The sequence below is a fragment of the Balaenoptera borealis genome (assembly GCF_965194805.1).
Source record: "Balaenoptera borealis genome assembly, chromosome: 16".
NCBI lineage: Eukaryota > Metazoa > Chordata > Mammalia > Artiodactyla > Balaenopteridae > Balaenoptera > Balaenoptera borealis.
Window position 1 is genome coordinate 4,455,457 of NC_138872.1, and position 141,070 is coordinate 4,596,526.

At 50.9% G+C, this 141,070-nt stretch overlaps 3 protein-coding genes and 1 long non-coding RNA gene across 14 annotated transcripts; 2 read left to right on the top strand and 2 right to left on the bottom strand.

Annotated features, from left to right (window-relative positions):
• Window positions 1-6,782: 6,782 nt before the first annotated feature.
• On the bottom strand, window positions 6,783-73,637 carry GNAS (GNAS complex locus). Of its 9 annotated transcripts, none has more exons than XM_082361633.1 (13): window positions 73,580-73,637; window positions 21,341-21,413; window positions 18,353-18,397; window positions 14,034-14,088; window positions 13,828-13,947; window positions 12,003-12,100; window positions 8,795-8,849; window positions 8,584-8,657; window positions 8,394-8,452; window positions 8,165-8,285; window positions 7,868-7,998; window positions 7,586-7,653; window positions 6,783-7,308 (listed from the first exon to the last, which is right to left on the bottom strand). In XM_082361633.1, exons 1-13 carry the CDS (start codon window positions 73,620-73,622, stop codon window positions 7,162-7,164), a joined length of 1,089 nt encoding a protein of 362 aa, XP_082217759.1. In that variant the 5' UTR covers window positions 73,623-73,637; the 3' UTR covers window positions 6,783-7,161. The 9 variants fall into 9 exon arrangements, with proteins under 9 accessions (XP_082217759.1, XP_082217752.1, XP_082217751.1 ...); XM_082361626.1 differs by lacking the exon at window positions 73,580-73,637 and adding an exon at window positions 59,513-61,382; XM_082361625.1 differs by lacking the exon at window positions 73,580-73,637 and adding an exon at window positions 59,513-61,382 and having other exon boundaries at window positions 14,034-14,091.
• LOC309613991 lies at window positions 63,424-95,896 on the top strand. 2 transcript variants are annotated; one of them, XR_014235967.1, is made up of 3 exons: window positions 63,424-64,101; window positions 65,633-65,798; window positions 93,710-95,896. It is a non-coding gene; the product is annotated as an uncharacterized lncRNA (long non-coding RNA). The 2 variants fall into 2 exon arrangements; XR_014235968.1 differs by having other exon boundaries at window positions 65,633-65,793.
• LOC309613990 (neuroendocrine secretory protein 55-like) lies at window positions 73,622-74,715 on the bottom strand (the record flags this gene model as incomplete). The annotated part of the gene is made up of 1 exon (XM_082361634.1): window positions 73,622-74,715. Exon 1 carries the CDS (start codon window positions 74,354-74,356, stop codon window positions 73,622-73,624), a length of 735 nt encoding a protein of 244 aa, XP_082217760.1. The 5' UTR covers window positions 74,357-74,715.
• Window positions 95,897-113,361: 17,465 nt separating the features above from the next.
• On the top strand, window positions 113,362-118,526 carry LOC309613194 (uncharacterized protein). 2 transcript variants are annotated; one of them, XR_014235577.1, is made up of 5 exons: window positions 113,362-113,662; window positions 113,782-113,971; window positions 115,153-116,019; window positions 116,132-116,291; window positions 116,415-118,526. XR_014235577.1 is itself a non-coding variant. In XM_082359737.1 (4 exons), exons 1-4 carry the CDS (start codon window positions 113,631-113,633, stop codon window positions 116,228-116,230), a joined length of 1,188 nt encoding a protein of 395 aa, XP_082215863.1. In that variant the 5' UTR covers window positions 113,362-113,630; the 3' UTR covers window positions 116,231-118,526. The 2 variants fall into 2 exon arrangements, 1 of the variants encoding a protein (XP_082215863.1); XM_082359737.1 differs by having other exon boundaries at window positions 116,132-118,526.
• The last annotated feature ends 22,544 nt before the right edge of the window (window positions 118,527-141,070 follow it).

Below are 141,070 nucleotides of genomic sequence, written 5' to 3' on the forward strand. Positions count from 1 at the left end.
GCTGAGTTGGGTCTTTGTTGCTGCGTGCGGGCTTTCTCTAGTTGCAGCAAGTGGGGGCTACTCTTCGTTGTGGTGTGCGGGTTTCTCATTGCGGTGGCTTCTCTTGTTGCGGAGCACGGACTCTAGGCACGTGGGCTTCAGTAGTTGTGGCTCGTGGGCTCTAGAGCGCAGGCTCAGTAGTTGTGGCGCACAGGCTTAGTTGCTCTGCGGCATGTGGGATCTTCCCGGACCAGGGCTCAAACCCGTGTCCCCTGCATTGGCAGGCGGATTCTTAACCACTGTGCCACCAGGGAAGCCCTCAAAATACTTTTAAAATTTCCTTTTTAAAAAATTTCCTCTTTGACCTAATAATCGTTCAAGAATGTGTTATTTACTTGCCACATTTGTGAATTTTCTCATTTTCTTAGTGTTTTGATTTCTAGTTTCATTCCATGTTAGATGGGAAAGATACTTGGCATGATTTTGATCTTCTTAAATTTGTTAAGATTTGTTTTGTGACCTAACACATGATTTATCCTAGAGAATATTTCATGTGCATTTGAGAATAAGGTTTATTCAGTAGTATATATCTGTTAGGTCTTTGTGTCTATGTGGTCTATTGTGTTGTTCAAGTCAGCTGTTGGATAGAACATCCAGAAAGAAAATCAGTTATTAAAAGCCTACGGATTTTTGTATGTTGATCTTATAAACCTATTTCTTACTAAATTCTCATTTTTTAGTAATTGTTTTTCTGTGAATTTTTTTGGGGGGGGACTTATGGTATTTAATTATATCATTTGCAATAAAGAATAGTTTTACTTCTTTCTTTCCAACTCTCAGACCTCTGATTGCTTTCTTTTGTCTAATTGAATTGGCTTATATTTTCGATAAAATGATAAATATAGTATGGCAACGTGAGGCATCCTTGTCTGTTTTGATTCTTGTTCCTGACATTGGTGGAAAAGCTTTTAGATATTCCTCATTACGTAAAATGTTGTGTTTTGTAGAAAAATATATTTTATATATGTATCATACATATATAATTTATATGTATATAACATTTATATAATATATGCTACATAGACTCATATTAAGGGAGCATCCATTAATCACTATTTTATTGGATTTTAAAAAATATAAATGGGTGTTAAAATTTGGCAAATATTACTATTTTGCCAATATTGAACCAGGCTTGAATTCATAGAATAAATCTTACCTAGGCATGATGTTTTATTTTTTTAAACTAATATTGGATTCTGCTTGCTTGTATTTTAAGATTTTATGATTGATATTCATAAATGAGATTGGTTTGTAATTTTATTTTTGGATGCAATGTTTGGCACGTTTCAGAGTCAGTGTTATACTTCATAAAAATACTTTTGAAAGTTTCCTTTCATTATATGCTGGAATAATTTTAAGTAGTATTGGAATTATTTGACCTTTAAAGGTTTAGTAGAATTCCCCTATAGAATTACAAGGGTCTGGTGCCTTTTTCCTTTTCCTCATTATAAAAAAAAAAAAAAAATTTCCTTCCTCCCCTCCATCCTAAAATTATTTTTCAGTATATATACTGAAAAAAAATATCAAATCATAGGTGTACAGTTCAGCGAATTTTCTCAAATAGAGTATATTTGTTTAATCAGCATTTAGATCAAGAAGCAGACCCTGGTGCCCCATAAGCCTCCTTCATGTTTCCTTCCACTCACTAGGTTCCCACAACAAGAGGCTGAAGCCCTTTTGTCATGGTGCTCTCTAGGCTCTGTATTTTTTTTCCCCTCCTATGTTAAGCGGTCTGCTTAGATTTTTTTGTCTCCAGTCAGTTTTGATAAACAGTATTTTTCTGGACAATTATCTATTTCATCCAAGCTTTCAAACTGATTTATATATAATTATGCAAATTAGTCCTTTATGATTTGAATGTTTTTACCTGCTATATTCCCTAATCCTTAAAAACTACAGGTTCTGGGTGTATCTTTCTAAAGTTCCATCATGGTCCATTCGACAAAAAATTATAAATCTGTGTGTGTGTGTGTAATAGTGTTATTGAACGCATACTTTTCTGTCTTATCTAGCTAGCTAGCTATTTATCTCGCCATCTAACTATTTATCTTGCTATCCTGGTATCTATGTATATTTCACATGGTAGAGAGAACAAAGGGCATCTACAAAGCATTTGCATTCCTGATGAGAGAATTGATTGGGCTGTCCTTTTCTTCTCCTTTCTGCCTTAGGCTAAGACATGATACCATTTTGCAACCACAGGAGAGAAGCTAAGAGAATTGTGGAGGCATAGGCTCTGGCATTGATGAGCTGCTGAGATAACACCAGGAAACACCTACCTCCAGAATTCTTGGTAAGTAAGAGGTATAAGCCTCTGTTTGTGCCGCTCCAAGTCAGGGTTCCATTATTTGCAGCTGAATACATTCCTAACTGATATAGAAAGTAAGATAGGTGAAACGAGACAGTTTTTAGGTGAAACCGGACAGTTTTAGTTGTTCATAGTATGTAAATGTTTATATACAGAAAAATTATTGTAGAGACACCAAATTCCCCAACTCTAAGTTAGGAACCTGAGTAGCAATTACACAAATTAAGTGCATATTGCATGGCCTTTTTAGTGTAACCATTGTTAAAAGCATAATTTGCATAAATTATTCACAGTGTTTTAGATGTATTTTACCTTTTTCATTTTTGTACAATGGGATACAAATTGGTTACATCTTGTACAGATGATAGGGTATATCCTCCTAGGGTTTCAAAATGATTAAATGAGATAATCCATATAAAGGGCCTAGGACAGTGCCTGGCACATGGTAAAGTGCTCCATAAATGTTAATTATAATGTTTTAATAAGTAATATTGATTAAAGAATAGTGATGTTTGCTACTCATACTTAGATGACTAGCTCCTTGTCATCCTTTGCATTCCCATAAGAAAAGTCACCTCCTCTGAGAAGCCCTCCCTGGCTATTCTATCTCAAGTGGAATTCCTCCCCAAATAGCTGCCATTCCCCATCACCCCCATCCTGTTTATTAGCCCAGAGACCTTTTCATCATTTGTAATTCTCTTAGTTATTTATTTCGTAAATGCATGTCTCCCCTGATAGAACTTACCCATGAGAGCAGAAATCCCAGTGGCTGGCATAGGTTCTGTACTCTCTATATATTTGTTGAGTAAAAAGATCACCAAAAATGTCCAAGAAACCATTATCATGAGAGAATACCATTTGACATAGAAAGGCTGTTCTGAGGTGGCCATTTCTTTGGGGATAATTTTGCCTACATTTAAATAAAAGTGAAGGTGGGTAAAATTTCTGCCCAATTCTAGACCCTCCTCAAACTAAACCCTCAGGGGGCTTAGTGGTTTATTATTATTATTATTTTTTAATCTCAAAAAGATCAGAGAATAGTTATTTTTAATATTTGGCCTCTACAGCTTTATAAAGTGGAGCACAAATTGTTACTTTTAGAAAAATATGTTGTTTTGCATTTGAGTAGGGATGTAAAATTCAGCTAACAATTAAAAAACTAATGGTTTATTGTAATCAAATATTTAGATGAAATTCTTCATGACTTTTTGGAATTCTGAAGATCCTAGAATTTAGATTTTAAAATAGCCCTCTAAGAGTTACGTTTGGTACCAAGTCAAAGGGAAAACGAAAATGAAATTGTTTTAGTAGAAGGGATAAATCCCAAGGAGGAGAAGGGACCCTGAAACACATCTGAGTGACTGAAGGTGGCCCCATGGCAAACCTCTGAACTGGGGGTAAGGCAGGAGTGTGTCCAGTGCCACTCTCTGAGGGACGAGGACGTCCCTCTCCCCCCCCAACCCCACCATCACCACCGGATATGGAATCAATGGAGACATGCAGGATTTCCCCTTGGGGTCATGGGTCCTGGGCTCCTGGCAACTGGCATCCAGGAAAACAGCAGGAGACCTTCTCTTTTTTTCTGTATCTTTTAGAACTACAGGATATTGTAGTAGCCAAGCAGTGGGCTTTGGCTACCTGAGTTTGAAGCCCATTTTCCCTGCTTAACTCTTGGGGCAAGTTACTTTGGCCTCTCTAGGCCTCGTAAAATGGCAGTAATAGCTGAACCTGTCTCATTGGGCAGTGATTTAATTGGCACATAGTAGGGGGTGGATAACCGTGACTTTTATTACCCTCTTTCTGGACGTCATCACAAAGTCTCTGCCAGTTTTGACCAGCAAGGGCCGGGGATTCTGGGATATCATTTTCTATGTATAAATGTTCTATAGCCTGAGAATTTGTTTCCTAATTGTGATGGCTATGTGGCTAGCGCTATGGCAATCTTATGTGGATTATTCAGAGAAGAAGGCTCCAGAATTTCTGTGTGGGCGGGGCATACAGGCGGCCATCTTGGAAGAAGGGCTTTGGGACTTTATTCTCCTCCAGCACTTTACTTGGACGGTTGTTTGTATGGTGGGCTGGTCTTGTACTTGTTGCCTAGGTTTTAGTTAATTGTGTTTATTTGGAGTACTTTGGACGATTATGGGAATTTGGGGACTGGTCTTCTGGCTATATTTGCATAGCAAGCACTCGTGTAGATTATATGTTAATTTCGGGGGGTTTGAGGGTCGTTTTGTAATGAAATCTACCTAGTAAGCCAACAATTTTTATGTGGAATGAATGTTACATAGGAAGCTTTGGGAAGGTTTATGGACATGGGGTATTTGCTACTTTTTCTGCCCTCCGTGGGGCATGCTTTGCTCACCTCTGGTATACTCTGCTTGAGGATTAATTGGCTGGGATTAATTTGACCTAGAAAATGGAACAGGAAGTAGGTTTTTGGCCTGAATTACAGAATCAACTTGATTACTGTCCTATTTGGCCAGTTTCAGAGGGTGCAATGATTGATGCTGGGGGCAAACTGGTCTCTCCCTCCCACCCCTCCAGGAAGCCACAGCATGGGTGACCACGAACTTAAGGGATGAGCCTGGGGGGGTGAAGGACTAGGGAGCCCAAGTGGACCTCAGGTCTAAGCCATAACCCACCAAGGATTCAGAGTTTGATGTGGGGCCCATGAGTGCTGGTGGCCACCCCCTCCCCCAACAGTGGTGGAAGATTGTTTTATTTGTATTTCACTTAATTATGAGTGAGGTTGCATGGTTTCCCCAATGTTAATTAGTTATTTGTACCTTTTTAAAAAAGTAAAATTGCTTGTTCATGTACCCTGCCCATTTTTGCGAGGTGCTTGCTTATTAATTCTTCAGACCTCTTTGCTTATTAGGGAAACTAACCCTTTGTTACAGATTTTTACCTAGTCTCCACCCCCACCCCATTCATATTTGATATTAATTTTTGTACGGTCATCCCCCACCCCTCTTTATGATTTTTTTAAATCTTAGGTCATGCTTAGAGAGGTCTTCTATAGACCAAGATTTTAATTATAAAAATTGCCATTTTTAAAGTAACTTTTTGTACTTAAAGATATGTTTGACCCACGTTGAGTTCATTTGTGTATGGAACAAGGTAGGGATAATTAGTTATTTGTACCTTTTTAAAAAGTAGAATTGCTGGTTTATGTACCTTGCCCATTTTTGTGATGGGCTTGCTTATTAATTCTTAAGAGCTCTTTGCTTATTAGGGAAATTAACCCTTTGTTACAGGTTTTTACCCAGCCTCCACTCCCACCCCCATTCATATTTGATTTTAATTTTCATACAGTCCTCCCCCACCCCAGCCCCCTTATGTTTCTTAAATCTTAGGTCATGCTTAGAGAGGCCTTCTATGAACCAAGATTTTCATTGTAAAAAATGACCTTTTTTGAAGTAACTTTTTGTATTTAAACATATGTGTTTGACCCACACTAAGTTCATTTGTGTATGGAATGAGGTGTAGGGATCCAGTTTAATTTTTTCCCCAAATCGCTACACCATTTCTTTCTGATTATTTGATAGCTTTGTACCAGCTTTATTCCTCCTCACCCCCCACCTCCCACCTTTACTGAGATATAATTGACAAAATTTTAAGATATTTAAAGTGTAAAATGTGATGATTTAATATACATTGTACACCATTTCTTGAATAACTCCACTTTTCCTGATTGTAAACTGCATTCCTAAATTCCTCCCACCCAACTGAGTCCCTGTCTTAATGCAAGACAGACAGCCGAAATTCAAACACCTATTTGGGGAGACTAGGTAAGCAGGCACACTGTGAGACAATATATAAGGGTATAAGTTGGTAGACTCTTTGGATAGGGCAGCAGTGATCAAAGTATAGAACTTTTTTTTTTTTTAATTAATTAATTTATGGCTGTGTTGGGTCTTCGTTTCTGTGCGAGGGCTTTCTCTAGTTGTGGCAAGCGGGGGCCACTCTTCATCACGGTGCGCGGGCCTCTCACTATCGCGGCCTCTCTTGTTGCGGAGCACAGGCTCCAGACGCGCAGGCTCAGTAATTGTGGCTCACGGGCCCAGTTGCTCCGCGGCATGTGGGATCTTCCCAGACCAGGGCTCGAACCCGTGTCCCCTGCATTGGCAGGCAGATTCTCAACCACTGCGCCACCAGGGAAGCCCTAGAACTTTTTTGATGGGGCTTAGTGGCTTTCTATGGGGCATGGTTTTGAGAGGAGGACAGGATGGACATTTTGTATTGTCTGTAAATTGTTTTCAGAAACCCAAGATTAGGTCAACAAAAACATAGAGTGGCAATTATTTTATACCCACTTATAACCTTGGGGCCTTGTCACCTCAACACGGGGGCCTCCCAACTTTTGATGCAGTCAAAATCCTGAACAATGGGTGTCTGCTTGAAACCACAAATAATTCACTGGAGTCACATCCTTTGCTCACATTTAATTTTTATTTTGATTTTTTTTAATGCTGCACAACACAATATTTATTTCATTTGTTTCATTTATGTCATTTATTCTTTTATTTCTTTATTTCTGTTTGCTGCTGTTATTTTACTTACTTAAAGAGAGAGGGAACGTTTGTGGCCTTTTTTTCCTTTATCTTTTTCTGTAGGCCGCCTTAAGCTTTCTAAATTTGGAATATTTAAGCAAGCTGAAGGGTAAAGGGGGTTTCGCAAAATCACTTGAGGGAAAGGAAAGGTTGCTTTGTTAATCATGCCCTATGGTGGGTGATCAACTGCGTGTACAATTACGTTTCACTTTTAATTAATTGTGCTTAAGGCCTTAATTAAATTTGGAAGTTCCCTTCTTAGAGCAGCTCATACTGACGGAGGTGCATGCGCTGGATGATGTCACGGCAGTCGTTGAACACACGGCGAATGTTCTCTGTGTCCACAGCGCAGGTGAAGTGAGGGTAGCAATAGTGGCGCCCGTCTCCACTAGCAGTGCTGATTCTCTGTGGGCACAGAAGGAAACTCGGTCAGTGCCGCCTCTCCAGTAACTCCCCCTGTCAGCAGTGGGGTCATCTACCAAGGACTGCCCACCAGTCGCTGATGTTATGTGAAAACAGACCCAAGTTGAGGGGCACAAAGGCTAAGATTCATACCGGCTATTGGTGAAATAACACTGAGGAAGTGGATGGTTTGATCCCCAAATTTAGAATTAAGGAAACTTACACCCCTAAGAATAAGAGAACAAGCAGAGAGAGGGAACTAAAGACAGTCTCTACTCACCAGAAATTCATCTCGAATGAAGTACTTGGCCCGGGTCACGCGTGGGTCCTCTCCGGGCTCGGGAGTCGCTGTAAAGAATATAAATATTTTGTTACTTAAGTGATTAAAATAAGGTTCTTTGGCTCCCCCTACAGATCCCTTATAGTGTGGTGGTGGTTGGGGGAGGGGGGGTTTCCATTCTTAGAGGACGTTCATTTTTAAAATCCAGAACGGAAAATTTTAACATGCAAGACACCCCATAGGACCAAGGGGCACTAATCAACTGCAGAAGGCCACACATACCATCCTCAGGAGTAGTGTAGCGAGCAAATTCTGGAAAGTAGTCCTCAATCTTCGATTTTCCAGCAAGGACTTTCTCAGCGAGCAGATCTTGCTTGTTGAGGAACAGAATCACAGAGATGGTGCGCAGCCATCTAAGAAAGAGAGACACGGGTTTAATGCCCAGGAAAAGAAAGCATTCTTTCTGCAAGGGGTTTGAGATGCTTGCCCAAGAACTTGCACAGGATTCTTTTCTACTAGCCATGCAAATACAGGGCCTTGAGATCAGTGGGGAGGAGACCAGGGGGTCACCGCACAAACCTGTTGTTCCAGATGCTCTTGAAGAGGTTCAGGGCCTCCTGCAGGCGGTTGGTCTGGTTGTCTTCCCGGATGACCATGTTGTAGCTGCTGCTGGCAACCACAAAGATGATGGCAGTCACATCTTCGGCACAAGAAAGCAAAAGCAGTGCATGTTAGAAGAGAAAATGATCCTCAACGATGAAAAAACCAGAATGTCCTTAAAGAGCAGAGAAGCCCATGGCTTCCGTACCATTGAAGCACTGGATCCATTTGCGGCGTTCATCACGCTGGCCGCCCACGTCAAACATGCTGCAGGAGAGAAATGACACCTGGTCACTCCAAGGGTCAACACTGGTCCACCGTTCTCCCTGCCAGAGGGAACGTCAAGAAATCTCTCTCTCTCTCTTTTTTTCTTTTTTTAAAGGGAACCATTTACTTACTGGAAGTTGACTTTATCCACCTGGAACTTGGTCTCAAAGATTCCAGAAGTCAGGACGCGGCAGCGCAGCAGGTCCTAAAACAAAATCTTAGGTCAAGGGATCTCACCCAAACCAACGAAAACATTATTAATAATTGACAATCTGGAGCAAAAGTCTTGACTAGGTTGGAAAGAGAGTTCCACGTCCTCTGCTTGTGAGACTGTGTGCATACCTGGTCGCTGGGCACATAGTCAGCCTGCTTGATGACGTCAATCTTGTCCAGGAAGCTGGGAGGAAAAGAAAGATGCACAGGGGTGACCACACACTCATGCCACTTTGCCCACTATTCCTGCCTCTCTGCCAAGTCCAGCTAAATGGAAATGATCACCCCACAGTTACCTGGCATTAAGTCAATGGGGACTTTGCTTGTGTTCATGATGGGTCCAAGCTTATGCCTTAGAAAAGGTTAGAGCAAACAGAATTTAAGATAAATGTACCTGGCTGACCAGTAGGTCTAGGAACCAGAAACTAGGGGTGGGCTCTCAGGACCCCTGGCCTACAGGTACAGCACAGGCCAGTGCAGAGCTCTGGTCTTGCTTTAATTTTAAAAGGCTGGTTCTGTGCATGTCAATTAGCTGAGGGCCCAAAATCAGGTCTGTCTGATTTTGTGCCATTTGATAAAGACTGAGTAAAAAATTCAGATTTTCAAATTGTTCGGCTTTGACTAAAACGGCAAGTAGTTTGAAAATTGTACCCTTCCATATCACGCAGTTTTTTTAAAAAAATGAAAAAGATGGCACACTTAAAAGGAACAAGGATTTTTTTCCCCAAGGGACTAATGAAAATAAGATTGAGTTACTCAGAAAGGGTATCCCTTCCTTCTACTTTTAAGAAGGGGCCCTTTTGGCCCTTACCACAGTGAACAGGAAACAGACACAAAGTTCCCTTCCGTTCTACTTGGTCCATGAAATAGAACAGTCCAGATATTAAACTTTGAGTTTTCAAAAAACCTCAGGGCCATCCAGGTTAGGGGCCCTTATCTGGGCAGGGAGCAGGTACGGTGGAGGGGCGGGGGTTGGTCTCAGGGGCCGTCATTAGTGATGCGAAAGCTTTAGAGGGAAAAGCAGTGTTTTCTATCTCCCGCTCCACAGCCATAACTGTTCCCAAAGTAAAAAGTATCTTACTTGTGTTGCGTGACTAGATACACTGTTAGGAAAAATAACTTCTAAAAGACTGGACTAATTTAATTACTGTGGAAAGTTAATATTAAAACCAGCTTTTTTGGGGGCAGGGGTCTGGATTGTTGTAAAGTGGGCTAATCAGAAAAAAATCTCAAAGAGAGAAAAGTCTATTTAAAGAAATTCTATAAGGTTTTTTTTTTTCCCCCCCCCTCCTTCCTTTTTACCAGTTTAAAGTTAGTCTGGCTTAGAGGATATACCGACTTGCCCAATCAGTCTTACATTACAGCACCGGGCCAGAAATAGCTCCCCAGCCGCCCTGGCCTGCAGCACGTTGCCATGGCAACAGAACCACAGTTCTATAAATAGATCATCAGCACCAAATCTTGTGAGAGAGACATCTGGAGTAAGGCCAGCCAAACCCCAGCTCAACAAATAAAAATAGGCACCTTAAGGAACGGGCAAGGTACCAGGAGCTCAACTTTAACATAAAGGCCGTTAAACCAGAAACACGTTGGTCACTGCAAAGGCAGGGCTACTTTAATCATCGGGCTGGGGAAGACATTTTATAAGATTCAAGCTATGTTCTCTTTTTCCCGGAGTTCCCTTGAAACTTTCCATAAATTGTGCAAATGTTGCCATTTTCAGATAAAGTTGCAGGAGTAACTGAATTTTGCCTTAAAAAAACAACTTTTAAATGGTGTGGGATTCAAAAAAAAAAAAAACTGGCTAAACTGTTCATCAATGAAGTTGTTACACCCTCCCCCCTTCCAGAGCGCTCAAAACTGGGATGGTTAAACCCTCCTATCTTGTACCTGTACTTCTGACTTGGATCCAAAATACAAAAGGCAAACAATTCCAGGATTTCCATTTGTTTTGCGTTACTATAATTAGCACTTCCAGCTTTAAGCTCAAACTTTTGAGAAAATCAGGGGCTTTGTTGAAGAAGGGGTGGGGGTGGGAGGGTCACAGGGACCAGCCCAGATGGACTGTTTTTCTGCTCCTTGAAAAAATATACAGATTTGCTTGTATATTAAATCACAAAATAGCTACACGTGTGACAACTGAAAATAATCAAATGCATTTCCGATGGGAAAGCAGGGCCAGGGAAAGATAGATTGATAGGTTTCACAGCCCCTAACATCAGCCTGTGTGATGTGTCTGTAACAGGATTCTGGGGAGCTTGCTTTGTGTTTGCTGTTTGAGTGCTGTCACCTCTTCCTCCCTCCTGTTTATTCGAGTGGTTTTCACAATAAGTTCCTCCGGCGTGGGGCTCCTACGTAAGGCGATTTTAGCTTTTTGTGAGCCGGCCGGGGTACCTTGGTCCTGGTTACTTAATATTTTCAATAGCAAAATTGTTTGTGAGTTTCAGTTACTTACATGAGAGAGGCTAAAACATCACAAATCTCTCTTGCCCTTCCCCCGGTCGTAAAAGACAATCCAACTTGAGAAAATGATAACTGAGACCACTTAGTACATTTGTGCAACATCAGCAAACAAACGATATCTTTAAAATATTGTTTATGGCTCCGAACATCACATATTTGCTATATTATGTACGGGATAAGGAAGGTCATAAACTATTTAAAAGGCAACTTTCCAGCTGTGTTATCACATCCACTGGAAGACAGCCCATGAAACGACAGAGCGAGGACCCCATGGGGGGAGCACCCTTGAATTAAGGCCCAGTGTGAATGAATAAATAAGGATAGGAAATGGAATTCAACACAATACCCGACTCTAGATGAACTAGAAATACTGGACTCCGGCAGCTATGGTAGTCACCTACCTGATAGCAGAAACAGCAAAGCAACTTATCAGTCACCAAGGAGGAGGAGGCATATTTTTGTCCTCACTGTTCCTCTTTGTCAGGTTTTTACATTACAGCAATCAAATAGAATATTTCTACCTGATCCAAAGTGTGAGAGCTGCCCTATCTCCCTAAAATGCTCGGAGGCCAATTCAGTTAATTACTTCAAGCTAGTTCATTATGAATGTCACTTTATTGCAGGTAATTATCATTTTGCTCTAACAGGCATTAATTGTTTATATAAAAATAATGTCACCGTACTAAAAAGTGCAATTAAGGGCTTTATGAAACAAATGAATCAGACTAGAACTTTCTAACCGCAGGTGGGAATAACTGGCTGCTGGCTCCTATGAAAAGAACTCATTTACAAGTAACTTGGAAAGTGGGAGTCGAGGTTTGTAAGGTTCTCTCCGCGTGCCCGTGTGCGCGGACGTGGAGACGGCGTTACTCACTACTGCGCGCAGTCAATGAGCTGGTACTCGTTGGAGCGCTCGTAGCAGGCACGCACCCCCTCGTCCTCCCACAGAGCCTTGGCGTGCTCGTAGAATTCCTGAAAGTGAACACGAGAGGGAAGGTTTAGACGCGGGAGCTGCTCCAAGTCAGTGAGACCGGAGTTCACTCTGCCACCAACCCTGGGTGTGATTATTCCCAATTTCGGGGCAAACTAAGGAATGGGCGTTCATAAAGACCTTCGGCGCGCTAAACGTATTCAAAAATTGAATCCGGCTGTCCTCTGATTGTGAATTACTGCTCTTGGGTAGTTGTCATCCTGTATTTTTGGGAGTGGGGGGAGGGGCCAGAGTAAACTATTGAATAACTTTGTTTCTTCACCCAACGGCTCATCTAGGACGTATAATCTAATTAGGAGGCGCTGCCAATATATGATTCCATGTCGTGGAAACAGGACGTTTTCATTTGTGAAGATGTGGTGGGATCGAAATTTTCCTTCCAGGAAAATTTGAATTTTAGAAAAAAATATTATGGTTGGGAGTCGCTGGCAAATCTGACCTTGTCCGTCAATGCCTGTCAATCAAAAGAGCAAATGACCTGTGCGTGGTTTTAAATTGCAGTAGGTCATGATTCACATTTCATTTGAACAGAAAAACATTTTTAATTGTATCGGGGCAATTCGTCCCTTACAAGGAAAGAGAAGGTTTTTCTGCAATGTGAATGCAGCAAGAAAAGGGTCAAAAGTAGGCAGGAACGTGAAGTTCAGCTAACAGAAGACCCTTAAGCGGTCACCGTCCTGGTGTATTTTTAACGGGCTGCCTTTTTTCTCCTATTAGAAATACAGAATCACGTCTCATGAAAAAGTCTGTGTTTGGCATTATGTGTGCTGTGTTTACTGCTCGACTTTTTTTCCATTTAAAAGAATTTACCTAGCCATACTTACTAATACTGCTTCCTTGCTAGGAGAAGTTTGCAGCCAAACCCATTTAAAATACACAAACACAAATTCCCACGAAAGCCTGACAAAAGGCAACAATAAGTCATTGTTTTTGCTGTAGACAAGTCTTTTCCTTCTGGGCCTTATAAACTTGCCCATCTTTCCATCTTGTTTCCTGTTCCCCTCTTATAAACTATTCTTCCCCCACAAAGGGGTCAAAACATATATGCTTGGGCCACAGGCAATTTTGTGTTCCCTAAAAATAGTTCTTTATGGAGCAGACAAATCTTTGTAAGCAGTGTCCTGCACGCCAGCCAGGGTGCACAGAGGACAGTCCCTGGGTTATGATTTATTTAGGTGAAGGTCTTTCTTTTTTTTGAATAATGAGAAAAGACTTCATTTGCCCCAAGACAAGGACTGACTTTAGAAAAACCTTAATAAAGGTTAAATGGCAAATTGTTTAAAATGAGAATATCTTCCGTTTATAAAACTCACAGCTGGCACTTCATTTCTGCATTCCTTGGTATCTTAGGATATTTTCGATTAGCTGGACAATTAGCATTTGTGTGCCATACTTAACAGTTTCGTTTGTCACAAGATGTGTATAAGGGAATAATTAAGGCTGCCACGACTCATGACTTTTTCTCTCATAAAGATTTACAGTCTAATACAGTGAGAATTGTAGTATTGAACTGTGATGTTTACTTGCGGGGACGGGCGAGCCAAGATTGACGAGGGGTGATAGAAATTCGCTCATCCATCTTGACCAAAGCTCTAATGATTATTTTTCCTATCAATATCACAGAAATGGGTTTCAATGGCAGTGCGCCTGTGGGGGGGGCATCCCAGGGGGGGTGTGTGGAGTGGGAAGGGGCGGGGGCTTAGCTTACGGGAGGGAAATCAAAGTCTGGCACGTTCATCACGCTCAGAATGTAGTCCACTCTGAACTGGTTCTCGGGGTTGGCCAGCTCCACGGGGGGCACCAGGTTGCTCATGGCGGCCACGATGGTCTGAAAATGATGGAGCAAAGCGGTCAGGGGGACAGCGCTGTCTGAAAGGGAGGCTAAAAGAACGACAAAAAGGACCGGGCACGTACTTCAATGGCCTCTTTCAGGTTGTTTTTGATGTCCTGCACTTTGGTGGCCTTCTCACTACAGTGGGATTGAAAAGGAAAAAAAAAAATCATATTGCATCACGCTGACTCACAGTGTCGCTTCAATCACGATTTTCCAACTTAAATAGTATTCTGTTCTTGAAGGAGTGGTGGGTTCAGATCTGTGCAGAGGTTGGAGGTTCCTGAATAAAGGTGGTTTCAAATCATAACCTCCCAGACTGTGTCCCGAGGACACGCCCAATTGGGGCAGATTACCAAGTCGGCATCTAGATAAGGATCAAGGCTACTGTACCAGAAGTGGGGGCTGGCTCATCACTATTCAGAGGTGCTTCCATTTTCTTGAGGCCCACACCGCACTCCAGCACTTCCGAAAAGATTCCTATTGGCCCTTGCTAGCATCCCTGCTTTGGGGGTGGGGTTAGGGAGGGGGAAAAGTTCAAGGTGTGGCTCGGGGCTTCCTCAGTCACTGGATTAGCACATGGACAACCAGTGGATGAAATGCAGGTGGTAGTGTTAATTACAGATTTGAGGGCTTTGGGGCCCTGCTTATTTATTTTTGTTTATTTCAGTAGTCACTGTGTGTCTGTCACTGCAGCCAGCAGCAGTGGATGACATTTCTAGTTGATGATGTTAATATAGATTGATCCCTCGATGTGAATAAGGTAAAAATAAGATTCTGCCCCCAGAAGGCTTTATGATCTGGGACTTATTGGGGGGAAGGGGAGGGAGGCGGTGTGGCCCACGTCCCTCGGTTAAGTAGAGGTTAGCGTTTGTTGCTTATTGATTTTAACTTGGGCACCTGGGACGGCCTGTGTGTAGATGTGGAACCATCTACATTCAGGGTCCCTGGGACCACAGGTAAAGACTACGCCCTTTGGCTCTGAGGTGCCCTGATGTTGTTTGTCCCCCGGTGTCTTTCAGACACTGTCCTTCATCACAGGCACAGCCAGGGAACATTCTCGGGTTTGTGTTCTTAGGGGTTAAGGACCTCTTGCTCGGGGTGTAAATCTTGCCACTCTACTGCCCAGGCGTCACCTCTTGGTTTGGGGGGTGGGATGGGGTATTGAACCCACAGCCATGACACATCTACCGCGTATTAGGCCCTGGGATGTGACAGCACCGTCACGAGGAACTAAGGTGCTGTCCTCACAGAGGAGGGAACTGAGGCTGAGGGAGGGAGGGTCTGAGTGACAGAGGCAGGAGGACAGAGGGGGACACAGAGCTTACGTTTTTCTTGCCGGGATTTTTAAAGAAATCTCTTTAAAGAGAGTCCCAATTTTTGACGTATTCACGGGGTTAATTGCCCAAGAGTCGTGGGATGGAGGTAGAAATTAAACCACGTAGCCCCTCAGGGGCAGAACACGACAGGACATTAATGCAGAGGACACGCGGGGTGGGGGGCGGGGGTAACAGCAAAATGCAGCCCAGCGGGGAGGTCAGCATGTGACGTGGGGAGGCGGCTCTCGGGTCGGGGGACGGGGGATGTCACGTGCTCGCCTGCAAGCGCCCCGCCCCCTCGAGAACCTGGCCTTTCCTTCCATTTTATCCTTTCAAAGTAAGTCTCTGCATATTCGTTTGAGGGGTGGGCCCTCGTTTTCTGAATGATCTCATCGCATTTCATCCCTACCCCAGGGTCAAACTAGCCTTTGAGACCCCGCCCCTCTCACACCGGAATCCGGAGCTGGTTTAGAGATGCTGTGCTCATCAGGGGCTGAGGGTGTGGGGCGACAGGTGGTACCAGGAACCCCCTCATGGTCGGGAGAACTCCAGGCACGGATATGAGAGCTGTGTTGCCAACCAGGAGAGTGGGACCCGTGCCCCAAGCCCCCAGACTCTTAACGCAACGACCCTAGGCTTAAAGGGAGACTGTCCCGACCCCGCTGTGGGACTATTCTGCTTTGTACATTTCTGAAAATTACTAATCGTGTCCAGACTTGGTGCCACAGTCTGAAATCAGGTATTTAAGACGTTGGAGTTTTAAAAGGACACGTGTTTGTCCCTAACGTTCACCCAGGAATTCAAATTCAAAACCCCATAGGACAAATCCATTCCCATTCATTAGAAACGAGCTCCATTTCCATGGTACTAAGAGCCTTTAACCTTTGGTTTTATGGTCCCACCAGAGTTAAAATTAGATATGTCCGGGTATTTAATACCCAAATGAACACAAAGCAAGAGAAAAGTTATTTCCAGAAACCTGATTCTTTCATTCAGTTTGATATTTTGGTCTAAGTAGTAGTATGATAATTGGAAAACTTCCAGTCTTAAATACGGATATTTTGAGAACGTGTTCAGTATTCATCTACGTATGTGAATAGGTGTGGGAGTATATCAAGTCTAAAACAGCTAAAATAGAAATCTAAAATCTAATTCGGGCGTGTAATACTAAAACATAAAAATTCCTCCATTGAAGCAGTTACTCTGTAGATGGAGCTATGATTCTGGGGGCTGGCAGGTTTATCATAATTTTTACTATCGCTTAATGAACTTAACGTTGATTGTGACATTCGGAGAAGATTCCTCATATGTCTCTAAACGACTTAACAAAGCCAAATTGTATATTAATTGCTAGAATTCTGATGGACTGAAAAATGGGGGCTGGAAGTACTTTTAGGATATTATAGCTTCTCCTCCCCCCCCCCCCCCCGCCCCACATATAAAGCAGATCAGGGCTGCTTTCTATGCTAGGTTTGAATTCTAAGAGCTGCCCACCCCGCTCCCCCCTTCACCTAGTATTAGGGGAAGGCTATGTCGTACTAAGTTCTATACCTTTTTTATATTTATGCCTTTCTTTTTTTCCTTTGGTGGGAAAAGACAGAAGACAGACGCAAGATACAGGGAATGCTGAAACATGCAGATAATTTTTATTTATCACATGTTAATACTTATTTCTACTTGTAGAACAGAGTCACAGATAGAAGAGCAGGCTGTTAGTAGGTATTAGAAGGGTTCAGGGGTCTAGCATAGCATCTAGTACACAGTAGGTGGCTCAGTAAGGATGTGTCATAGCTCTCAAATGCCAACTTTTGGTACAGTAAACTGTCAATCACTTTTTATGTAGATGCCTTGGATGGTTGATACACTACATTTTTGTCAATTAGGGATTCCTTTTTTTGTTTTTTTAATTTTTTTATTTTTTTGGTGTTTTTTTTTTTTTGTTATCTTTAGAGGTTAGGTGGTAGGGCCCCCTCCCCCCTCCCCAACAGAATAGTATTCTTATTAGAAGTTCCTAAGACGGGCAATTCCAGCATGCAAAGTGTGATGGGACATAGCCGGGAAGATGAGAAATTGAAGCCATCATCTAGGGGTAATATTGTCTAAAAAAAACAGATGAACAAACATGTGTCAGTTACTTGGTCCCAACCCCCCAGTATCCTTTGCCCCTCCCCTCCCAGGCCACAGAAGCTATTTCTTTGAGATGCCCTAGGCTAGGTCAGTTGGCTCTGCATGTTCTCAGGAGAAATAGCTGCTCCCCCACTGCAAGCTGAATAAGCAAAGCAGTGCTCAGAGAGGGTTACCTGGCATGCATGTGTGTGCGTGTATGTGGGGGTGTGTGGGGGTGTGTGTGCGCGCGCGCACGCGTGATGGGCAGTGCGGATGCAGGAAGTGAAGAAAAAAATAATTTGATAATGAATGGAAAAAGATGGAGGCCATCATTAATTTCCTGTCCACTAGCTAACGTAAAGTGCCTTGGGTTAAAATAAGTTTGACAATTTTAAAAAGACCAGAGGCTTTTCGAGATCATTCTCAACAATGACCTCCCCTCCTCAACGTGCCGAGCAATTTTTTTTTCCAAAATTAAGGACAGTGTGGCACCACGTATTTTAATAGAGGTAAAAAAAAAAATTTTTTTCCCCCGGAGGTCTGAAATTTTAAAATCAGACCAACCACTGGGTAGATGGAATTTAGTAGTTTTAAAAACAAGTAGCCAGTTTTAAAAGCAAGTAGCCAATTCAAATGGTGAGCTGAGGGGTTGGAAACCATATGGAAAAACAGCAATTCTCGAGAAACCCTAAACTGATCATCTAAAGCTGAAATCTATAGCCTTCCCCCAGCTGGATCTAATTATACTTTAAGGTTGGCCAAAAAAAAAAAAAAAAAAAAAAAAAATGGTTTTGCACTTCACTTGCTCTGAAATGTTAAGAAATCGTGCTGTTTGCAGACGTATACCAAGATGGCTGATGGCCCTTAAATGATTTTGGTTTTCTTCCCGGGTCTCTGTGTCCTCAGTTTCCCAGTATGATCTTCATGTGTGTCAAGTGTGTGTGTTAAAAAGTTTTTCTGTTTTTGAATGTGCCTACCCATCGCTGTTGCTCCTTGCAGCCTGCGGGTCCTCTTCGCCGCCCCTTTTAAAGAGAGATTGAAAGCTCACCTAATCTGCAAGGCACCGCAATTTCACAAAAAACCCCACACAGCCTCTCTACATTCCTAAACAAATGGCCACCATCCTCCCGTTAATTCTTAGGTCGCCTTCCTGGCTAAATTGGAATGTCTACTGAGACTGCAGGCCGTAGAGGGAAGAATTCCACACCTTCGCTGCAGTATTAGCAGAGTCCTCTGGGGACTCCCGTCGGGTACATAAGAGACGGATAATTATTTTCTTGTGCTTTCACTAAATGTACATGCATCAGGGAGCTAAAGCAGTGATTTATCTCACAATTCTTTGGAGAATACAGCAGCACATAAGGCCCCTGATTGTCCCAGACCTCAGTCTTCACCATGTTGCATCTGAACACAGACATGGGTGCTTTTGGCCCATGATTTCCTGCTGCCAATATTAATTTCCTCCCTTTTTGTAGTCGGGAAACTATGTTTTTATTTCTATATAACTGCTCCCCATAAACTGTCATCAATGAAAAGTGTGCCTGGACCGTAAGGCAACAAAAAATAGAAAGAATAAACCCACTACCACCAACCCTCCCCACCCCCCAAAACCCAATCTTCATGAATGGTAGGAATTCCTCCTTGAAGGTGGGACGGGCAAGATGGCTTAAGCTGTCTATGTGGGTTTGTACTTGATTAGCTTATTAGCTCAACCAGTGTTAATGGCACTTTTTAAAAAAAAATGTAAGATAGAGAGTTAGCGTTGAGTTAGGAAAATCCGCATTTGACCTCTGTATTTCTGAAGGTCAGATTAATGACATGTTACTCTGCAGATGTACTCGGCACAGCAGTCTGCGGACAGTTAAGGCAAATGTAATAGCTCAGCCCAGCCCTGACAAAGCGCACATTTACGGAGGAAGGAGGGAGAGACCCTGCACCACACAAAACACCCTTTCGTGGACGGATGTCCCCACTTCACAGGGAATTCCTAGTGGAGAAGGAAACCGCTTTTGTTGCAATACCACAGCGAGGAAAAAGAAAAAAGGAGGCTCAGTTGGACGAGATAAAAATAAGGTTTCTAGACTCACATAAAGAATTCCCCTGTATGTCACTTTCACGGGCTAAATTTAACATCCTCGGAGATTACCTATGGCTTCCTCTACAAAGCAGGCAAACTGGGAATGTCACTTCCTCTTTTGAAAAAAAAGAAAAGAGAAGTTCTGGTTTAAATGCCTCGTCTGCATTACGGACGGGCTCACTTAGGGAGGAGAATCCTTTCCCTAAAAATTAAAAAATTTTAGGGCAATCTGCAGAGTAATAAAACTTTAAGTGAATTATGTCAAGGATGTCCTATCTTCTATTGGACTCGAGCTAAGGTAAACAGTGGCTGCTGCATCCTTTTAAAAAATTCGAGCCATGTCCAGTTTTAATCAAAATATTTATCTAGAGGGTACATGGTCAAATTATTTTTGCTTAACTGGCCTCATGAAGCAGCTCTCCCCAGCAAGTTGCAGGGGGGAAAATTATGCAAGATTTTTCTTTAAATTACAAAATCATAGTAAGAAGCCTATTTCAGGTTTTTTGTTTTAATTGACGGATGGCAACTCTGGTGGCAAGGCTTTAGAAATTAAGAATTGCAGAACTGGTTTGTGACAAGTGTACTGACTTATTTAATTAACAGCATGTATGTGCATATCAGTAACTCATCAGGAGCCATTCATAAAATTAATAGTCCATCCCTCTGAATTTTAAAGCTTAAAAAGCATCCTAAACTGTCCGTTTGTATGAGTGATGTCATCCTTTTCTCCACCCCCCCCCATTATTTGGTCTAAGAAATTCTAGAATTTTCCATAAAGAGCCTGTTTTCCGTAAACTGCCTTCAGCGCAGTTCTTTTACCTCTGAAAGGTGATAAAATTCATCTTTGTCGTGTCCCCCCACCCCCAGTAGGCGACAGTAACTTTTTTTTTTTTTTTAACTGGTTTGTTTGGGGTGCACAACTGAATTAAACCATGCCCCTTTGACTCAATCTTCCCTTTTGAAACCAAGGGGGAATGCAACTTTCAACTGAATCCATGTTTAAGAAAGGGAATAGGATTGCTAACTAGTAACTGCAAACTAGTGCCTTCAGGTGTTTGTAATCTAGTGAGGTTAACTGCTCTCACCCCCGTGAAAACAGAGGCTGGGTCTGGGGAGACTTGCGCCCCTTATTTACATCCTTCCTGGCAAGTAGAAGGCCATTCCCATCTTTTACATCCCTGATATAGGCACTCTCTCGTTTCATCTTTATTCTCACTGTGGTATTGTCACATTGTCCTATAGCAAAATGCCCTGAAGGACTTTTCGAAGGCAAAAGTACCTCTTGGTCTGGCCGGAAGTGCCCAACTCCCAGCCTTTCCATCATTTAAACGTCTCCTTTTTCTTTTCTTTAGGCAAGACCATCGATTTTTAAAAAGGGAAACAATGATTTACCCATGATAATTCCAAAGGGGGGGGGTGGGGAATGAGGAATTATGAACAAGGGCTGACTCTTCCAACTTTGTTTTATGTGACAATCTCATTGAAACCATGTTTCCCTAGTAGTTTACAACATCCTGCACTGGTGCCTTGCGCTGAAATGTGCTTGGGGGCGGGGGGCGTCTCTGCCATGGTCAGCATCACCAGGCAAAAAGGGTGGCCACGGCCAGCGTCAGCTATGTCGGAGACCCACTGCACCAAAAGCTGCCGCAGACCCGTCACGGGGCCAACACTGGGGCTTTATTATTATTACTGTTTCGTTGCTGCACCAAAGAGTAAAAGGAGGGAGAGGAGAACAACCCCTAAAGAGCTCTTCCCTGGATTTTCTAACATGTAGGCTGAAAAAAATCAAGCAGACGTTGCCCAGCCCCCAAAAGCTACCTAAACTTCCTAAAGGTTAGTATCCAATGTGCTACTTTGCCTGTGCCCTTGCCACAGATTTGACACTTACTCTCCATTAAACCCATTAACATGCAGGATCCTCATTTGCTTCACGATGGTGCTTTTACCAGATTCTCCAGCACCTAGAAAATGAAAGTAAGTCTCAGGTTAAGAGGGAGGCATTTTACACACTTTGGGCAGGGAGGAGAGAGAGAGAGGACTGCCGGTTTCTCCATAGAAGCAACACACAAAAAACAAAGAAGAGACTTGCAATTTTCCTTGACATTTCGACGCAGAGAAAATGAAATAAACATCTAACTTTGTGTGTACCTGCAGTATTTCACCATCAGAACAACAAACAAGAATTAAAGGTTTTGCTTTGTTCAGGTGTTTTGTTTTATTTTTCCTTTTGGTTGCCTTAAAATTTGTGGGGTGGGCAAAGAAAGAATGACGCAATTTTGTCATGGGAGGGGGGGGGTCAAGAAAATTACAGTTAAAGCCATGAAACTGGATGTTTGAACTATGAGCGTTCACTGGTAAAAATGTACACATTAATGTATACGGCCACATAATTTACTGCTTGTCAGATGTTTCATGGTTAAAATACCCCAGTATTCACAAACAATGCCCCGGCCCTGCAGGCGCCCCCAGATCACGTACTGACGCAGCAACCGCCTCTTCAACATTTTCTTAAGGCTGCTGCCTTCTCTGCAGGGTTCTCGCCCCCCTGGGCTACTTAAAAATCAACCCCTAAGCCCCATAATATTACATTTTATCCACTTCTCCACACCCCTCCCCCTTTCCCTGCTAACTTTATTTTTCTAAAGATAAACTCTCTCTGGATATGACAACCATGGGAGGGGGACACCATTGATTTGCTGTCAACTTCTCGAGAAACACATTTAAATATTAAATACAAGGCTTGAGAACTACCCTATTAGCATGTTAAAAGGACAGGACTTTAATCAGAAGGGAAAATATTCCTGGGAACTACTGAATTTTCAAAGATTCCAAGCCCTTCCCAACGAACAGAGCTAGAAGGGGAACATGCCCCCATTTTAAATCACCTTTCATTTGTAAAAACATATATTTTATGGAAAAAACACTTCCATCAAGCTAGAAGGAGGATTGATAGTTTCTCATTTTCTGTTTTTGCAAATGGATACTCTAACAACTAACCCTGAGGGGACAATTTTTTGTCCTCCTCAAGCACAAACCTGTTTGATTTTTTAGTCCTCTTTTACACTTTTAATTTTATTAATTGTTTTGTTTTACTGCCCAGAGAGCAAAGCATTCCTCCTTCTCTTGCCTTTTCACAAGGCTGTAATCAATATCTGTAAAAAGTTAAAATCAGTTTCCACAGAAACATTGATTTCAAAGCAAACATTCTATCTTAATGAGCCTAACTCTCATAAATTAAAATATTAAAGCTACGATTAAGAGATTCCATGAAGAGAACACACAGTCTTAATCAGAATCTCCAACACTCTCGTGTTAAAATGTGTTGTGTATCACCTCTCTTTACGGGCACAAACAGGTCCGTGCCTCAGTTTCCCCATTTAGGAAATTAGAAAATTGGACTGAAAAATTACTGCAAGATCTTTTGTGGTACTGTAATTCACTCAGATTTCATATCATTAAATTAAAAAAGAGGATTCTGGGCATCACTACTTTCCCTTTTTTGTGGGGGGGGGGCATCATTTGGTGAGAATCACCATTTAAAGATGCAAAATGTGTGGCACTGCCTTGGGCTGCAGACCCCCATATGCCAGAGCCTTCCATCAATTACGGTAACAGGGCTAGGACACCTGGGAAAGGTTAGCCCAGTGATGCCAGGTATGTTCAGAGCAACAGTCTCAGGTGAAGACTTTGTGATGTCCGTGCAAGGGTGTTAGAAATTTAAGGTACCATTAGCATCACACTTTTTTTAAGTTAGTATTCAGATTAGCAGGAGTGTTCCTAGGAAAGATTCTAGACTTTTCTAGGCTTATACTTTGAAATCAAATTACATGCACATTAATATTCACATAGCATAGTTCCACCTTTAGAAGTTTTTGACAACACCTCAACATACGTACCATTTAATTACTGTAACTGCAAATGCATAAACACACACCAAAGGGACTTATTTTCACTTAATAATTTTCTGCTTTACATAAATCTGGACCCAGGAGAACAAAGACGTGACCCATCCAAAAAAAAAGCAAAGCAGACGCCACCACAAAGAAAAAACAGCCCTTTACATTTGATTCTTCATAATCAAGCTGTTCTGTTGATATGTGACCATGAACTAGGTCTTAACCTAGCAAATTCACAAATTAACTCAGATAGCCAAATTACTAAGGAAGTGGAAAACTTCCATACTAATTAATGCTTGTGTAATTCTTCTGGTTATTTCAACAATTTCTTTTATGCTTCTTTTGATTTATTTTTCCAAAGCAGCACCTTTAAGACAAAAGGGGAAAAGGCTATCTCCTTAAGAGTTAACACACACACCCCCGCGTTTTGTTTTTTTTTTTTTTTTGGCCAAAGAGGAAAAACCGCAATCAAAAGAGAAAACCCCAAACCAAACAACCAAATGTCACTTGACAAACAACTAATTAATGTAGTCTCATCTCCTTCCACCTGGAAAAAGTCTTTTCCTTAAAGCGTTCTCAATCCCCCCTCCCACCTTGAAAAGGACAAAAAAAACCACGCCATTTCCAGACCAAGAAGCCATTTACAGACAAATGTCATTTTCCAGTTCTGATTTGTGCATGTTTTTTTTTTTTTCTTTCCATTTTTTTCACAAAGCACTCTCAATGTGGCCGACTAACAGGAAAATGTGTGTGTGTGTGTTAATGGTTTGGGGGGGCGGCAGCTGCTACAGTTAACTCTCTTCTTTGCTTTTCAAAGAGCCTGCATATCTGGAAGGGGAAAAAAGGTCATGCTGTAAAATGACGTGTCATTTGGCTTCACTGGGCACTTAGAGTACTAACTCCATTTTTTTTTTTTTTCGGCCTTATTTTATTCGATTCTCCTTCTCTTCCTTCCACGGCCCGGCCCGGCCCGGGACACGTCTGCTCCGCGCACACAGTGTGTCCTGCCCGCAACGCACCAAGTCGCGCCCAGCGGCCGCCGCGCTCCCTCCTCCGCCCGCCCCCCCCTCCGGCGCCACGACTCGCCCGCGCCCCCTCCCCCTCGCTGCACCACCTTTACCACTCCGAGCCCTTCCGAGGGGCTGATGTCACCCGCCCCCCCACCTCTCCTCGGCCACTTCTCCCGCCGAACCTCCCCTCGACGAGGCCCCCTCCGCCACCGCGGCGCCCCCCCCCTTCTCCGCCGGCCCCTCTCGCTTTCTCCCCTTCCCTCTCCCAACAAATCACACACCCAACGGAGGCGGGTCCCCCTCCCTCGGCCCGCCACCCCATTTCCTGTCCCCGAAACCCTCTTTTTGTCGCAGTCTCCCGAGCCCTATGGGACTCCCCCTCCCCCTCCCCAACACGCACCCGAACCCCTGGCGTCGTGTAGGCCTCGCGGAAAAAGAGAGAGAAAAGAGCGAGGGGGAGGGCGAGAGAGAGACAGAGGGCGAGCGGCCAGGGGAGGGGGACCCGCGCCCGCGTCGCTACGGCCCCCCGACCCATTTTGGGCCCCCGCCCGGCCGAATGGCGCCCCGGGGTCCCCCTTCCGGCCTCGCCCCCGGGAGACTGAGCCCGCGGGCGGGCGGCGGGCTCGGGAGCGCGCGCCCGGGGCGGGGGGCGGGCTCGGCGCGCGCGGCCTGCGGGGCGCCCCGAGGGGCCCCCGGGCCGGGCCGGGGCCGGCGCCCCCCGCCCCGCCCTTACCCAGCAGCAGCAGGCGGTGCGTGGCCCGGTAGACCTGCTTGTCCTTCTGCAGCTGCTTCTCGATCTTTTTGTTGGCCTCGCGCTGCGCCTTCTCTTCGTTGCGCTGGTCCTCGGTCTTACTGTTTCCGAGGCAGCCCATGGCGGCGGCGGCGGCGGGGCGCGGGGCGCGGCCGGGCTGCGGCGGCGGCGGCGGCGGCGGCGGCGGCGGGGCCGGGCGCGGGCGGCCTCACGCGGGCGGAGAGGGCCGGGGCAGCGCCGGGCGGGCGGGCCGGGCGCGGGCTCGGCTCCTCGGGGAGGAGCGCGCGGGGCGGACTGCGGGCCGCGCGGGGAGGGTGGTGTCGGTCTGACCGAGCCGAGCGCGCGGCTCCCGGCCCCTCGAGCCGAAGCCGAGGGGTCTGATGGCCGCCGCGGACCGAGGCGGACCAGAGCAGGAGCTGCGGGAGCTGCTGCCGCCGCTGCCGCCGCCGCCGCTCTTATTGCCTCGGCCGGGGCCCCGCCGCCGCCCCGACCCAAAGCTCCGCGGCGGGCGGGGGGAGGCGGGGGGAGGAGGAGGCGGCGGCGGCGAGGGGGGTGGAAGGAGGAGGAGGAGGAGGAGGAGGGATGAGGAGCAGCCGCGGCAGCGGCCGCGGCGGCAAGGAGGGCGGGAGCTGGCGGAGGGAGGCGCCCCCCCCCCCACGAGTACCCGGGGAGGGGGGTCCCTCTGCCCGCGCCCGGCCCGGGACGGAACGGGCCTGGGAGACGCCCCCTCGCCCCCCTGGCTCGGGCCCCAAGCGGGGCCGTCCGCGGGGGGGAGAGGGGGCGTCTCCGAGCCGGTGACGACCCCTCGCACGACGCCAACGCTCCACCCCCCGGGCCGCGTCGCCCTGCGGCCCCCGAGGCCGAGCCCCCTCCCCCCTCCCGCGGGCGCCGCCGAGGGGCCGGGGTGGGCGGAAGGGGAGGGAGCGCGAGCCAGAGCCCGGACTTAGGAAATTTTTCGAAAAGAAGAGAGAGACAGAGAGAGCTAGAGAGCAGGGAGTGTGGAAGAAGCGAGGCGAGCACGAACCAAAGGACAGAGCAACCGAAAAGGAAAATGTGTCCAAACACACACACACACAAATACTCAATAAAACTCCACACTACACAGCGATGGTGGTGTCTGGTGGCGGGGGAGGGGACGGGGGTCTGACTAGATGAGCCGCTCGTCGCGCCCCTGGCGCTGGGCGCCATGGCCCGAGCCGAAGGCACCCGAGGTCCCGGAGCGCCCACGGCCTCTGCGCTTGGCCCGGCCGCCCACGAAGGAGAAGAAGGCGCAGCCCAGGAACATTCGGAAGCAGCAGGTCGCCCCGAAAAAGAAGCCGCAGCCGCGGCCCTGCTCCGGGCGCTTCTGCAGCAGGAAGTCGAGCACCCACGCGGGGCTGCGCACGGAGAGGACCAGGAAGGTCAGGAGCGGCAGGTGGGCGCTCAGCGCGCTGATCTTCAGCAGCCCGGACCCCCACACGGCGCCCCTGAAGCCTCGCAAGGCGTCGAACAGGTCGTCCTCGTCCTCGTCGCTCGAGTCCGTGTCCCACTCGATCCAGATCCTACTCGTGGCCCCGGCGCCGGCGCCCACGCCGCCCCCGCCGGCGCCCTCCGCGGCGCCCTCGTTTGCGCCGGCGGCGGCGGCAGCGGCGGCGACCTCCGGGCCTCGGGCCTCCTCCTGGGCTTCTGGCACCTTCTTCTTCTTCTTCTTCTTCTTCTTCTTCTTCTCCTTCTTCTTCTTCTTCTTCTTCTGCATCTTCTCCAACTTCTTCCTCTCCTTCTCCTTCTTCTTCTCTTCGTTTCTTCTCTGCTCCAGTAGCTTCTTCTCGATCTTCCGCCGCTCCTTTTCGATCAGCAACTTCTCGGAGGGCGCCTCTTGCTCCGGCTTCTTGGGGGGCTTCTCGGTGTCCCCTTTCTTCCGCGATGCGTGCGGCTCGGCCAGCGTTGCAGCCACCGCCGCAGCTTCGGCAGCCACCCCGGCCGCAGCCAGCGCTGTCTTCCTCTCGCTCTCCACCGCCCAAGCTTTGATCTTCATGGCCATCTTCAGCATGGTGGCTCGGCCACCTCGGGGTGCCTGGCTCTCGCCTGGCCCGGGCGCCCTGCTTGCCCCCGGCCTCGGGCTGGCCGGACCCCGTGCGCCCCGTGTCGGGGGAGTCGGCTGCGATCCCCGCTGCGCTGCCCCGGGACCGCGGAGCGCGGCTGCCGGGCTTCGTTCGGGCTGCTGGGCTGGCTGCCTAAGAGTTAGCGCCAAAAAGGGTGAGCAAACGAAAAAGGGGCGAGAACAAACCAAAAAGCACCCAACAACACGATAAATCAAAAAGCAACAAGAAATGTCAACTCAAAAAAGAAAAGTGCAGAGGCGCGATGGCACGAGGTTGCTGTTACCCTCAGGCGCTCCTTGGTTAAGCTCTTGGGCACGCCAATGGAGAAAAGAGAAGAGAGAGAGAATTGGGGGGTGCCCGGGAGGCGCGGGCAGGGCGGCAGTGCTGGGGCACCCCTGCCCCGTCCCGGCCCCGGTGGCTATTTCCCCGCGCCGGGCGACTCGCACTTCCGCGGGAGGCCACGGTGCCCCCGGACTTACATGTGAGTGAGGTGCACTCACACGCAAGGCAGTGCCTGCCTGCCTGCCGGCCGCCCGCCGCCGCCCCGCGCTGGGACAGGGGTTCGCTCCAGCCGCGGCGCCGCAGCCCGGAGCCAGAGAGCCTGCGAGCCAGCGAGCGAGCCGCGCCGGGCCGGCCACCTGACGCAGCCCGCTCCGCGGTGCCGACGCGACTGAGTGTCCCCGCCGGAGAGCAGCGCTCCTAAGCAGCCCGATGACGCCCCAGCCTCTTCAGAGGACGGACCCACCGTGGCGGCCCCTATAAACCGAAGGGGAAGCCGAAAAATCGGCCCGCCGGGGACGCGCCCAAACGGGCCGCCGCGCACCCCGGAGGTGCAGGCCGGTGCGGGGTCCACGCGGGAGTGGGCGCGGGGCGCGGGGGACGCGGCGGCGGGGGCCGAGGGGGCGCCCAAGGCGGTGGGCGCCGGACCCCGCCTCCCAGACCTGCCTCCCAATTTTCGGTGAGTGGTGTAGCCCTGGGCGGCGTGCAAAGTGTGCGACGGCGGCGCTTACCCCTGCTGCGCGCCTCCTTACCTCCAGCTTCCCGGTTAGCGCGCGCGGGGACCGCCACCCACCCCTCCCTCCCGGCGGCGCGTGCCCGGCAGTCGGTCGTCCGATGAGAGGTGTTATGTGAGCGCGAAAAACGAGCATCGCAAGAGCAAGCAGGCGCCGGCGACTCGAGAGCCGAGCGGTGGTGGCCGGGGCCGCGCGGTCTGCGCCCCCGGAGTCCTCCTGGGCGGGACAGGTGGCGGACCAGGGCGTCCCGGTTATACGAGGCCGGGCCGGGGCGCCGCGGGGGGATGCTCTGGAACAGACGGAAAAGTAGTTTATTGAACACGAATTTGTTTGAGAATTGTTTAAAGACTTTCAAGAGTCCCACCCCAGCCCTGTCCCATATGAGGATAGGGTGAATGAAGAGCAGTGACACCAAGTTCTCAACGACTCGGCCGCGGCTCACTTTTCCTGGGACCTTGGTTGAGCCTCCCGGTTGAGCCCTGCGCGTGTCTGCTTGGGTAGAATTCATTCATTCAGTCAATAAAAGTTTGGTCCGTGCGGCCCACCTTGGGCCCAGGTGAGTCAAGAGTAGCCCGGCCGTCAATCTAAGACTTGGCAACTGCCTTTGGTGGGTCACGGCTGCCTGCCGGTCAACGCAAATCCACAAAGTAGTCGTGAACTCTCCCGCCTTTAACTTTCTTTCACTTCGAAACAGTAAAACTTTGGATGTTTGGGGGGATAGAAAGAAAGAGGCTGCCTACTTGTAAATGGAAACACAGCTAACATACCTAGGGGGTGGGGTGATTGTTCGGTTTGGTCAGAGGCCTTGAGTAAATTGTCCAAATAGTGTTGTTTTCTTTGAAAATAGACATTGTTAACCATTCAACGGGACTGCTGCAATCCCCCGCTTCTCCTCAGTTTGCTCAACTCAAAGTAAGAAAAGTTGTGACAGATGAAGATGTCAGCTATTATTGTTCTTGGCCCCATCCAGTACACCTCTACCCTCCTTCTACAAGGCCTCACTTTATGGACCTGAAAGACAGCGGAGGGCAATTCAAAGCCAGCAGAGAACACTTGGAATTAAGAACAGGAAGCGAAATCTTCACGCCAGACCCTCATGATCTACATCTGCTACCTCGCCTGACTGCGGGTCTCAGACTCGCTCGAACTCTGCAGAAAAGTTGCTGTGCTTGCCCTTTCCTCCTCACATCCAAATAAGCCAGGTCTTGAGCACACTCTGGATATGGCCTCTCCTTCTTACACAAAAATACACCTTCTTTCGACAAAAACTCAAAGGAACTACCGTTCGTCTAAACAAAAGCCGATAAAAATACTGACCCTATAGACGGGAATGTTCTCCTAAGCAAATTCGACAGTAAGGCTGTTTGAAAAGATCATGACACAATCATTCACCAACTAGATTAGAAACTACCTAAAGACGGGGCCCAAGTTTTATACCTTTATGTATTAAATAAAAACCTGTTGGTTGAATTTGATTAATCAACTTGATTGTCATTTTTAAAAATTGGTGAAGACTTATAAGGAGGCGGAATAGGCCAGAAATTTTTGTTATGCTCCATTTGTTGCAAAGCATCTTCCTTCCTGCTTCTAATGTGGCAAAGCGCAAATACATTGTATTTAAGAGGAAGAAGGTAAATAGTAACCAATACAACCTCGATACTTATGCCAGTAGCTACACATTACTACAATGAATATAATGAAGGCTCCTTATTTGGAAATCCCTGAGTTGGGTTACCATCTCCCCCCTTTTAGATAAATATCACACCTGAACTTTGAAAGGAGTGAAGCTGTCCCATGTCATATACTGACATATATTCCAGGCAAGGCACAATCGGGACTATTGTCCTAGAATGTATAAAGCAAGGTCAGGCTTCAGTCATTTCAACTTCTAACCCGGCAGGCCATCCTTGAAAAAAAAATTTTTTTAAGTGTAGGTTTCACCTATATTTTATTATGACCAACCACTGATGGACAAATAAAGCATTTACTTTGTAAATAAATGACAGCAGGTGGAATCAAGGGTTTACAGGTAAGCAAAGGCCACTGAGAGCTCTGAAACACAAGCTCGTTTGTGGTCTGTTCAGCTTTCTGTTTTCACCAGACACAAAGTGAAAGATGAGATTTTTACTTAATTGGCGTGGTGAGCTGATGCCCGTCTACAGTTTTCGGTCTAGCATTTGACCTACCTGGGCCTTAAACATTTTAATAAAAAAAAAAAAAAAAAAAAAAAAAGGCTTTCAGGTTTGGAGGTCACCATGCGTGACCTTTTCATATGAATTAGTAATTTATTTTAATAGGTTGTTACCATTTTAAGTGCCCGGTTTATGCTTTGCAAGTGAGCAACCCATTAGCATAATTCTTGGAACAGTCCAGACTCTAGAGTTTTCCAGTGGAAGGGGCCTCTTTTTTGGCTCAGGGAGAGATGGAAGTTGTGGAAATTTCAAGCTCCAGAGAGGGGCAAAGGGCCAGAATGTCCTGGGTGTAAAATGTCTGGTTCAGGTGACTTGCTTCATGCCAAAGCCAGCAAGTTGGGATAATAACACAAACCGTAACCTAAAGCACTAGGGTCACCTCACGATACAACTTGGTAAGACAGATGGGGGTCCCACTGCTATACACAGGGCCGGCCTAGCAAAAGCTCTTTCGAGCAATGCCTATTTTACAACAATGGATGGATTTGCATGTCATGTCGGGGTTTGAATTTTGTGGTCCTGTAAGCTTCGTATTTATGGGTGGATGTGTTCCTTGGCCCTTTTGCATCTTCCTGTCTGAGAAAGAATGCCTCGTCTGCTCTTAAAAGAAACAGACTCGCTATAGCTTAGTATCTTGAAAACATTTTTACACTTAATGATGTAATTCAGTTTTTGGACAAGGGTGTTCTTCTTGGCCTTTCATTAGATGGGGTCACTGTAAGATCCCAGAGAAAATAGAAATGTAATATTATTTTAATAGCCCAGGAAACAATAAATAGGTTTCCACTGAAACAGAAACCTTAGCTGTAAGGTTTTAATAATAGTGCTTAGCACTTCAATGGTGCTTTCTGTCTTTAAAGCACATTTCGCACTTTATTTAAGTGGAATTACTGAAATTGTTGCAGATGAATGTGACTTGAAGCCTGCACCATACCGGTGATGAAGCAGGTATTGTAAAAAGCCTTTTCCTGGTCCCAGTTAATCCCCGGTGAGAAGGTTCTATTACTTAGGACCATAAAGTTCTTAAAAATCTAATGTAGTGATTACCTAGAGCATTTTTGTTTCCCTTGTCATATTCACTAGTTAATAATGGCAACCACAACGTAATCCAAAACTGGCATTCAGAACTAAACATGGTACTCAAGTTAGTAAAACCTCATTTCAAAAGCCCTGACATTAAGGGACTAACTGCAGGGCTTCCCTGGTGGGACAGTGGTTAAGAATCCGCCTGCCAATGCAAGGGGCACGGGTTCGAGCCCTGGCCCGAGAAGATCCCACATGCCGCGGAGCAACTAAGCCCGCGCGCCACAACTACTGAGCCCGCGCACCTAGAGCCCGCGCTCCGCAACAAGAGAAGCCACCACAATGAGAAGCCTGCGCACCGCAACAAAGAGCCCCCGCTCGCAGCAACCAGAGAAAGCCCACACACAGCAACAAAGACCCAACGCAGCCAAAAATAAAAATAAATAAATTTATTTTAAAAAAAAAAGAGACTAACTACAAGGCCATATGAAATCTCCCTATTTAATTTCTATCAACTAATTTTAAAAATAATTTGTTTTTAATTTAGAACATACTCGAATCCAAACAAAATATAGGGGCACATTGGCCAATGTGTTTGGGCCCAATTTCTTGAGCCAGTGGCTTTGAGATTCCAATCAAACATCTACTTAAAACCACAGTTCACAAAATGAGGGCAGTTGGGACTTCTGTGCCTTTTTGGATCTTCCTGGACTTTGATGGGTGGACACCATCGAAGAGGGGGACTTCCTGGTCTCCGTGGATGCCCAGTTCCCAGGACGATTAGTGCCTTTCTCACAACATCCCCAGGAGCCCCAGAGTAAGTGGGAGTGGACTTTTACCAAAGCCACCATCTATTTTAAAAGGGGGAAACAATAAAGTAGAGACTACGTGCATTACAGTGTTCCTTTTAAAAACTTAAACCTAAATAATATGATACATATGGTAGCCTTGAAAAGATTCTAGATGGATAATTTGGATTAGGGGCTTACTGACATCAACCACAGACCAATGGACCCACTTACTGGAGATCCTGGGGGGGCAAAAAGATGTAGATGTAAATTTGTTACCACTCTATAGCAGGAAAGTTATAATCTTCCTAAACTAAAATATCTTTAGCTTCCCTTGGGGGTGGGATTTCATGAGGACTAAGGTAATGGGAAAGCCTGTTGCTTAGAACTTTTAATTTGGCCTTGAGGATGGAAACTCATCCAGGATGGGGAATAATGCAGGGAGGACTAGTTAAAAACAGGTGCAGGTCAGCTAACTTTTGTTTTTATTTACAAGATGCCTTATTTAAGTGACATTTTGATCCAACATCTTACTTAACAAGTACCAACAGGAAAAAACAAAACGAAAAGCAAGTTGGCGCAAGCAAGAGAGTCTCAAAGTCCTAATAAGATCTCTGTAGATAAAAGAGCTCTGATTTTAAAGATTTTAGTGTTTTTTTTTCTTTTCGTTTCATTGCATTCAATTCTTCAAATTTAGCCCCATATAATTAAGAGTTCAGAGCGTTAAACACTCTGGATGAATCAGGTAATAAATTTCCTTTCATTAAATGCTGCTTTGTGTATACATACATACATAGGAAACAACTGCTAAATACAACTTTTACATCTTGGGGTTTCACTTTATTTACCTACCAACCAAGCATCGGTGACCGTTTTCAAACAGGCTTGCCCTTAGTTACTAGCCTCAGTTTGGGACAAGTGAGATTCTGATGGGGCTGTAGGTGTCACCTGCCTTCGTAGCTGAACCCTCCTCTCTAAACCCACTTCCGCCTGCTGTTGGTAAACCCGGAATTAAGCGATTAATGGGACCTAATTAGTCACACGTTTAATTTATCTAAAAATGTAGGTACCTTTTCATCCGCCTGTGTTTGCCCACACACGTTGAAATTGAAAAACGTGTAATTATAGTTTAGCTCCACCTCGTTCCCCGGGTTTTTGTTTTGAGGGCGCACAAATGCTTGGCTCCCGCAGGACGAAGGCAGCCTCCTTCCTCCTTTGCACGTGGCTACACATAGGTCCCAGCCAGAGGCTGTACCCTGCACTCCCTCCCTCCCTCAGCACTTTATGGGGGGCTTGGCAGCCTGCACAGACCTCTCTCCCTGACAAGTCAGGAGCCCACTCGACTCAGCGGAGCCCAGATGGCACTGTGGCTTCCTAAGGTCTTTGCCGACCTCTGGAAGTTAGCAGGAGGAGAAAACGATCCAGCCAAAGCATCAGGCATTTGCAATCAGTCTGGGGATCAGATGAAAAGGAGATGCTGTTACGAGCTACAGACCTCAGCTTTACCCACACCCACGTCCCGGGGTCTCTGCCCGCCGCCCAGAAAGGGGGAAGAGGCCTCTGCCCGCTTTCTCCAACATTCCTGTCTCTCAGTCGCTTAAGTCTCTACTACCTTCTCAGATTACGGCTCCTTTTGTGCTAATTACACTGAAAAAATTGAAAGAATGTCGCTGACTTTACAAAGAACACAAAGCAGGCTTGCTTTAAAAACTAAATATAGCCAATTTCTTTCAGAAGGCAGACAACTCAGCTTTCAAATGATTTGTACTATGTGGATTAACTGCAGATGGACAGTTATGAAGACCCAGGTGACAGAAGAGAGGACACATCTAACATGTGTGTTGCTCTGGGGGGCCATTTACATAAAATCCCAAATCTGGTTAATGATGAACTTTCCCCACCCCACCCTCCAGCACTTAATTGTAAATTAAGACTTGCCACAGGGACTTCCCTGGTGGTCTAATGGTTAGCGCTCCGCGCTGCCACTGCAGGGGGCGCGGGTTTGATCCCTGGTTGGGGAACTAAGATCCCGCATGCCATTCGGTGTGGCCAAAACTTAAAAAAAGAAAAAAAAAAGACGTGTCAGTGATGGCAGACTAATATAAGCTACCATGAAAAAGGAAAGGGATGGAATGCCAATGTGTAGAAAGCTATGTACTACGCAGGTAAAAATATAAATGAAAGGAAAAGAAAGTCTGACTTCTCACTCTGGGAGGCTGTGGCTGCCAGAGAATGAGAGGATGCTGGTTTTGCAGCTCCTGTTCGCCATTATATAAGAAATGGTCTTTTAAAAGGAGAACTGGGAAGTGTCTGTTACTGGCCAAGAAAACTATGGATGACACCCCCGCCCTCCCTCTATGAAATCCTCTAAGGGTTAATAGGTGAACAGTAGCAGCTTGGAATGATTTATTTTTCTAAGGAACATTAAATACTGAATTGCTCATGCTGAAATAATGCCACAGCTGTGACCCTTAGGGCTGAATTTTGGACACCGGCACGAGTGACAGGTGTGCTCGATGTATGCCCAGCTTGGCTGAAGTGATGCCTAAATCAAGTCCCCCCCACCCCCGCCCCCGATTAATTGGTGGGGGCTCTGGAGCCAGCCAGGAGAGGGCCTTTTGCCACGGAAGACCATGTGTGCTCAGCCGTCAACAAAAATGCCAGCCTTTGAGGGGGATGGAGGCCCTGCTCCCTGAATAGAAAACAAGAAAATCAAGACAGACCTCAGAAGACAGGGGAAAGAGGAAGTGGGAGCTGAGAGGTCTGGTCAGGATCAGACCCTTCTAGGTTTTAAAGCAAACAGATCTGTCCTATAATTGGCTCTTGGAGGATTTTAGCAAACGAAGCAAGCCCAGGATTCTAGGAAATGTGTCACCAAAATTGGTATTATTAGAGGAAGTGGCACAAAGCTAGAAATACAGAGTCTAATCTGTAACATACTAATTACACCTATTTTTATCCCAGGGTTGCAGTGACCTAACACCAAGAAATAAAAACTCTAGAAAACTAGCCTTTGACGTATACAAGACATGAACACCTTGAGGGTAGGGGCCACAGGGCAAAGGTTTCACTGAGTCCTTTAATCTGACCTGGGGTTAGAAATCAGCAGTCACGAAGGTAGTCGACTTTCGAGGGAACTTGGCAACAGTGGAGGAGGACCAGTGAGGCTCCAGACCAAACCTTGGGAGCTCTGGTATGAAGTCAGCATGCTGGTAAGAGGGCAACTCTGGAATGTCAAAGTCCGGCCTGAGCAAAATACCTACGGGGTGTCCTGGTCTGCAGAGGGCAGAAAGAAGGCTCTGCTAAGCCAAAAAGGAGCCTAGATGAAAAAGCTTTCCTTGGTCCATCCCACCAGCCACAAAGGCCCTGGGTCCCTATCCTCCAGCAAGATGATGCCAGATGGCTGACGGACAGAGAACCACCTCCAAAAGTTGACAAATCTCCCACTCTGGGGACTGGTTCCAATAAGGATGCGTCTCACTATAATGGTCGAAGGCATCAACCAGCTTAAAGCAGCATTAGGTTTTTTGCTTCCTTATCCTGAAAAGACAAATCTCTACCTTCTGAGTACCAGGATATTTTCATAATTGTACTCTCTGGGAGCTGCTTCAAAAAGCCTAGCTGTGAAAGAATCTTTCAAAGGAAGTTGATATAAAACTTAGTTGGGACCCAAAGACATCTAATCTGCAAGTTAAATGGATATTCCATGTATTCATAACCATTCAAAGCATCCTAATGTCTAGAAAAACCTAACTGACCCCATCCTATCATGATGTTATTATTAACCCGGGCCTCAGGGGGGCGCCCTAGAGCAGGGGAACTTAAAGTCATTCTCAGCCTTAAAAGTGAATTTCTTAAACGGTTTTCTATTAGTTAAATCAGTAATTAGTCTAAATACATCATTTCAGTAATCTGCCATGAGTTAGCTGAATGCAAAATGGGGGGAAAAACTGTGGGCTAACTAGGGTGATCCCCAAGGACACTTAATGTTTTAATCTTAGATATAACATAACTTTATATTTCATTTGCCTTGCACATTCTTAAATGTGTTAAATAGATGTGTATTCCTCAACCTGGCATAACTACATATCCTCTAGATTTACTGAGGGTACAGAAGGCAGACAGGGCAACTCTGTAAAAAAAAAAAAAAAAAAAAAAAAGAAGAAGAAGAAAACTAAAGAATAGAACTCTACAACAAAAATTTAGTTTCTAAAATGGATGCCAAAGTAGAAAAGATATTGAGAGAAAAATATATGTGTATTTCAGCAAAACTACAAACACACCAAAAAAGGTACCAGCAGCATGAAAACCCCAGGGGAACAAACAAAAAACTCACTCTTATAGTAATTGAACCCTTGCTTTACCTTCCTCCCAACACCTGATAATTCTGTGAAATCACCCAGCTGTCACTCTTTAAGAAACATGACACTGATTTGTCTTTATTAGAATTCAGAGGTCTGCTTAATGGGGCCCCTAATAAATGTAAGTCATCATCACTTCTTGACCTTTTTTCCCCTGAAATTTTCGGTATGTGGTTAAACTGCTGAAAACATATTTTCAAGGTTCTGTGACTGTAACATAAAAATAAAGGATCAAGGCTGGGTGGCTTTGGAGGTCTGAGTACATCTGGGCTCTGCCCTGCCTGCACCCCAGGGGGAAAATAAGGCAGATCGATTAGAAACAGCATCTGGGGGTAATAGCAACGCTCTGCTTTGGGCTGAGCTGCTTGCAAATAGGAATGCTCTGCACAAGACTGAAGTACAGCAGGGGGTGCGCCAAGGAGCCCTTGCCCCTTCCTCTGCCCCTCCTAGCATCCCCCCCTTCCTCCCCCACCTGCCTGGCTATTGAGTGCCTTGAAAGAGCAGGAAAAAAACCTGTAGCCCAGAGAGCCTCAATTAGCTATCCACATGCGAAAGAAAGAAAAAGATTGATGATGGAGTCCTAGTTATGGTGACTCTGAGATAAAAGGATGGGGGGTGGCTTTTTCAAGAAACTGAATCATGACCCTTTTTTTTTTTTTTTCTTCTATAAAAGCAACACTTCTCGTCCTTATTTTTTCACTGGCTGCACTGCGCTGGTGGTACCCTAAAACAAAATGAGGGCAGGTGGCTTCAGCCTTCACCACATCCTAAGATGGCCGCAGGCACCAGACAAATCTTGACCCTGACCGTGATGTTGCCAAGAGCCTAGTCATAGAGATTCCCCTCTGCATGCCTCTCTGTAAAGACCGGTGTCCCCACCTCCCCTCTACCGCAGACTTCAGATGGCCACTGCAGAGAAAGCAAGAGGGTCTAACATCTTATTCGTGTCCTCTCTACTTCCTCATTCCTCAGAGAGCAGAGGAATGGCTTCTAGGTCTGGCTTCTAGGTCTGTTCCCTCCAATTCCTAAAAATAAGTTTCCCTACGGCATTGGGTTGGGGGGATGTCAGGGTAGGTGGTCAGATGAGCTTTTTCTCAAATATTTGACAAACTGGCTGTCTGTGGACAGAACAACCAGATGCTTTTTCATGATTGAACTTTCGACCAAATTGATTGGATGCTTTGGTGTCAAGAAGACAAAAACTCAAGTCAAAAAGATCACCAGAATAGGAAATTTGTGGGCAAAAAAAAAAAAAAAAATACTATAGTAGGAAGCATTACTTTTTCTAGCAACAAAAATCTGAGTTTTCAGGTTGTGCTAAATGACTCAAAATTTGCCAGAGTGAAGAGACGGCAGAGAGAATGGATTTTTTTAAAAGGTTATATTGTTCCTATTTATTTGGCTTCGCTGCTGCCAGAAAGTGGCTTGGAGCCCTCTTTTTTAGCACTCTATAAAATGTAAATGGTCTAAATTAAGAAGCCATCTAATCTCAACCAATATTAATTCTGACATGAAAAATGAGACCAATTCTTCAAACAGGATTATGATCACCACCACCCGACATTAACCGATCACCTCACCCTGTTTCTCAAAGAACGGGATATTTTCCTTTTCCAAAGTGCCTATTTATTTCTAAGAGCGGACCAAAATCCTCACACACTTTCCTTATTCCGACGTTGAAAAGGTACAGCCTCCTAACGTGGGCTGCTTTGACACGCCCCCATCCCCCAACTCAACAAGCTTTTGTATCTTATTTGTCTTTTTTTGTTTTTTTCCTCCGAACTAAAATCCCTCTAAAATATCTAAACACCCCAATGGTCGTAAGTTGGGATGCTGCCCTTGCATCCCTTCTCCTTGCAGACCGAACTGCCGGCTCCTAATATTGTTTTCCAAGCAGAAAAGGGAAAACTGAGAAAAATAAAGATTTTTTTTTTTCCTCGTGTTTTCTCCTCAACCGGTCCACTGAAATCAGCAGGATCACGGTTCCTCCGTTTATGCAGCAGGCAGAATCACCGTGCATCCAGATAAAGAATTTGCCTTTTGGCTGGGCTCAGATGGGGACACTGCAGTTGTTCTAGAAAAAGGAGGCATCTCTGCATCCCTGCAGTACCGCCTCGGCATCCCAAGACCACTACCCCCTCCCGTAAGATCTTGCAGATGTTGCATTTGGCTTGTGAATCCTCTTGCTAAGTGCAAGAAATAAAGTGGCTTTACTCGGAGATGTCCATCATTCACCTACCACACAAAGCCCTAAGTCCCTGCTGTTTCATTATCCTCTGCCCGGTAATAATCATCAAAATCAGAAGGGTCTCCAGCAGCATGATGATTCAGTGAGGGGCATAAGGGATCCCGGGAAAATCACGGATTGTTTGGGAGAACTTGCCGCATAGAGAGCCTCCCTGGGGAGAGGGGAGTAAGGCCCCTCGGTGTTTATCGCAAGGCTGCGGGGTGCTCTCCGTGGGCGACATCACTTTTAACAGAGACATCGGGTAATTCAGTTACACAAAAGCAGCGGAGATGAGCAGGGTCAGATCATCCCTCCTGTTCTGTGTAGTTCTGTCCTAGAGGCTCTCCAGCAGCCTGCGCTTGGTGTTTGCAAGGCATGAAAGGGTCCTAAAACGGAGGAGGGGGCTGAAATAAGGCACCTTCTATGCCTTTTTGTTTTCCCCCCTCTGCTCCCTCCATCCCTGGGGACCCGCGGGCAATGTGGATGCACGTGGGTGCTTTCTTCTTCACATTCCCAAGCCCAGGAGCTAAGGCTCTTTTCAGCTGGGAGACACTGCCAGCACGAATCCCAGGGCCACCTTCAGGGGCTGTTAGCAACCCAGTTGGGGGCGGGGGTGGGTGGGAGTTCCTGAGGGCTCAGTGTCTAAGGTCAAGGCAGGGTGGGTGGAAGGGGAAATGGGCCCTTTCCCTGATTCTCGCTTGAGCTGAATGAAACTGATTAACATCTGCTTTCCACCTCTTTTCCCATCGCTAAAACGCCGCCTCTGCCCTCAGAACAGCAGCCCCGGGCCTGCAGGGCTCTCTCTGGCCTCCTCTGCAGCTCCAAGGCCCTGGAATGGCCATTTGAACCAAGCACCTGACTTAAAAAAAAAACCACCCACCATTTTCAAGAATGAGACATACGGCCACTGCAAACCCCTCGGCTGCTTTCAAAGCCGATGGAGCAGGACACAAGCTAGAGCCCCCCCCCCCCTCCTCCAAGGCTCGGGGTTAAAGTCACAGCTCACCCCACAGAGGGGAAGGGGGAAGCCGGCACCTGGCAGCTGGCTAAGTTCTGTCCTACCGGCCCTTCCTATGCCCGGCTCACCCCTGGCTGCAAACAGCGGGCCTGACCGGCGCAACGGGGACAGGGACCCAGGACCGTGGTGGTGGTGGGGGGGGAGGTGCTTCCCTCCCTCCTTCAGTGTATACATCAGCCCGCGGTGACAGCCCGCTTTGCACTCCACTCGCATCTCTTTCCGAGCCCCCTCCCCTTCCCCCCACCACAAGCCTCCTCGGTAAAAAACCAAAAACCATCTTGTTCTTTCATCATAATTAAAGTGCTGTCAGGGAAAATGGCATGGCTGATTTCTGCCGCAGTTGAAATGACCCTCTGCTTTCCTCTCCTCTCATTTGCTAAAGTGGTCCTTTCTCTGCCTGAAATCAGGCCCTTTGGTGATGGAAATTTTAGCAGGAAGCAGAGAGTTCTAAGCAGAATGATAACCCTGGGAGGGAGGGGAGAGAAATCGGTGTTTTTGGAGCTGGCCCCTCTGCGGCAGCAGCCTAGGTGCCGCAGGGATATCTTCCCGGCTGCCGCATCCCTCTGGCTCCATCCACGCCCGGCTCCCTAATTACCAGACATTGTCAGGGGTCGCAATTTAGCCACATTTGGAGGTCGATTCTCCCCCGTTGACTTATCTAAAGGGCAGGAGGAAGCTGCTTGGAAGGAAGTAAACAGGTTCTGGATCTGGGAAGATAAAATCCAAGCGCCTTCCTCGCTCGGAGGGAAAGCGTGACTGCATATTTAATATCCTCGTCAGCCTGCGTGTTTGTGTTTGAAATAAAGCTATAACTTAGACGCATAATGAAATGCCCTCCTCCTCCCCGCCGAGTGCTACCGAGCCCCTGGGTGACACTCCTGTCACGGCCACTGCAGTGCCCAGGGCTCTCTCTGGAAATGGCATCTCATCTAATTTTGTGAAAACGTCACTCTGTCCTGTTAGCTATCAGAGAACTTTCTAAAAAGGACATTTCAGGTGAGCAATGCGGTAATGTTTAAGGGTGAAAAAAAAAAAAAAAAAAAAGATTAAAAAGAAAAGAACGAAAAGGAACCCAGGGCCCTGAGTACTTTTGAGCTGTGCCTTTGGAATCCATGACATATTATTCCAACTCGTATCATGTGAGGAATTCATAATAGTCATCCCAGCCTTCAACTACTTCGATTTTAAGGAAACATTTCAAAATTAGCTTAATTTCCTTTTCCTAAATATCATGCATCTTGGAAAGGCCCCTTCTGAGTTTCACTGGGGAGCTTAATTGGCAGGCTTCCGGGTTTCTAGAAGGGTATGCTAATATCTGGCAAGTCAAAATGGCAATCCAGGCCTCCCTCAATTGAATCATTAGTTGTTAATGCACCTCTGAGTAACTCCAAGCTCAGGTGTGAAACCAACCCAAGTGTCACTAAAGCACCACTTTTTCCTCGGGCTGCAACGCGGGATGGTGGGGCTGTTTATGTAACACGCCAGCAGCAAGCTTGTTTTTGCTGCTTCATTATTTGCCGGCCTGGCCTCCTGCCTCCTTGCTCCTTTCTCCCCGCAACCCCCGACCTTTTTTTTTTTTCCCCCCTTTTTAGAGAAAGCAAAGCAGCTGTATAGTACTCAAATCTTTTATTTCCTGACTATTCTGTGTGTCGGAGCAGTGGATGCTGGAGAAAAACATGGGGCTTGTTATTACCGGCCTGAGCCGGAATGAGTCAGGCACCCGAAGCTTCGATCTGGACCTGACTCTGCCATTCGGATGGGGCCCCCCTCCTACCACCCACTAAGCTGTACCTGGAGAGCTGGGGTGGGGGAGAAAGTCCTGGGGTCACGGGGCAGGGGCGAGGGAGCCAGTTGGCTGAATTCACTGCATTGGGGGTGCACAGAGCTGGGCTGGGGAGAACGGGGCTCAGGTGTCAACTGCCCTAACGCCCCCTCCCCTGTCTTCCTCCACCGCCTCCTGTTAGAATTCTATTCCACTATTAAAAATGTGACTCGCAGCTTTCTGGCCTCGGAGAGCTCTTTATTAAAATGCAAACGTCCCTTAAGGGTAGCCCCATAAGCCTCTGCCAGCTAATGGGATTAAGTGAACAGAACACAGCCACCTGCAGGGAGGTAAGGAGGCCTGGGGGCCAACCCCACCTTCTCCAATTTGCCAAAGGCTCATCCCTGAACAGTCGGAAAGCAAAATTCAGCCTTCCCCGTCTCAGATGTCTTTGAAAGGGGACTCTGCAGCCAGAGCCTGAGTCCCAGCAGTGGGATCGTTTGCTCACTGTAATTCTTGGCGCCTTGGTGGCCCCATCTCTTTCCAATCATTTCTCTTAGGATGGACATCGTTTTCAAGGTATCCTAGCAGAGTGGTCCGGATTCAAGAGAGGAGCATCAGGCCAGCAGTGGGGAAGTAATTGCACATAACTAATTCATTTACAGAGGCAGCCACTTGTAATAAAGGACGTTTTCAAAGTGACTTGGCAAACTGATTTTTTCCTGAGCTGGTAAACAAGCTTTGCTTTATGCCCTGAAAATGGGTTTTCACTCACATTGATTTCTTAGTGTGCCTCTCAGGTGAAGAGCATGAAAATGTCACAAACAAGGAGAAGCCCAAACTTAATAATTCTGTAAACCTGAATTTTACTCATGGAATAAAACCAGTCCCCGTCGTCGGGGAGTTCCTTCAGTTCAGTAACCTTCACAGAAGCACTTCCCTCATCGTACAGCTAAGATAAAAATTCTCCATCTACCTATCTACACACACACACATTTTATAAAAATCACATACCATGGTGCTGAGCATTACAGGAGGCCTTTAGATAAAACGACTCTTCCAAGGCTACTGAAGAGATGACTGCAAAGTTTGTGAAAGAAACACTGGAAATTAAATTCTGGAATTAAGAGTGCATTTTTCTTTCCACAATGACCGGGAATTAATTATACTATTGAATATTGCAGATCTCTATTTGCATTAGGAGACAGGCAAAAGAGGCCCAGAGCTCAGGATCTAAGATGGAGGACGGAAGCTAAGATGGAGGGCAGGTCAGGACCTAAGATGGAGGACGGAAGCTAAGATGGAGGGCAGGTCAGGACCTAAGATGGAGGACGGAAGCTAAGATGGAGGACGGAAGCTAAGATGGAGGGCAGGCCAGGGCCTAAGATGGAGGACTGGAGCCAAAATGGAGGGCAGCCCAGAAGCTAAGATGGAGGGCCCAAGCTAAGGTGAAAACACCCCACAGGACTTCTGGCTTCACACTACGAACACTCCCTCACCCCACCCCTCAGAATACAAACCCTAGACACATAAGATTCTAAGGTTCGGTGGAAGAATTTGGGGCTACCCCAAAGAGAATTCTCAGTCCTTGAAGATCCTGGAAGGCATAGGCTCCAGACAGATCAGAAAAGGAAGAGAGATGGGGCCAAGGGCAGTTCTCTCACCACCCCAGGGCCAGGCCTCTGGAGTCCCTTCTGAAAGCAAGCCCGCGCCTCAGCCCTCCCAGTGACCCAGGGCAATGCCTCCCGGAGAAATGCATCGTTCAGTAGCATCTCCGAGGCCCACACGGCGCCTGCAGAAGGCCCGTGCCCGCTGTTGGCATATAACGGTTCAGCCCCAGACTGGCATGGAAATCTGAACCGTATGCCTGGCCAATATCTACACACGCGTGTTAGTTTTGACCCAAGCAGATCCTTCGGGGTTTTCTGCAATCTCATTATCAGGACTCAACAATAATTTCATGTAACCACTGATTTGCTTTGCTCAACTAGGTTGGAGTCGTGTCGGAAGGCCGCTAAAGTCTGTTTTTTGACAACCTTTCCATCTTTTCTCAGCTGCCATGTCTATTACCCTATTTAATCACCGGGCAGCGACGGTCCACACTTAACTTCCTGGGGCTGTTTCGATTGTGAGACCCTCAAAGGGAGCAGCAATGTCTTATACCTTTATCTTCCCCACGGGGAAGGGCACATATTAGGTGTATATTGACTGAATGAATGAATAAATGAAAATGCCCCAGCGAAGGCCAACTCACCGACCCGGCAAGGATTTCATCCTTCTGGGAGGCTTGGCAGACACATGAGCGGCTACTGCAAGTTAAGAGAGGCTACTAGAAAGGCAAAAAGGAAACAGCCATTTCGACATCCCATTTAACCCCCAAATTAGGAAAGAACTTATCGGTGAGGGAAAATGGGAGCATTTGCACCGAGAACTGGGCAGTATTCCGTGCTCTTTGCCAAGCTGGACACAGTCTACTTATGAGGTAAACCTCAGATCTGCCAATAGTCAGAAACTTGAAAAATTAATTCGTGACAACTGTCTTCATTTGGAACCATGATTTCCCTCGATTAGGCGTGTCACTTTATGCTAAATTCCCATTAATCACTTCCCAACAACTTTTTCTTTCTTTTTTCTGAAGAACAGCCATGACCCCCTTTCCCTCAACGATTCTTAAAGGTCACAGAAGGTCCATTTGATAAGCATATTGGTGGCAAATCCCCTTTCCTGGCTATTAGGACAGCAATTGTTTTTCCCCCTACTGGCCCCTAATCGGCAACTTTGCTGGGTTTCAAAGCAATGCAAATTTAGCTCCAATCAATTAGTAACACATTTCTAACTTTTGGGGGCTTGGGAAAAGTGTGAACTTTTCCTGGTGGAGGGAAGTTAAACCTTGAGAACAAACCAAATCCTGGTCAACCTAGCAAACCTCTTCTGCCTCAGTGGGCTGTGCCATTTTTTTTTTTTTTAAGTCCCGAACTTGGGAGAATGGAGCCCTACTACAACAAATTAGGACAAGACTTTGTTTTTTTTTTTTTTTTTTTTCACTTGAGCTAATGAATAAAGCACAGGACACAGAGGCAGCTGACGGAATATTTTCCCCACTAATGCCAGGAAGCTGAAATCTGCTCTCGTGTTGTACTTTTTTTTTTTTATAGCCTGAGAGATTTGCATCTGGGTGTGATGGGCACTTGGGGGCCCCCCAGCACAAAGCAATCAATCTTGTCTCCTGCTGCAGAATCCCCCTCCCCCTTCCTCACTGAATAGAACTGTCTCCCCTCTCTAATGAACATACCCAGGAGAATAAAACTTGTTTTTCAAAAGTGTGGGGAAGGAAGAAAGGAAGGAAGGGAGGAAGGAAGGAAAAAAAAAGCACACAATGCCTATACTGGGTCTGGCCGGAGCCAAGTTCTTGAGGACACTAACCTATAAACTTCCAAGGATTTCCTCAACGTCTGAGATGTATACGTAATATACAGGGTGTTTGCTTTCAGCCTTAAGATTTGCTTTGCTTTGTTTTGAGTAATTATCAAAGAACTCATAAAGATTGGCCTTTTTTTTTTTTTTTTTTAAGGTCAAAAAGGCCCAACGGGTGCCAGATTTCTTAAAATCAAACCACTCAGTGGGGTAAGGCTGGTGAAAACACACGGAAAGTTAGGTCATGCTAGAAGGGGGCTTATTACTAATTAAAAAAAAAAAAATTGAGCTATCATTTTAGGGTCAGGAGAGGAACATTCGGGAAAGTGAAAAAGGGCCGACTGTGGGAGAGAGGGCAGTGGTCAGAGCTCGGGGACAGTGGCGAAGGGAGGCGGGGGCCTTGGTCCTGGCACTCTCCACCAGCCCTCAGGTCCCTGTGGGCTCAGTGGGCTCCTGGGACCCACATGGGGCCCATGGGGCAGAGGGACGGGGAGGGGGCGATGCACCCCCCGCCAGACTCCCAGGCCTGCCTCCCCAGTCCTCCGGTCAAGGGCAGCCTGGCCCCTCCGCTGTGCAGGCCCTGGCAGCTCTCCATCCTCTGCCTGGGACAACTTCCATTCCTTGCACCCCACGCCTCCTCCTCCTCCCTTCCAGACTCTAAGTTCCTAGAGGGCAGGGACCACGTCTAGTGTCTAGAGCTAAGTTTAGCAAAGGCACTTTTTCTTTCCTTCTCTTTCTCTCTCTCCCCCTTCTTCCCTCCTCTTGCTCTCCCTTTCAAACTTTGCATTTCATCTCTGTGTTTCTGTAGCTCTTTCCTTCCTTTTGTACCTTCTTTCTCTCTCTTTCAACAATAAAGAACTGGCTTGGGGGGAGCTGGTTTTTTAACTTTGGAGTAGTTCACAAAAGTTCGGGGGAGGAAACACAAAAAAAGGAATTCAGATTCCTTCCCCCCCCCCCCATCCCACCCCAGGGAAAGCGCTGAGCAAGTAAAAGAACCGTGAAAAGACACAATGAGAATGTGGGAAAAGCTCTCAGGAAGTCAGTGTGTGTTGGCTGGGGGGTGAGCGAAAGGTGAAGTTGTTTGCACACCACGATTAGTACCCTCTTTAGAAACATCCATACGTCTGGGTAAAGAACAGGAGGAGATAAGGAGATATAAAATCCTGACAGGATAAGGGCGGGACGGGGGGGATTTCCTGTAATATTATAATGTCATTTTAACAATAAGTACGACTTCTGGAAGAAAAAGGGAAAGGGGTCAGGGAAAGTATGGGGTGTGGATTCCCAGTCCTGTGGGCAGCGAAAGTGCGCGGTTTGGCCCCGTGGGGGAGACCCTGCGTTCTAAGAGGGCATGGCCCCCTAGAAGGTAAAGATGTGCGTGCTGTCCGGGGGGGGGGGGGGGCGGGGAGAAACTGGCAAAGAAACCCATCAAATGAACAGACCAAAGCCCCCTGTTCCCCAAAGCACAGAATGGCAGGATTGGTGTTAAAACTAAACTCCCAGGGACCCAGCACAGGATGAGACCGCAGCCTGAGATATCCCCTGAAACCTGGGGCTTTTTTCCGTAGGGCTTTCCTACATTTCATCTAGAAAATTCTAAGTGATCCCACTTCCTGCGGGCATCCCAGCCATTCTGAGCTCTCTGCTGACCTCTGGTGGGGGAGGAGCTCTACTGGCCCAGAAAAGGTGTTAGAAACTGGGCAGCGCACCTGCCCTCCTTTCCCAGGGACCCCAGCATCCAGAGGAACCCCCTTCCCCGGCGGGGGGGGGGGGGGGGCTTTGTTAACCTGCCTCGTCCAAGGTTCAGGGCTATAGGTTGGAAGGTGTGAGGAGGAAAAAGGTCAGAAAAGCTTTAAAGGAGCCCCAGGTGATTAGGAGCTTAAGAGAAGCATGTCGGAATAAAGTTTGTTGACTTAAAGAAGAGGATTTTACTAGCAGGGCGGGGGAAGCTTTTGCCCGAAGTTAATATATTTTATTCAGTCCCTTTGATTTTGTTCAACTATAAAAGAGGGAGGGGAGAGAGAGTATCTAAGAACAGTATATGGAGGGTAAGTTTCGTTGGAAAGGAATAAACTCCCATGCCGGGACTTGGTAGGTCCTGGCATGGTAAGTTCACGTGGCCCTTCTCAAATAGATGACCTCATGATTCTACAGCTGCTGCAGGGAGGGGAGGGGAGGTGGGGGGAAGAAATGGCAAGGATGCCTGTTCTCTTCGAACCAAGGAACTTGGCCCCAGATGCCATCAGATCTCACCTCCCCTCCACTGGAAACTTGGCCTAAACAAGACAGAAGTGACCTTCCCCCAAGTCCAGGGTTGGGCCTGAGATGGAGGGTGCGGGTCCCAGCCTTAGATGGAGAAGACTCTTAGTAAGAATGCCCCTGAGTGCTCAGCGGGTTTGCAGCCCTGAGAGGTAGAGAAGGGCTGTAAAGGGGAGAAAATTAAAACTAGCTCTGAAATCTCAGAGACCCTCAAAAACCCAATGATGCTCCCATGAATGAAAAAACCATAAGGATTTACCCTCAGCCAGTGTCTTCTCTATAAGACAGCACCGAGCATTCACCCCAAAGTCTACTCCCGCATTTCCCTGCCTCTTCCCATATTGTCTCAAATGCTAACTCCTCCAGGAAGGCTCCCTGGGTTTCCCTGATGGAAAAAAGAACCTCTACCCACCTCTGAATTTCTTTTCTAGCCCTTGACTGGGGTGAGAAAGAATGTCCCACTCTCCTCTGCATCCTGCAGAGATTCTCCCAGGGATGGGTTCCAAGAAATTATTAATTATGTACCAAAGGGCAAAAGATAGGCCTAAAATTTCCTGTACAAGCTGCCATTTTGAAAAGGATACTTTAAGAAAGAGAGAGAGAGAGTGTGTGGTGGGGCAGGGGGGTGGTTTGGCATACCAGTTCTACTGAAACTTTTAATAAGAGAATTAAAGAAGTTTCAAAGTGAGAAGGACATCCCTCTCATTTTTCAGATGAGAAAAACTGGGACCCAGAAGATAAAGCAATTTGCCCAAGGTCTCAGAAACTGGTTCCCAGAAGACCCAGGGCACACACACGGCCTAGGAATTTAGAGGTCATTGTGATAGTGTGTGTTCCTGCACTGGCTAGGGTCTAATAGAGCCACTAGTTAAAAGGGACAGGATTGGGACTTCCCTGGTGGTGCAATGGATAAGACTCTGCACTCCCAATGCAGGGGGCCTGGGTTGGATCCTTGGTCAGGGAACTAGATCCCACATGCATGCTGCAACTAAGAGTTCTTGTGCCACAGCTAAGGAGCTGGCGAGCCGCAACTAAGGAGCCCACCTGCTGCAACTAAGACCTGGTGCAACCAAATAAATAAAAATAAATAAATAAATAAATAAATAAATATTAAAAAAATAAATAAGAGGGACAGGGTTTGACCTCAGATATCAATTGTTCAACTGGAACACCTTTAAAACTATCCCTGGGCCTTGGGGGCGGGAGCTGTGTCCCTGGGAGAGAGGATTAGGGGAGGGGCCGTGGAATTCTGCCTTAGGCACCAGCACACGGTGAATTTTGAAAAGCCAGGCTCTCAACAGTAAAAGCCGAGCGCCATCTGCCAGCCAGTTCTGAGCAGCTTTGCTTTATTTTATTGTCTCTACTTCTCAGCCCTAAATAGTTGGTGTTCTCGTCTCTTTCCCTTAAAAAAAAAAAAAAAAAAAAAAGGTATTTCTTGCTCAGAAACCCCCTTAAAATAAGAATCTTATTTTTTTTTAAAAATCTCAAAAGAGAGAGAAAAAAGGGAAAGCAAGGAAAAAATGAGGGAATCTCTTAAGATGATTTCTGCTCCCCCGTTTCTGAGCTGTGTGGACCTCTGGGGAGAATGGGACAGGGCACCCCGCTTTCTCCATCGAAGGCAGCCCTGGTGGTCTGTCTCCTGACCCTTTCTTCCTGGCAGAATGAAAGATCAGTGCCCAGCTTGGAGCCTGCCTTAATATCGGAAGTCAGACCCTATCTCTGGGGAATCAAGGTTCTAGGGCCAGAAAGAAAGAGAGAAGTGAGGCCTCTGCCGTCTGGCAACTTTAAGTCTCAGGATAAGATGTCTGCAAGGGTTTTGGATTTGTCCCTTGGGTCATTACCTCTTTCTACATAAAGGTGAACACAGAGAGATCCCCCCTGGCTTTCTCTTGGACGGCCCGCCAAATTTAAGTCCCTATCCTGACATGGCAGAATCATCACGACAAGGAGACTTGTCGGTACTTTCAAGAGTCAAACTTTGGCCTTTTCTGGATGTCACCTGGCAAATTCATGGAATCCTTGAATAGAGCAGTGGAATCAACCAAGGTTCCGGAAATGAGAGCCCGCTAGCATTTACCCAGTGTGCTCTTTCCACGATCCTGGGCCCCTCTGCCCGCCCCCTCTACAATCAAGGCAACGTGGGGAGACAGCAAAGGATGATCATCACAAGCTCACCCCATCCCAAACCGCTCAAGGATAAAGATTTCCTGATAGCGCTCCGGAATGACCGGATCCCATCAGGAAAAGGCCCAAAGACTTCCATTTGGAAAGGGGAACCCTCCATCAAGTGTCCATCTTAAAATCAGCCCTGGCCATTTGTTTGCAAAACAAAATGATCTAATACGCTGCCCTTTTAGCAGCTAAAAAGGAAGAAATGAAATCACCTAAGTGCTGAATTATAAATAGCTATTATTTTCTGGCAATCCAACTTTAAAAAATTTTCCCCTAACGTCTGGCATTTGTTTTTGGGTTCTGCCTGGAGCCTTCTAAGCATTTCCTTGGAAAGATGCTGCACTTGGTCCCAGGCAAAAACTCAAAATCAACATTCAAAAAACATGCCTTGGGTAGTTTCGAGGATTCTGCAATAAGAAGATCTTAGTTAGGGGGCACTTCACTTAACTAAACTTGGAACCTATAAAAAAAATGATATTTTAAATTTAACATGTCCAATATATAATTTATCAAACTACCAATCAGTTTCCACCCTTTACCCTAAAGTGATCTTAACAGTAAAAGCAAAAGTCCAAGTTCATATAGGTGTCTGGAGTGGAGAGTGGGTTTTTTGTTTTCTGTTTTTCCTTCTAGACTTTGCAATTAACTTAAAGGCCACAAATTCCAAATTCTCTAAGGAAAAAGAAAAAAAAAACTTTTTTAAAAAAAGTTAAATCTCTGATGAATCTGTAATAACTGTATTGGAAGATCAGAAGGGGGCAAAAATATAAGTGTTTTAGGCTCAAAATATAATAAAGAAGCGATAAAGTCTCCTTCCATAAGGGATACTTGGGGGAGAGACTCAGTAGGTGTAAGCTGGGGGCCTAGACCACTATTTGAAAGTAAAATGATTTATTCAACTATACTTCAGTAAAAAAAAAAAATTTGTAAAAAATAAAATTAAAAAATGATTTATTCCTGTTGTGATTATTCCAAGATATTGGTTATAGAATCTGCCCTAGGATGGGGTGGGGGGGAGGCAGCGTGCATCTACCATCTTATCAAAAACCAAGTGCAACTCTCTTGATCAGGAAATGTCCCTGGGTTCTTATTCCTGTTGGCACAAGTATGTTTTATTCCTAAAAGATCTTATTTTACCTTCCTCAGTACAGTCATTCAGAGGCATTCCTTCCACTGCCCCCTATCCCACCCCTACAGCTTCCTGCCTTGAAATATCAGTTGCTAAAGGTGAGGGGGCACCTCCATTCAGTGGGCTGGTTCCCTGTGGTCGTGGGACTCAGGTGACCCAGTTAACAGGGCCCATGCCCATGGCAGGTGTGTACGCACTGCCAATCACAGGCTCCATTTGCGTTTTGTGGGACACACGCAAGGTGGGTCCCCAGCCATCCCAGAGCTGATATGTGACCAGCAGCCATCTGAGTACCAGGCCTTATTATCTTGGCCACCCTTCTCCACGATGCACAGTGAATTAATTTACGCACATCAGACGGGGAGAATTCCCTGCCTGCTGCAGACAAAGGCCCCTAAAGAACCCCTAAGTGGTAGATGTGATCATTTAAGGGTTAAAGTCTATGTAAGCCCCGATTTATCCTGGCCCATTGATTAGCTATGGGACTGACTTGGTTAATCAGAGTCTTAGACCGATTCATAATTTCCACCCTTTTCTATTCTATTTAGGGTCAGCTGGTGACTTTTTAGGTCACCTTCTTTTCAGAGATTTTTGGAAATTAGTTCTACCCCGGAATGTAGGATCACCAACATTTCTGACTGGTTATTAGTAACATAACATAGCATAAACATTTCTGACTGGTTATTAGTAACTGAAGTCAACAGCCTTTTCTCTGAAGATGATTTTTTATTTTTAAGGTGTTCAAGTTCTGACCTGTATGATCTCTACCTTCCCCAGGATTTGATGTTGATAATGTTAGGGCACTGGTTCTCAACTGGGGATGATTTCTGCCCCCCCCACCCCCACCCCAGGGGATACTTGGCAATGACTACAGGAAGTTTTGGTTGTCACACTGTATATATGGTGCTGCTTGGTGGTGTAGGCTGTGTGTGTGTGTGTGTGTGTGTGTGTTACTGGCGTCTAGTGGGTAGAGGTCAGAGAGGCTGCTACACACCCTACATTGCACAGGATGGTCCCCATGGCAACGGAACGCCTATGGAAGACCCCTTTGTTAGACAGAGCCCCCTGAAAATGCCAAAATCCCAGCACAGAGCCAGCAGGGAGAAGTCAGAGCTTAAACATAAAAGGCTAGGTCTGAGTAAAGCTCTGGGGCCTGTTAAATCCAGGCTTTGTCCTGGGGTGGGGTGGGAGGGTGCAGTTGGAGTGGGACCCTCCTCTGCCTCTGCTGGCTCTCCCCTTCCCCTCTCATTTTCACTATAGATGTGACACCTTTCTTCTGCCTGTACCGTCTCACCATCTAGTGGCCACCTGAAATATCAACTCACCTTCACCATCTCTGCGCCATTCTAGATTCAGTCATTAAAAAATTCATATTGGGGGGGGGCAGTGGGTGGAAGGACCCCGAACGACGTATATGATTTTATTAATAAGTTAATTAAGCATCTTGTAGGCCTAACAGACCTATATAGAGAACAGCGATAAGGAATTAAGATGAACTTTCTATGATTTCAGCAGCCCACAAAGGCCAAAAACCTTAGGAGTTACCTTATATAACCACAGAGAAGCAAGTAGCATCTACTTAAAAGGGGGTGTCCAAGTGGCCCCAGCAATTTAAGTAGCTATATACTTCCTAAGTAACATGGCCTATTCTCCACAGATTGGTTTTTCTTTTTCAAAGGTAACAATCAGCTACTTTTACAGCTAAAGAAACAGGCCTAGGCATGTGGTCCCCAAGGTCAGCAGGGTGCTGGGATGGACACTAGCTGAGGTGTAGGACCTTGTTCCTATTTCCTTGGGCTGAGCCCTGGCAAGCAGCCCTTCTTGGCCCTGGACTCTATCACAATGCCTGATTTTAGTTTGTGTGCCTCATCATACGAATTATTCTTTCTTTGCAAAAATCCCACAGCTGCAAACTTACCTGAATGGAGGTTCCCTATAAAAAAAAATCTCCAAGGTCATTTGCAAATTAGCAATCAGTTTGAGGCAAGGCAAAACTGTTCAAATAGGAAAGAGGAGAGAGGTACTCTGGTCTTCGGATTGAGGCGGAGAGTCAAGAGCTGGAGAAATCGAGTTCTTTTTCCCTTAGAAGAATCGACGCTCCGTGTTGACACAGAGCTCGTGAAAGCTTGACTGTGGCACTCCTTCAGAAGTGGGTACGAGAGATTTTCCTTCCCATTATCAACTCATTAAAGGAAGTTTAAGGTACGTACTCTGTCCCACACACCAAGTATGTGTGACAACTTCAGAAACATTGACTGACTCATAATAAATTCGGGATCCGATAACAATTTCTACCTTTATACCTCTCTCCTCGCCCCAAATTGAATCATTAAGAAACATTTAGTAAGATCTAATGTTCAAGTTCTGTGGGCAGAACTCCAGGAGTCGAAATGCTCGGGAATTCTCCTGAGGTTTAACAAATTACTCTGCAATGCAACGTGGGATTTTCCTTCTAAGTAAGGACGGCAGAGGCGCACGCCCTTGATTTTCATTGCTCTGTCACAGATCAGTTACCTAACATCCTTCTCTATTACAGCCCCCAGTTGCTGTCTGGGTAAAACTACGCCAGTAATTCTGATTGGAGGGGGCTACACCTCTCAAGTGTTTGCTGTCTGTCAGAGACCAGAGCATCCCATATCTCAACTGAGCATGTGATGATCAACAATCAGGAAAATTCAAACATGGTTTTTTTTGTGTGTATGTTGTTCCCTACCTTGTTCTTGGAGGTCTCCTCATCTTCCATTCCCAGTGGCTGGCCTTCGTCACCATCTGGCTGTCGGGAAGGAAAACTAGAGACAATCTTTTTTTTTTTTTTTTTTTGCATGTGTAATATGCACAGAGCAATCTGTGCTCAGGACCCCGGGCTCAACCATAGTATCCGGTTGGTTTATAGATGGGGGCTAATAAAAAGAGGGGGAGGTGGCAGAGGGGGCTGTGGGCTCCCAGAGGGGGGTAGGCGGCACTTTCTCATGACAGGTAAAAAAATAAGTTCCCGCCTCATCCTGTTGCGCATCTACCAGTGACTCCACACGATCATAAATTTGGCAAAGTGTCGTCAGTCTACGGCTTGGGTTGACCCTTATTTATAGAACGTGTACAAAGAGTGTACTCTGAAACGTCGAGACAGAAAGACAGGATGGGTGCCTGGGACTTTTAGAACTTTAGGTCTCATAGGGGAATACAGAAAACAAAAAAACCAACAACCAGGGACTTCCCTGGTGGTCCAGTGGTTAAGACTCCATGCTTCCAATGCAAGGGGCATGGGTTCGATCCCTGGTCGGGGAACTAAGATCCCATATACCACACGGTATGGCCAAGAAAATATTAAAAACAAACAGAAGACACCAAAAAAAAACCCCTCACCTGGACCAGGGAGAGAAAAGTCCAGGAAGAAAAGTAAATTTCTAAAAATAATGGCTACCATTTATCAGACACTTACATGTGCCAGGCCCTGGGTTAAAGGCTTCTCTCAATTTCTAGTATCTGGCCCCCATTTTAGAGGAATTAAGGAAAAGGACACATCTTCCTCTGATTCTTCTGCAAACACCCCTCCCCTCCCTTGGCCTACTCCAATGGCCAGTTTGTATCTGGGGCTTCCCACTAGCCTTCCTCAGTTTTATAAAGGCCACTTTGACTTGCTGACTCTTTAGCAGAATCCCAAAGAGAGAGACTCAGGCCCATATTTCTCTCACTCCCTGAAGAGATGAGGCTCTTATGCCCAGGGTGACCACAGGCCAGAACAGGAATCTGATGGGACAAAGACCCTTTCAGTCTAATTCAATGAAATCTGTTGAGGTTGGTGTTAACAGGGCCAGAGTCTGAGTTCCTCTTACTGGGGTGGCCACCAGAGCTGGAGAGGGTTAATTAGACTGACTTGACTAACTGTTTTAATTGCTGGTGGGAACCCTGTCACAGCAACTGGCCCTGCCCTTTCTGTTTTGAAAATTGCTACACTTGCAGAGGAATCCGATTTTGAAATGGACAACTGGCATGGTAATTTCACATTCCATTAGAAACCCCAGGAGGCACAAGGTGGGTTGGGAAGAACCCCGCCTTTGCCACAGGTTAAAGAAACCAAGAAGTGTAGAGACCAGTTTTCATTTGCTATTTCCATGCCTCCTAAAAAGTCACTTAATGGAGAGGGATTTGGAGGGCCACGGTTTTGCTGGGGGTGAAGGGTATATTTTATTTGGTGGGGAAATTGACTCTAAAAAGAAGACACACGGTTGGGATGGAGAACTTCAAATCTAGTCAATTAGGTTACCTTCTCTAAAAAAGTTTTTTTTTTTTGCTTAATACCAACCTTCCCCCATAAAAGTCAAAGGTGATTTCCAAGATTATGTACTGACACTCACTAAGAAGGAATTAGCCCCGACTGAAAGGAAGGAATACTTTTAAAAAATAATCACTATGAAGAATATTGAGCAAGAGTTATTTTAATAGGGTCATTAGATCCAGGCCAGGAGATTCTAAACAGTCTATTACCCTCAAACACTAATAATGGAGGGGCTATGCATAAAAGCAACTGTATTTTTAAATGATGATGATAATGATTTTTTAGTGGAAACCTAAGTAAAGAAAAAAGCTTTAGACCTTGCTAAAGAACACTTCTGGGGGATTTAAAAAAGACTTTAAAGAAAACCTGCATTTAAAAAAAGAAGTCCAACAAACAAACAAAGACTGCAGTGTTGGCAGATGAATTACAGCAAATGTGGAAACAAAATATCACCACAGCAGTGACAGGTATCCCAGCAATGAGGAGGCTCACATTTCACGTACACTCAATGGACATTTATAACCAAGGATCTGTCTGGTTCTGGCTATAATTCAGGAAGCAGAAGACTGCGGGACACCTGTCATCTGACAAGGGATTTTAAGAGCACATAGCGCACTTAACAATAATCATGCCTCACGCTGAAATGACGGTTTATAGCTTATTACCGCATTTTGGGGGTAAGCACTGAATTAGAAACTTCTGATTCCTTCACTTACCTTGCAGTCTTTGAGCAAAAGTCCCTGACATTTAATCTCTGAGCTTTTGGTTTACTTGCCTATGAAATGGGGTCCCATCACATTTTTACTGCCCAAGGCTGTTGCAAAGGACAAATGTGACTGGATGAAAGGCTTTTAAAACTACAGTAAAAAAAAAAGTGCTATCATTATGTGTAATCATTACTCTTACAGCTTACTAACAATTCTGAAGGCAGTGAGGCTATCCCTCTCAAGCTGGGGGTGGGGAGAGTAAGGGGGTGGGAGGAATGTACAAAAAGGTGACAAACCCCACTTTTTTTTTGCTTAATACCAGTTTTCCATGGTTATGTAACGTAGGTGAATGATAAAAATTAACATAGCTGTATAGAAAGGCATTTTTTTTTTTGAGAAAAATCTATGGAAATTGGATTTTAAAAGGCAAGGAAGAGATTTTTGGCCTGGTAAGCCATGCCCTTCCCACTGCACCAAACAGCTCAGTGGAGGCATTTTGAATACGGAAAAATCTCTGAATTAAAAATAAATAAATAAATAAATAAGCAAAGCAAAGAAAAAGGGCACTCCAGCAGGATGAGATGGGTGCCTCACTGTTGCACCTGGTGGCATAAATAAATTATCATACAATTAATTGAGATTCACTGTATAAATAAAGTGTCATGGCAGAATAGCCATTATTATATATAGCATTTGCCTGTACAATTTTAATAAATTCAGCAGCTACTAAGAAATTCTAGTCTAGCAGTCCCTTCAATTCTTAACAAAAATGAGGGAATCACCCAAATTAGGTTTCCAAAACATGTCTAAGCCACCAAAATTATTCAGAAAGGCAACAGAAACATGGAAATAAGTCTATTATTGGCTAGTGTTGAGTAAGAAAAAGGCTTCAACTTTTTAGCTACTCTAGAATTTCAGTCATGTTACTGATTGTCTATCTATTTATCTATTTCTAACTATTTATCTACCTTTTTCCTTTTTAAGATTCCCTGTAATGTGGTTAAGCTGTCTGGGCAATAAAAATGGAGAGGGTATATACACAGAAACACACACAGTTTTAAAGCAACAGATGAATCTGTATGTCACCAATTATCAAAGGATGGTCATCTGATCTGCATTTTCAGTGGTCAGCGTATACGGATGTCTTGTTTTATATGTTAGGATTTAAATGTTAGTGAAAAGCCTTGTCCTAAATGGAAGTGGGTCTTCATCCTGCCTCCTCTCCCCCTCCGCAATCAGTAATTCAGACCCAGCGGGGTGCCTCTCTTGTCACTTTGGCAAAATGAAACCTTGTCAGATTGCAGCCTGGCTCAACAAGCCGCACTGCCACAGCAGGCAATCTGGCTTTCTGAATTCAGGTTCATGCTAGACAGGGCCCACGTTTCGCTGGACTACACTGCATGCGAACGTGCTTGACCTGGGTGCAGGGCCAGGATGATGGCAGGGTGACCCCAGCTAATTTCCTTTACTTAAGGTGAATTTTCCCCCCCTGCATATAAAACATGGGTAAGCAAGGGAAACTTCTAATATTCTTAAGGCTCAGCCCCAGACACGGACTGTTTGCTACAGAGTCGATGCGTGCATAATCTATGGTTTAAGGCTCCAGTCCCGATTTAAGTGGATGGTGCTCCCCACCCCCATCCCAAAGCCCCAGAATAGGGGATTCAGGGCATGGAGCAAAGGAGAATTTAGTGAAGATCTGCTTGAAAGCTTCATTTCACAAATGAGGCAACTGAGGCCCCGGCATATGAGGGGCACTGGCCAATTAGGGGTCAAGTGCACACCGTCACTTGGCTCTCCTGTCTGCCCCCAATTATGGCCGCCTCCCCCATCACAGGTTTGCTACCCAGAGCGATGCTTGGGATATAGAAATGGGGCTCTTGTGGCAAAATCAGTTGTCTGCAGGAAAACAGCACGTTGTCGTTTGAGGCGCTGTGCCTTCCACGCAGTTGAGGCATCTGAAATGTTAAAACTGTCTCCCTCCTGTATGTTTTTGGGGAAATGATGTTGTCCATATTTCCCTGGGTGGGCATAAATAGAATGACCATCACATTTAAAACTGTGATGCGTAAGAGGCACATATCACAACAGCAACCAGTGATGCCCATAAGGTCATTAATAGACACCATCACACGTTATAAAATATTTAGCAAACAAACGTAGCACCGCCTGAAAAGTTGTGATCTTGAAATCCCTTGAGAGGTCTTAGAGAATAAATAAAGAAATTAAGATTGTGGAGTTTCACATCTGAAATTTTCACTTAAGCCCCACATTCAGACCTTTGCTAATTGCTGCTTTGATTAGCTGTGGCACAAGAGTCAAGCCCCAGGTTTGAGCTGAGTCTAGGGGAGGGGGAAGAGGGAAGGGGGAGGGGGGAATTGGGCGGGGCCAGGGAGGGACTTGGAGATACGGGAGAGGGTCTCGCTGTGGGGGGAGGAGGGAGGTCCTGGAGAGGGGAGAGGACCCTGAAAGCTGGCATAGGTGAAGGGAGGAGGAGGGGGAAGGCCAGGGCCACCAAAGGTACCCTTTCAATGGGATTATGAACATCTTTTTAATGTTTCTGTATCCCAAGCCCATATGCAGAGGATCTTACCTTTGAGCCTCTTTGCCCCCAGCTAAAGCTGCTTGAAAAAATTCACATGCAAACATTTACATGTCTCACAGTTTTATCACATTTTGTCCACACACTTAAAATACACTGGAAGCATTTTTTTTTAAGTTTTATTTTAATTGCATTTCAAACACAAGATGGGCATTCCACTCCCAACGCATAACCCCTCTCTCTTTAAACCAAGCCCCTCCTACTGTATTCTGTAAAAGGGTAAGTGATTGGCTTACCTCAGGCTCTTCCCTAGGAAGAAAAATGATTTCATATTTTTTAAACATGGCCACGCCCCCCTCCAACCCCCCCCACCCCCTTCCCCCCCCAGAACCAGCCCCGTTTGGTTTGGGATGTGGGACTCGCCTACAGCGGGTTAAGTGGGGGGGTTTTCTCCCCCTCCTCCCTCCATCCCCCGCCAGGTGGGCAGAGTGTGTGCAGAACACCGAATTTCTGCGCGCAGCCCCGGACGCCCCAGATACCTGAGTGTCTGGTTTTTCAACCGTAAAGGCGGGAGGGTTGGGCGAACGAATGAGAAGTGAGGAAACGCTTAGCGCAAAGGGAGAAAAGAGAGAAAGACAGACAGAAAACAGGTTACGGAGGCCGGCCGGAGGCGGCCCCCTCCCCGCGCCCCGCCAGCGGCCCGACATCCTGCCCGGCTTCTCCCGCTACCTTCTCGGGCGCTTTTGCACCGCCCGCTGCACAGCGCCAGCGCACAGGTACCACCCGAGTGTGCGAACACGGAAAGTTTTTGCCCGCGCAATGGCGCAAAACACAAGACAGCCCGTTCCCCGGTACAAGTACACAGTCGGCGGGTAATCTGGGGGTGCCAGGGGCGGGAATGGGAGAACGCTTGAGCATATCATGCACAGGCGGACACAATATGGACACCAACACACACCAACAACAAGCCGTCTTAGTCCAAGCAGCCGTGCCAGGCGAGGCGGGGACGCACCTTCCCCAGTGACCCCAACCCACCAACGGCCCCAGCCAGCCTAGCCTGAGCGACCCCGGAGCCCTCCCCTGCAGTTCCTGGCTCACCTGAAGCCCCCGCCTTTCTTGCCGTCCCCCACCCCACGACTCGGCGACGTCTTACGGTCGCTGGCGCTGGTTTGTCCAGCTGGAAACGACCCTCAGTGTTGTACGGCACCACTTTTCTCCCTAAAGGGCATACACTTCGCCACCCAAGCCCACCCGAGACCCCTCCCGCTCCCGGGGCCAAGTTAGGGCCCCTAGCTGGAACTTTCTGGCAGGCTCTTCCCGCCTTTGCCCAGACCCCCTCCTCCCGCCGCCGGGCCCCAGGCCCCACCGGGCAGCCCTGCCGCCCGCTCCCGGGGCCCCCGGGCGGCCCTGCTCCCCGCGGGCAGAGTCCGCCGCATTACCTAGAAGCAGCAGGCGGTGCGTACACATGTAGCCCATCTTCTCGTCCTGGAGCTGCCTGTCGATGAGCTTGCCGCGTTTCTTCTCGGCGCGCTTCTGGGCGCGCTTCTCCATGCTTTCCTTGCGGGTCTGTCTGCGCTTCTCCGCCAGGGCAACCTTCTTGACCTTGGGGCTGAGGGAGCCTCTGGCCTGGGGGCTCTCGGATCGGCAGAAGCAGCCTCCGAAGGCCTGAACGAGGAAGTTGCGGAGCAAGTTGCGCCGGCTCTTTCGGCGGCGGCGGTTTCGCCTGGACCGAAACCAGCGGCGCCATCCGAAGGTCCCGTCGTCGGATTCGTCTCCGCTGTCGCTGCTGGCCGACATGTCGTCGTCGTCGTCGCCGCGGTAGCAGCTGCGCTCAGACCTGCCCCGCCAGGCATACGCGCGCGGAGGCCGCGGAGGAGGCGGATCGGCAGCCTGGATCTCGGGGCTGGGGGGTCTGAGGAAACTGATCTTGGGTCGCGCTCCAGAGGCTGGGGTTGCCCAGGCGGCGGGAGCGGTCCGGGCGACAGGGGTGGCCCGGGCGACAGGGGCGGCCCGGGCGACAGGAGCTGCCCGGGCGGCAGGAGCATCAGGGGCGGCACGGGCTGCCCCGGCGGCTGGAGCGTCAGGGGCGGCAGGGGCTGCCCCGGCGGCTGGAGCGTCAGGCGCTGCTCCGGCGGCAGGGGCTCCGTCTCCGGGATCGGGGACTTTGCCTCTCTCCGCGGCAGCGGTGGCTGAGCCTCCTTCCATCTCGGCTGCTTCTCCCTCAACTGGGGGTCTCTCTCCCTCTGCTTGCTCTCTCTTAACTGGGGCTCGGGAGACCTCGATGGGCGGGCCGTCAAGCGCGATTGGGGGGCTGTCCACGTTGACGGGAGCGTCGTCGACCCCAACGGGGGCGCTGCCAATCTCGCGCGGGGGTCCGGAGATCTCCATCGGGGGGCTGTCGCCCGCGAAGTGTGGAGGAGGTCTGACAGCCTCTCGAGATGGGCTGCCGATGATGCCTGGGACCCAGAGGGGGGGCTCGTTCGCGGCGGGAGCGAGGAGGACCGCACTCGGGGCCGCGACTGCCGCGATCTGGTTGCCGCCAAGGCCGTCGATTTGTGGGATAGCTCGGGGGAGCCCAGGGGGTGGGCTGTCGTCCCCAAAGGCTGCTCCATCAAACTCAAATGGCATGTCCTCCTCAGGGGGAGGGCTGCATCCTCCTCTGAAGCCTGCGTTTGCAGGTCTGAGGGCTCGGGGCTCCTCGGGAGGAGCCCTGAAGACCCCCGCACCTGGGCCTCCTGGAGCGAGGTCTGAGACCTGCAAGAGAGGTTGGTTGCAGCCTCCCTGGGCAGGCTGCTCAAACTCAAAGGGCATAGCTTCTTCGGGAGGAGGGCTGTAGCTTCCCAGGCTTGGCCTGGCCTCACCGAAGGCTCCGGGCTCCACGATCGGTGGGCTGAAGGCTTCAAGGCCTGCATGGGCCCCAGTGGTGTCTCCAGGGTGCTCCAGGGTAGGCCAGAAGCCTCCCAAGCTGGACTGCTCGACCTCGAAGGGCATGGCTTCTTCAGGAGGTGGGCTGTAGCCTCCATGGGCTCCGGCTTCCTTGATGGCCTGGCTGAGGCCCTGGAACTTGGGCCTGGAGACTTCTGGGGGTCCACAGGCCTCGCCTTCAATCTCGACGGGGACGGGCTCGCTGTGAGGCGGTGGGGTCTCCATCTCTTCGGCTGCGCCAGGCCCAGCACCGGGGGCAGCTGCCCCTGGGGCCTCCAAAGGTGGTTGCTCGGGCTGTTCCCCGAGTTCAAGGGGGATATTGCGTTGTCCTGACATATTATTGCCGTCGAGGCAGTTGCGCACGCCCATAACACGGTGGCGGCTTCTTAAAATAAACTTGGGGCCCCGTAAGACGGAGCACCCGACCGAACTAGGGTGAAAAAAATATTTTCCAAAAAATAAAAATAAAAAATCAAAGTACCAGCTGGAAAGTTCTCCAACCTCACTTTCTAACCCTAGTGAGGTCTAGGGGTTCAGGACCTCAAACCCCAGACCATGGCAGAAGCAAGTCTATTGTTGCTGGTTGAGTCTTGGCTCCTTTCTGGCCACTTTTTATCCCCTCAGGCTGCCCCTGGCCCCCCCTTTGGCCTGCCTCGTCCCCTCCTCTCTCTTTCTCTCAGCTCCAGGCCAGCCCCGCCTGCTTGGATCAGAGGAGCGCGCCGATTCGGTCCGAAAATCGCTCGTAGTGCTCTTTCTCTGCCACCAGGGGACTCCAGCCCCGGCCGAGGTGGCTCCGGGAGCCGGCTCCGGCAGCCGGGAGCCCCGGACTTTGGGTAAGGGGGCTGATGAGCGCAGGCCACGCAGGGACGTTTTGGCTCCTTCCAGTCCTCTCCCTGACTGATTTGGAGTCTTTCTCCTCTCTTCTCCCCTGGCCAGAGAGAGAGCTCTCCTGCGTTGCGGGACACGTGATGCAAGACGTGGGCCCCGGGCTGCTTGAGCGCAGGAGCTGAAACCCTCCCTCCCAGACCCAACAGACTCTCCTCGAGGGGAGGGGGGACTGCAGGAGTGTTTCATAACCCCAAATTACCCCTGAACCCCTGAGCCCCAGCCCCCAGCAGCCTCGGATCCTAAGCTCCGAGTCTGGAGCGCAAGGCTTTGGGCGCGTGGGAAGGGGGTGCAGGCGCGCGCGGGGAAGCGACAGGTGGTCGTGAGCCCACCGGCGGAGCAGGCAGGAGGCGAGGGGCAAGGGGTGCCGAGTGTGAGCACGCAATTTGTTTTTAAAATGTGTTGGGGTACTTCCCATCGCTTCTGCGGTTTTTGTTTGCCGGTTGCCGAGGCTGGCTCCTATAAAGCACCTCTATGTCCCCCATCCCCACCACACTCTGGGGTCTCAGCAGTGGCCTGCGGTGGCGCAGGCAGGGTTCCTCCCCGTTTATGGGGACTATGATAAATACAGGGGAATAAGAGGGTCTCGGGCATCTACCACCGAGACTCTCTAAGCGGTAGCTGCCGCGGCACGGAACGGGGGGGCATGGGACGCACACAGGGACCCCACAGACTGTAGGCCCCAGAGTTCCGGGGGTCCTACTGTTTGGGGGGAAGGGCTAAATGGAATTTCAGTTGAAATTTATGGCCGGTTTAGGGTGGTCTCAGAGACTGAAAAACCCCATGCGCACCAAATCCAAAAATACACACCGTGCCGCGCGGGCAGCTGCGGCCGCGGTGCGCTGCTCCCCGCCTCGGGCAGCGGCTGCGGGGTCGGTCAGTCTGCTCCTCTAGCCCCTCTCTAGCCCTCTTCCAGCCCCCTTCCAGTACTTCTGCTCTCGCTGTGGGTCTCCCAGAGCAGCTGCTTTACTTTTCCAGTGCTTGAGCCCGCTGAGGAGGCACACAAGTCCGGCCACGAACCCGGCAGTCGCCCGGCTGCATTCCCGTCGCCGTAGCGCGTGGTGGGCTCCGAGCCGGCGGGGATCAATGCCCACACCACCTGGGTGGGCTCGCGCGTGCATGCACACTGATCTGGGTGTGGGGTCGGCGAAATCTGGCTTTGAGCCCCGGGAAAAATTTGCTGTTTGCGGTTCGCGTAAGACCCAGGACTCGGGCATCGTATCTGTCTCGCCAGTGGGTGACAGGGACCTGTGAGCCACTTTTCGGTGGAAGGCAGCTGGGCAAGAGTCAGGTGGTCGCCTGGCCTTAGGGCGGGGGGAGGGGCGGCGGGATGCGGCAAGCGGGGCGCATCGCCGGGATCGCATCGCCTGGATCGCTGTATCTGCCAGCCGCAGTCGAGCGAACCACGTACGCACGCACGCTCCAACCTCGTGAAACCTAACGCAACCCTCTTCAAACGAGGGGGTCACAGCCAGAGCGCCTCACTGCCCCCGCACGCGGCCGCGCTGCGAGGAGGAAAGCTGACCAAGTTGGACCCCGGGTAACGTGTGGAGCCTCCCCAAGGGCGTCTCCTCTCAGCTCTTCGGGTCTACACACTTCCAAGTGCCAACACTGAACTTTGGTTCAAACTTTGGACAACTATCCCCACGCGTAACAGCTCAACCTTTTGGGCATCCACTGAATGGGCCAACTGGGTCGCAACAGTCAACTCGCTCCCCTCCGACCCCAGCGCTGGGTCGGCCATTGGGCTGGGGTCACGCCAATCAAGCCTGCCTGGCGAATGAGCGGGGGGCGCCGGACCGGAAACCGGATATGAGTGGGAGGTCCAATAGGGGGCGCCGCGTTGGAACGCCCTAAGAGGTTATGCGGCCGGGGTGGTTAGAAGCGGATTGGTGGGCGGGCGTATGGCGGCCAGGCCTGGACCGCCACGAGGCCGGGTGGCGCCGTGGGGTCGCTCTTCCTGGCGCCCCAAGTCACCAAGGCTGAAAGGGGAGGTGAGGGCTCTCAGGGACCAACCCTTGTTCTCGCTGATGGCGGTGGGCGAGCCCACCTAACAGGGATCCGCCGCCGGGGTGAGGCGAGGAGCAGGGTTTCCAGGCCCTGGAGGTAGAGGGCCCAGACCCTGAGGAGAGGGGCTCACTGCCCCGCTGCAGAGGAGCGGCCCCAGATGGATAAGGAGTTGAGGTCGCGGGGGTGCTGAGCTCTGCCGAAGTGGAAGGTTAGTAGACGTCGCGGTGTGGAGCCTCAGGGAGGCCACGATGGGGGCCCCCGGAGGGACGGTTTGCGCTCGCCAGGCCTCGCGCGCCGCCCACGTCAGCAAGGAATGGGCACAGGGTCTCTGTTCTACACCCTCATGAGCCGGTAGCATCCTGGTTGTTCGCCAGGAGAGCACAGGCATTGGCGGGATACAGACTGGGCAGACAGCGGGCCTCCCTCGCAGAGGCTGAGCAACGTAAAAACGAAAGAAAACACCTGCAACTGGGGGGACCTTGCTGGGGAAAATGGAGTTTCAGGTGGGCCTCTATGGAGGGATAGATGTCTAGGCTGTGAACAGAAGGGGGGGGATGGGAGACGCTGGCCTACCACGAACAAAGATCCAACAGTGGGAAACGTGGCACATGGCTGGGTAAAGAGAACAGGCCACCTCGCCGGGTCCGGGAGGAGCAGTGGGAGAGAGAGGCAGGAAAAACTGGGTAGGATTTCTCAGGGCAAGCAGTTTTGAGGCTCTTTTGGTAGGAAATGGAAGAGATACTGAATTTTTTTTTTTTGTCCCGCAAGTGAGGATTTGAGCCTAGTTTTAGGACAGGTTTGAGGCAGTGCGGAGGATGGTCCTGTTGAAGAGAACAAAGGAGGCTGTGTCTGGTCATGACCTTTAAGGGAGAGAGAACCACACACAGGGAAGGAAGCAGGAGGGCTGGAGGGAGGGACTCAAGAGGGATCCCAGAGGACCCTCTGGCGACCTCTGTGCGACGCACAAAGGGTGGGGGAGTCAAGTCTGGCGCCTGGATGATGGGACACCTGTGGGATCGGGACGTTGTGGAGGATCTGGAGAGAAGCTGGCATGGTGGTGGAGCCAGTCTGGTTTTAGACATGGCAGAGGGGAAGGAAGGATGTAGAGTCTGGGTGGAGATCTTCTTCAGCTTATTATTTAGGAGGAGGGGACGGAAGTTTAGAAGGAAGGTAAAGACCCCGAATTCAAAGGGACAGTTATCCTTCTTAGAATATGAAATGACTAGATCAGATAAAACCTTCAAGGGGAGAACTATGTTTGGTGATAGAAGCTCAAACACCTGGAGCACTGGAGAAGAAAAGGGGGGGCATTACAGGAGAGAGCAGTGGGGCTAGGACGGGATGGGTGGGAGTACGCCGGAGGGAAGAGTGTAAGAATTGGTCAACAGATCTCATCTCGATGGTGGTTTCTTAACCTCCGCACTGGTGACCTCTGGGGCCAGGTAATTCTTCGCTGTGGTGACTGTCCTGGGCGCTGAAGGACGCCTAGCAGTGTCCCTGGCCTCTACCTACTAGACGTAGCATCCCCTTAGTTGCAGCAACCAAAAATTCTCTAAATTTTGTCAAACGTCCCCTGAGAGGCAAAATCGCCCCCAGTTGAAACTGCCCCACTGCTGTGGGCTGCGAAAGGACCCTTAGACTTGAGTAGGAACTTTAACAGTTAAAGTTGGAGCAAGGAGAAAAAATTCCAGCATTTAACTCCAGTGTTCCCCTTTTTGTCCACTCTTATTTTTCTCTAGTGACTGGCTACCAGAACCTGAAAACCCCAAATCACTTGGATGAGTGGGGATCAGAGCTGCAACTCCACCACAGATCAGCAGTGGGACCTGAGAGACTGCGGCAGTGTGGCCGATGTTTGAAAGGCAGCTGGGTAGCCTGGCCACAGGGACCCGAGGAACGGGTATGGTAAGAGCTGGGGGTGATCAGCTGGTGGGCTGACTGGGGGCCACACTGATTGGTGGGACTGTCTGGTGAGCCCGTTCAGGGCTGGCAATCTTGTTGGCTAAGACAGAAATGTGGCCTTGACCTGGATGGAGATGGCCAGAGGGCACAGTTTTTAGGATCTGCCATTGTAATTTTATAATCGCAAAGTACCTGGGGCATAGATTTCCAATTCTGGATGGATTTCTGTCGGGGAAGAGGTAAATCTTTTCTAGGAAAGAGCAGGAAGGGGGAAGAGAGTTAGTTAATGGGTTCACGCAGCCCAGGAAGAGGAAGGCTGTTTAGGCTAGTCAGGGTGCCTGAAGGAAGGCTGAGCTGGGGTGAAGCTGCGGGCCAGGGTCTGGACCCTCCCCGACAGGGAGTGTGCGAGGGGCTGCAGTGAGAGGAGGAGAGGATTGGCTCTCAGTATCTAGGTGAAGGGTTCTTGAAAATTATATATTCTCAGCTACTTGAAAAGGATAGCTTTTCTCCACTTGATGCATTAAAGAAAGGATGAGAAAATTACTCATGTTTCAGTTAAATGCTGCACTTCTAAGGAAAGTCAGTCTGTTCGGACCAGACGGCCCAGGTGCCACAGGTAGCAATCGGCTGGCTTTTTGTAAAGAGGTAACCCCAAATGGAAAGACGGTATTTCTTCACTGTTGACCTGAAAGGCACCAGTGCCACCTGCAGGGATGTGGCCCCCTTCCTTGGTGGCTCCACACGACTCCCTGGGCCTCCCCAACTCCATCCTGCGCTACAGCGACGCCTCCGTGGCAGCACACGTCATCATCAGTGAACGATCGTCATTGCGTTCAGGGACTCTTACGCATTGCCCAAGGCACGAGGCCCATCCAGATTTTAAGTAGCTGCCTGTCAGCTTTCTTTTTTAGTTCATCCCTATATTCAAGAAAGAGAAAGCAAAGTGGAAGAGGGTCCCTTGAGAGGGAGGCGGGGTAGGCAAGAGAGAAGAGAGCAGAAACCAGGAAAAACTGATCTCCGGCGGTGGCGTTTCCTCCTAGCAGGGGGCTGGGTGGGGGGCAGTTTGCAGAAGAGCCTTCTCTGCAGCCCCTCGAGTCATTAGTTGTCAGTGGGTCACTGTCAAATGAGGAGAAGGAGAATCTCTCCACCAGTTGTGAGGAAAAGGCAAAAGCAGAAAGGGGAGGACGAAGGGAAGCGAATCCAGGCAGCGATTATGTTCCTCAGCCTCCCGGTGACAAATGTTTTCTGAGTGCTGACTGAGTAGCAATAAGGCTTTGCAGCTGTTCGATTAATGACTGTTCAGTTGGGACTCGCTGCGCCCGTCCTTCTGCCTTTCAGCGTCTCCTCTGCCAGCCATGGCCGGTGGAGGCGGCAGCAGCCTACTGCTGTCTGCAGAAGGGTCTGCGTGACCGGGCTCTTTCAGGCAAATGCTAAGTGCAAGGAGAATGCCTCAAATGGATGGGGGTTAGGAGCAGATGCAGGGATGATGGTACAAGACAGTGGCAGCCAGATGTATGAGAAGACTTGATCTGCTCAGATTAAAAAGCTCCAGGCTGGAGCCCCAGGGGCCAAGGGTTCCCACCATGAATTCAGACTCCTTATAGTTCAGCTCACTAGCTGTACTCAGCAGCCCTCATCTTGGACCGGCCACCCGGGTCTGCAGCCAGACCGGCAGGCATCTGACCCCCTGCACGTGTAGGGTGGGTCCAGACATTCTCCAGTCACCTGGACGAAGCTGTGGACTCCAGGCTGGCTGGTGATGCAGCAGAGAATTTCAGGGGGAGAAGTGGTGGTTCCAGTGCCACCCCGGGAAGGGGACTGAGAGAGAGGGGGCAAAAGTGGGGGGCTGGATGGCGGGAGGGAATCCCGGAAGAGAAATTTGGCTTTAGTGGAAGCTCTGTTTGAAATTTCGGTAATTCATGGTGGAAATTCCAGGCACCCCGCGTGATTCTTGGCAACGTGATTTGAATGTAAGGGGAATGGTATATTTCACCTTCGCGCACAACCTCAATTACCCAGAGCGAAGTTTCCTAATGAAATCTAACTGAGACAGCAACATAAGCCAGGGCACTCAGAAGCCGGCTCTCGCGTCGGGGAGGAGAAACTTGTCTTCTTCAGCGGGGGCGGGGTGGGGGAGACTTTGGCCCTGCACCCCTCACACCCCTCAAGTTTGAGATTCGGGGACTCTCCCTGAACCAGAATCCAAGACTTAGGATTTGAGCCATATAAAGCAAGATTTCCTAGGCTGTGAATCTTTCCATTTAGTTGAAGCAGCTGAGGTATATGTATGACAACTCTATTGCACCTATGAAATCGAAATTTCTGGGCCAGGCCTGGAAGAGACTCTCAGAGGGACAGGGACGTTAAGGGTGACTAATCTGAGACCCCCATTAGCGGCCGTCCCCTGACATCCTTGGCTGTGAAAAATGCTCTTCCTAATGCTAAGCTGACGTTGCATTTGAAGACTGCCACGGAGTCGCCCCTAAACCTTTTTCTCCCCCAATCTCTTGCTTCAGCCTGTTCTTCCTAGCCCTCACATGTACAGGCTTTGTGACCCCCATCTCCAAACCTCATCTTTTCCTTGTCAGGTGTCTTGTCTCCCTCTTTCCTTTTTCCTGTGATCCCCCCAAACCTTTTCCTTTTGTCGTCCTCACATCGACCCCCCATTACAGCCACCACCTGCCCTCTGTCCATGAAGCCTCCTCTAGCTATGGCCTTTCTGACAGCTGTGCCCCCACCAGCTAATTGGCCACGCGCTCAGCCTAAACTAAGCCCGCAGAATAAAAACAGGCCGTGTCCACGCGTGAAGCTGGGGGGGCTGCCTCCCCGGTTCTGCCCTGGAATAGGGCGTTGGGGGGCAGCTCCATGGCGCCCGCTCCTGTCAGGTGTCCTGCCTCAACTGGCTGAGCGCTGTCAGCAGGTGATGGTGGCCCTGCGCTGCACGCTCCTGGCCTTGGGAGAACGAAGTCACTCGGCTGTTTACGCTGGCTTCTCTGCCACGTGAACTAACTAGGCACTAGCATCAGTATCGGTACCAGGGGGCTTGGGGAAAAAACACGAGATGGAAAAAAGAGAAAACAAACATCAGTAAACTTCACCTTACATAGAGCCTTTTAATATGTAGCTCCCCAAAAGTTTAAAATACAAAACAAAAACGGGATGTTAAATCACTTAATTTGACATAAACCAGTTTTTTTAAACATTTGCTTTCTTTATCTCATGCATTTGCAACAGAGGCAAGATTGGTTTGGGGGGAGTGCAAAAAAACCCTTAGCTATTACCAGATCCCGCAGTACAGAAACATAGACGGTATATCTCTATATCGGTGGTGTCCACATTTCATGGGCGAGGACTGTTTAAGAAAAAGATGTCTGAAGAAGCTCCTGGGAGGGAGTGATAGAGAAAAAAGATACAAAGGTTGAGAAAACTGGTTTGTCCTAACTAGCTGCAGCCTCTGGGCCATTTTTTCAGGTCTCACCTAATCAGGGCACTTGAAAGTGTTACCAAAGAATATATTCAACACTTATGGTCAGTTAAGCAGCGGGGCTGTTAAGTTCGCTCTCCCAAAGCGGCCAGCATCTCCAGGCTGCAGTGCTCCCTGCCCCGACCCTGAAAAGCTTGTCTTCCGACCCTGAGATCAGGGAGAGCAGGTGGGAAAACGAGCACACCTAAGGCAAACACTAAGTATCTGCTCCTGAGGAGGCCATTTTTCCCCCCTGGTTAGTAACAGGACACAGTAGAATTCTGAATTCTCTAACCTGCCTGCTTGCTTGCTTATTTACTTACTTATTTATCATTTATTTCTAACTGGCCTCAAAACCATTTTTGCCCCCAATTCAAAACCAGATTTGGGAAAATCAAATTAGATCAACACAAAACGGATTTCTTCACAACTGGTGCTTTTATTCTATCAACGTTTAACGTTGGGGGGGGCTCCTTTAGCATTAAAATCATTGGTATGAGTCAAATTGGGCAACTCCGGGCTTCTTAATCAACCTCCAAGTGTTGGGAGCAGAAAGGGATGCTAGGACCATCTCTTCAGCTACTTCATTTTCCACGTGAAGAAACTGAGGCCAGAGGCCACTGGGTCTGACCCGAGGCTGCTGGGCAGGGCCAGGGTGAGTGAGGAGAGCCTGAGGTCTTAGATCCTGCTGCCCAGTTCTGGGGCATCAGGATTTAGAAAATAGCATCATTAATGTCAAACCCGCAGAGCAGGACGAGGAATTCCATCCCTCATTCTGGAACATGGGGATTAAAGATGTAATATGAGAATCTCATTCCCCCTTTGCTGGACAATTTTTAAGAGAAGGGCAGCACTTGAGCTGGCATATGACATCACTCTGGAAGCTTAATTTGATTCTAGTGATTTGCTGTTATAGGTCACCTTTCTGTTAAAGAGACATACTTTCCCAAACACCAAGGTTTCTGCTCAGTTTCCTCTCGATAGTCTCCCTTTACATGAAGAGCAGTAATAATACAGACAAATTAAGTAAAATCCATGCAGGTTATTTAAAACAAACAAACAAAAAAACAAACCTTCTAACCAACACTGAAGTTTCAGCTTTCTTTCTCATTAAACCCTCTATCACAGCTGCTAAAAATGAGGGCTGAAGGGTAAAGGGCTGATAGCAATTCCAGGGGGAAAAAGTTTCTAGTGCGTTAAAGAAACATCATCTTAAAACAATTCCAAACTTTAAAATTCCCAATTCCTGAATTCTGGTAAACAGATTAAAAGTCTTGTTTGCCAAACCTTAGAAGTAAACCTACACCAGATTGTGGACACCACACAGTATTTGAACACTGCTGCATGACTTTCCGACTCAAAAAGTTCAGTTCAAAGAGCACCTTTGTCCAAGAAAAAGCACATTTCTATTAAGCAAATGATTAATGTCGCAAAATTAAAAATCCTGAATATCAGAGCATACAATTTAAGTAGCTTTACTTAACTAGCTTTAACCCTCCTTCCCCTCCTCTTCCTCTTTCTCTCCAATCGAAACCTTATAACTGGCTGGTAATTCACCCCTGTGGTCAACTCTAAGGTCTGCTTTTTTTGAGACAATTTCCTAAGTTGCAAGGGCAAGTAAGCCCATTCAAATGCTAACGCCCCAGTTGAGCAGGGCGAGACAAAGGGCTAGTTGGGAGACTAGTGAGTTGGGAATGCTTGGAAAACTTGCCAGAAATGCCTCTAGAAAAGAGAGGCAGCTAAACACCAGTGCCTTAGGTAGAAAGAGGATTTTTTTGAAGCGTCTCTGTAGCAAAACCCCCTCTCCGTGGGGGTGAGTCCTGGTCATAGGGGCTTGGTATGCTCCTCAGTTGTTTTGGATGTGCCTAATGACTCTTCCACCCTGGAATCAGGATGGAAGGAGGGGGGGTGGGGGAGGGGAACTGAGTGGGGGAGGGTTGGGTGGGTAACAGGTTTTCACAATCAGGTAGTTTATGGAGGAGCGTCTGAAAGATGGCAAACTGTGTGTTCCTAGATGCCCCCCCCTCCCGGCCCCGCAACAACTAACCTGGTATATTGGTTACAGTTAAGAAAGCCAGCGTCTCCATATGCACGCTTCAGGTTAAAAAAGAGCCCAAGACTTGGGGGGCAGGTGTGGGCTAGGCACTGACGACTTTTTAAAAAAAAACTTGTATATTCATCCTGCAACAAGGCGATATGCTAATTTCTCTAATGAAAACCCCAGCTCTGCAGGAAAACGGGTCTCCCCCAACTCCCCAGCCTGCGAGGGCAGCCCTCACACTGAAAAGCACACCAAAAAAGCCAACCGCACCCCGGCTGATTTTGCCTATTCACCAGAGACATTTTACTGGGTGAACTCAGGCTGCTAAGACGTTAACAGAGAAAAAACAGAACACTTAATGCCACGGAAAGGAACACAGAACCGCTGTTTTTACACTAAGTAGAAATGTCAGCTTTGGGTAGCCCCATTTCACTTAGGCAGTTTCACGCTTTCAAGCCAAAGCCAGGGCACACCGGACCCTTCTACAAGTCTTCGGCAGCCTCCAGACTTCTGGACCTTTCCCCGCTGCCCAGGGAAGCCCCCTTCCCGGTATTTACTAGTGAAGACCAGAACAGCATCCAACAGCCATTAGTCAGCGCTGCAGCCCAGCATAACTAAGTTCTGGGGCTCCGCGACGCCTTTCCCAGGGAAGAGACCTGGAAGGAAGACCCTTTAACGTGTGTTCCTTCTGGCCGCAACCTTATCTTAGGAGTCTAAGAACCTGACCCGTCTTTTCAAGTCTCAAAACGTTTCACTCCCCCCCCCCCCCCAAATCATTCTCATCAGAACAGCTCAAACCAACGCCAGACGAGACGCGCGCGCACCAAGATACGGCCAATTTCCAAATCGGGTGAGGTTTTGTAAATACATTTCACTAACCAGTCTTTTCCCCCAGGATTGGTGAGAAAGGCACACTTTCCGCACCGAAGATGCGTTACCGGATTGCGGCCGTTTTTGTGCTCCGACACCAGGGCAGCTTCGCCTCCAGGTTACAGATTCCAAACTTAGCTCCACCCCAGCTGAAAATGGCCGGTGCACGCAGCCTCCCCTCCGCTCCCCTCCCCTCCTCGAGGCTGCCGTAGCCGCCGGCCCCTGCCCCCTCTCGACCGATCGCCCAAGGACTTGCGTCGGATCCAACACCTTTCCCCAGCTCGGCGGGTGCCGCGCTCTTTGGGGACGCGTTGTAGGGTTCCCTGGTGATAGGCGCGACTCCCTCTCCAGCTTGTTCCTTGTTCCGCTTTACCTTTCCGCTCGTGACCACCTCGCTGACCTCTTAGCCCCTCTCTTACATCCCCAGGCCCTTGCGCAAACAGCCCGGGACCTCTCCAGACAAGCTGCACCCAGCCCCACCACCAGACTAGCTGCGCCAAAAGGCTAGCGATGCCCCGACGTGACCAAGCCCACGCCACCAACCCTGGTAGCCCGTTGGGCACCTCCCAAGACTCCCGTACCTCCTCTGCCTGCCCTCCAAGCACCGGTGACTCGTGGGGAACCGCCGGCCGGCTCTTAGAGGTCGGCTCTGGGGCGTGCGGGCAGGTGCGCACGCTCTTTGCTGCGGTCTCCGGCCCCACGAGCGCCCGGAGACGGGCGGTGGCGGCCAGGACCGGCGCGCAGCCGCGGGGGGCACTGGCGCCGAGGTCCGGCGGCTCCAAATTGACAGCGACGGGACCTGAGCTCTAGGCTCCGAGCGTCTTAAGCGGCGCGCTCGCGCGTGCGCGCGCGACTTTCCCCAGGAGCCGGCAGTCTCCGGAGTTGTCGCCCAATCCCAGCCTGGTTAGTATTTGCACATTGCAACAGTGTCGCTACAGCCGGGCGGCTCTGCTTTCTGAAAGTTGGCGCGAGCACCTCCGAACCACGTTTCTGGCACCCGCCAAGGCCAACTGGTTTGAGACTACTTACTCTAGGAGGGAAAAAAGCACGTAAAGCAAGTGACTTACCCGTGCCTTCTGGGTGTGCAGCTCGAAACCTGGGGCGCTCTCGGAATTCAGTCGTGCATCCTGGACACCAGCTCGGAGACCTCAGGCTGTCTCCAGAGGGGCGCGAGGAGCGCCCCGCCGCCCCTCCATCCAACAAGCCTTTGGCCACCCGGGCGCCCGCCAGCGCCCTGGGGGAGATTCGCGGAGCTCTTCCCAGCTCGCCCTGCGCCCCCGCCTCCAGGGCTAGCTAGCTGAGCCCGCTCTCTTCCCGCCTTCCTTCTAACCTGCCTTTGCTTCTCCCTCCCTTCCTCCCGCCGCTCCTGCACCGACCCCAGACTCCCCAGTTTAGCGGTGGGCCACCAACCTGGGTCAAAGAAAACAAGGAGAATCTGGGGCGCGTCCTCCATTAGTGACGCCGAATGGGGATGGGTCCCCTTTTGGAAGGAGACTCCGGAGATGGGTCGCGGCGGGTGGGCTTCTTCGGCTTGCAGCGGCGCCGCCGCTGCTTCTCCTCCTCCTCTGGCTGCTCGGACTCCTCGGGGTCCCTCGGATCCTTGTCCTCGGGCTCGGGCTCCTCCCCTTGTCTGGGGCTCTCAGACTCCCGAGTGCTGGGCTGCGCGCGACTCGGGGAGGCGTCGGGGCTCTGCAACCTCAGGGCGTTGAGACGCTCAGTGAGAGACTGGTCGAAGGTGCGGCGCTTGGGCACCACGGGGCCGCGCTCGTCCTCGGGCTCGGTCTCAGGCTCAGTGGCGGGGGCGGTCTCAGGCTCGGTCTCGAGGTCGGTCTCCGACTCGATTTCAGACTCGGTCTCGGTCTCGGATTCGTAGTCGAACTCTTCCTCGTACTCCAGGCACTCGGGGAGGGAGAGCTCGCGGTCTGCCTCCTCGTGCTCGTGGTCGGATTCGGGGGGCTCGGGGAATACCTGGGCGGCGGAGCGGTGGTGGGCGTTAAGGAAGCTCCGGCGCTGGGCAGCCGCGCGCTGCTGGGCGCGGGCGCTGGAGGTGGCAAGGGCACGAAGGAGCGCGATGGAGCAGGAGAGCCAGAGGAGTGCGGTGGCTGCCCGGCGGCCTAGGGGTGGGCACAGATCGTTGTAACTGTGGCGAGCTCGGCGCCCTTGCTGAGCTCGGGACCTGCGATCCATCCTCACGCACACTCGGCGAATCCGACCCACCCTCTGGCTCTGCAGAGAGCAGCTCCGAAGAGCATCGGCTGCTAGAGCCGAAAAAGGTGCTCCTCGCGAGGTTAAGAAGCTGGGTGCGGAGGTCCCAGCCCCACCTCGGCGCGAGGAGAAAAAGGGAAGCACCTACCTTCTTGACCACTCAACTTTCTAAAGCTCCGCGCCTCTATTTGCCTCTCTGGGCAAAAAGAAGGGATGGGAAAAGGGGAGGAAAGGGCTGTCTCCTCCCAGGCTCCTCTCTCTAAGTCTTAGACTCTGCAGCCTAAGACTCGGGAGAGGTGCCTCCGCGGGTCCTCTCGCCTGGGAGAGGAAAGAGGAGACTGAGGCGAAGACAAACGGGGCGGAGAGGTTCTGCAAAGTTGCGCGCCCGGACTTCTGCCGGGCATGTGCAGTAGGGAGGTGGGGGCGGCTCCGCGCGAGTTGCGCAGTGGCGCCGAGCCCGAGGCGTAGACCCTAATGGGCCGGCAGGTGGCAGGAGGGAACCTTGTTTGAAAGGATTTGGGCGATGGGAGCGGCTGGGGGCCTGGCGGGTGCCAAGGAGCGAGGGAGCAAGCTAGCTACAGGTTAGAGTGCTTGCGCAGCTGGGCATGGGTTCTCCACGGGGTCCGTACCGCTCCCCAGCTTCTCCAGGGTTATCGATAAGTTGAACAAAGCCCGAAGCAGCTAAAAACCAGACCGCAAAATTGCGGATATTCCGGAGGAATGAGCATCTGTACGTCAGTATTAACGGTGCGGTTCCGGGCATTTTCCAGGGGCTCAATAGTCTGAGCATGGTAACCTCAGGCAATCATTAATCATGAGATCACCTTTGGCAGACCTGGTACAGTGACTGTAATCTGAGCAGTTTCCAATCCCCCCAACCACCAATGCGGTCTCAAGAGACTAATTAGTTACCTGATGGATAGATGAGCATCTTCCCTAAGAAGGACCCCCCACAGACAGACGGAGTGATGGTTTACACGTCCCCAAGCCTGTTGGTGGACCACCCTGAGCTCTAGCTGAGAACATGTGCCGAAAGTCTAATAAGCTGGAACCACTAGTTAATATCTGTGCTGATATTCAGTAGATGCAGCCAATTCTCTGCCCCTGGGGGGCGCTGCAGGGCGATCAGCTATCAAGGAAACCGCTGGGTACCACTCAAAGCTCTTTTCATAAATAGGTTTTCAACCAAGTGAGTTCATTCAACAAGTGAGTTCATTCAACAAATATTGAGTGCCTAGCACATGCCAAGCTCTGTTCTAGGTGCTGAAGATAGAGTAGGAAGAAGAAAAGGAAAGAGAAGAAAATCTTACATTAAGGAAAGGATACTTAGGATTAATCTGCTGTTACTAAGAGCATTAAATCACTCAGGACTCCCTCCTTACCCACCAACATTGTTTAACCCGGCGTGCATTCTAGTGAGAAAATTATTGGATCAACCAGAGCATTAGGGCTAAGGGACAGCTAGACACCCTAGGTCATGTCGTTGAACCCCAAAGGAAATGAGTCCATCTCTTTCTCAGCCCTGGAAAATCAAATGAGCTCCGTGTCCTCCTGGAGGGGGATCCCTGGAGTGGTCGTTGCTCAGGCAGGATGGAACTTCGGAAGCTCTGGGGTTCCAGCTGTAACCTGACCGCTGCTTCTGGGTTGTGCATGCCCTCCCCGTTAAAATACGGAGCATCGCTTTTGCCCTTGTGACAGGCCCACCGGTGGTATAACTCAGAGCAAAACCATCTTCCTAGAATCTGTGGAGGCAACAACAAGGCTTTACAGGTGGGACAGGTGGTTTTTCTTGTCTTTGAATCAACATGGGGGAAACTTGAAGAGTCCATGAGGTAATTCTGCCTTCCCTTCTGAGGTGGTCCACCAGGTGTCCCCTCCTGGCACTGCTTGCTGGTGCCCGAAGTGTCCTGCACCCACAGCTGTTCCTCGGTGTGGCGTGACTCCCCCTTGTCCCTCGCGCACCATGCCTGCCTTAGAGCTGTTGAGCCCAGAGTGAAGACCTTAGTGAGATCCTAGCAACCGTTTTGACATGTGGAGGTTTTGTTTCTGCATCTTCGCTGGGGATGGTCTTGAATGCTCCTGCCCTGTCTTCTTGGCTGTGTCTATCTTGCATCTTGTTTTCTTCGAGTTAGTTCGTAGCATTAAAATACTGATTGGTCTAATAAAGTGGGATTGATTGCAAACCTCGTAAAAGGACAGATGTCTGCGTTCTCGTTGTGCTCTCCTCCTTACCACTTTGCAGAGCGACTGAAAGGGTTTTATTTATCACAGGTGACTGGATGGCTCCAGTCATCATGTGGATGGTATTAGGGGACACGGGACAGGGCCCTTTGGAGCTGCAGATCTCAAATCCTGGTCTCTCAGCCCCAACCTGAGACATTTCCAAAGGCTCTGCTCACACTGACCCACCCGCTTTCTTTCTTCAATCAGCGCGGCCCCCCTGACAGTGAGTGGAACATAAAGACATCATTCAAGTGGTTCTCAGGGCACATTGGGAAAAAATCAGGAATATGTGGGTGCTGCTGAATGCCCTTTCAATGGAGACAAATGCCAGCTGTCAGCAATGAGGTGGATTATGATTCTTTAGTGTACATAAGAAAGTACTTCGTTGTGCAAAAGGAGTGCTTTCTGCCTATAATGGAGCTGGCAGCCCGGAGCCGATCCACTAATATAGATACACCGAGATTGCCTGCATTATTAAAAAATGTGCATTACATAATACGTATTTTTGGACTAGATTCTGCATTACTAATGCACTTTCTTCGCAAGATGCATTTTAATCAGCAAATGAACATTTAACAAAGCACTGCATTTAGAGCCCCAGTCATGTATAGTTACAGATACATTTCTGGCGTACATTCGACTCGGGCTCTGGGAGCAGGAGGGCCTCGCTGAAATACTCTTCCATCTCGCGCTTAGTGCCGAGGCTGAGCAAACGGCTCTGTGCAGAGAGCGCTCTTTAAAACGCATTACATGCATGACTTTAAAAGTGCTTGCTGCAGAGTGAATTTCTAAAAGGAGCAAGTGGGTGATGAACGGCCTCGGGTTGTTACCAGGCGAAGGAACGAGGGACTCTGTCTGTCTGCGGTGAATAAAATGTGTATGTATATCACCGGCGGGGCTCTGCCAGAGGGAGGCTCCTGAACCCATTGGACGGGAAAGCGCAGCTCCCAGTTCATTACGATCAGGTTCTTATTTGGATGAATCGTGAAGAATATTGTCTTCAGCCCCTTAAAGGATTGTCCTGTGGAAAAGGCACTAAGATGTATTTTATGTGGCTCGGGAGGGCAAAATTAGAACCTATGGGAGGCAGTTTCAACAGGCAGATTTAAGCTCAGCCCAGGGAAGGATATTCCAACAATTAGGGCCCTGAAATGGAACGGCTGTCAGGAGATGGTTGGCTCTTTGTCAGAAGCGGCGTTAAATCAAAGGACAGATGACCACATATTAGAGATGTTTTCCCTGGGACTCCTGAGCCAGGTGGAATTAGAACTCCACGCTCACCGAGTTCTTTTCAAGTCAGATTCTGGTTCCATGAAAGGGATCTGGAGGCCCTGGGAGAGGGGCTCGGGGGCTCTATTGATGGACATGCTCTTCCGACTCGGCTTCTATTTTAGAAGCATTTGAAAGTGCAAGTGGCTCAGCAGCAGGAAGGAATGTCTGGGTGGCAGTTTCAGGACACGAGCAAACAGGTGTCAGTGATGGAGCCTCGGCCAGTGGTTTGTGACCAGGGTAGGGCTCTGTGACTCTCCTCTCCGCAGCTCATTTGCTGAAGCAAAGAAATCCGTCTCTGTCTATTAATTGTATCGGGCCTCTGTGCCTCCCCTCCCTGAGCTGTCTCGGAAATTAAAAGTGAAGTTGGCTATTTAGCAATCACACGTTGAGTCACTTCTGTGACCAAGACACTCTTCCAGGCATCATGGGGAGACGGAGGTGATTGAGAAGTGACCAGCCCCTGTCATCTGACAACATGCATATCAATGTGAAATGCCCCCAACTATTAAAGAGTGGATTGCCAACAGGTGCCACATTCTAAATCCTCGCCAGATAGATACACCAGGGAGGGAAGCTGCCTGCCCGTGGTTACAATCAGGGAGAGTTCATCTGGTGGTTTTCTGAAAGAGGTGGGCTTTTACCTCGTCTGACTGTGAGGTTTTCTTTTCTTTTTTTCCGAAGCCCGTTAGAGGAGTGCTTTCAAGCCACCTGTTCCCGCACGCCTACTGTGTGCGAAGCCCTGTTCTGGTCACTCTAGGGGAGACAGATGACTCACGTGAATTCTCCAAAGGCTCGCCAGGCCATTGTCATGGGTCCCCTCGGCACCAACACATTTTCCAAGATGAGACACGAAAGTTTGGTTCTGCTTCGCCAGGCGAGTGGGTACAATCACTCTTGAACACATTTTTTTGGACAATCATTGATAAGGACTATTTTTAGAGATGGCGAGCTTTTCAAACTTTCCTTTGGGTAGAAATGAACTCAGGGAGTATGACGTGCTCCCCACCACTGACTGTGGCAATCAGCCAGAAAGGCTCGAGCCCACTGGGAATTTGGCATCGCCTTGCTGCCCGCTCCCCCAAAGAGGTCTGGGTACAGTACAAGAGCATTTGGCTCGCTTTTCTGGGGCACCACGTCGCTGTCACTCAGACGGCGCTGGTATCTGTCGGCTCTCACCAGTAGAAAGGGCGACAAGCCCGGGCTCCTGATTTTGTGATTTTGGGGGTGTGCCATCTAGAGCCAGAAGCAAACAATAGGGGGAAATCATCATCTATTTGACATGGCTGGCTTCTGTCCAGGCCTTTGTTGGGATTACAATGTTCTGTTTGTGCCCTTCGTTTTTAAAGGGAGATAGGATCAGAAGTGAGCTGTGTCCCTGTGCAGAGCTGCTGGGTCGTCCTCTCAGGAATGGCCCTTCTTTTCTCTTGGCTTTGTGTGCTGTCGAGGTAATCCTACCAACGCTACATCCACCTGCCTGCCTACCTACCTACTCCTGTCATGGGAGGAGCAATTTCTAGGCTCCTAATCCAACAGGAAGTGTCTGGAAGGCCCCTCCCCCAGGCAGAATGTAAGCTTGGGTGAGCAGGTCCTCCTGGGGTGTGGTGCCTCCCTTCCTCTGCTTTGGCTCTGGCTCTCAGCTTTCATGTGATGTGGTCCCTGGTTCACACTGGACTCTGGCCCTCTGCCTGGCTCTGTCCTGGAGAAATGGCGACTGGATTCTGTCACCTGCCCTGCCCCAGCCTGCCTGGTGCTCTCCTGTGGCCAGCGCTGCCCGTGGCCCAGGTGGCGCTGGTGTCCGCTGTGTCCTCTGCCCTGCCCAGCTGCCCCTCCTGAGGCTAGTGGGCGGTGGCTGAAAACACTGCTGACGGCAGAGGACCACTCACTCAGCTGTCAGGACCGTCCTGCGGCGCGTGGTTTAGCTTTCGTCCAGTCTCCCACCTGGTCCCCCGGCCACTGGCACTGACAGAGAGCCTCAAGGTTGTTTTTCTGTCCTGTGCTGAGGGTCTGACTCACCCCTTCAGGCTTGGTGGGGGAGCGAGGCAGCAGCGGGGCCGAGGGAGAGAGTCTCGCTGGTGTCCTGGTTCAGGATGGCACTCAGAGCTGTCCTTTCAGCCCAAGCTCTTCAAGACATGATTAGACCAATTTTACATATCTAGTCATTGAGGCCTCGGTAGATTGGGACTATTTCTATATGTGCAAAGTGAAGTGGAGAATTGAGGCAATTATCTTCAGGCAAATGATGCTGGGCTCTGTAATCAGCCCGTCCTCATAACTGGGGGAATCAGCCTCATTCACCGTGGCGGTGCTTTGAGTTGAAGAGGGTTCTAAGGTATTTGTTACGTGCTCTCGGCTTTGTCTTTCCCCGTGGCAGTCGGGGAAGGGCCATCCTGCCCGCACAGGTGTGAGGGTCTGTGGCACCCCGAGGCTGTGGGACCTGTCAGCCAGGCAGGGGCCAGGGAATGCTCTGGATCAGCTCCCTGTCGGCAGGTCCACGGCCAGGTGTGGTCCAGGTGACCGACCTCTGCTTCCTGCTTCTGGTGGAGGCCTACCCCCCGCTTCTTCCCTTGTGCATGAGGGTCCTGAGATGTTGGGGCAGATGATGGACAAGGTCACCTCCAGTGCCAGGATAATACAGGTCCCAGCAGGGCCCACAGTTAGACATGAACCACCCAAGGTAAAGAAGATGTCAGAAAACTAGAAGAAAAAAGAACAGGTCTTCTCAGATCAGAAATGAAAACTCATTATTGTCTGGTGATGATGACTTCTGGACCCTCCCACCTTCATCCTTTTTTTTTGGCTAAAAATCATTGTAAATTGGGAGTTTTTCCCTTTACTGGTCTAGAAATTCCTTCCTAAAAGAGCCGTTACTTCCCTCCCACCTCTTCACTCCTGAGGGAAGAAGGAAGAGCAAGACTTTTGTTTTTCCAGATCGCTGAGGTCTGATTGATTTGTGGCAAGTGAGGACTTCAGGCCTAACTGCCCTTGAGAAACATCCGTGTAGTTAGGAAGCCGAGAACAGCAAGAGGGCCCTGTGGGGCCTGCTGGGTGCTGGGCCGGTGGGCCGCAGCCCCTGACTAAGGAGCCCAGAAGGTTCCCTGGCACCTCCGCCACCCCACCCTCACACTCACAACTAGAGAACAAGATGAATCTAAGGAATTTCAAATCGTGTTTTGGACAGCCTCGGAGGTGGGAGCTTGAGATGGCCCTAAGAATTCAAAACACAGGAATTCAAAACACACAGGAATATGAAAGGTTTTTCTAGATTGTCAGGAAATCTTCATCTTTGTCACTTTGAAGTTTTCTGATGTTGCTTAATTAGTTTAAAAAAAACAAACAAACTCCGAAACTTCCTGTTCCAAATTGAGATGGGAAAGTTTTGAAAAACATCAGTCTGTCCTCAAGACTACAGTGGCATAGTGCGGCTTATGTATCTTTTATTGGTAGCGAGTTTACTTCTGCCGTGTTTGTTAAGCTGTGGCATCATTCCCCAGTGGTTTAGTTGGTTTACAGCCTTAATGATCATCGTTTCATGCTATATTTTAAGATCTGCTGGGGCAAGAATCTTCTTACTGCGTATTAATCTCAGACTCCTCTGATGGTTTTGTCCATTTATTTTTCTATAGAATTTAAGATTCGGGACTTCCCTCGTGGTCCAGTGGTTAAGAATCTGCCTTCCCATGCAGGGGACGCAGGTTCGATCCCCGCGTCCATGTGGGAACTAAGATCCCACATGCCGCAGGGGAACTAAGCCCGCGCGCCACAACGAAGACCCAGCACAGCCAAAAAAAAAAGAAAAAAGAATTTAAGAATCATTCTTGTCAAGTTCCATAATGACCCTGGTGATGCCTTGACTGGAATTTCATTTAATCTATAAGTTAGGAAATAGCATCATTTTTTTCTGTGTTTAGCCTTCAGCCGGAAGTATGGTCTCTCTCTTCGTTTGAGTTTCTATTTCTCCCATTAAGGATTTGTGTTTTCTTTATATAATTCTGATATATATATGTGGAGTTTGATATGTGAATATATATCATATATTTCCCAAGTATTTGATATGTTTATTGCTACTGTGAACGGACTCTCTTTTATCATTATATTCAGGCTGTTTATTTTGTGTTTATAGGAATGGTGTTGAGTTTTGTGCATTTTTCTCCTATTCTGCTACCTTTAGAATTGGTTGGCTTATGAGGCAACCAGGAGCCTGCTCGAGCAAACGCTCAGAGGAGGTTGCTGCAGGAGGATATTGTAGAAGGCAATCCCGCACAAGGGAGAGAGTTGAGCTAAGTCGGTGGTTGCCAAATGCCAATGCGCAGTGAAGTGAGAAAAATAAAGATGATGTAGTGGGGGTTTCATCAGGTTAAATTTATTCAGGGAAGGGACTGTCCTTGAGATGGAGGCTGCATAAGCATCCTACCTTTTGGTATTTCAGTGTCATTTCTTTTTGAATGACAATGGATAGTAATATGGGGTTTTTTGTTTTAAGATTTTGTTTTTAAATTTGGTATTTATTTAGTTTTTTACATGACTTTACTTAGCATATTGAAAAAAAAGAAAAACTGGGTGGCAACTCAGGTTGGCATTCCATATTTATTTGGAAATTTTAGCTTCATCTGAAATCTCAAAATCAGGAGCTTCCAACTCATGTCCTTTCCGACTCCACAGTTTTGTGATATTTGGTAATTCTGGGCTTTTTTAAAATTTAAAATAATTTTTTGTTTATTCTTTTGTCTTCTAGTTAGCCATATCATTTAGTTAAATTGGTGTTTTTATTTCTTCTTTCATCTTTTTCTGGTTTCTTCACCCTTCCTTTGTGTGTCGCCATGTTCTCTGAAAGTATGTGAGAGACAAGAATCTTTGCTCCTTTTCTAAATGAGATGGGTGCAAAGGGGCATCTCCTTGTGTTTCTTTCTTTAAAGGGATTTTGTCTTAATGTCTTTTCTCTGATAGTATTTAGGTGGGTTTTAAAAGGAAACAAGATGGTATCCAATGAGAGGAACTCAACAGAGGGAGTTGGGATGAGAAGCAAGAATCCAGATTTGGGACCAGCTGGGCTGAATATACACCTTGCCTTCTTCTGCTTCATAGATAACCAGTGGCATTACCTGTCTGGTCTTCTGCCTCCACAGTTGCAAAATAAGATCCTTCTAGGGTCCAAAGAAACCTGCCTTCCAGGGTTGTGGAGGTGATCAAATGAGGAAAGAAATAGGAAGTGCTTAGTAGTGGTTGATAGCAAGCAAACTGGTACTGAGCTGCTGAAATGAGAGTTCAGTCAGTGGTAGGGTAGCTGTCACTGACGGTGGTGGTAAAGGTCAAGAAGCAGGAAAGTGATGGTAAGGATTGGGAGGAGCCCAGCGAGGCAGAAAGGACCTAACGGAAAGTGGGAGAGACCAGTCATGTTGGGTCTTGTCTCTTAGTGCCCTCTTATATATCACATCTTCTTTATCCATTCATCTGTCATTGGACACTTAGGTTGCTTCCATGACCTGACTATTGTAAATAGCACTGCAGTGAACATAGGGGTGCAGGTATCTTTTCAAATTATAGTTTTGTCTGGATGTATGCCCAGGAGTGGGATGGCTGGGTCATATGGTAGCTCTATTTTTAGTTTTTTAAGGAACCTCCATACTGTTCTTCATAGTGGCTGCACCAACTTACATTCCCACCAACAGTGTAGGAGGGTTGCCTTTTCTCCACACCCTCTCCAGCATTTGTTATTTGTAGACTTTTTAATGATGGCCATTCTGACTGGTGTGAGGTGATACCTCATTGTAGTTTTGATTTGCGTTTCTCTAATAGATACTCGGTATCTTTTCATGTGCCTGTTGGCCATCTGTATGTCTTCTTTGGAGAAATGTCTATTTAGGTCTTCTGCCCATTTTTTGATTGGGTTGTTTGTTTTTTTGATAGTAAGCTGTATGAGCTCTTTGTGGCTTCTCGATGGAAGGTCTTAGAAGCCATAGTTTGATCTACAGAAATGCACTGAGTACCCACTATGGGCCATACTCTGTATTAGGCACCAGGATATGAAGGTGAGCTCTCTCCGACCCTGTCTCTCCACTCAGAGCTGGGGATCTGGAAACAATGAATCACCACGTGAAGGAGGTTCTCATTACAACCCGACTCGAGCTAAGGGCACTGGAAAAGAAACGTGCTTTTTTTTTTTTTTCAGAGTATACGGCGGAGGAAGCTGCCCTCGATCTGGGCACGTCAGGGAATACTTTCCTGAGAAAATGATGTGTGCACACTTGAGCTGTGAACTGAAGGATGAACGTGGGGTGGGGGTCGGGCGTACAGCTCCAAGGTCAGGAATAGCGTGTTCACGAGCCCTCTAGTGGAAAGGATGGCGTGTTAGGGGAACCAGCCGAAGGTCAGCAGAACTGGGGCACAGAGTGAGCTGGGTCTGGAGGGTGGGCAGGGGCTGCCACGAGGGGCCTCGTTGGCCTGGCAGGACGAAATGCGGTCTTTATCGTGTCTTGAACAGGGAAGCCTCTGTCCTGATGGGCAGGAGGTGCCGTCATCAAGTTGTCGGTTTCAAAAGTCTCTCTGGCCGCGGGGTAGGGGGATGGAATTTGAGGGGCAGAGAGATGGTGGCGGCTGGGAGCACGGCTTTGAGAGCTATTTAGGAGGTTGACCAACAAGGCCTGGCAGCAGCATGGATGTGGGGCATTGGCTGGGTGAAGGATGACACCTGGCGGAACTGGCCCAAGTCAGTGCCTTTCCCTGGTCTCGAGGGGACGGGGGACCTTGAGTTCTGATGGGGTGAGTGGGGTGAGAGGCGGCCATTCTAACTAACCTGTGGGGTTAGGGTCTTTTTTTTTTTTTTTTTGGCCATGCCGCGAAACATGCGGGCTCTTAGTCCCTGACCAGCCATCAGACCAGTGCCCCCCGCAGTGGAAGCGCTGAATCCTAACCACTGGACCGCCAGGGAAGTCCCTAACCTGTGGAGTTAGAAGTGCCTTTGGACCACGTGTGAGGAAGAGTCGACTAGGCAGAAAGAGGTCATGGGTCTGGAGCTCGACGGAAGGGCAGCCGTGGGAGCGGAAGGAATCTGGCGTTAAGGGGGGCACCAGGGAGGGGCACCCCGATGGAGGACAGAAGCTGTCCCCGAGCTGGAAGGGACCTGGGATACCAAATCTTAGCTCCTTGGCTGTGCAGGTGAGGAAACAGGCTCAGAGGTGGGTGGGACCTGCCAGCTAGTGGCAAAGCCGTCTCTCAGACGGGATCTTTTGTGGTCCAGCTTCAGTGCCTGGTTCGCTGTGCCAACCGGGGGCCTTCACGGAGACACGGAATGCGAGCCAAGGGCTCGGATGTCAGCCCCCTGATTCCAGATCTATTTTTTGTCAGCATCCAAATGGACAGTTCACAGCTTCACATTCTTTTCTTGATCACTTTAGAACTGACATTCTGCCGGCTCCTTATTAAAGAAAGAGCAAAGCAAGAGCTGGCTACAAGTGTTTGGAAGCTAGAAATAGAACTATACCATGCCCTTAGTAATCAAGCCTGGCAAAGTCCACACGGCAGCCAGGAGAAAGACTTGGGCGTGGTTAAAGTGAAGATTGTTTGGCGACACTCTCTTTTTCTGCCGGTTATTCAAATATCCAGCCAACTCCATAAGTACCAGTTATTACCTAAAGCTCGTCCCTCAAATATGGGAATTAGGTACAAGAAAGGCAAGTTAATCTTCCTCAAGACCCTTTCTCAGGATGTCTACTCCATGAAACCCGTGGTATATTAGCAGCTTCTCCCAGCCATTACTTTAAAAGATTTAATGTTTAATTACATGTGGAACATATGAATTAGATACATTACATAAGAAGTTAAAAATACTAACTAGAGCTAAGGCTAAAGGCTGCCTTAGTGACCCTCCACCAGCCACGGGCTCCATAACCCACCTCTCGAATCCCCCTGAGGTTACCGGCCAGTTTCCACAGAAAAATGGCTTTTTAAAAAAAACACAAGCAGCGTCTATGCCACTTTGTGGCTTTTCACTTGGCCCTGTATCTTAGAGACCCTTCTGCACTGGTTTCCGAAAGCTGCCTGGATTGTCACCCGTTGTCTCTGGTCTGAATAGAAGATACTGACAGTCACCTCCCTGTTGACGTGCGCTTGGTCCCTGTTGGAAGAGCGTTGCCCCCGTCCCGGCACCTGCTCCGTGTGCGCGTTCACAGGGGTTTCCCTCGGGTCCATCTCAAGCGGTGGGACTGCTGGGTCCCAGGTAGACATGGGGCTCTGGCTCAGCCGCCCTTCAGTACGAGGCCGCCAGTTCGTCCCCACCAGCGGTGCATCTGTCCCCACTCTCAACACCACCCCGTTCCTCTGACCCAGAGAACCCGGACCTCCCTGGGTTGGGAGTGAGGGCTCGGGGCTGGGCCTCTGGGGCTGTGACCTTGGCTTCATCATTCTTGTCTCGAACCAGTCAAGAAAAAACCTTGAACTTCAGTGAAGTTCGTTTCAGAGATCTGCCACGAAGACAAGGGGCGGGAAACCCCACTGAAAGATCTGAGAAGAGAGAGGCCAGGTGTGCTGGGGTCGGGGCCACTTTTAGTTCTTCCTGAAGGTAACTGAGCTCCTTTAGAAACAGCACCATTCACAGCACTACCTCGGGGTGGAGAGCTCCGCCGCGCTGGCTTGTTTTGAACCTGAGCGGGAGACCTCCTCTCCTAATTCCGGATCTAGACAGTTTAAGTTGGGAATGGCCACGATTTAAAGAATGCCCTCCAGCCTTTGAAATCCAGGTCTCTGTCCTTCCCCTGCTTCCCACCCTACTCACTGCAAACGTAGACAAGTTAGTCATGGTGCATGACTAGGGTGACCTAATCATTTGTCAGCCAACCGGGACATGTTTGAGTGTGCAAGGCAGTGCTAGCTGCGGGGGGATACTGGGATGACAGGTAAGGCAGGACTTCCCTGGCAAACTGGGCTGTATGGGCACCTGGCTTTTCCTTAATAATAATAATACTGTTACTAATAATGTGACACTACAAATAAATAAATAAATGAGGTAATACAGTGAACAATAATATAATTATTTTTAACATGTTTAAAAGAGTCAGTTCCCATTTCAAGTATTTTTAAAATAAACTTGTGTGTGATGAGAGCAAGGTCTGCCGTTGAGAGCACCTGTTAAGTTGGGTGAACTGCCTACACGAAGAGTGACATTTGTTCATCTGTGTTTCTTTCTGAGGTCATTGTGGAAACTTGGGGAAAAGAACAAACTCAGGAGAGGAGAAACAGGAGCTTCTCCAGGGGTTCCTTGGGGTTCCTGACCGAGAGCTGAGCCCAGCGACCCCCCTTGTTGGGGCTTCCTTTGGCAGCAGCTGCAGTGGGTAGGGGGGTGGGCTCTGGGCTGGCAGAGCTGTGGAAACGCCCCGAAGCACAGGGCCTCGAGCAGAGAAGGCTCAGTCCAGGCTGGGGTGGCTGGCCTGCTCTGTGGAATGGCCATTTTTAGGCAGAGAACATAGTCAAAACTTTCTGAGCTCAACAGTACCTTAGAAGTTAGAAAAAATTTTACAACAGTCTCTTAGAAACATCGAGATCATCTGTGCTCAGAGTTCACCTATTTCTGTTCTGCCTTCACGAGTTCTGCCGTATCCCCAGCCTCTAAGCACGTAATGGTTTTCTTTAAACCGACTTGCTTTCTTCACGTAAATGAGTTTGGTTTTAAAGGAAAATTATACCAGCGTCACTTAGCTTCTGGCTGAGTTGTTTTTTTGTTTTTTTTTTTTAATTTTTGGCTGTGTTGGGTCTTCGTTTCTGTGCGAGGGCTTTCTCCAGCTGTGGCGAGCGGGGGCCACTCTTCATCGCGGTGCGCGGGCCTCTCACTGTCGCGGCCTCTCCCGTTGCGGAGCACAAGCTCCAGACACTCAGGCTCAGTAATTGTGGCTCACGGGCCCAGTTGCTCCGCGGCATGTGGGATCCTCCCAGACCAGGGCTCGAACCCGTGTCCCCTGCATTGGCAGGCGGACTCCCAACCACTGCGCCACCAGGGAAGCCCCTGGCTGAGTATTTTTTAAATACACGCCGAGATCAGCGAGTAGCTCTTAAAACGGACCGCCCCTCTGTTGCCTCGTGCCCCTCACAATCGCCTCGGCCGCCGCCTGGATCTAGTCCAGCGCCCTCTTCTCCGAGACACATACTCACGTGGACCCCAGGGAGGCTGTGAAGACAGGTGGTCTTCCTGTCTCCCTCGCCAGTGACTTTTTGCCATCAAAGGGGACAAATTAGAGTTGACCCCAGGATGGAGCAAGGCCGCTCCTAGCGGAGGCGTGGTGGGAAGGATTCTGGTTCCAGCCAGCTGCACCCTGTGGAGTTTCAACAGGACCGAATGGCTCGGGGTGGATTTTCTTTCCATGACATTTGCCTTCTAATAATAAATCGACAGATGTAGTTGTCTTGCTCTGCCTTTACCGTGACATTTGCCGTCACTTCGCATGTTTTTGTTTGCAGACGCAGCCAAGAAACATGCTTCTCCGGGAGGGTTCACCCTGTGCCCTTGGCCTCGGCCGAGCCGCGTCGCAAGCAGCGGCCACTCAGGCTCGGGCCCCTCTTCCTTCCCACCGGGCGTCTCGCAGGGCCGCCCTCTCCCCTCAGAGCCGCGGCCTCTCCTCTCCTTCGGGGCTTTTCCGGGAATTCCGTGGGGCAGTGGGGTCTTTCCTTCCATCGTGCTCTCTGTTCTTGACTGGCTGCCAGAAAATGCCAGAAAAGAGCCCGTGCCTCAAAGTCCATATTCAGACGTGGTAGGATCCGCGTTTCATAAAGTTCAAAAGCAAGCAGTATATGCATGAGGAAGCCGAAATGATGTTCACGATAAGCACACGATAAACCCCAGCTGACATCTTTGTTGCCTCTGTGGAGAAGGTGGGCAGGGGAGCAGGGGGTTCTAGTCGATAGGTGACCGACTGTGCTTCCTTGGGTCGGCTGGAGGGTTACAGGGCTCATTGTAGGATTTTTAAACACTAAATTTAAAAGGTCTGCATCGGTGGAAGGGACATCTGACACCAGTCCAGGGCGTGCGGGGAGTGGACCCGTGGTGCCGTGGACCGCCAGGGGCTGCTCGCTTCTCTGCTGTGTGTACAGGCTCACCGGCGCCTGGAGAGTTCCGGTGCACACTAGGCCCTCAGCAAACTTTTGCTGAATATTGTTTTCACGTGTATATTTGTAAAGTTGCAATGGGAATTTCCAAGCGCCCCGAGGCAGCGATGAGGCAGGCGGAGCTGAGGCCCAGGGCCCCAGCACAGCTGCGTGGCCATAAGCCCCGGCGCCCTGCTTCCCTCGTCACCCCCAGCCTTTTCTCCAGCGGCCTTTAAAGCATCTAAATCCCAGAAATCATCTCATTGCACCCATTCTTCCTGAGTTCTTTTGGGGTCTGTTGAAGCCGCCCTCCTCCTCCGCCCCTGGGGAGAGCGTGTCAGGGTCACGGGCCCTGCTTTCCCTGCCTCTTCCCCACGAGGCGTTTAATCACCGCACAGACCGAGGGGACCCTCGCCAGGGGAGGGGACCCTTAACTCCTGTGAGCCCCAGGAGGCTCCTAAAGCCACCACCCATCGTTTGGGTTCCGGCCCCCCGACTGCTCAGTGGAGATGTCCCCAGTTCCCAAAGCAAAGTTGGACACATTTCCAGTGACCAGACAGGTTGCAGCCATGGTCTTTCTAAAAGAATGCCCGTTTGGAACATACGGGCCCCAAATCAGTGTGATGTCAGTTGTCACCGTCCGTGTGGAAAGATTTTGCCATGGCCAGCTGCCGGTCCCCTTTGTGCTATATTAATACCAGGGCCACGGGGCCCATCGGGGTCGGAAGCCAGGGAGAGAGGGACAGCTGTGGCAGACATCACACCACGCTCCCGGCATGTGCTCCGTGTCACGGGCACACAGATGGCTCAGAGGCCCCCAGCCCGCGCCTGTCTTCTCCTTGTAGGGTCGGGAATGGGCTCGAGCTGGCAATACACTTGATGCAGGAGCCAAGCGAAGAGTGGCGGGCTGGGGACGGAGGGCTCGGCCGACCCCGTGTTCCGGGTCAGCTGACACGTTTACTGGAAGCGGAGGCATGTGCTGGCCGAGTGAGGCCCCGGTATTCAAACAGCTGGGGGTATTGGGTTCTATATGCCAAGGCTGGACAGATATTTTTAAATGTCCCAGGACAAATGGAAGCCCAGTCGGCAGCAGGGTAGAGGGGCAGGGGGATTTGGAGGACACCACTTCGCCATAGCTAGATTTGGTCGGGAGAGCTGGGCAGGATTAGCGTCTGGGAAGAAGCCCAGCATGTGAAGAGGGAGCAGGAGGGTCATGGAGTGAGTGGTAGGCCCTGGCGGGCGGAGGAGGGGCAGGTGAGGGCTCGGAGCAGGTGCCGGGGGCAGGGGACGTGCCCAGGACGGGTCTGGAGGTGGGAGGTTGGCAGGACTGAGCCCCCCGCTCAGAGGGACGGGATGAGGATGCAGCCTGTGGTCCAGGCCCCTGGTTTTGGGTGTCAGACAGACCGGAGCGCCAGGCTCAGTGCCCTGCCCGTCCACCCCACGCCCCTGGGCCACGGCTCATCTGCCCGGGCGCTTCCTCCCTCCCCCGGAAGGCCCGGGGCTCTGGGGGACCAAGCCGCCAAGCGTCGCTGCTGCTGTCAGCAGCAGAACCTCGTCGGTGCACAGCCGCCCCCCGCCCCGAGTGGAGGTGGAAGCCGCCCCCAGGCCTGAGCCCACCCAGGGACGGGTTGTGTCTCCACCGCGCAGATGTGTTTAGGTCCGACTTCTGATAGCCGCCAGTGCTTTGATAGTAGGGGATCTGACCAGAAGCTTTGGAGATTTGACTTCTCTTGGCCTAAGGGAGCGTCTGGGTGTCTGGGGCCCGCCATCCACAGGCCCCCGAAGCTGAGGGCTGGGCGCCCCCTGTCGGCGAGCCGCACACACGCCACCGCGCCGTCACCTGGCTCCGTCACTCAAGGCCAAGCAGGGCCTGGCCTCTGTAGGCATTTGCACTTGTCCTCCGGCAGTAAAGTGGAGCTATTATTATCTCAGAAGGAACGAGGGCCATCAGAATTAGCCTCTGAGCTGCTGGCCGGGGCCTCCTTGACTTTGCCGTGACATTGGGCTGGGAGACCTGGGCTCATGGATGAGCCCTGAGTGGCCCAGCCTGGAGAGGAGCGGGCGAAGGAAGGGGGCAGCGAGCCCCTCGCCAGGCCTCGGCCAGGCCCATGGGGCCAACGAGGCGGCCCAGTTTTCTCCCCATGGCCGCTTCGTAGCCTGAACAGACACTCAACAGGGTCAGGGCAGTTACTGCGGCTACACTGGCATTTGTGTGTCTCTGGGCCTCTCGGCTGTGGCCAGGCGGGGGCTCAGGAAGGTGTGAGGAGGCCAGGGCAGGGCCGAAACCTGGGTGTGGCTCCTGGACACAGGGGAAGGAGAAGCGGAGGGGGCCGTGCTGGGGGTGGGGTTCTCTTGGGGCCCCTGGGGCCCTTGGCTGGCGGCGGGCAGCCCTTGAGTTAATTCCTATTCCTATGCAGAATTTCCTCCTTGTCCTCTGCACTTCAGACTTCTCTGTTGCTTGTCCAGGCCCCTGGGAAGGAGCCGTGGCAGCCATGACTGCGGCTCGGCCTTCAGGGCCACCTACGCGGAGGCTTAGTAGGAGGTCCCTCCTCTCTCGTTTCTCCTGTGGGAGAAGCGCTGGGTTGGCTGTCAGCACACGGCCTGCCCCACGCTCGGTCTTGGTGTGGAGAAGCCCTACTCCTGATTTGTTTGTTCCTCTTCGTTTGATGTGTCTCGTGGTGCCTGCCCTCTCCCAGACACGAGGAGAATACATTCATTCACTTAGTCTTTACAGTAACCTTACGGGGAAGCGGAGGCACAGAGAGGTCAAGTAACTTGCCCGAGGCCGTACAGCTGGAAAATGGGGGAGCCTAGATTGGAAGTCAGGTGGGGGGTCGGGCTCCAGAGCTCACTCTCCAAACCGCTGCCTTTGAATGCTGCTCAGGGCATGAGGGGGCCCCAGGGAGGGGTCTGAGATGGAGCTTGGACTGAGTCAGGAGCCTGCTGGGTCGCAAGCTGGGGAGAGGCCCTGGCATGGGCAGAGCTGGCCGTGGGCCGTAGGGACAGCAGAGTCCAGCTTGGCTGCAGGAGGCGGTGGGGGGGGGGCGGGCAGGGTGGGAGAGGAGGGCAGCGGGCTGAGGGGTCTAAGCCGTGGTCTGAACCCACGCCTCCTAAAGTCCCCCTGCTGTGACTTCCCTGGTGGCGCAGTGGTTAAGAATCCGCCTTCCAACGCAGGGGACGTGGGTTCGAGCCCTGGTCCAGGAGAATCCCACGTGCTGCAGGGCAACTAAGCCTGCACGCCGCAACTGCTGAGCCCGCACGCCACAAATAGAGAAGCCCGCGCACTGCAACTAGAGAGCCCTGCGTGCCTCAATGAAGACCCAGGGCAGCCAAAAGGAAAAAACAAAGCCTCCCTGCTACCGCGGAGGAGATGGTCGGAGGCAGGAGGGAGCAGCGGGGGACCAGTCAGTCCAGATGAGGCCTGGCCGGAGCCACCAGTGGGCGGGGAGAGTGTCTGAGATGATCTGGGGGGCTCACAGCACGGCCGGTGGGCGCGTGAGGGGGGTCAGAGGTGACTTGGGGTGGCTGGGGTCTGCTTCCCAGTCTCAGGGAGGCTTTTCCTCTGAGTCCTTGTTATTGACAGTGTAGAAGAGGGTCCCCGGTACTTCTGGACCCTTCCTCAGCCCTTTGGGGCTCAGCCTGTCCTCGGAGCTGGTTCCTTCTGGCCTGGAGCCCACGTGGTGGGGAGGTTGTCCCCACTGGGGAGATGGCCGAGACTGGCGACACCAGTGTGCACGGTGACCCAGCCTCCGGCAACGCCTCCCTCCCACCGGATCCCTTCTGAAGGGGCCACCCGTCTTCATCCTCTTGCCAGGGTGTTACAGGTTTTCTGGGGTTTTTTGGACCCGTGAGGAAAGTGATCCTGGGGAGAGGATCAGTGCTGGGGGCTGCTTCTCCAGCCCCCTGACGGGAACAGCAGGCTGGGGGGGCTGGGTAGGTGCCTCGTGCTGTGGGTCCACTGTGAAGGGGTCTCTGGGACACCCCCAGGCTCCCACTGGAGCCCCACCCGGCGTCCTACTCTCTTTGGGTGATTGACCTTCCCGGGGGCCCGAGCCTTGGCACGAAGTGCCCCAGGCCCCCGCCACCAGGTGGCGCAGCTGCAGTAACCAAGCTGGCCGCGCCCCTTTCTCAGGAGACTCCAGGGGTAGGGGCTCCTGCGGCTCCCCACACCCTGGACACCTCTTGGACCTGCTCTTGGACCTGGCTGTGTGCTCACAGGTAAGTGACACGACCCGTGTGCCTTTCCCCGTCCGTACCATGGTTGGGTGCAGGGCCCATGGGTTCCACCAGCTCTGTCATTCCATCCTGAGCGCCACACGGTAGGGCCCCCCACCCCCGTTCCTGCTCCACAGAAACAGCAGGAGCTCGCGGCTCCGACTCCTTCCTCCGGCCAACCGGACGGGCTTCAGAGAAGCTCCTCTAAGCCTGGCTAGGGCCCCGAAGGAGTCAACTCCAGGCAGGGGATTTGTCTAAGATCACAGAAAAGGCCTGGGGGATCTCGACTCAACCCATTTCATTAACAACCTGCTCCCCTTCATCTGAAAAGGGGCCCCATTTTCAAAACCATGACCGCTTCTCCCTAAATCAGTAGCAGACGACAGCCTAAAGATCGCCCGTAGATATACGTTGCCCTGAGGGCTGTTTGGGCCATTAGAAGAAGGACGCCAAGTCGAAGGTCCGTCCGAGTGTGTCCTTGGGGTGTTGTGGGGTGTGCGTGGGGGTTGCCTACATCCTGTTAACCCTCTGCCCCCTTCTCTCTCTCTCTACCCCAAGCCTTTCTGCTCTCGAGCGTCCTTGGAGCCGTCAGCAGCGGTGTCCCCCCCTCTGAAGCCCCAGCACTGCTCTGTCGGTACCACTGAACCTCCATGATGCCACCTCCTTGATTTGAAACCTTCATGCTTCAGCCCCTCCTTGATGGGAGTCTAACCTCGCCCTCTGAAGGAAAGGTTTGCTAAGAAAACAGAATTTTATGCACAGTCTCGGGAGGTGAGGCGTGGTCTCCACCCTCCACCAGAACCTGCCTGTTCTTAAGGGTTTCCATGTTGCATGATCTGCAGATTAGAGTTGGGTCACGTCTAGCTTTGAATAAAGGCCCAGCAAGTTGCCTCTTAGAAATACCTCTTCGCAGCTGACCTTAGGTTCACCGTGGGGCTTCTTTAAGATGCTCTGATTAATTCATGGTGGCCACCCCACGGCCCATAGCCACCTGAGACAAGAGGATTTACTGTACCAGTTTACTGCCAGGCCGTATCAGCTGATAAGCAGGAAACTCTAGACCATCTGTTTAAAAATAAAAATAAAATAAAAAACAGCAGCGCAGCCCTAGAGCAAACACTTTGTACTGCTGCATAGTAAACGAGCCTGTTGGATGTAGTGACCTTGGCTGAGGTAGCCACGGGCTCGTCCCCCAGTCCCTGCTCGTCCGGGGCGCCGGGCTACTCAGATCTGTGGCCGTCCAGCCCCCAAGCAGCACCCTGGAGGGCAGAGCTCCCCGCCCCACGGAGCCCCGGGCATCACTCGCGTCCTGGCTGCACCCAGGCTCCCCCCTCCAGCTCTGGCCACATTTGCGGGTCTCTAACTCTCTTCAGGCCACAGCGACTGTCCCCAGGCAGGATGTCCAGCCCCATCAGCCGAGAGCCCCCACGGTCAGTCGCGTGGACCTGTCGTGGAGGCCGGCCTATGGGGCCGGACACAGGACCGGGGGCCGAGGAGGGAGGGCTTCCTGGGGCCGCGAAGGACGGGCCTTTTGCGTGGCTTCGCGGTGAGCTGCCAGCCCCGTTTTGATCTGCAGCTTTTGTTCGGTACTGGGCGGGGTCTCCGTCGCCGTGGCGCTGGCTGGGCGGGGGAGGTGTCATCACGGCTCTCCCCGGGTCCCCACGCAGGACGACGTCGTCGGCGCGGCCCACCACTCAAATCAAGGCGGCGACAGAGCCTCCCGAGAGAAGCCTTCAGAAGTGAAATGTCGAGGCTGCCGTCATGCGTGAGACGGTGGCAGAGCCGCGATCCACTTCTCTTCCTTTCCAGGGGGCCCTGAGCCTGCTGCCGAGCCCACGTTCAAAGGCTGTTTCTTCAAAATAAACGGTGCTGCCTTCGAACTGGGAGGGGAAGCGGGCAGTTGGGAGGCAGCTTTCCACGTGCGTGTTTGAACGGGTGGGGCGTGGTCTTTGGTTCATGATCGTGTGAGAACTTGGGCTGCGGACAGGGAGGTCCAAGTCCGTCTGGGCCCCGCGTTGGCAGGGCTGGGAGGGGGCATCAGGCACAGCCCTGTGGGAAGTGACCGTGAAGGACCCTTCCGGAGGGCCCCCCCCAATCCTGTTGTGCTTGGTTCAGAGGGTTGGGCGGAGGCTTTCCTGAAGGCTCTGAGGAGTGCTGCACCCACAGGCTGTGTGCTCAGGCGGCAGGACGTGGGGAGTCGGACGAGGGAAAGGCTGGCCCGGCCATGTTGTCTGCCTGCTCCCCCCATGGAGGCCCCAGCGCGGTCAGCCGCCCCGTGGTGGCCAGTGGGCATCGAGATGAGAGCCCGCCTGCTGTTCTCTGCTCCGGGCCTCTGGTGTCCCCCCACCGCCTGGAATGCAAGCCGCGCCAACCTTGGCCTTGAGCACCTGCAGCTCCCCAGAGGCCCCCGACGCTCTTCAGCCCGCAGCTGCCTGCAGGCCTGCACCCGGCCTGTTCCTCCCCTCCTGGGGGTCTTGCTCGCTCTCACCCTGGCTGCCCACCTGGCCTGGCCAGTCCTCCCCACCCTTGGGAAGCCCCCTGACCGTCCAGCCCGCACTGGGAGTCACAGCGCCTCTCGTCTCAGTCCCTTTGCTGGACACTTATTTGCTGCCCACGCCTTCTACTTCTTCTAGACTGAACCCCAAGGTGACAGCCAGATCCGCCACGCGGACTGTCACGCTTTCCAGCTTCTGTCTCCACGCGTGGCACAAAGTAGGTGCCTAATAAATTTGTGTGGAACGAGTAGGTGGGTCTCTTTGTCTTTGTTCTTTCTCCACCGAGCTCAGCTCCGCACGTGTAGCCTGTGTACGTGCACTTGTCCCTATCGGCCCTTCCCAGTGTGCCCCTAACTCATGGTCATTACTTTGGGGGTCCCGCGGGAAGCCTAAACCCCACCTATGCCACCGCGGACCACGTCGGGTCAGTTTCACTGCCATTTTTCTTGGTACAGTTTGCTCCTTTCCTTCATGGCATTCAGCACAGCAGGGAATCGTATGCTTATCTCCTTAATGCCCGTCTTGCCCACCACACTAAACCCCAGAGAGCACACGTAGAGCCAGATAGGCTTTCAGGTGATTGCTGGATGGGTGGGTGGGTGGGTGGGTGGATGGATGGGCAGAACAAAAAGATTCAGACACTTGAGGGTGTGGAAAAGGCAACCGAACTTGAAGAATGTGTCACAAGTGCCATTTGCAGCAACATGGATGGACCTAGTGAAGTAAGTTAGACGGAGAAAGATAAATATTATATATCACTTATATGTGGAATCTAAAAAAATAGCACAATCAACTTATTTACAAATCAGAAACAGACTCACAGACATAGAAAACGAATTTATGGGGGAAAAGGGGCCAGACGGATAAATTAGGAGTTTGGGATTAACAAATACACACGACTGTATATAAAATAGATAACAAGGACCTACTGTAGAGCACAGGGAACTATATTCAGTATCTTGTAATAACCTGTAATGGAAAAGAAGCTGAAGCTGTACACTTGAAGCTAGCACAATACTGTAAATTAACTATAGTTAAATTTAAAAAATTAAAAAATCAAAGGAGTAGAATATCATAGATGAGAAAGTATAACGCATCACTTCTATTAAATTTATGTATTATTTCATGAGAAGAAAAGAAAGCAGGTTACGACTTTAATGGGGGCCCCTCAAGTGTTCCTTCCCACTTGTATCTTTCTGCCTGGAGGCTTCTCCACCTTCAGCACCACGGACATTTGGGGCTGCATCACCCTCTGCTGTGGAGGCTGTCCTGGGCACTGTGGGATGTGGGGCAGCGCCCCTGGCCTCCACCCACGAGATGCCGCCCTCACCACCTGTAACAATCAAAAACGTCTGCAGACACTGCCCAGTGTCCTCCTGGGGGAAATTCATGCCTAGTTGAGAACTACTGGTGCAAAAGTAGCTTAAACAAATTTTACCTTGACCTGCTTGGCAGGGAGAAAAGGAAAAAAAAAAAAAGGAGATTTAGCACATCACCTCTTGCCCTCTTTAAACTTGACCTAGACTCTTAATGCACCAGGGCAGCTGAGTTGTAAAGAAGATGCCCTTCAAGGGTCCTGATGATTGAGGATGTTTAGCTCGATGTAGAGACTGATGGATGGATGAAGAAATGGTCCTCGAGCAGTGTGTCTACAGGGGCTAGTGTGTCTACACGGGCCAGTGTGTCTACACGGGCGAGTGTACATACGTAAGTTTCCCAGCTCTATCCAGGGCTCTGAGAAGCAATGACACCCAGTAGCAACAATCACACCCCACACTCAGATTTTGGTTTCTAATACCACTTTCCAGTACAAGGAACCAGTCTCCTTGCAAAAAGAGCTTAGTCCTGGGCTGGGACGAGGACTGCAGGATGAGCCTGGAGCCCCAGACTAGGACCATCTGACTAACCAAGTCATAGTACTGGGTCATAACCCACTGTGTAAAATCTATGTCCACGAGACCACATGGATATCATAACTCCAAAGAATTCATATAGATGCCCCTTCAAGGAGGGGCAAATAACTCCTCAACCCTGAAGTCTGGGCGGCACGCGAGGACTCGCTTCCAGAGTCCAGTGTAGAAAGGAGGGAGAGGGAATGTCACAGCCTAGAGCCACATCCCCCGTCAGTGGTGGAGCCTTTCTGAGAGCGTGGACCTGAAGGGACATGATGAGAAGGCCTTCGCATCCGTGGGCTTCCCCCAAACCCATGACCCAGACGTCAGGGGCATCCTACAAAATACCTGCCAGCACTCCTCAAAATGGTCATCGAAAACTAGGAAAATGTGAGAAACTCTCAGCCAAGAGGAGCCTAAGGGGTCATAACAGCAGAGTGTCATGTGGGGTCCCCCAGGGGATTCCGGAACAGAAAAGGGGCATCAGAGAAAAACTAGTGAGACCAGAATAACGGGGGGAGTTCAGGTAATAATAATGTATCAGTATTGGCTCATTAGTTGTGATGAATTACCATGGCACGTGACAGTGGCAGAACGAGGTGCTGGGCACACAGAAACTGCTGCCTGGCAACTTCTCTGTAAATCTAAAGCTTCTAAAATACAAAGTTTACTTAAAATATAAGTGTACAGGGCGTTCCCTGGTGGCCTAGTGGTTAGGATTCCGGGCTTTCACTGCTGTGGCCCAGGTTCAGTCTCTGGTCGGGGAATTAAGATCCTGCAAACCGTGCGGTGCGGCAAAGTCAAATAAAATAAGATAAAACCATAATGGAAAAGAATATGAAAAAGGACATATATATATATAAAAAACTGAATTGCCTTGCCATACAGAAGAAATTAACATGATGCTGTAAATCAACTATACTTCAATAAAAAAAAAATACAGAGAGGAATGGATAAAGAAGATGTGGTATATATATATACAGAATGGAATACTACTCAGAAAAAGAACGAAATAATGCCGTTTGCAGCAACATGGATGGACCTAGAGATGATCATACTAAGTGAAGTAAGCCAGACAAAGACAAATATCATATGATATCACTCATATGTGGAATCTAATTTTTAAAAAATGATACAACTGAACTTATTTATGAAACAGAAACGGACTTATAGATATGGAAAACAAACTTATGGTTACCAAAGGGGAAATGGGATTGGGGGGAGGGATAAATCAGGAGCTTGGCATTAACATACATACACTACTATACATAAGATAGACAACCAACAAGGACCTACTGTATAGCACAGGAAACTCTACTCAATATTCTGTGATAACCTATATGAGAAAAGAATCTGCAAAAGAATGAATATATGTGTATAAATAACTGAATCACTTTGCTGTACGCCCGAAACTAACACAATATTGTAAATCAACTATACTCCAATAAAATTAAAAAAAGAAAAAGAAAAAGACACTCCAAAATGGTAAAAAAAAAAGCAATAGAGAAATAAAATTAGGAGGTGACACCATAAAAAAATATACAGGTGTATACATATGGAAACGGTTTGGGCCCAGCCTCATGAGAAACAGTAACAAAGGACCGGGCCTTCCTGGACGGAGCTGGGCGCTGCCGAGAGAACCACTGCGGGGCCCTCGAGTTGCGCTTCGTCCCAGCCCCGCGCAGTGAGGCTCCTGATGCCGCATCCCCGCGTCGCACTATTGTGTGCGTATTCACAGGGCTTGGGGCCCTCTTCTGCCAGAAGGCGGGGCTGTGCTCTGCTCTGCCCACTGGGTCTCCCAAGTCCCAGGTGTGCTGGCACCCAGCAGGTGCACAGCCGACGTCCAGGTGGAAGAGGTGAGGGAGACAGCCCCTTATGAGGGGATGTCTGGGGGCAGGAAAGAGGAGGTCGGTGAACAGGAGGTGCCTGGGGCTTCGGCACCAAAGACAGGCGGTGGGCAAGTGCGGGCGTGGGCGCTGGGTCTGAGTTTAAGGCACAGGACAGGTGTGGCGGGGTGTTGCTCCCTGGAAGCTACCACATGCCCCGGCCGTGCGCACCAGGACATCCTGGGGGAAAGGCCGCGGTCTCCTCGGGCCGGAACCACTAGGTCCAGGGCCTCCCTGGCCGGTTGCCTGGCAGAGTGTGCCCTGCGGCCCTGAGGCTGTGTCGCGCCAGCCTTCCTAGCAGCTGGCAGTGGTTTCCACAAGGTGAGGAAAACTCAGAGCTCACTCTCGGAGAAGGAGATCCAGGGAGGCCCCGTCTGCCCCAAATATCGCCACCACCCCCCCCCCGGCCGACATTCTTCCCTTTCTCAAAAAGGCAGGATGTTCTCGTCATCCGAGGTGGCTTGGGACTGATGCCATCCTCTCAAGAAGAGGACGTGCCCGTGTCCTGGGCACTCGCACCCGCCTGCGAACGGGAGCCATCTGGGGCCTGTTCCTTCACATCTCACTGTGATGTCTGGGCCTGCGGTCCAGGCCCGGAGCTGGGAGGAAGGATGCAACCTCCTGCCGAGTGGAGGGGCTGGGATGGGGCAGCCAGGGATCTGTGGAGGGCAGGTGGGTGGGAGCAAGGGCGCCCCTCAACTTTCCTGAGGACCAGCTCCCTCTGGGAAGAAGCCTGAAAGGCCAGGGGAAGAAGAAGAGCAGGGGGTGCCCAGTGCCATCACCAACTCTCCGGGGCCAGTCACTACCCACCTCTCCCTGCAGACAGTGTGAAAAGACATAAGTGCACCTACTGCAAGCCAGGCCCTGCCGTGGGCCCCAGGGACACAGGGGAGGACAAGCTAGACACGGGCCTGTCCTCATGGAGCATAGAGCCCATGCCTGACACAGACCCTGGCCATGGGAATAGCAGGGTCTTGGCCAGGAAAAGCAGGGAGGGCTTCTTGGAGAAGGTGGCATGTACGTGGGATGAGAAGCCAGATGACTAGGTAGAAGGGAAGTGTGCCCAGGGGGGGAGGGGGCAGCGAATGGGAAGGCCTTGACCTTGCAGAGCTCCTCCAAGCCCCACTCCCAGCCTGGATTTGACTGAGGGGTCAGGGAAGAAAGAGCCATTGAAGTGTTTCAGGCCAGTGACAGTCCATTTGCATTTTGGAAAGTTCCTTCGAGGATGCCATCTGAGGCCAGAGGGGAAGTGGGGACACAAGTGCAGGGAGAGGCTGTTGGAGCCGCCCCTTGAGAGGTGGACGCACTGGGCCGGGGAGGAGGGGGAGGAGGGCAGAGCGCCGGGCGCAGGTGGCCCTGGTCGCCGGGGGCTGCGCAGAGGGGTCACCAAGGACGCAGCAGGGATGGGCGAGGCCGGGGAAGGGGTGCTTTGGGGCCAGACACCCCGTGAGTTCGGTGTCTCTCTCTGCTCTTCGAGTCCCCATCTGTAAAATAAGGGAGCTGGCTGGGCTACTGGCCAAATCCCCTCCGAGCCCAGGAGCCCCGAGATGCTGCAGATGTGGGACTGTGGTCACCGGGAGGGGCTCGGACCCCCTACCCCTACCCCACCCTCCAAACTTCGGGAACCGTGACGGCAGCGCCGTCCCTCCTTTGATTAAACCTCCAGCCATCCTCACCCGCAGCCCACGTCCACAGCCGCCGGGTGCCCTTTGTGCATGGGTGACTCACCAGAATTAATGTTCATTTGATTTTTACTATAAATGATGCCTCACATAACTTCTCCATTACTGGCGGGGACGGCTTCCCGGGAAGGCTGGCAGCTCCGTGCTCTCCCGTGCCGGAAAGCGCTGAGTCACGGCTTCACCCACGTGCTGCCTGGAGGTGGCCGGGCCCTCACAGGTGGCTTCATGGATGCGGCTCCCGGTCACTCACGGGAGAGCAGGGGGCATCCGAGAGAGCTTATGTTCATGTCCCACCTGAATATGGAAGAGTGAGATGTGGAAGGTAAAAAAGAAAATCTCTCTCTCAAAGATGGGAGGGTCCCCTTCCCTCCTTCCCTCCCTCCTTCCTTGCAACTTTATTTATTGACAGTGCCTGGCGTTGTGTGAAATGCTGGTAGTGGGAGAGTGAACAAAACTAGACAGGGCCCCAGCCCCCTGGGTGCTTGTGGCCGAACGGGAGACAGACATTAATTGGCTAATCACAGCAGCACCTGCCAAACCAACCGCTGCAAATGAGGGGGTGCCCCAGGCTGGTCCCCCCACGCCCCTGCCTCGAGAACGGGATGCGGGGCTGAGAGCCGAGGACGGGGAGGCTCGGCCAGGTGGAGGGGTGTGCCAGCAGGTGCAAAGGCCCCGTGGGGCAGGGTGGGGGGCGCCCAAGGAAGGCCGGGCTAGCTGGCGGAGCAGTGGGCAGGGCTCAGAGCTCAGGGCTCGCGGGCCCTGAAAAGGACGGCGCTTAGGGTCCTGAGAGGGAGGGGATGCGCTGATGCTATAAGGAGGGGGTGGGACATAATCAGATCTGTCTCCGGGATCATTTCATGGACGAGGAACCATAGGCCAGAGCGAGCAGAGACCCAGCCAAGACCACTGGGGGCCGAGAAGGGAGGGTCCCGAATGGGCCAGTGGACCTAGAGGCCTGACGTCCCGTCCAACAGGAGACTGCAGGCCTCTTCTTCTTCATCAGCATGGAAACCATACGCTTCTCGGTAAAAATCCAACAAACCCGGGATGGTGACTCATCTACCCCAATTCCCCCGGCAGTGGAATAAACCAATTTGCTTAAACCTCCACTGATCTAGTACATTTGTCTTTTTTTTTTTTTTAAATCTGAAGCTCAAAAGAAACCAAAGTTTACACGAAAAGAAAAAAACCTAGCACACTAGATTGAAGCAGACGTGTGCTTATCTGTTTTCCGAAAGAATTGAATTAAAAAACAAAGCCCACAAACAGAACCTCACGACGCCATCTGCGCCAGGCCCCTCGCAGCTCCCCTCGCCTCGGTGCCTGGACTAAATCAGGCCGCAGCCCGCCTCTCCCGCCTGGGCAGGGGCCAGCCTCCTTCCGGTCCTGGGGTCCCTGCGGCAGGAAGCACAGGGCGAGGCATACGCGGGCCAAACCTGGCAGCACAGTCTTTGGATGGGCCCCGTGGGATCATTCCTGACACAGACGTCCCATCGCTGTTCCAGCCTGCAGACCGGAAACTGAGGCGCAGAGAAGTCAAGTAATTTCCTAGAGCTCTTACCTTGTAAATACCAGAGCTGGGCTTTGATGCCTAGTTCTGACGCTAAAGCCAAAGGACACAGAAGTCATAAGCCTCACCCGTCTCTCTTTCCAGACACTGGGTGTATACACAACAGTCGGTACAGGATTCAGTGGTTCTCAACTCAGGGCAGTTTTGCTCCCCTCCCCCCGCTGCCCCCCACCCCCCGCCCGGGACATTTGGCAATGTCGAGGGACATTTTTGGTTGTCACAGCTCAGGGGTGGGGAGATCCCGTTAGCATCTGGTGGCCAGGGATACTGCTAAACATCCTACAAATGCCTAGGACGCCCTACAGCAGAGAATTATCCAGCCCAGAACATCAACAGCACCCAGGTTGGGAAACCCTGATGTGGGTAAAACGGTGTGGGTAAAATATATGCATATGCTCAGGCGCAGAGAAAGGGCTGGAAAGATAAGCACCAAAACGTCTACAATTTGTTTCTCTCTTGGTGAACAGGTTTGGGTAATTTTTTATTTTTCTTCCTGATGTTTTTGGTACTGTTTGAATTTTGTAAGGAACAAGGTGCGTGTATCATTTTAATAATCTGAAAAGAACAGCTGTTTTCATTTTGTAAAAAGCAAAAAAAGGATCCAGGACTTATCGATTCTGATCTGGTTCCCTCACTAACTAGCTGTCAGGAACAGCTCTCTGGAAAATAAGTCTATCTGGAAAGTGAGAAGAACAATCCTTCTTGCGTGATATTGTAGGAATATAAAGTAACATTGTCCTGGAAAGAGGCTCTCCGAGCTCAGAGGAGAAAAACCGTTGAGAACACTGAGATATTGCTTTCCCCATGTATTTCCCCTCTGAGGTGATGTGTACATTTTTGCAGCATAGAAATTTAGGAGGCTGGTATTCAGTGAGGGTCTTCTACGTGCCAGGGACTGGGAAACAGAGCGGGGTCCACGTGCTCTTATTCTCAGGGTGGGCGGGATGGGTCCTCCCACCTTTCCAAGATAGCATTCAGCTCCCAGATCGCTTTGATTTCATCTCAAGGCCGGGCTAGGGCTGGGTTTCTCCACCAAGGCACTGTTGACATTTGGGGGAGGTGGGGGGAGCAGGGACACGGTAGGGTGTCTTGCAGTCTCCCCAACCTCCACCCACAAGATGCTAATAGCACCCCTCCTCCCCCAAGTCGTGATAACCTGAAATGTCTCCAGTCAAGGCCAAATGGTCTGGCGGGGGAGTGCCAAGATCACGTTGGTGCAGAGCCACTGGCCGGGCATGCCTGGTGTTTTAAAGAGAGGACCTCAAAGCAATGGTACAGGCTCCTGAGTCAGGACGCTCGTCTGCTGCATTTCTGAGTCACTGCCCCTGTTTTCCATCTTCAAAAGTCTTCCCTTTGTGGCTCTCCAACCTGAGACACAGCCCCTCACCCAGGCAGGGACCCGTGGTGGTCCGGGAGCCCCCGAGTCCTTTGGACAAGTCCCACCAGGAGGTGGTGAGGTCTGGGGCTCCGGTTTCCCTACAAATAATGACAGTCAGACAGGCTGTGCTCCAGCTGAGTGACCACAGAGCAAACCCGCTGGCCGTGCACAAAGCCCCCTGCTAATTGGGAGAGGGCCAGGACATGTGCCACTGCGGCCACTTGGTATGCCAGCACCTACATTAGAATCAAGAGATGAAGTTTAACCTAAGATAAAACCAGTTTGGAAATTCAATATCTCACCTCCCTTCCTGTCTTTTTAAAAATCCATAATTCATAGAGAACCCAGTCAGGGGGTGGGCAGCTCAAATTGAATTATCTTTTTTTTTTTTTTTTTTCCTAAGACTGAGGCTAGGAGAAAGATTTTCTTGAAATGGAGAAAATAAAAAGCAACTCTTGGAAGCTCATGTCCTCTGGTCTTGACCTCCTCAGCCCAGGTCTCCATCCCATGGGGATGGGAACATTACAAACACCTGCGAAGCAGCATTCTGAAACGCATGCTAATTGCACTGCCCGGAATTTGTTCTGCCGCTGTCCTCGCTCGGTCTGGCAGTGATGAATATACAAGTTTATCCATTGCGGAGCGGTTGGTAATAGCAACAGACTGGAAACCACATAGATACCAGCCATAGAGGACCAGTCAAATAACCCCATTCCTTCCCTGCAATGGCATTACCACGTCGTGCTAAAAACAGACCAGGAGATTCATTGTATAGTGAGAGGAGATGCGTCATCGTCATCGCATTGTTGAAGCACGGTGGGGAACAGTGTTTATAGCGTGCTACCATCTGTGTTTATAAAAAAAGGAAAAAATACACACGTATGCGTTGGCTTGTATATACCTAGTGTGTATATACTAGGGAATCGTGCTGGCTGGGTCCCAGGAGGGGAAGGGGGAGGGGGGAGACGCGGGGGGGGGGGGGAGACCCTGCACACCCTTTTCTATGTTTTCATTTTTTGAACCAGAAATAAGTGCTCAGAAATTAATCTATAAAATTAAGTTTCCTTTAACAAGAAAAAAACAACCACACACCCGTGCTAATTTGTTCTGAAAAACGCCTCAGGCAGAGGGGATGATGAATTTCTATGAAACCAACTCCGGCGTATCCCCTTGGGCAAAGCCGGGCGCCTCTCTGGATCTTGGAATGTTTCATTTTGCTGTTGTTTTCCGAGACTCTTTGCTTTGCTAATATGCTGTGATCTTTCGGTGTCTCCAAATTACAGCGTGCTGACAACAGCCTCCAGTCGTGGGCCACAACTTACTCTAGAACCCTTGCCTCTGAACCTCCTTCCTCTAAGCAAGGTGGCTGCTGATACGGGGTGCGTTATTATGCTGATAAGCGTGGACTTGTTTTTATGGATATTTCCTATGGGTGGCAAGTGATATGGATTTTTCCATTCACTATGGGACTGTAAAAGTTCCCTTTCAAATAATTTATTTAAGTAATGCAAGAGCAAAGCAATATTAAGTAAATAATAGCCCAGCTAAGCCTGCAGCTACACACAAACCACAGAGCTGGGCCACTGGGGGCTGAAACTGGGGACACACAACTCTGCACAACATCACCCATTCTTCCCCTGCAAATCTACTTGACTTTCGATGACCTGGCCTCTTGGACTCTCTCACTCAATATGACCAAGAAAAGAGGAAAAAAGAGGCATTTGCAGTGAGCTTTCGGTGACCGTGCCGAGAAGCAAATCCAGGTGCCCTGTAATCAGGCAGGTGGGTGGGGAGTCTCCCCAAAGTGCCCCGTGCTCTTTGGCTGGGTCTGCCCACCTCTGTTCAGAGACGATGACCCTCGCTTTCTATTCCATTTTAGAATGTATTTTCCGTTCTGTTCTAGAACATATTGTCCATTCTCTGATGTCACTCTTGCCTTAAGTGCCACAAATCCTCAGCTGATAAGGGAAGCCTAATGAACTCCAGCATTTGGCTGGATCGACACTTGCCTGCAACGCATTCTCAGAGAGACTGCAGACATGGGTCCTGGGATAAAGAGACTGCCAGAGATGGGTCCTGGGATAAAGCTCCCCTCAGAAGATCTAACAACTGGTTAACACGTGAGATGGCAATATTGTTTTACAAGATACTTAAATGCAAGTGAGGCTAAATCACACCGCGGAATCTCAGGGAGGGTTCCAGTGGAGAAGGGCTTGTCCTGATTAGGGCAAAGGGCATTCCAGCAGGGTGGGCAAAGGGCATTCCAGCAGGGCGGGCCAAGGGCACCAAGAGGAGTCACTGCTACACAAAGGCAGCACCTCTCAGGCCCCCAGCCCTCCCATCTGCCTTCAGAATACCCAAAGTGCTCGCTCATTGGCATCTGGTTACAGCCTGGTCTCCCGTGCGTGAACTCGTGGTCATCTCCCCATTGGTTGGTTATTTTCTTCTAGAAATCCTAGTTACTCTTTCTGCCCAACTTTGATTTAGACTTGAGCTTGGGAAAGGCAGGTTCTTGGGGAGCTAGAGTTTCTGGCTGGTTTGTGGAGAAGTTTCTGGAAGGTCTTTTTGAGGTTTTAAAATGGTGCTGGAGGCCAGTAGGCACAGACAGACATGAGTAGACTTTGTGTCGGGGGCCTCCAGCTCTCCCGTTGTCAGCTGCGAATAAACCCAGCTGGGTGCCATGGCTGAGCGCAGACTGCAGATGTGCGCGCCCTCCCACTGGATCTAACGAGGGAGGCACTAGTATGATCCTCATTCACAGACGGGCAAACAGAGGCTCGGAGAAGGTGGGCAGCTTGCCCTTGGCCACACAGACCCAGAACATGGGGACGGGACTCAAATCCAGGTCTGAGTCCAGAGGCGGGAGCCACCTTGAGATGCAGGATGAGGGAGCAGTGCCGGGCCAGCCAGGGTTCTCCTGAGTCGGGACCCAAGGACGGCCAAGGCCAGGGGGCCAGGGAGGTCAGGGCTGGCCTTCGTGGTTCAAAGACCACCAAATACTGGCAACTGCACATGTCGTCACCAAATAGATGGGTTTCCTCGGTTCCCTGCTGAAGTCCAGTCACTAGAACAGTGCCTGCCACAAAGTTGGCACTCAATAAATGCTGGTGAGTGAGTGTATACAGTTGGCCGTTTCAGAGCCCCAGAGGGAGAACCCTCCAGACTCTGAAGGTGCTCTGGCTGCCCCTCGGGGTTGGGGAGCAACTGCTTCCCCCGTTCCTATGGGATCTCTCCCACGCACGTTCCCAGGCCCAGGAATACGGTGAGTCTCAGCCCAGCGCGATGCTCAGTTCACGGGGGCCTTTCGGGCATCAGGGGAGGTGTCTGGGAGAGGGTGTGCAGGCCGCACGGGGCCAGCCTCGTCCCAACGCGATGTGCAGGGCAGACTGGGGCCGGCTGCCAGCACTGCACGGTCGGGGGAGTGGGCGTGGGGTGGAGGGCGGGCAGGCAGGGCCGTGGACCCAGGTGGCCGTGTGTGCCAAGAGATGACCATTATATGCCCCAGGGTCTAATGAAGGTTGCAGGTGAGTGTGAATGGAACTAATGAAAATATAATTACCCAAGCCAGGAAGCCGCCCGGGCCCTGGAGGCTGCGACTTCGGTGCTAATGGAAATGGGGCCACTCTCGGACTTTCCTGAGCTTGAAGCTTCTGGTTCCCGAAAGTTCTCGGGTAGGGGAGAGGAGAGAGAGGCCGGTGGGGGGATCCATCTCAGCCTGTCTCAGAACCAGGCCCCTCCTTCACTCAGAAGTCGGGCCAAGTGGGGGGCAGAGGGGAGAAGGCAGAAGGATCGATTCTTTCCACTGACCAAGCACTTCGGATCACGGTGATCTCCAGCCCTTCCCAAACTCCCCTCCTCTGGTTTAAGACAGGGGCTCGCTCAGGGAAGGTGCCCAGAAGAGGACAGGCAGGAGGCCCTGCAGAGACAAGGGCGTCGGCCGGGCGGCCCGCAGGCCCTGGCCTCAGATGTGACATCCCGGCTCCTCTTCCGAGCCCTGCTTACCTGTTCTCAGGTAAGGTGGCTCGATGGCTACTGAAGGAGGAAGGGACATCCCACCAGCCGACATCTGCCACCCCGAGCTTTCAATAGCTCCAGCCGCCTCGGTGGTCCTCAACCCGTTGTTTCTTGCAACCTGGCCATCCATTTCGGTAAATCTGCTGGGGGAGATAAGGCTGACCTTGACACACAAGGGGGCCTAGCCTGGGCATTCCACCGCCATGTGCCCCCAGCCCCCCTCCGCATTTCCTGGAAGCCAGGACAATGACGGCAGACCCAACCCAGGGTGGTCAGGGACCCCCGGAGGCGCACAGGCTGCAAACTCAGCCCCTACTCCCCATTTCTTGGGGATCCAAATTGCAACTGAGTTTGTGCTGTGAGAGGGGAAAATCCATCTTCCCAGCCTTCAGCCTGGGGTCTACAGCTCGCCCTTGGCAGGCAGCAGATAAGCGAACTTGCCTAACTGAGCATTTTCTTCTCACTGTGTGTGTAGGGGGGGAGTGGACCTTTAGAAATACAGCTTCCCAGGCCCCATCCCAGACCTGCCGGTTCTGAGTCTCCAAGGGTGGAGTCCAGGGCCCGGGTTCTGATTAGCCTCTCCCCACCTCCCGCAAAACCAGCCTTGGAGACCCTGGCCTAAGGATAATTCCAAAATAGATTCTTCATTCAAGAGGATTCGGGAGAGAGTTGGGGTTGAGTGGTGAGCAACCGACTTGCTTTGCATGAGGGGGGAGGCCCAGAGACGTTTTCCACCACCTTGAGACTTGTTCCCTGAAGAACTTGAGGCTGTAATTATACATGCAAAGTGAAGCTAAAATTTCAGAGAAGTACCTGGAGAATTCAAGTCAGAAGAAGCACGTTCGTCTGAAATACCTAGATAATTAAAGAAAAAAATATATTCATTGCATAAATCGCTCATTAATTCACTCCTCTGTGGGGACACACAGCTTAAAAGCCGGCGCTTTGATTAATCCAAGCTACATTAAATCCTCAAGATGCTTTTCTTTTCTTTTCTTTTTTTCCTTCCCTCTGCCTAGATCTTCATATTCCCTTCCTCTAAAAAAAAAAAAAGATTCCTTTCCTCCCTGTGCCCAGATCTTCCCTTCCCTTCCTCTTTATTCATAAATAAAGTTGTCCCTCTGCAAAAATGCATTTCAGACTTGGCTTGACAGAATAAGCCCTGTAGTTGGGAGCGACAATTTGGGTGCTCTTTTTTCTTTTTTAAGTACACATTTTGAAATCAGATGCATTCTTTCCAGTTCACTGGAAATGCTAATTTCTTTTCCATCACATTTCAAAGTTACATTGTGTGTGGAGCGAATCACAGCCGGCACAATAGCACTTCTGAAAGACTGGGGGGGGGGGACGTGGTCCCAATCAGTGGGAGAGCCAGAGAAATGGTTAATTTCAAAGGTAGGCAACTGATTGGGGGAGAAGAATCTATAGAAGTATTTATTTCCTTTAAAAAAAAAAAAAAAAGAAAGAAAGAAAAAAACCCGAGAATTCAAAAACCACTTGGAAAGAACAAGCATCTAATCCTGACAGGTTGATTTTCAAGATCCTCTTAATGAAATTTCAGCACATCTGTTCCCCGCTCACTCCCCTGTTTGTCTTCATTTCCACTGTGGGGCTCCTAGGGCACCTTAGACCCAGCTCACTTTTCCTTCTCCTTCAGCTGTTTTTTCCAGGTACAATGGCTTCTCAGTGGTCTACCTGGCGTTTCTGCTTCTGAGCTCGCTGCTCTGCTCACCTTCGGCCAGTTCCATGAGAGGTAGGCCACCTTCATCTCCCCCCCCCCCGCAAGGCACGCAGGTGGGTCGGGGGCGGGGGGGAGTGGTGAACAAAATCACACGCCAAACTTGTAGATTCCACCGTCCAGCCTTTAGAAAAATAGCCTTTTTATGTGTTTTGGCTCCAGGCAGAGAGTTTCCTCAGTATCCTCCTAGGGATCGATGTCAAACACTTTTCGATGCCTCGTTTTACAAAGCTGGCGGAGGAGCACAGAAGCATTCCATGTGAGAGAGTCCTTCGGAGGCAGTAGGAGAGATGGATAAATATGGAATATTCTCAGAGGGTCTAGGGATACTCCTTTCCAGTAAATTAACACACGGGAAGATTGTTTCTACTCTTCACTTAAGGCACTGATCCCCAGATTTGGGATTTTATAGACTAGTAAAAAAAAAAAAATTAGAGGGGAGATTGCCACTTTTTATTTCATCAAGAAAGGCCATTAAGAAGCAGCCACCTTCTAAGGCCACTTCTCATAAAAGGAAGAGCGTTTGGACTCCCTAAGGGCGACACGAACAAGAAGGGCTGAATCTCAGGCCTGATTAAATAATGTGTTCCCTCGACCAGTATTTGCCGGGAGCTTCCCAGGGCAAACCAGGTCCCGCTGCCTGCAAAGACCACCCTTTGAACTGAGGACATCCAGCCTGGTGAAAAGCTCACACTCTGTCCCCGTTGGACTCACGTCCCCGAAGAGCGGGACCAGCCTCGTGAGAGGCCTTGATGTGCTCGCCAGCACTTTGCCAGCCAGTTTGCGGCCCCGCCCTGCCACGGGGAGGTCACGCACGTGTCTCTAGACGGTGATGTGCACAGACACACATCCAATATGGTCCCACCCTGGGGTCCGACGTGGCCCGGCTGGACACAGACCGGCTGTGAGTCCTGCCAGCAAACAGAGCAAAGGAGCAAATAGCTCAAGGAGAGGGGGTGATAGGGACCAGAAGAGACGGCTCACTTCATTTCTCCTCCTAAACATCCCAGTGGAGCCACCACTCGCTTGGGGACGCATCTCCAGTGACCCAGCTAGAGGTGAGGGCAGGGCCTGGCCTCAGAAAGAGAGCTAGCCTGGGCCTTCCCAGGCCGCATGGCCCCCTGACCATCTATTTCCCCCCTGCCTCTTCCAGGAAGCACCGAGCACTTCCTGCGAGCCGTGTAGGGCACCAGCATCCTCTTCCTCCTGCTGCAGGGGGCCCTGCAGGTCGCCTTTCTCTCTGGACCACCCGATGGTAAAGACCACCTTCACGTTCACCCTCCGGCAGCTGGGATACAGGGAGCCCCGAGGCTGCGGACCCAGGTGTGATTTAACCATTAGAGAAAGACCGCGCTGGAACCAGCCCGTATTCTTTCCATGACAACCGTCTCCCTAAAAACACCTCCCCGGCACCTTCCGAAGACTTCACGCTTCATGGGGGCACCATGCACTGCCCTCTCCATTCAGGGAGCACCCGGGCTGCAGCAGGACCTGGAGGGTGCGGGGCATGAAGGAGGGAACCAGCTGGGGGCTCTAGACCTGGGGTTGGCAAACCACGGCCCCAGGGCCAAGTCCCGCCTGCCAGCCAAGAACAGTTTTTATATTTTTAAATGGTTGGGCAGGGGTGGGGAGACATCAAAAGAAGGAGAACATTTTTCTTGACTGACGGAAATTATTTATGGGAACTGAAATTTGAATTTCCCGTAAAGTTTTATTGGTGTGCGGCCACGCCCATTGGTATACACGTACGGTCTATGGCTGCTTTTGTTGAAGATATTTACTATCTGGTGCTTTGTAGAAGAAGTTTCCTGAGCCCTGGTCTAAACCCATGGATGGATTTGCAGAGGGTTCCGTGAATTCCCTGGAATTGTTTGCAAAGTAGGGCCTGGACATTTTTTCAGAGGAAGGCCTAGGGTTTTCATCACGTTCTCATAGGGCCCAGGTCCCCAAAACGCAGGGCTGCCAGAGTTAGTAAATGTAAACACAGGAGACCCAGTTACATCAGAATTTCAGATAAACAAGAAATACTTTTTTACATGAGGATGTCCCAAATATTTCCTGGGACAGACTCGTACTAAGAAATTATCCATTGTTCATCTGAAATTCCAGTGTGATTGGGGGGGCTCTGTGTGTCGGCACCCCAACAGGAAGAGTAAGGGGACCCACCCCTAAGCATCCCCTCCTCACGGCCCCCCACCCCCAGGCTGACGCCTCCTTCTCGCCTCTTTCCTCCCACCCGCCCACCCCCAGCCCCCGTGTTTCTTGAGTCATGTGTTTCTCTAGTCCAAGCATGAAGCTACATTTATTTCCTCTGAATTGATTTTTATATATTTTTATGGCATAAGCTCCGTTCTGATTACAACAGAAATCTGTGCTTATCGTAAAAAAATTAAACCCTGGATGAAATGGATAAAAAAGGAAGGGAAGGCATCCATGATCTGGCCACGGGGTACCGCCCGCCTCCCTCGAGCTGTGCGGGGTGGACCGTCCGTGTTTCCGCCACGCGAGGTCACTACGTGCATCTGCTCTGTCATCAGTACATCGGATTTACCTCATTCTTTTTAACTGCCGCGTACGCGCAATTGATGGCCTCACCATCCTGTAAGTAATGACCCGCGGATGAACCTGGTGTAACCCATTCCCGTATCACTGCATCTCGGAACCGCTCACTCTGATTATATGAATTAAGGAAATCTAGTACTGCTTTAACTTTTCCTTTCGATCAAAGTAATGCATGTACATAATTTAAAAGCCAAACAGTTCCATACACTCCTGAGGGAAAAGACAGTCCCTTGTCCCACCCCGGAATCCGTAACCTGCTCTTTTAGCCACTTCTTCCCACATTTCTAAAGAACACGCTTCAGGGGCTATTTCTGACTTGCCTATCTGAGACATCACCCACGGGGATGACGCTGGGCTCCTGGGAACGCACCCCTTTTCCCCGGGGCGGGGTCCCCGCCCTCCTTGTCCTCAGGACTCAGATTTGAGGCACCCCTGCCTGCCCCTGACTTCAGGCCCCTCCCGCCTCACCCTACTGGGGCCCTTTCTGGACCTTGGTGATGCCTGACTCTGTGCTTGGGCAGGGATGAGGGCACGATGTTCCCCTACCTGCCGGGGGCACCAGGAGGAAACGTGGACAAGGCCGTCCCCCCCCTCCTGCCAAGAGCCGGGGTCTCCAAGTGTCCTGGGTCTGCCAGGGGAAGACCAGCCCTGCCCTTGGCCATCCAGCATGCCCACAGCCCTGAGAGCGCCTCGGTGGCCAGAGCCTGAGCTACTGCATCTTCTGCAGGTGACGTTTGGGAGGAGGCCCTCCAGCATCTTGGGGTCGTCAGGCGAGGGGGACCTGGGAATGCGGGTGAGCAGCAAAGCGAGGCCTGGTCCTTCCCCAGATAACCTGACCCTGGGGAGGAAGCGGGCCCAACATCCAGGAAAAATAACCAAGGCCCAAAGAGATCAGGAAGGGGCCTGGGGGTCAGCGGGTGACCACCACAGTACCCGCTCGACCCCATCCACACGCCACGTACCTGAAATAATCCACATAAATGCACCGTCTAATCTCACAACAGCCCTGGAAGTGAGGAGAAGGGGGGCGGGGGGGCAGATAACTCGCCGGCCACACAGTTTATACACAGTGGAGCTGGGGGTTCAACACGCAGTGGACCCCAGCAGCCCCACTCTTCACCACGTTCCCAGTCGTTCACTCTGGTTGGTACCAAGCAGTGTCACAGCAATGTTGCCAATTACGGTGTTGATAACGCTAATGTGTCTGTGTAATTCTCACCACACCCACAGCATGTAGATTCTGTTACATCCCCGTTTTGCAGATGAGGAAATTGAGGCCCAGGGAGGTTAGGAGGTGAGGGGAAGCCTCCTAGGGTGGGGGGGATGGCAGTTGCCCTTCTTGGGAAGGGTGGGGCTGGGGGATGGGAGGGGGCAGGGCACCAGGCTGGACACTCCTCTTCCCCCGCCACTCAGGTTCAGCCAGGTGGATGCGACGGACATCGTGTGCCTCATGGCTCCATACATCTGGATGGCCCCTGTGGGCCTCGTCACCTCCAGGCTGGGCCACGAGCTGGCAGAGTCTCCTGGGACCACAGCACCTTCCCCTTTCGATACCATGGGCCACGCAGAGGACGAGACCAGGGGAGAGGGGGACAGCGTGAAGGTAGGTAGGAGAGGGTATCCCCTTTCGATACCACGTGCCCCACCAGATGCTGAGTGGCCTTCACGAAAAAGAAATGCCGAGTTCCTCAAAGTTAAAAAGGGTCAACGCCACAGGCCTTCTCAGCACTTCTTACGAAAAAAAGAGAAATGCGGAGTTCCTCAAAGTTAAAAAGGCTCAACCCTGCAGGTCTTGTCAGCACTTCTCAGGGCTGATAGGCACCCTGACCCTCGCAGGAGGATGTTACTCCCAGGCAGCAGCTTTGTTGGCTGACCTCTGTGTCCCCAGCACCTGCACGAAGCCAGGTCTGCACTAGCTGCTCAGTAAATAGCGCTGGAAGTGAGTCTGGAGCTCGAGGCAGGGCACCCACCCCGGGGGCTCTTCGCAGCCGGCAATGCCCACTCTGCCCCGGCATGGCCCTTAGGGCGGCGGCTGGGGAGGGACGCTTTCTGGGCTGCCGAGGCTCCCTCAGCTCCCCACAAACCACTGCCTGAAGTTCCCACCATTAGGGATTCATTCTTTCAGCTGAAACACCAGTGCACACACACAGGCGGTTTAAGTGCAGGTGTCCCTGGAAGGACCGGGGAGACTTTTTGGCTCATCTTCCTCAGTTTGGGGTGGAAGCAGAGGCCCAGGAGGATGGTGGATCTGTAAGGTCATGGTACCTCTTTTATTTTAATATTTACTTATTTATCTGGCTGCGCTGGGTCTTAGTCGCGGCACGCGGGATCTTCATTGTGGCATGCGGGGTCTAGTTCCCTGACCAGGGATCGAACCCGGGCCCCCTGCATTGGGAACATGGAGTCTTAACCACTGCGTCACCAGGGAATTTCCTTGGCACCTCTTGAGGGTCCCCAAGGCCACCCTCAGGTTGAGGAATTTACTAGAAGTCCTCCCAGAACTCAGCAAGGCTTTATCCTCACAGTCAGGGTTATCAGCATGAAAGGGCGTGGAGGAAGACGCGAAGGAAGAGTGCGGGTCAAGTGCTGAGATTGGCGTCCCAGTAGCGTGGGCTCTTGCCTGGATCTGGACCTCTCTGTGTGACCGTCAGCGAGTCACTCCCCCTTCTGGGCCCCTCGCACTGCGGATGCTCGTTCCAGACCCTTTCGGGTAGGAGAGCCGCTCACCTGTCAGGCAGGGAAGGACATCAGGATTCTTCCTGGCTTTTCCTTTGACTTCTCCAGGATCATGAGAGTGATTTTGAGGATGACATCCCCCGCTCAAGCTCTGAAGTCAGTGACGAGAAGACCAAGGAGGCCGAGGGGACAAGCAAAGACTTGGTTCAGAAGGTCACTGCCTTCACTTCGGGCTTGAAAGCTGTCCTGGAACCCTTCCCACCCACCGCATGGAAGGTCCTGGTGACCCTTCTCCTGGGCACAGCAAGTACTGAAAGGTCCCCTTGGCAGGGCCAGTGCTGGGCTGCCCGATGGGGTGGACGGACCCTGGGGAGGCTGGGATGGGGTGGGGGCCCTCAGGGAACGAGGCCATGGCTGCGGAGAGAAAGGGGACGCAGAGGCCCAGCTGAGAACTGGACGGTGGGTTCCCCGGAGCAGAAGAGAGATGGAGAGACAGCGGCCGCTGGCTCAGTGGAACAGGGATGGAGTGACATGGCCCATCAGCTCTTGCTGCTGTTCAGGTGGAAGGGCTCAGGCCACCCCATGGAAGCCCAAGCTTGGGTGTCTACAGGGCCCCCCCTTCTCTCTGGGACATGTGGCGGTCATGACCAGTCCTGCAGGCTGTTTCCAGAGCTGGCTTCTCCGGGGCCGGGTCTCGGAGCACTGGCTGGGACTCCGGGCCGGGGGGTGCTGCCCGTCACGTGGGTGGGGGCTGTCTCCCCAGGGATGGTCTCCCCTTCCGTGACCTCGGCCGTGTTCTCCGGGGCCTTCCTGGGCCTGGGCTCCTGGGGCATGCTGCCGGGCTCTGAGCACCGTGGCCTTCAGCACCCTCTGTGTCTTCACGGCCATCTTCACTGTCGGCCACCTGGGGGGCCTGTACCTCTACCAGCTCCCCTTCTTCCAGGACCTCGTGCCGCCCGACGACATTTACACCAGGTACTGGCCCGATCGTCCCCCTACCATGGATGGTGGAGGGCCTAACCTCCCTGGGGGGAGGGCGGTGCTGCTCTTTAGACGACCAGGGTTGCATTTTTGTGTCCCCCAAAAGGACTGGCTTCGGGCTAGCAAAGCCTTCTTCTACTGGTACCTTCTTGACCGCATGAGGGAGAATGAGGCTAAGAAGTGTCTACCAGCTTCTGCATCCTGAAGGCCGAGGATAGGGCCACGGCCAGCTCGGGAGGAGGCCACACAGGGGCGGGAAATCTAAGGTCTGTGCCCACAATTGCATCCTTCCAGAAAGAGAGAAGCCCCGCCTACCTCCACATTGAGCTACCTGCTGTCGTGTCATTCATTCATTCAACCAGCCTTATCAAGGTCCTATAATATTCCAGGTACTGGCCCGGGTAATATAGGAGCAAACAGGAGAGGTGCGGCCTTGCTTAGGTTTCCCACCTATAGACGGGCTTCCAGTGCCCTTCAGAAGGGTCGGTGGCTGACAGCCGAGGGTCAAGCGCTGAGGGCAACAGGCGAGGCAGACGGCTCTCCCCATCCGATGGGGGAGGCAGGTGAGCAGCTGGGCGACGTGACGAGTCCCATCCCACGGCAGGGCAGGGGCAGGGGGCTGTGGGAACCCACAAGGGAAACTCCCGGAGTTGGCGCTGGGGGCACACTGGGGAGGAAAGGCCGTCTAAGCAGGGTTTGCTCCAAGGCAGCCAGGGCCCCATGGCATGCCCTTACTCTATCTCCACCCTCACCCCGAGTCTGGTCATCCACCCCCCCAGGCAAAGGGCTCCTTGGGGTGGAGAAGGCTAAGATGCGGGTGCTGCTCGGAAGGGGTGCCAGACCTGGGGGCGGGGGGGGGGTGGTGGTGGTCCACGGCAGCACCTGGCGACTTCCCAGTTGGCTCTCTGCGTGCAGGCTGCTGGCGATGAGTGCACTCATCAAGACCAACCACACAGAGTTCTGGAAGTTCCACCTCCCTCCCAGCTTTGACTGGCCAGAGATTGTAAACCCTCTGATTCTGTTGCTGTCCTACTACACACTGGTCCTCCTGCTGCCACAGCGGGCCCCACAGCCTGGGGTAAAGTTGTCCCCAGAGAGCTGGGACCATTTATTCGCCTGCCCACTCCTACAGAGGAAAGCAAGCAGGTGAGCAAATTCTCACTAGAGTGTGAATGACTGATAGTTGCTTACCAGGTTTCTCCTCCCATGGAACTAAACAGACGGGGTGTGATGGTTTAAAGCAGGAGAAGAGAAGATTAAGGAGATGTGATAGATGCCTTAGAATGTTTGAAGGGCTATCATGTGGCCGAGACAACTTGTCTCCACTCAGCTCCAGGGGACAGAAGGAAGGTGGGAGGGTGTAAGTTATAAAGACGCATGTTCCAGTTTAATGCGCAAAAGGACTGCAAAAAATTGTAGCTGCCCATCGATAGAGGCACAGGTCCCTGAGCGAGCCCTGTTACCTTATGACTTGCTCACAGAAATTCTTGGAGGTTTTGCCAGCCCTGATTTACAGAGGGTCAGGAGCCCCAGGGGAGCGTGGAGGGTAGGCTGCTTTAGAAGGAGGCAGGGCCAGGACGGGACGCATGCTCGTCTCCAGAGCATGGCCACTCGGAGCCTGGTCCGTGAGCCTGCAGCACAGCCCTGGCCGGGAGCTCGTCAGGACCCCCGCCATCTGGCGTCTTCACTGGGCCCCGCAGGGCATTGTTCTAGAGCAGTGCCGCCCAGTAGGCAGAACCTTCTATGACGATGGGGGAAATGTTCGCTATCGGCACCATCCAGCCCACCAGCCGCCACCAGCCACGTGTGGCTTTTGAGCACTTGAAACGCGCTTCCTGCGACCGGGGAACAGGTGTTTCATTTTACTTAATTAAAATGAAAATGTAAAAACTAACACTTGACTCGGTTATTGGAAAACTTGAAGGTTTGTTTGGAACAACTTGGGTGCGTGGATCTATGTTTTCCACTTTACACTTTATGAAATCTAAATACAGATCAAGTACTTCCGATGAAGATTTAGAATCCAAATTGCAATATGCTGGGAGAGCAAAACACACGCCAGATTGTGAAAACTTGCCACAGCAAAAAGAATGAAAGCTCTCACTCCGTATCGCTTACCTGCTGAAATAACAGTGTTTGCGTGTTTCAAATAAGCACGTGGTTCACCGCCCCACCCCTTGCCCAAGGGCTGAGTGGAGCGGGGATCTGGGGAAAGGGATTCCTACCCAATGGTCTGGAGTCCTCAGAGGCAGGGTTTCCGGGGGCCCAGCCTCAGTTTTGAACATCCGCACCCCACCCCCCGTGGCTGCTTCTTCCCCTGGAGGGAGGGCATCTTAGGTACCCAGCAGTCTCATAGGTGGGATTCGGCAGATAACTGGGGATTTAAAAGCCCTGTTTTCCTCCAGAAGCGGGAAGGGAGGGAGGTGCTCCCCACGAGGTCGCCAAGCAAAGGTAAAGCCCAGGAGCTGCGCTCTGTGCTGTGCACCTCGGGCGGCGAAGAGGAACAGGTAAGACACCCCGAGGGGCACCCGCTACAGCAGCCCCGCGCAGCACCATGGTAACAGTAACAGCTACGATAAGAAGGGAAGTTACGGAGGGTTTCCTCCTGCCCGGTGCCGTTTCATGTGCTTTACATTATCCTTGTCCCTGTTCTATAGACAAGGAAACTGAGGTGGAAGGAGTGTCACCCACTCAGGTTACACCCGTATTAGGTGGTAAAACTGGAATTCAAACCCAGGCAGTGCAACGCCGGAACGTCTGTCCTTTTTTTTTTTTAATTTATTTATTTTTGGCTGTGTTGAGTCTTTGTTGCTGCACATGGGCTTTCTCTAGTTGCGGCGAGCGGGGGCTACTCTTTGTTGTGGTGCACGGGCTTCTCATTGCGGTGGCTTCTCTTGTTGCAGAGCACGGGCTCTAGGCACGCGGGCTCAGTACTTGTGACTCGTGGGCTCTAGAGCGCAGGCTCAGTAGTTGTGGCGCACGGGCTTAGTTGCTTTACGGCATGTGGGATCTTCCCGGACCAGGGCTCAAATCCGTGTCCCCTGCATTGGCAGGCGGATTCTTAAGCACTGCGCCACCAGGGAAGCCCCGGAGCTTCTGTCTTAACTGTAAAAAGGTGCCAAAGTTGAGTTAAACCACCAGGAAAATCGCAAGCTCAGCAAACCAAGATGGCGCCAGTGGGCAGCAGAGGCGGAGGTCCAGGCTTGGCCTGCAGACACCGAGTAGGGAGTGCTGCTGGCTGAGGGGAACCACGCAAGGGGCCAGCCCCTCTGCACGGGGCGAAGCCTGACACCCGTGTGTCATTCGTTGCTTCGCGTGATAGACGTGGGTAGGAATACTGAGGCGGCAGGCGTGGCGACGGCTTCCTGACACAAGGGGGACTGGTCGGCAGGTGCCTCTCATCTGCGGGTGGGGCTCCCAGGAGCAAATAACCTGCCCAAGGTCACCAACCCAGCCTCCCCAGCCCGGATGAGAAGCTGTCCATCTTCAAAGAAGTAGTCTGTGTCAATAACTGCCCACGCCACTCGCTCCAGGGTGATTATACCCCTGTTCACCTTGGCAGGACGAGCCCATCCTTTACCTTGGATCTGTTTCTATGCACAGCCCCATGACAACTCCGAGTGCCCAGGCCCAAAGGAACCCCGGGAACAGATGTGTATCTGCAAACAGCCGGCTGTGTTCCCTGAAGTGAAAGCAAACCTCCCCACTCTGCCCTGTCACTCCTGGACCAAGCGCCTTCCTGAGTTTCTCTTCTCAGGGTCGGGCCTGTCCCTCTGGACTTGGGGACGGGCAGCTCTGTGACAGCATCTGTTTACAGACCCCGAGAGCCCTCTTCCTTCTCTCCCCACCGTGCCTAACCCAGTGCTCCGGGCACAGGGTGTAGTTAATAAAAGATGATCATGGCTCGCCCTGGATTGAATCTTGCAGGTAGCTCCAGGAGGAGGGGAAGCAGAGGGGTGTCGTTAATATACTACAGATGAACTCTAATTTCTTCCTCCACTAAGCCAGGCCAGGTTAAAACTGCCTTAGACCTATCTCGTAGCGCTGCCCAGAATGGAGAAGTTCAAACATAGAATCTTCTGGATTAATTGAAAAACAAAAAGCAATCACACCTGCTTGTCCATGCCTTGAGGCAGCCTCTCAGAAGTTCCTCTCTGCATAGGAGCCGTGAACCTGAGACCCTGCCCCCCATGCGGGGCCAGGGGACCCCCCCCCCCACTTTGGAAGTGAAATGCTTTCACATTTCATCCAAAAGAAGAACCTGATTGTGTGCTGCTCGGATAAACTGGGAGCTGCGCTTTCCCGTCCAATGGGTTCAGGAGCCTCCCTCTGGCAGAGCCCCGCCGGTGATACATGTGCGCACTTTATTTGACGCAGACAGAGCCCCTGGTTCCTTCTCCTGGTAACAAGCCGAGGCCGTTCATCACCCTCTCGCTCCTTTCTGAAACTCGCCAAGCCGCGGGCCTCTGTCTCTTGAAACTCCTGCACACGGTGCATTTTAAAGAGTGATTTCTGCACAGAGCCCTTTGCCCGGCCTGGGCTGTGCGGGAGGAGAAGGGGGAACGGGGCTTCCGCAAGCACCGGCTGCTCTCTCCCGCCAGCGCTCCGAGGGGAGGCAGGGTGACCCCCGGCGGGCGCGGGATTGTGGAGGCTAGGAGACCACAAGGCTGGGCTTCTGTCCTCCAGAACCCACCCCCCGGGCAGGGCGCTAAGGTGTGCGTGTGAATTGCTGGAGAGCAGGCCGAGGAGAAGCAGGGCTGGAACCCTCTCTGGGGAGGGAGGCGCTTCTTGCTGGCTGTGGTCCTGGGAAGACGGGCCTCTCTGGGGCTCCCTGCACCGCCTCAACCAGGGACACCGGGTGGAGGGGAGGAAGAGCTCAGCTTGAAGGGTGGGTTGGGTCTCTATAGGTGGAGGTGATGGGAAGTTCATTCCTGGCTGGGGGAACATCCCGGGTGAAGTCTATATGTTTTGGTGTGAAATAAGTAGTTCTCTGCTTGAGAAGAGCGTGGGCTAAGTAGGGGATGAATGTCCTCAAAGCCCTCAGACCTCACCTGCCCCAAACAGGGCTCTGGGTGTCTCCCTGATCTGGTCTGCTTCCGGAATGTCCTGCCCAGGGGACTGGTATCTCCGTCCATCCAAACTTTGCAAGCAAGTTCTCGCCTTCCCTCAACCCAGTATCGAATGCACCAAAAAGTTGCTTCTGCATTGTCCTAAGTTACACCAGACTTGCTCATTCGCCCCTTCAGGCCACCAGCGCAGCGTCCCCACTCTCCCAGGGCTCGGCAATGCCCCCGATGGTCTGCCACGCTCTCCTGTCCCCTCTAGTCTGTTCTCTGCATAGCAGCTGGGGGTACTCTTTCCAGTAAATCTAACCTTGCTGCCCTGCACCTACCACAGCCTTCAATGGCTCCCCATTGCTCTTGGGATAAAGACCAGGGCGCTCGACTCGGCCTTCAGGACCCTGGGTGACCTCTTGTGTCTTCTAGGTTCCCGGCATCCTTCCTCAGCAACGCCCCCTCTACAGAGGGTTGTTCAGGCTCGTTTTGGCTCCCGTCCCCACCCCAGCTCAGTGAGCCTCCATCGTTCCTTCCTTCCCCCGGAAGCCGCCCTGGCCTCTCTGACCACCGTGTACCTCTGTCTTGGCCCTGAGCATAGCTGTCGTTTTACAGGTGTGTGTGTGAGATTCTCTACCGTCTCTGCCACCAGACTGGACGCAGCGTGGACGCAGGAGCAGAAGTTGTTTCGCTCATTGTACGCGCGGCGCACCACAGGTTCTGGAAGGGATGGATGCGTGAGGCCTTGCAGCGGCCCGGGAGTTTAAACAGCACCGCGCAGACACGGGGGGCCTGTGGTGGGCGGGGGGTTGTCGGCGCTGAGGGTGGGAGTGCCGGGGAGGGGTGATGTAATGCAGACGCTCTGGGATTACTCGCCCGAAAGCTCAGGGAAGATCAATTTCAGGTGCCAGAGGGAAGGCGAGGAAAGGCACGTTGAGGAGACTCAGGGTCCCAAACAGGCTTTTAGAAACCACGACTCTGACCACAGCAGGACACCACGTCCCTCGGAGTCTCACGTGGCTTTTATACACGTTGTCGCTGGAAACTTAACGGAAACCTGCGCTCTGTGCTGGCTCCCGCCTCGCGGTGCCCGGGCTCACCTGGGGCGCCTTGGGAGTGCCATGGAGCCCGTGACCTCTGGCCTCCCGTCCAGGAACCCCCAAGAGGTTCCCCCTCCCTCCTTTGCCAGGTGACGCCCCTCACAGGTGGGAGCTGGCAGGGTCTCCCCCTTCTGCGTGGAGCCCCAGGGCAATGCCCGGGCCTGAGCCCACCAGCCTTCTTTGTGCCGGAAAAGGGTCTGATGTTCTCAAAGACCCGACGAGGGCCTGCAAACCCCACAGCGTCCCAGCTCCTAGTCTCGATGCATCAAAGCCCTTCACCTCCAAGACCACATAGAAGCAGGAGGCAATGGCCAGGGCTCTTCAGGGGGACAGTCAGATGGGAGTCCTCACCCCGGAGTTGGGCCAGTCACCCAGGCCACAGCTGTCGAGTTCAGACGGGATGTGGCAGACCCGAACCACACCTCACACTTGCTTGGGGGACGTTCTTGGGGCAAGAAAAACCCAGGCTGGGGGGCGTGGAGCGCATGAGTCTCTGTCCCAATCTGGCAATTTTTAGGTTCATCAGAATGGTGAGAACGGCAACTTTTTGGACGTGTGAGCCGAGCCCCAGGGCCCTGGAACGCGCAGCCCCTCATTCCGTGCTCTCAGGATGAAAGGGGCCTCGTAAATCGGTGTAATCGTCGTGCTCATTTTACTGAGGAGGAAATAGGGGATCACAGCGCTTAAGTCGCTGGCCCACATGAAACCACGTCTGGCTGACTTAAAACCCACGCTCTTAACTTAATCCTAACTTAATCCGGGCTAGAGGGGGGCTCTCCACCTCAGCACCAGCAGCATTTCGGGCGGGATTCTTCTTTGCTGGAGGCTGTCCAGTGCGATGCAGGACGTTGAGCAGCGTTCCTGGGCTTCACCCGCTAGATACCAGTGTTATCTCCCCGCCCCCCATGCCAGAATGTCTCTAGACATTGCCAAAGGTCCCCCGGCGGGGGAGGGGCAAAACCACCCTGGGTTGAGAATTCTAGACTGTTCTTTGCAAGGCCGTGATGACCCGAAGACGTGAGGGCAGTCGTGTTCCCGGCTCCCATCCTCACCTCCTTCTGGGAAAGAGGCGAGAATTCCGAGTAGCACAGACACACACGCTACCACGTTCCATCTTATCTGGTCCTCCGGCGAGTTCCTGGGACCGTCTCTGTCCAACTTGGTTTTAACTCCTTGGAGGACAGAGCTGATGCCACTTAGTGGTCCCTGCAATGCTCAGCACAGGCTGGGCATACAGAAGGCACCTAATAATAGCTTCCTGAATGATGGCATACCGTAGACTGCTTAGAGGGAGTTCCTAAGCCTGCACTGGGCTGCCGCAGTGGGGACATCTCGTTCATTTATTCTGGAAATATCTGCCGAGAACCAACCAATGGAGGTGGGTCTAAGGTACTTTGATGGGTGGGCAAGGTACTCTGGGTGGCCAGACTCCACCTGGGTTTTGCCTGATCCCATGGCCCCTGGGGATGGCCAGGCTTCAGGTTTAGATAAAACGCATTTTTAGTCCTGACACTTGGAAATTTTTTTTTAAATGAAGTATAGCTGATTTATAATATTGTGTTAGTTTCAGGTGTACGGCAAAGTGATTCAGTTATATATATATATATATATATATATTTCAGATTATTTTCCATTATAGGTTATTACAAGATATTTAATATTGTTCCCTGTGTTACACAGTGAATCCTTGTTGCTTATCTATTTTATATATAGTAGTTTGAATCTGTTAATCCCAAACTCCTAATTTATTCCTCCCCTACTTTCCTTTCCCCTTAGGTAACCATAAATTTGTTTTCTATGTCTGTGAGTCTGTTTCTGTTTTGTATATAGATTCATTTGTATCATTTTTTTTGATTCCACATATAAGTGTTATCATATGATATTTGTCTTTGTCTGACTTACTTCACTTAGTATGATAATCTCTAAGTTTATCCATTTTGCTGCAAATGGCATTATTTCATTTTTTTTATGCCTGAGTAGTATTCCATTGTGTGTGTGTATATATATGTGTGTGTGTGTGTGTGTGTGTATACACATATATATACACCACATCTTCTTTATCCATTCATCTGTTGATGGACATTTAGGTTGTTTCCATGTCTTGGTTATTGTAAATATTTCATAGCTGCTATGAACATTGGGGTGCATGTATCTTTTTGAATTAGAATTTTTGACTTTTCCAGATATATGCCCAGGAGTGGGATTGCTGGATCAAATGGTAGCTCTATTTTTAGTCTTTTAAGGAAACTCCATACTGTTTTCCATAGTGGCTGCACCAACTTACGTTCCCACTAACCATGTAGGAGGGTTTCCATTTCTCCACACTCTCTCCAGCATTTGTTATTTGCAGACTTTTTGATGATGGCCACTCTGATTGGTGTGAGGTGACACCTCATTGTAGTTTTGATTTGCATTTTGCTAATAATTAGTGGTGCTGAGCATCTTTTCATGTGCCTATCAGCCATCAGCCATCAGTATGTCTTCTTTGGAGAAATGTCTACTTAGGTTTTCTGCCCATTTTTTGATTGAGTTTTTTTTTTTTTTTTTCTTGATATTGAGTTGTATGAACTGTTTGTATAGTTTGGAAATTAAGCCCTTGTTGCTTGCATCATTTGCAAATATTTTCTCCCATTCCGTTGGTTGTCTTTTCATTTTGTTGATGGTTTCCTTTGCTGTGCAAAAGCTTTTAAGTTTGATTAGGTCCCATTTATTTATTTTTGCTTTTATTTCTTTTGCCTTGGGAGACTGATCTAAGAAAATATTGCTACGATTTATGGCTGAAAATGTTTTTGCTTATGTTTCTTCTAGGAGTTTTATGGTGTCATGCCTTATATCTAGGTCTTTAAACCACTGTGAGTTTTTGTGTATGGTGTGAGGGAGTGTTCTAATTTCATTGATTTACGGGAGGCTGGCCAGCTTTCCCGACACCACTTGCTGAAGAGACTATCTTTTCTCCATTGTATATTCTTGGGTCCTGGCACTTGGAATGCAGCTCAGAGAGGTGGAAGGCCCTTGGCATCCATGATGAAAGATCCCATGCGAGCTGGGGGTACCTTGAGCGGGGCCTGAGGACGGGAATGGTTGGGATGGAGGCCCACGTGTCCTTTTCACAGAGGCCTTTGTGTGGTAAGATGTTTCTCCTGCTTGTCCTTGTTGCTGGGATGGCCAGGCTTTCATCACCCTTACAAACGAAGGAAAGACCTCTTGTAAGGAGCTAGTCTCACTGGTCGTGGAGGGTCTCCGAAGAGGGCTGCCCATCCTCTCGTGCTGGGATGGGACTCCCGATGGTGGCTCTGAGGTTGGGAGACGGACTGGGAACCCTGAGTTTCCAGCTACCCTGCTCAGAAGGGAGCTTTGGCTGTTGAAAAAATCCACTGTTTTTACAGTGGATTTGAGAGAAGGACCAAATCAGTGTATGCCGAGTAGGGGAAGCCCTGCTTGGCTGCTCTAACAATGGGGGATCTTGGTGGGGGCCGCTGGATTTGGAAATGAAGTTTTAAGAAGGCTATGAACCGCTGGTCCCCGAGCGGTGCTCTGAGAAGAGCTGGCCCCGGCGCTGCCTCCCCACAAGCGTGGCACCTCTCCTACACCAGCTGGCTGGGCTTCGTGCTGCTGCTCTGGGCCTGTGTCATCTGGAGGTCCCAGAGCCACTGCCGCCTGACCCTGCGAAGCTCACCCTTCCTGGTCGGCTACGCCAACCTCCTGGCCCTCCTCATCTTCGTGGTGGGCCTCCGAGCTTCCCAGGAGGGGCTGTTTCCAGGGGTCCTGGGCTGGCACCTCACCGACCTGGACCTCAAACCCTACCTGCAGCCGTGTCTCCACCTGGGTGCAAAGGTAGGGCTCTGGGGTGGGGATGGGGCCTGGGGATTTTCCATTTCAGAAAAGATCGCAGCACAAGGCTAGGGACAGTGGGACACAGGGGCCTCCGAGGCAGGGCCTGGGGCTTGCCTCGGTTCAGCCCCCAGCACTGGGGGATCCCGTGTGCCTTTGTCTTCACTCCAGGCTTCAAAGTCCTCCTCTGCAAGATGCGGGGTGTGGACAGCATGAGCGCCTCCACTCTGACCCCCGTTATCTCCAAAGCATGCGGGTGATGTGAGCCCAGGGGCACCAGGCCGCAGAGGGACACGTCCCAGCCGTCCCCCACTGCCCCCTTCCACCCAGCCGCTGTGGCTCACTCACCCCAGACAACAGGGCTCTGAAAGAAACAGAAGCCCGTTTCCAGTCCTAGCGCCTGTGGCCAGGGTGGAAACTCGTGTTCGTTTCATGGGGAGGCCGCGGGTGAGCCATAAAGATAGCGCTTGTTTCCACTGCGGAGTCTCTGTGCATCGGTATTCTGGCTGCTGCTGAGGCTGCAGGTCTTGGAGAGGTGGAGGCCAGCAGAGGCCAAGGAAGAAGCTTGGAGGGAGGACCTTGGGGAAGCGAGCGGTGAGGCCCCTGGACGGCCGGCCTCCTGCCCCTTTGCAGAACATTTATGTGCATATTTTGAAGTTAACCATTTCCCCCGGGAACCCCAGAATCTTAGGGCAAAGTGAGGGAGCCCCAAGGCCCTTGCTCCTGGCCTGCCTTCAGCTGGCCCACCATTAACTCTCAAAGGACACACAGCTAGTGGTCCCAGGTGACCTGGGTCACGCCCAGAGATGCAGAGCAGGGCGCAAGGACAGCCCATTGTCCAGGGGGCTGTCCGGCATCAGGCGAGGGCTCTTCCATGTTGGACTTTGTCCTTCAAGGGTTTGGCTCTAGAACTCTCTGGCCCCAGGGAGGGTATGAGCCACAACCCCCATCCTGAGAAGAGCCATCCCCCTGGGTGGTAGGGGTCTTTGGAGGAAGCTCTCTGACCCCTCGTGGTTCAAGGATCCAGGGTCCCAGCCCTGGGCCCACACCTCCCCAGCGGCTGGGCAGGGCCAGAAGGTAGTGGGGCGTCTCCAGCTGGCCTCTGATGCCTGTAGCCCCCTTGCTCCTCCCTCCCAGAGGAGTTTGGCCTGCAGGCTGTGCCAGCTCCTGTCGGAAGGGAACAGTGGAGAAACCCCAAAGAAGCGGACACTATGGCTGCTGCCCCAGAAATCAGCACCGTCATTAGGAGCTGGGGAGGAACTAGGAGAGGGCAAGAGAGCCAGAACTGGGGGGCCCGGCCCTGGCTGCCCCCCGCCTCTCGCCTGCGCAGGGCCCTGCAGCGTCCTGGTGGGCATTCTGGGCTCCATCCTCAAGGATCTCCGAGTCAAGTACCAGATCTGCATCTGCGCCAGCATGTTCTTCGCCGTCCGCTTCGCCGGCAAAGTGGTGGCATACAAGGTCGTCTACGTCCTCCTCTTTCTGTCCTGGGTGGCCTGGTACCAGGTGGACCCCGGTGGGACCCCAAGCCCCCAGCCCCTGTCCCACGTCCCCATCCCCAGGCCCCGCTCCAGGCTGGCCCCACCTCCTGCCTTCTGACTTCTGGACCCGCCTGGTGGCCCTGCCGTGCGGGATTGCCTCTGGCCAGCGCTGTTCCCATCATCTGGCTGTGATGCTCTCAGGCTTCATGCCCACTGTCGCTCAGCTAAGACTCTGACCCGGGTACCCATTGCATTTATCAGTGAGGCCACACAGCCTGATCCACAACCGGACGCATCAACCTTTGCTCTAGATACGCGAGCAGTTCCGACACACAGGTGGAGAGAGATAGTGCATGGACGGGAGACTCGGACGGAGGGAGAGATCGATTCCCAATACCTCCCAGATCGCTCAAGAAACAGACAAAACTCCCAATGCAACAGCTTCCACCTCTCCGGGAGGACCCCTTGTCTTTGCTTTTCTGCAGGAAACTTAACGAAAGGCCTGCACCCCCTGACTTGACTTCGGTGTCTCATTAAAACTTGCCTAGACCCTCGTATGTGAACGAGCTTGGGCTCCAGCCAGCAAGGATTTCTGCTGGAAAAAATGACTTTGCACGGGGAGCTCTTCCTTGCAAGCTGCCCCTTGGCCCTTCTGGTTTCGGCCGCCCCTGCCCTGTCTGTCTCTCTAATCCCCATAGCGCCATTCATCAGGAACTGTGTCTGGAATGCAGATACTCTCTAACTCATGGAGAAGGATCCTGAAGTACTTCCGGATGGTCGTGGTCTCTTATTCCACAGTGGTCCTTATCGCCGTCTACACTTTCCAGTTTCAAGTTGTTGCTGGAGTTTTCAAGGAAACCCTGAAGAACGGTAAGAATCTGGCTCCTGAGGCTGGTGGTGGTCACTCCTGCAGTTTGATTTGCTAAAAGGGCCCAGTTCTGCCAGGGTCCATGGCTTCTGGGATCAGCAGTGGGAATGTGGTATCAGATGGAAAGCAGCCCCACGGTTTCCTGGGTGGGAACTTGCAGAGGAGATAGAACAGTCCGTCACCAAAGGGGCTGCTTAGGAAGGCCCCATGGGAGCCTGAGCAGGCGTGATGTCTCAGACCTTGGGCTGATGTGCAGGGAGAGGGTTTTTCTAGTTGGTTCTGTGCTCTCTGGGCATCTCTGCAAAGCTCCCAGCTCTCCTCCAGGTCTGGGGAGAGGCCTCTTCCAGCTCCGAGATTCCAAGCCCAGGGAGAGGGGACCCATCAAGACTTTGCTGCCAGGTCACCCCTGCTCTGTCGGGGTCCCAGGCCTGTGGACTTGAAACCCCAGGTGTTCCCACCCCCACCTTGGGGTCTCACGAGACTCAGACAGACCCCGCCCTCAGCTCGCAGTCTGAGTTTCCGCCGCGGGTCTGAGTTTCCGCCAAGAGCACACGTGCCAGATGGTCCCCTGAGAGCACTGGGCCTCCGCCGGTCACCTGAGCCCACCTGCCAAAGAACCCCCGTGGCCCAGAGCCGCCCCACCTACACCTGGGACCGTGCAGGCAGAGCTATCTAGGGCCAGTATCCTGTTTTCTCCATCCTGAATCCCCTCAGGGTGCACCGTCAGGGTGGGAGCGGGGAGGGTGGCAGCAGTGACTGTCAGCTTGATGGCCCCAATATCCTTTGTTTCCTGGTGCGGCAGGCGACATTCTTTGTCCACAGAGCCTCCCCTCGGTCACAAATTCGACCAGCGTTTGGGAGGCAGTTCATGACTCATTTCGTCCCAGGGCTCGGGGAAGTCTCCTTCCTAGATCAGGTGAAGATTCTGTGGATAGGCCAGGCCCTGCTGAGAGTCTAAAATTCTCTGGATCGCCTGGGTTACTAGTTTCTCATAATCCAGGGGAAGTTTTGCCTTGTTGCTTCTCCCCTTACCCAGAGTCACACTGTCGCAATGATTGTACGTAAGGTTGTGTGCATAGCCATCAAAAACGCTCTCCCGGGCACCTCACAGTCAAACACCACTTGCTTACCAAGAGAAAGGGCAGTGGGGCTTCTCAAGGAAGGCGTCTTTGTCCGGCAGGACCTAGGGCAGGGCTTCCTCTCGACCTTCAGGGCTCTCTCCCCTCTAATCCGTCCCAGGTTACACGACGTGGGCCTGGAGCGATTCGACGCGGCCGAGCTGTTTGCTGAGATCCTGTTGCCTGCTGCGCTCCTGCTGGCATGCATCCTTCAACGTCATTACTTTAATGAAGACTTTCTGAAGACCACCAGCCTGTATAATAGCCCCATTAAATGGAAGGGCACATCTGACAGGTACTGCTGTCCCTGGGGCGGCATTTGGAGATTCTGCTAATTGCTCAGAGCTGGGCTCTGCGCAGGGGGCGGGAGGAGATCTACTTTCCCCGCACTGAGTCGTCCATCTGTAGGTGTTCTTTTGATGCTGGTGGGGAAAGTTAGACCCCGCGTGTCTCTGGAAGGTCCGCGGACCGGACGGTGGGCCTTTCCTCTCCTGCCAGGGGCCTCCGGGGCAGAAATGTGGCACTTTGTTTTTGCTGAGACTCTCATGAGAATCAAAGAGCTGCTCCAGTCTGCTCATTGGATGTACTGCAGGCCCAAAGGTCTGTTCTATCTTCGTTTTTACCATTCTGTCCTCTAACCAAATTAAGACATTGGCTGTGAAACTTGGCTTTTAAAGGTTTCCTAATTTTTAGACGGAGTCACTAATAGGATAGAATATTTTGCAGAATTCTTATTTTAAAAGGTGGTGCATCACCAGAGCAATTCACCTTCTTCCTAAGAAAAATTAGGCGGGAGGCTGTGGCCTTCTCAAGGCCCGAATCTGTTTTTCGGATCAAACTCCGCCGTGCTCCTAACACGTTTCGTGAAAAAGTACACAAAATACCACGGCGTGATTCTTTTTTTCCCCAGGGGTTGTAAAATATTCTTCTTTGTCAACATCATGCGGTTTGTTTTTGGTTTTTACTCGGCTTTGTTCGTATGGGGGTGGGATGTGAAAGCTTTAAAGGAAAAGGTAGGGCGCTGGGAGCCTGTTGGTCCCCGGGGTGGGGGAAGGTTGGGAGGCCCCAGCCGGCAGCAGTGCACTCTTTTCCCTCCGCGCCCCCCCATCCCTGAAATTATGTATAATATCGAATGGATGCCTGCTGTGGAGGGAAGAGGAAACTTGGGGAGAAACGTTCTCTTTTGAGCCCACCTGGGCCCCCCTGGGTCAACTGGGATGGTGTGACGGGGTGAAGGTTTTCGGAGGCAGCTGACGATGTTTGGGGACTGGGTTGCCATGGTAACATAATACGAGCAACAGCCCCCGCTGTGCTTCCAACATAAGCGCCCTGTGATCTGTCTCCCCCAGCAACAGGAAGGAAACCGACATGCATCTTCTGCCAGACGTGTGAGGGCCTCTCTTTAAAATGCCTCCTGCGAGGCGTGCTCTCCCGGGGGAGCGCCCCGCTTCGGGAGCACCACAGCCAACCACCCCTTGCTTAGTCGCCCTGTTCCCGAGTGTTCAGGTGTTGATCTCATTCTTTAAAAAAGACTCCAGCAGAGAATGAATGCCCATCCCTAGGGGACTGACTCAGCAAATGACGGTGTGTCTCCGCCTCTCGGGATGCTCTGAGACTCTGCCTCCCATGAGGAGGGCGAGGGGGCAGCCCCACGTATGCTGATCTGAAGTAAGCTTCAAGATAGATGGCCAAGTGGTGAAAGCAAGGGGCAGAACACTATATACAGAACGTGCTACCATTTGTCCAAGGAAAAGAGACCTGCGCACATGCTTATACATACAAAGCGTATCTTTGGAAGAATGCAGAAGAAATCTGTGCTGGGGCTTGCCTGGGGGAGGGAGACAGAGGTGGGAAGGAGAGTTACTTTTCACCGTGTACCCTTTTGTGCCCTTTGAATTATTTTTAACTACGTGCGTGCTTTGTCCAGTGAATACAATAAATGAGTAACCTATTAAAAATTTATTAGAGAGTTTGCTGTTTAAATAAATCCAATGAGAAAGGAATCCTTTTATAAACAGAGAACTCTCTCTCTCTCCCTCCCTCTCTCCCTCTGTCTCTCTCTCTCTGTCTCTTTCAGGCTTAAGGTTATACTTCGGAAACTTCAGAAGAGGTAAGAACTAAAGAGTGAGAGGAAATGCGTTCTTCTCCAGAAATTGATTTCTGGAGTCAACTGTGCCTCGCGAGAAAAGCGTAAACGTGATTCCCCACAGTACAGGTCAAACACAACTTTTTCCTAATGGCCCAGTCCTTGATTCTGTCCCCTACCCGTGTCTCCTTGTGGCGTGGACCCATTTCACTTACGGGCTTTGATAAAACAGGCTCACGAGTCGGTACTCATTCTCCTCTGTCTGCGTGCCTTGGAGTACCCTGCCTTTGCTTCTCAGACTACGACCAGGCGGGGAAGAGGAGGCAGCTCAGAACTTTGCCAACAAATCCAGCAGTTCTGACTGGAAAGCGGAGAAATCTGGAAGGCTGGGGAGGAAGGCGTCAGCAGGTTGGAGATACCGCTCTCCCCAAGAAGCCCTGCCTGACGCTGCTCAGGGCTGCTCTCCAGGGTTGCCAAGAATCCTGGGCAACCAGGCAAACAGTTGATTCATTAAAACAATAATCCACCCAGACTGTTGACCGGGTTCCCTGATTCAACACAGCCTCAGCATGCTGCCTTCACTTTTTATTTTGGGGGGCAAGCCATGTGTCCCAGACGTGGGGGGCCGGGATGTCACCCCCCTGCCATCCGCCTGCTTGCTCCTGCCCTATTTCATTCTCGTGCCCAATGGGGAGCTGGCTCACATCAGGTGGACCTGCAAATTCTGACAGCAGCTGGGCTGACGGCTGCCATTTTACTTTCATTTAAAACACAGTGTGAGAGTTACAAGTGACCGAGGTCCCCCGAGTCTGTTTCGCTTACTTGGGGAACCAACTTCTTACGAGTGATTGGGGACCGTGCCTGTTCTTGATTCAGCTTGTGGTTTGGATAGAACTAAGAAACGGCGGTCGGGGGGGGGGAACACTTAGCACGGCACGTGACACATTCTGAGGGCTCAACACATGCTAGTGTCTTTCACTTTACCAAATTACACTCTTTGGCAAATAATTAAGAACGGCAAATGTAGAAAGCCCTCTCTTGGGTGGTGGTTAGAATTAAACTCCCCTTGGGCAGTTAGTTTGTTTTTTATTCATTCACGCCTCACGGTTGAGCATTTAGGGGGGACCTTTTGTGTGCCAGGCAAGGCGCTGAGCGTTGAAGGGACAGAGGGAAAGAACTGGCGCCCCTCCTCTCAAGGAACCCACAGTCTGACTCAGGGTCAGCAAAGCATGGCCTCAGGGCCAAAGCCAACGTCCTGTTTTTGCAGATAAGGCCACACCCATCTATGCACTGCCTGTGGGCGCTTTTGTGCTACAAGAGTAGAGCATGTGGCAGAGACGACATAACCTGTGAATCTGAAATACTTACAGGGTGGCTCCTTATAGAAACAGTTTGCCAGCCCTGGTGCAGAGGGGGATACAAGACTATTTACAGGCATCTGGGATATGGACAGAGGGCCACAGAGACAACTCCGGCAGCAGAGAGGAGGGAAAGCCCAGCGTGGGGGTGGGACGAGGGACCTGGCCAGAGACCCTCAGTATTACTGGAAAACAGCATTCTTTAGGAAAAAACTGCAGCGTCTTCCTAGTTTTCTCTGCTTTGTTCTGGCTTCCTCTGAGATGCAGACGTCTTCCCATTGTTTTCAACAACAAAGCCAGACCCCACGGAATCACCAGGGGCATCCGGCCAAAGCCTTTCTCTTCCCCTCAGAGGAGGAAACGAGTGATTGGGACTCAGCAGTTGACAAGCTGACCGCTGGCTTTCCGAAGCTTCTAGAAATGGTTAATGGAACTCAAGGGTTCTCGTGGCGCATTCTGGAAATAGACATCGTTAAGCTTGTGGCCCCCGTGGTCATCTGGCTCACCCTGCAGGAGGTCAGTGGCTTTCAGAAGGACCAAGACTGTCAGGTTCTGAGACCCTTTTCTTTCTTCTGCACAGTGTTGACCTCTTATGGAAGGTCCAGTGGGTGTATTTTTAACTCCTATTTTCCCCTAATTTGAACTGCTCTGATCACAGGCAGGCCAAGGCGCCCACAGACTTCAATGCTTTCCTTGTTGGTTTCTCTGATGAATTCCATGTTTTACATCCTCTGGTTGGTGTCCTTGCCCTATTCCAAATTACGCCCCTTTGCATCCCGCGTTTCCACTGTCTGGGTGTGTGTGGTGGTGGCCTGCAAGGTGATGTACCAATTGAAGTGGGTCGTGCCCTCCGCCTACTCTTCAAACTGCACGGAGGTGAGCTCTGTTCCCAGCTGGGGCCTCTCCCCAGCCAGACGGGAGGGCCCTGGGCAAAGGCAGGGACGGAGTGCCCATCTTCCCAGCATCTGCCTTCCTCTCTCTAAGAAGAGCTGTCGAAGGAACCGTCACAACACTGTGGTCCGGGAAAAGCCATCTAGTGCGATCTTGACCATTTCGAGGATGAGACAGTTGAGGCCCGGGTGGGAGGGGCGTGAAAGACTCATCTAAGAGCCACACTACGTCCATGTATTCATTCAACAAACACCGATGGCGGGCCTGCTCCGTGCCAGGCACCGTGCTGGGGGCGAGCTCTCGGGAGACCCTGCGGATGAGATTCCAAAGGGACAGACAGCCACGTGCAGGGACACAGACACGCTGGGGCTGGAGGCGGTGGGAGGAGGGTGGGGAAGCTGTCGCTGAATCTGGGAACGGGAGAGTCGTGGCGGGGCGGGCACGGGCAGGGGACAGGGCAGGTAGGAGAGTCCCGGGCCTCGCGCCACAGGCCGGCCCTCCTTCTGCGCCCCCTGTGCCTGGCCTGTTGACAGCGCGTGCAAGAGGCAAGGTGAGAAGCGCAGCTGCCTGGGGGCCGGGACCTGTGGGCCCAAGAGAGCCTGTGGCCGGCCACCCCTCCGTAGTGGAGGTGGGGGGAAGCCTGGCAGTCGGCCTCGAGGGCTCGCAAAGAAGAATGAAGGTGCCGGAAGGACCGTCTGGTCCATCCAGGTCTTATACAGATGGGGAAACTGAAGCTCGGGGGCCTGCCTGGGGTCTTTCAGCTGAAGTCTCTCCTAAGCAGCCCTGCAGCCTGAGTCACTTCTGGGGTTCACACCGCCCAGTGCCCCGGCATCATTTCTGCCTCCCCCAAGGTTTGGCGAGGAAACAGAACGCGCCCACCGGCCCAGCTCGCCGCGGGATCGATGGTCTTCCTGCAGCCCGTGGACCCGGCAGAGTGGCTCGGAGCATTAAGGAAATGTGATGGCCGAGTGGTGCCTTGTCTGAAGATAGGGATGAAATAATGGCCCATGATTAGTGGGCGAAGACAAATGGGGACGTCAGAGCCGCGCAGACCTCCGGGATCCGAGCGCCAGGGAGGACGGGACGAGATCGAGTGCCTGGCGGGCCTGGCACGTGGTGGGTACCCTCTCCGTAAGCGCAGTATCCCCTTCTCTTCCCAGGGAGCATTACGTTAAGTAATTGTCGTGGTGGCCAAGTTATATATTACCGAGATGAAGCTGGCTCCGACTTACCATTCTCTTTTACTGTTTTGCCTAGAGAGGTTTCCATGGCAGCTCCGAGAGCCAGCAATGAATAAGGACAGAGGTGACATTAAAGACGGGCTGTCAGCAGAAGTGAAAATTAAACAACTGAGCCAAAATCGAAGTCTGGTAGCACCTTGACTGTGTGACTGGGGAGATTCATTGCTCCCCTTCTGGAGCCTCTTCCAAAGGGCCGGGAGTTTGCAGCTTGTGATCCTGACTCTTTCGGCTCAACCTTGTGACTTGAGGGTGGTGGTCTGCTTTCCAGGGGAGGGTCCTGACGCTCAGAGACGCAGCATCACTGGTCCGAGGTCACACAGCGCAGGAGCGGCGGGACCGGGTGGAGATCCCATCTCAGGGGCGCCCCTTGGCTGGGACAGCCCATCTTGCCAGGTCACGCCTGAGAAGCGTGAAGTAGGGGAGGCCCCACCCCAAGTGGTAGGAGTCCAGGTAGCAACCACAGGTGCACGGAGGGAGGGGGCACGCACGACCCCTCCCTCCAGCTGGTCAAGCGTTCCAGGATGAGGCCTGGAACAAAGAAGACTTAAATAGCAAATGAAAGGAGGCCCCAATCACTGTGCAAGCAGGTAGGGAGCCAAAGTGCCGGCCAAACGTCTCTAGTGCAAGAAGTTGGGGTGCTGGGCTTCCGTGGTGGCGCAGTGGTTAAGAATCCGCCTGCCAGTGCAGGGGACACGAGTTCGAGCCCAGGTCCGGGAAGATCCCACATGCCGCGGAGCAGCTAAGCCCGTGTGCCACAACTACTGAGCCTGCACTCTAGAGCCCGCGAGCCACAACTACTGAAGCCTGCGAGCCACAACTACTGAAGCCTGCACGCCTAGAGCCCGTGCTCCGCAACAAGAGAAGCCACCGCAATGAAGCCTGCACACCACGACCAAGAGTAGCCCCCGCTCGCTGCAACTAGAGAAAGCCCGCGTGCAGCAATGAAGACCCAACACAGCCAAAAATAAATAAAAATAAAATAAATTAATTTTAAAAAATATTAAAAAAAAAAAGGTTGGGGTGCTGATGATAACAGTGCTATGCCCGGAATCCTGTTCCCCGGTGCCCTCCCAAAATGACCCTGCATTTGCTCTCTGAGTTCTGCCCCTGGCCCTCCACCAAGGGCACTTCTCAGAGGAGGGCTGGGATCCAGAGGGCTCGGGTCACCCCTCCAGCCCCACAGAAAGAGGAAGCCACATGGGCCCAGCTCTAGAGCCTGTTCCCAGAATGAGACCAGGGGCGAGGAGCCCCGTGATCCGTGGGCCGGCTGCGCCCCAGAAGACAGAGGAGGCTGACCTCGCTCCTCAAGGCAGGAGGAACAGTGTTCGGTACGCACGGTTAGGAAGGCAGGGGAGAGCAGAACCGGTTTATTTCAACAAGCTTCCCAAGAAGATCAAGAGCAAGGCTCTGTGGTGCTGCGGCTCCCCCCGCCCCCCATCCATTTCCTGGGAGCAGAGGTTTCATCGTCAGACACTTTATTTTAAGAAGTGTCAGCCTCCGTCGGTTACCACGCAACTCCAGACCTTGCCCCCGAAAGCTTATGGAAAAGGACGAGCTGCCATCCAAACCCTCGAACAGAAGAGTCCTATTTATTCTCGTCTCCTAATTTGTGGAGAGGATGCACGGGGGGTCTCCGCACAGCCACGGGAGGCTGATCGGAACAGAGAATCTCTATGAAGTGCATGAAGGGCGGCGAGGAGACCAGCCACATCTGCATAGGAACGGGGCGCGCTCGGACCGTCTGGGGCACCGAACAGACCTCTCTCTTCATCTGGAATAATTGGTTAGTCTCTTGCAAGTGGCCCCGAGTTGTAGCACACAGGGCACACTTATGGCTAAATATGATCTAATAAGGTAATCCTTTTCACTTGAGTGTCACATAATCAATAGGGAAAATACAGCATATTTATAACCAACAATTAGGCTTTCACTGCATTCCCCCCCCCCATAGCTCATCAACAAACACCCTCTTATAAACCCCATCCCCGCATCTGAGTGGTCCTCCCTCCATCCATCAAGTCTTCCTGGGTGCAGGAAAGATTCCTAGCATGGCTATCACATTAAAAAAAAAAAAAGAAAGAAAGACTAAGATGCAGCCCACTAAGAATGATTTTTAAATTCACACATCATGCCACAAGATGAATTTCAGCACAAACCAACAGCATTGTTAAGAGCCTGGCAGCTAAGAAGGGAAGCCGTCCTTGGAAGGGGCTGTTGCTGTGCGCATCGTGTTACAAAGTAATACAATCAAGCAAAGTAAATGAACTCGTTATGAGCGGCTTTTTATTCCCAGCTTGTCAAGAGTCATAACTGTATGAAGATTTCCCACCTCGATCACTTGGAAAATCAATACCTCGGTATTTGTGGAGAGCATCTCTGATAGGGAGAAATGAGAGGAAATATTTGGGAAACGGGGTTGGGGGATGTTATCTAGTCCTCCTGACAGTCTGGGTCTTGAATCAGGCCCCCCTCTTTGTAAGAGTTGGTGCTGAGACCAGCTCTTTCTCTTGGGAGCAGGCGGCCTGCCCGGGATGGTAAATTGTCCTGATCATCCAAACCCCAATTTTATTGGAGAATGGAGGGTGGAGGTCTGGGTGTCCATCTCTGTGGTCTGCCTAGCGGGCAGCCCCGGGAAGCAGGGCTTCTGCCCGCAGCAGCGCTGACTCGTGTTTGGCAGGGCCAGCTGGCTGTCTTGGTCCTCATGACTTTGGAGGTGACAGTGAGCCGGCACCAGAGATTCCACCGGCTTCGGGATGGGCTGCCGGAGCCCCTCATCAGCACCACCTCGGACACCGTCACCCGAGAGCATCTGGACAATGGGCCGCGGAGCGCTTTGCAGTTTTTCGTCAACTTTGGATTTTGCAAGTTTGGGCTTGAGGTGACGTCTCTGCATTTGCTCCTGTTTATAGATTCCTGCTTTTTAATTGTTTTTAAAAAAACAAGGGAAACATCAAACATATACAAAAGTAGAGAGAATCATCTCATAAACCCCCATGCATCCCTCACCATCTTCGGCACTTATCAGCTCACGGCCCATCTTGTTTCCTTCTGTTCCCTCAACTTCTCCTGGCTTGGGGATTATTTTGAAGGAAATGCCATACTTCATGAATACTTCCATGTTTATCTCTCAAAGATGCAAATTCTTCAAAAAGCAAAAACAAGACCGTTTTCCACCCTTAAAAAATATTCCTCAGGGCTTCCCTGGTGGCGCGGTGTTAAGAATCCGCCTGCCAATGCAGGGGACATGGGTTTGAGCCCTGGTCCGGGAAGATCCCACATGCCACGGAGCAACTAAGCCCGTGCACCACAACTACTGAGCCTGCGCTCTAGAGCCCGCGAGCCACAACTACTGAAGCCCACGCGCCTAGAGCCCGTGCTCTGCAATAAGAGAAGCCACCGCAATGAGAAGCCCGCAGACCACAACGAAGAGTATCCCCCGCTCGCCACAACTAGAGAAAGCCCACGCGCAGCAACGAAGACCCAACACAGCCAAAAATCAATTTAAAAAAATATATATATTGCTCAAAATCAAATATCCAATCTTTGCCCAGATTTTCCGAATTGGCTCATAACTTGAAAATTTGTTCCACTCAGGATCCAAATAAGTTCCACACATTGTGACTGGTTACTTGGTTGATACATCTTTTAAACTCTTAATCTATAGATTTTCTTTCTCTCCCTGAAATTTATGGGTTGAAGGAAACTGATCAAAGTCTGTGGGATTTTTCATCATCTGAATTTTGTGGATTGCGTCCCCATGGTTTCATGTGAAGTGGTGGTGTTCTGGTTCTATCCTGATCTCTTTGTTTATTAACTGAAAGACGTCTATGAAGAGAAACATTACCTCATCAACTATTTGATTTCCCTGAGATGCAGTTCTTATTTTTATTCATTCATTCACTCATTTATTTATTTATTTATTGGGTTGGGTCTTCATTGCTGCACGTGGGCTTTCTCTAGTTGCGGCGAGCAGGGGCTACTCTTTGTTACAGTGTGCGGGCTTCTCATTGCGGTGGCTTCTCTTGTTGCGGAGCACGGGCTCTAGAGCGCAGTCTCAGTAGTTGTGGCGCATGGGCTCAGTAGTTGTGACTTAGGGGCTCTAGAGCACAGGTTCAGTAGTTGTGGCTCATGGGCTTGGTTGCCCTGCGGCATGTGAGATCTTCCCGGACCAGGGCTCGAACCCGTGTCCCCTGCACTGGCAGGCGGATTCTTAACCACTGTGCCACCAGGGAAGTCCCTTATTTTTTTTTTTAAAGTCAAGAAAAATATTTGATATTTCAAAATGGGGAGTTTGTTTTACAGGACCCTTCCAAGCTGCCCAGTGAGTTTTCAACATTTCAATCCATTGTTACTGTTGTCCCATCAGCGCTCAGACTGCCCCATCTCTGGCCGGTGGGAATGCCTCGCTTTCACGGCCAGGGGTCTTTACAATGGGCCCTGCCCTTTGCCTTCCCTTCTTGTTAAATCTCCGACCCACTGGGAGCCCTGTGAGGCCACAATGCTCACCTCAGAGTGTCCCCCGGCCTCCTTATCCACTTGTGGTTGACAGCTTCTGCTCTGTTTTCTCTCTGAGTCTTTAACAAACTGGGTCTTGTGATTTATCCAATTTGTTAACACATCAAATGGTTGTAATGAATTTTTGGGCACTGCGGGTGCTTCGTAAAAGCAATAAAGCAAAAACAAATGAACAAGCCCAACTCCCCACCGTCCCCAAAGCCCAACTACCTTCTTGTCCCGGGGGCGTGACGGCCATTCCTGCCCCTGAGGTGCACTTGTTCGTGGGCATCGTCTGCATCACTCGCCCGGCATTACTGCTGAGTTTCATGGCCGCCCTCCACGCCGTAGGGCAGCGCATGGATTTCTACACCCTGGTCCATGTCATCTGGCTGATTTATCCGCTGAACCTTCACGGAGAGCAGCAATCGCTGAGGTCTGGCCCGGCTACTGTGGTTTCCTGGTCAGTCTGATGATCTTCCAGTATTTTCCGTGTCTCGGGCTGCCTACTGTTCTCTGCAAAGGTAAGCCTCCTGCCCGCCACGGGACTCTTCAGGGGAAATGCCAAGTTTTGGCAAATGCCGACTTTGCCCTGGACACATCAAGCCCTCAGGTGGAGGAGCTAGGATTTCGTGCCTTGGTTCCTTTTTGCAGGGAATTTGCTGCGCTGAGGACTTACAGGGTCTCGGAGATGATCTGGCCCAATACCTGGGCCATCTAGTTCTAGGGGATGACCAACCACTGCTGACTTGGACCGAGAACAGAGACCGACCCACCAAGCTAACCCAGGCTTGCCTCAAGAGGAAGAGTTGGTCCAACTCTGCCCGAAAAAGCAAATTAAAATGAAAAGAGCAGGAAACGGGAGGAACGACGCCCTTGCCACTTGTGTACACCCTTCGCTTCCCACCTCTTTTCCCCACAGCAACCCTGTTAGCCTAAGCCAATCAGACGCCAGCATCCCCATCGCACAGGTGAGGAAGCTGAGGTCGCACAGAAAGGGATCACATGCTGCTCCCCAGACTGCGGCCACCTCTAAGGGGAAGGGCCCTTGGGGGCCCAGGCCCAAGGAGGACCTGGGCTGCGGACTTGGGCCTGGGTCATCTTTTCCTTGGATCGTCTTGTCCCCACGCAGTAAAGGGTCAAAACCCTTGCCCTGAGTCGAACTGACAGCCTCTGTTCTCTTCCTGGGTACCATCTTCTGGGCTTGCGCGAGTGTTGTCCGCTAGTGACCCTCCCTGAGAACACCTCCGCCGTCTCCATCCTGCTCTCTCCGCTGAGCTCCCCGGGCCTCTCTCCCCTCCTCCTCTCCCCCCTCCCCCACCACCCTCTCTCTCTCCTCCTCGACTCTTCCCAGCACTCGACCCTTTTCTTCTTTGCATCCCCCTCTTCTCCTTTCGCTTCCCCTTGCCCTCAATCTCCACCTTCCCCTCTCTTTTTCTCTCTGGGTCCCCCCTCAGCTCCCCGTTCCTTACCTTCCCCTCTTTGCACAGTCTCGTCACCCCCCTCCTACCTTCACCCCCCCTCTT

Excerpts from the sequence above, each read along its gene's own strand:
- GNAS (XM_082361625.1), bottom strand. The coding sequence starts at position 61,367 with ATGGGCGTGCGCAACTGCCTCGACGGCAATAATATGTCAGGACAACGC. Across the intron at positions 12,101-13,827 it reads CAGACTTTGATTTCCCTCCC|GAATTCTACGAGCACGCCAA; the intron begins GTAAGCTAAGCC and ends GTTCACTTTCAG. Across the intron at positions 8,453-8,583 it reads GTGGATAAAGTCAACTTCCA|CATGTTTGACGTGGGCGGCC; the intron begins GTAAGTAAATGG and ends TCTCTCCTGCAG.
- LOC309613194 (XM_082359737.1), top strand. The coding sequence starts at position 113,631 with ATGAGGAAATTGAGGCCCAGGGAGGTTAGGAG. Across the intron at positions 113,663-113,781 it reads AGGCCCAGGGAGGTTAGGAG|GTTCAGCCAGGTGGATGCGA; the intron begins GTGAGGGGAAGC and ends CCCGCCACTCAG. Across the intron at positions 113,972-115,152 it reads GAGAGGGGGACAGCGTGAAG|GATCATGAGAGTGATTTTGA; the intron begins GTAGGTAGGAGA and ends TGACTTCTCCAG.